General features: G+C 40.9%; 1 protein-coding gene across 1 annotated transcript; it reads left to right on the forward strand.

The window, feature by feature from the left end:
- The first annotated feature begins 15,707 nt into the window (after positions 1–15,707).
- Positions 15,708–73,457, forward strand: DTHD1 (death domain containing 1). The gene is made up of 10 exons (XM_025187575.3): positions 15,708–16,087; positions 25,788–26,619; positions 27,110–27,440; positions 28,500–28,679; positions 31,811–32,055; positions 37,706–37,870; positions 41,860–42,149; positions 45,091–45,335; positions 70,676–70,733; positions 71,654–73,457. The coding sequence occupies exons 1-10, from the start codon at positions 15,805–15,807 to the stop codon at positions 71,971–71,973; spliced, it is 2,949 nt and encodes a 982-aa protein (XP_025043360.3). The 5' UTR covers positions 15,708–15,804; the 3' UTR covers positions 71,974–73,457.
- Positions 73,458–144,179: the final 70,722 nt, after the last annotated feature.

Here is a 144,179-nt window from a genome sequence, read left to right on the forward strand (position 1 = left end):
ACCAAAGAATCACAAGAAAGCAAAGGTTGATGTTTCTATTCAAAGGGCTGCTTGTATACACACAAAAAACAACAAATAGTCTGGTAGCACTTTAAAGACTAACAAAACATGTAGATGGTATCATGAGCTTTCGTGGGTACAAAAAATGGTCATCTGAAGAAGAATGGTCTAGACTGCCGCGCTGTGCCGACAATCAGCTGATCAGCACAGTGAGGTGGCCCTTTTGATTTAAATGAAGCAGCGATTATTTAAATCGCCTCTTCATTTCCCTTTTTCAAGTAAACTAATTCGTTGCTGGAGCCATGTAGTTTAGATGTACCCTAAGATGCTTATCCAGATCCTGCAATTAACTCCACTGTAGCTGCTCAGAGGCCCACTGAAGTCAATGGGGCTCCATATAGACCCCTTCAGAGCTCACTGGAGCATATGAAGTCAGACTAATCTTCTGAGGGAAGAAAATGCATTTTTGGTCAGCACTACACACATTGTTGATACTATCAGAATACTAACAATAGTTACTAATAAGCTATGATTATACTCACTAGAGTAGAAATGCAAAAGCAATATAAAAACACATGCTTCAGAACATAAATTGATGACTAAATATCTGTATTACCATGAGCTGCTCTCATATAGCATGGAATATTTTAAAACCAGAGACAGATAGAGAAGTTCTTACAATTATATTCGGATACAAATGGATCTATGAACTCAGCAGAATGTTTTTGTTTAAAACCAAGCACTGAACGTTGCATTTAAAAGATGCAATATAATCTTAACATGCTGTAATTTATGACCCAACCAGCTCAAAGTTCACTTCCTTTATGATCAACAATGCTTTACTATTAATGTATGCTGAAAGGAATTCACCTTCTAAATGCTAGTGTCTTGATCTACCTTTGTATTTTGATCCTTTGGTTTTTAAAAATGGTGTATTATATTTTTACTTCCTCAGATGGGACAGCTCTGATTATTTCAAAAGGAAAACAGACATAAAAGAGATGATTGCCTATTCTGTTACACTAACTTGGCACAGGTATAGATTTAGACTGAGATGCTAAAGGAGCACTCAGACATTATAAAGTCATTGCAGAGGAACCAAATGTAGTCTTTGCTTCAGGCTTCACGGCTGAAGATGTTACGAAGATTCCCAAACCGGAGACATTCTTTTTAGGTGACAAATCTGAGGAACTGTCCCCAAACTGAGCTCTCATTAGAGGACATTTTGGAACAAATTGATAAACTTAATAAGTTACTGGGACCATATGGCATTCACCAAAGAGTTCTGAAAGAACTCAAATGTGAAATTGTGGAACTATGTGGCAAAAGACCTCCTTGGCTTAACCACGAGATCTTGCATGATCTAAAAATAAAAAAAGGAGTCATATAAAAAGTTGAAAGTAGGACAAATTACAAAGAATGAATATAGGCAAACAACACAGGAATGCAGGGGCAAGATTAGAAAGGCACAGGCACAAAATGAGCTCAAACTAGCTACAGGAATGAAGGGAAACAAGAAGACTTTTTATAAATACATTAGAAGCAAGAGGATGACCAAGGACAGGGTAGGCCCACTGCTCAGTGAGGAGGGAGAAACAGTAACAGGAAACATGGAAATGACAGAGATGCTTAATGACTTCTTTGTTTCGGTCTTCACCGAGAAGTCTGAAGGAATGCCCAATATACTGAATGCTAGTGGAAAGGGGGTAGGTTTAGAAGATAAAATAAAAAAAGAACAAGTTAAAAATCACTTAGAAAAGTTAGATGCCTGCAAGTCACCAGGCCTGATGAAATGCATTCTAGAATACTCAAGGAGCTGATAGAGGAGGTATCTCAGCCTCTAGATATCATCTCTGGAAAATGATGGGAGACAGGAGAGATTCCACAAGACTGGAAAAGGGCAAATATAGTGCCCATTTAAAAAAAAGAAAATAAGAACAACCCAGGAAACTACAGACTAGTTAGTTTAACTTCTGTGCCAGGGAAGATAATGGAGAAAGTAATTAAGGAAATCATCTGCAAACACTAGGAAGGTGGCAAGGTGATAGGGAACAGCCAGCATGGCTTTGTGAAGAACAAATTGTGTCAAACCAATCTGATAGCTTTCTTTGATAGGATAACAAGTCTTGGGGATAAGGAAGAAGTGGTGGATGTGGTATACCTAGACTTTAGTGAGGTGGTCTCGCATGATATTCTTATCAATAAACTAGGCAAATACAACTTAGATGGGGCTACTATAAGGTGGTTGCATAACTAGCTGGATAACCCTACTCAGAGAGTAGTTACTAATGGTTCACAATCCTGCTGGAAAGGTATAACAAGTGGGGTTCCGCAGGGGTCTGTTTTGGGACCAGCTCTGTTCAATATCTTCATCAACGATTTAGATATTAGCATAGAAAGTACGCTTATTAAGTTTGAAGATGATACCAAGCTGGGAGTGGTTGCGACTGCTCTGGAGGATAGTCATAATTCAAAATGATTTGGACAAATTGGAGAAATGGTCTGAGGCAAACAGGATGAAGTTTAATAAAGACAAATGCAAAGTGCTCCACTTAGGAAGGAACAATCAGTTTCACACATACAGAATGGGAAGCGACTATCTAGGAAGGAGTATGGCAGAAAGGGATCTAGGGGTTATAGTGGACCACAAGCTAAATATGAGTCAGCAAAAAAAGCAAACATGATTCTGGGATGCATTTACAGGTGTGTTGTGAGCAAGACACGAGAAGTTATTCTTCCGCTCTACTCTGTGCTGGTTAGGCCTCAACTGGAGTATTGTGTCCAGTTCTGGGCACCGCATTTCAAGAAAGATGTGGAGAAATTGGAGACGGTCCAGAGAAGAGCAACAAGAATGATTAAAGATCTAGGGTATGTCTACACTACCACCCTAGTTCGAACTAGGGTGGTAATGTAGGCAACCGGAGTTGCAAATGAAGCCCGTGATTTGAATTTCCCGGGCTTCATTTGCATATTGCCGGGCGCCGCCATTTTTAAATGTCCGCTAGTGCAGACTCCATGCCCCGCGGCTACACGCGGCACTGACTAGGTAGTTCGGATTAGTCCGTGCCACGTGTAGCCGCGGGGCACGGAGTCCGCACTGGCGGACATTTAAAAATGGCGGCGACCGGTAATATGCAAATGAAGCCCGGGAAATTCAAATCCCGGGCTTCATTTGCAACTCCGGTTGCCTACATTACCACCCTAGTTCGAGCTAGGGTGGTAGTGTAGACATACCCTAGAGAACATGACCTATAAAGGAAGGCTGAAAGAATTGGGTTTGTTAAGTCTAGAAAAGAGAAGATTGAGGGGAGACATGATAGCAGTTTTCATGTATCTCAAAGGGTATCATAAGGAGGAGGGAAAAAACTTGTTCATCTTTGCCTCTAAGGATAGAACAAGAAGCAATGGGCTTAAACTGCAGCAAGGGAGGTTTAGGTTGGACATTAGGAAAAAGTTCCTAACTGTCAGGGTAGTCAAACACTGGAATAAATTGCCCAGGGAGGTTGTGGAATCTCCATCTCTGGAGATATTTAAGAGTAGGTTAGATAAATGTCTATCAGGGATGGTCTAGACAGCATTTGGTCCTGCCATGAGGGCAGGGGACTGGACTTGATGACCTCTCGAGGTCCCTTCCAGTCCTAGTTTTCTATGATTCCATGACTGATTAACTGTGAATTGTAAACCATCCTTTAAATCAGCTTCTGTACCTAATGACTGGAAGGTAGCTAACGTGATGTCACTATTTGAAAAATGTTCTGGGGTGATACTGGCAATGACAGACCAGTAAGTATAACATTAGTAACAGGCAAATTAGTTGAAATTACCATAAAGAATAAAATTGTCAGACACATAGATGAACATAATTTGTTGGGGGAAAGTCAACATGGTTTCTGTAAAGGGAACCAGGGCTTACTAATCTTTTAGATCTCTTTGAAGGAGTCAATGGGGATCCAGTGGATACAGTATACTTAGATTTCCAGAAAGCATTTGACAAGATCCCTCAAGAAAGTATCTTAAGTAAAGTAAGTTGTCTCTACTCCAGGATTGCCGCACCAGAAGAAGAAATGCTGATGTCTACAGTCATATGGCTGCCAGCCTAGTTGAGAAAGGACCCATGTGGACCCTCAACCAGGTCCACATGAAAATAAAAAATCTGTGGCAATCCTACAGTAAGGAGAGGGAGGAAAGTGGACCCTCTGGAGTGGTTCCTCATACCTCCTGCTACTATAAGCAGCTAGATGCCATCCTGGGGGGGGCGGGCAGTCACCTACCCTCACCATCGTCATTGACTCTGGCCAGGACACGCCTGGTCTCAGCCTCCATGAGGGTGGGAATGTGGAGGAGGACAATGATGACTAGGAGGAGGAGGTGGAGGAGCAGACTGGCTCGTACACCATGCCTGCCAGTCAGGAGCTACTCCTCATACTGGAGTCAATCCCATCCTCCCAGGATGTTTCCGAGGACTCAGTCAATCCCAGCGAAGTCACTTTAGGTGAGTGCCATATCTTTCCCTATACACATGCAGAGGCAGGCAGTGGGCTGCAAGGATTGAGTGCTCCTCACTTGGCCTTCTTGGACTAGGAGGTCACACAAGCACCTGTGAACATGGAGCACCAGTCTGGAGCACCCAGCTCCATGATACTCTCCTACAGGAACCCCTCAATCCTTCTCATAAGGTTCCTGGAGAGGCCTGCCTTACTCTGGGGTGGGACGCCTTCCCACAACAAGCCATCACTAAGGAGGCTGGAGTCATGGAAAAACACGGCAGTGCTGCACACAGCACAGGGCCATGTCCATACTGTTGGGCAACATCTGCTCCCCGGCCAAGGGTGGCAATGTAGAGGAGACCAATCCCCTGCAAGGGAACCTGCCAGGAGGAGGATGAGGAGAGGATCCCAATAACACTCTATCCAGCAAGTGGCCTCTGACACTCACACACATTTCCCCCAATAGGCTCCCTTCAGCGGGCAGGAATGGAAGATCTCTTTCAGTGGGATGCCACTAGTGCTGGACCCAACATGTGTAGGACACGAAAGGAAGCCGAGCCACCCTATCCACCCGCTCCTGTCTGTGGGCTCCTGGGCTAGGTCTACACTGTAGCTTTTTCCAATCGTTTTTCCAGAAGAGGCTTTTCTAGGAGCCCAATGGCCGAAAAGATTCCTCTTTCGGAGGAGCCCATCTTCCTTGTAGAATGAGGTAAACAGGGCTCCCCAAAAGAGCGCTTTTGGTCTTCCACAAAAAAAAGCAGACGAGCAAACGCATTGCTTGGACAAGACGGAGTTTTTCTGGGATACCAGTGTAGACATACCCCAGGCCTGGTCGGCACATTCTTATGCCTGTTTCTCCCTGGGATGTGGGTGTAGCAATGTTCCCTTGGGACGTCTGCACCCTGCTGGAAAGTGTCCATTGTCTAGGCAACAGATGGCCTTGCTCGAAGCACATCACCATCGTCTGAACCAAGACCTTCAGTGCTGGCTCAGAGATTAGGGCTAGATTTCATGCTTAGTGTCTCCTGGGATGACTGTCCCTATAACTTTTCTTCACAGCTAGGCCAGCTGTGAGCATGGCAGATCCATCACCTTGCACACCATCTTCCTGACTCCACCACAGAAAGCACACCAGGGAGGACCTGCTATAAGTTCAGATGGCCCATTTCCAGTCCCTCATCCAGAGGATTGATGAGGCGCACCAGGAGTGGACCACCGACTGCAAGGAGTGCTGGGCTGACCGGGAGCAGTGGAAGGCCACAGGAAGCAGCTGGTATGCCAGAACAAGGCCATGTGCTTCTTCATAACATCTGTCATGGACTGTATGACCATGTGCATGGAATGGGCTACCAACCACCTCCCCACCCTCGTCCCTTCCAATTCCCTGACCTTAACTACCCACCACCGCCCCCAACTCCCTCTACCCACCCCCACACTCTGGCTTCTCCTAGCTCCTGCAGGGCCGATCAGGGCACCTGAACATGTGGCAGTGGGACCTCTCGGGCAGCCAAAGCCTCCTGAGCTACCCGAAGTCGGCACCAGTCCCAACCCCATCCGTGAGCCCCGTTCTACTTCCTACTCCATTCCCGGTTCTTTCCCCAGTCCTTCCCCTGTTGTATTAAAAAAATCAGAGTTCTGTTTTCAAAACAAAAAGGCTTTTTTATTTGGAATACAGGAAAGATGGCAAGAGAGAGCAGGGAAAGGGAGGGCTGAGGGAGGAAAGTTACCCAGGGACAACACAGGGGCCCCCTATGGAAAGGCCCTGGGGAGAGTCTCATATTTGGCCATGCATGAAACTCTCCCTCAAGGCCTCCTGGATGAGCACAGCCCCCTGATGAGCTCTCACGATGGCACTGGTGTTTGGCTGCTCATAAGCCCTGGCCAGCCAATCAACCTCTTCTTTCCACCCTAGCAGGAAAGTCTCCCCCTTGATCTCACATCTGTTGTGGAGTGCATAGCAGGCTGCCACTATGTAGGGGATGTTTTGCTCGCTGAGGTCCAGGTAGTGAGGAGACTCCTGAACCTCCCCTTTAGATAGCCAAAAGCACACTCAACCACCACGCAGCACCTGCTGAGCCTGGCACTGAAGTGCTCCTTGGTGGGATCCAGTCTGCCTGCATAGGGCTTCATCAGCTAGGGGAGCAAGGAATAGGCTGTGTCACCCCAGATGCACATGGATATGTCTACATCCCCAACTCTGATGGTGCGATCAGGGGGAAAAGTGCCAGCCTGCATCCTCTAGAAAAGACTTGAATTCTGAAAGATGGAGGTGGCATGTACCTTCCCCAACCATCCATTGTTAATGTCCATGAACCGTCCCTTGCAGCACCATAGAGAAGTACCCAGTCTGAGGCATGCTGGTTGGGGACCAAGATGGGGACATGAGTGCTGTCTATGCCCCCTCTCCCACAGTTAGGGAAGCCCATAGCAGCAAAGCCATCCACAGTGGAGTTGATGTTGCCCAGAGAGACAACCCTCCACAGCAAGATGGTGTTGATGGTCTTGATTACTTACAGGAGCACGGCCCCAACCATGGATTTCCCCATGCTGAACTGGTTCTCCGCAGAGTGATACTGTGGATTCTCCACTTGTTATTTCAAAATAACTCCCTCATGTAGACCAGGGCTAGGGCAGCTATATTAGTAGCTGCAGGGCAACCCCTGAATACATTTCTCCTTGTGAAATCCACCCTGAAATATTACTCAGGATCTTTCAGAACTGGTTTGAATTTAACACAAACTTAATAAAGACAGGTGCCAAATACTAGAGTTCAGAAGGAAAAAACAAATATATAGAGAGGTATAACAGGAACAATTGACTTGGTAATAGTGCTGCTGAAAAAGATCTGGGAGGTATAATGTGTCACAAATTGGACACGAGACATCAATATAATGCAGTTGTGAAAAGTTCATATTCTAGGGCAGTGTTTCTCAAACTGTGCTCCGTGGAGCCCCAGGGTTCTGCAAGAGATCTCCGGGGGCTCCATGAGGTTGACAAACTGGAAACATCAATAGGTACAACACATACAATCAGTGGACTGCTGGGGCTCCGCATAAATTTTTACACATGTAAAGGGCTCCAGAGCCTAAAAAGTTTGAGAACCACTGTTCTAGGGTATATTTTTCAATGTGTCTTAACAGGAAAGTCAAACACTCTGTTTCACTTGGCATTTGTGAGGCCTCGGTTGGTATATGCTATGTAGAATATTTTATATCCTAGAATACTCTAATAGCTGACTGAGGAGATATATGAGCCATTGGCAATTATCTTCAAAAAGTCATGGAATATGGGACAGGAAAGGGGCAAATATAGTGCCAATATATAAAGAGGGTAATAAGGACAACCCAGGGAATGACTGGCCTATCAGCTTAACTTCAGTACCCCAAAAGTTAAGGGAGCAAATAATTAAGCAGTTTGCAAACACATAGAATATAATAAGGCATTAAGTGAGGCTATATCTACAATACAGCAGAAAGCTGACAATGTATTGTGATGGATGGGAGGAGTATTACTTATAAAGGTTTAAACTAAGAGAATCAGAGAATCCCTGAAAAAATCCAGGAAGTGTTGGCAGGGAGCCAGGAGAACCAATATCAAGAAAGTGTTGAGATTTGAATTGAAAGAAAATTTGCCTGGTGTTTTTTCTTTTGTGGGAGTTTTAAATCAGGAGCTACGGGAAAATGATGAATTAAACCAGGCAGAGATATCATGCTAGAAAAGAAATACTCATGCCAAGAACTGGACTGGACCTTTGAAGTACAAATAGGTGCATAAATAGGAAATGTTGTTAGTTAGGTACAATCAGGTTGGGTTTTTTTGTTTGTTTTGTTGTTTGGTTAAACTCTGTGCTTAGTCTATGAGCCCCCTCTCCTCTTACACTATAACTAAAGCTGAATCCCAGGGAGGCAATTCTCTGTGCTTTAATCTGTTTTTTCTCAGTTGCTCTGTAACACCTAGCAACCAAGTATGCTTTACCAAGCATATCTTTTTGTTTTTGTTAATAAAAAAACACCTTTTTTAAGACTATGATCTGATTCTTGTGTCTTGGAAGGTAATAGGAGGTCCGTTTATGCATGCCTAAGACTTAAAGATCAGCTATCAGAAATTACAGTTTGTTTTCTTTTTTTCAAGCTCTCTTATGGTAAAAGAGGTTGGAATACCCCTTTGGAAGAAGTTCCCAAGAGCATCTTCCTGGGTTCAAGAAGGGTTGTTTTTTTGTTTTTTTACTTGGCTGGTGGAAGCATACCTACCAAGGTCAGGAAATCTGTGATCTTGGGGAATTTTTAAAACAGAAGCCTTTAGAGGCAAGGTATTTTTAAGGTATCTTACGGATCCCCACCTTCTGCACTCAAAGTGCCAGAGTGGGGAACAGCCTTGACAGGTATATAACTCCAGCTATATGAATAACGTAGCTGGAGTCAAGTTACTGTGGCATCTACACAACAGTGGGTTGATGGAAAAAACTCTCCGGTTGAATTCCCTCACTCTTCTCATCCAGGGTAGGATAACAGAGTAGAGTAACTGGAGAGCAATCGGTAGTCAATTTGGCAAGCCTCCACTAGATCGACCACTGGTGGATCAAACTCAGAACGTCGATCCCCACAGTGATGTGTATGTAGCCTAGCAGTCAGCATGGATTTGTAAAGAACAAATCATGTCAAACAAATAAAGTGGCTTTTTTGTACAGGGTAACAAGCCCTGTGGATGAGGGAAAGCAGTAGATGTGATGTATCAACTTTAGTAAGGCTTTTGATAGTCTTGCATGACTTTCTCATAAACAAACTAGAGAAATACAACCTAAATAGAGCTACTAAAAGCTGGTGAATAACTGGTTGGAAAACTGTTCCCAGGGGATAGTTATCAGTGCTTCACAGTGAAGCTGGAATCAATTCTAGGTCTAATTCTGTTCCATATTTTCATCATAGATAAGAGTACACTTATAAAATTTGCAGATGATACCAAACTGAGGATAAGTCTATACTGCACCTCTCTGTGCAAAAGCTTATGCAAATGAAGCATGGATTAGCATATTGCTGTGCTTCATTTGTATAATTAATTACGGGCTGCTTTTGCACAAGAGGCTTTTGTGCAAAAAGAGCTGTGTAGATGACCCCTTTTTGTGCAAAACCCCCTCTTGCCCAGGAGCAGAAAGACACTACCCCTCTTTCCCCTCATATATCGGAACTTGACAGGGCTCAATCTAGTAGATTTGGTGTGCATCAGCCCCACTGTGCGGTGGCGGGGAGGGGAGGGCAAAATGTTTCCTAGTGCTGGCCGCATGAGGCGGGGAGGGGAGGGCAAAATGTTTCCTAGTGCAGTCCAGCCCCTCCCCCCTTTCCCCGGGCTTTAGTTTCCCCACTGCTGGTCTAGATCAAGAGTTTCCAACCACTTTCTTTGAGGATTCTTCAACAGACTATACAAATTCTAGGGGCCTCCAGATAGGAGGTGGAGGAGGACTCCCACTATGCCTCAGTGGGTCATAACTAAGCATACCAGATTCAATACAGACTGCCGAGAAATAGCTTAAATCTCACCACACTGGTTAACATAAAATGAGAAAGGTGGTCTCCTTAGGTATTCCAGCCCTTATGTCACCATCTAGACACAACTATGATGAGTAGTTATTGAAAACCAATTTCACCATTTAAGAGGGGCATTCTAATCTCAAGAGATCAGCCACATAGCCAGGCCAATATATAACTCAGATCTTGCCCAATCATTACACTGTTGCCAGTCCTTTAGTAACTAAAATCTAAACATTTATTAATAAAAAAACTGTGCGTCTGTCACATACATACCCAAATACAACAAATTATTTAAAAGCGCCCATTGTACAGAGTGTATGTACATTGTTCTAGCATAGCAACTACAGTTACATAGTAAACAAGCTGTGAAAGCCAACTTACTTTGAGTACATTGCTCCTTCATCTTCATGCATGAAATATTTCTCAACAGCAATCAAGTGTTTGAATTCAGATGGCCAACAAGGAAGTTGTAATTTCCTTGTTCTGCAAGGAACAAAAAGCTTAGCAATAAGTATGTAAATTCCTTAACTGCCCCTATAATATAAAATGATAAAATCCTATAGAGAACTTTATGGACTTTTGGACCATGAAGTCACATTTTCACAAAGGTCTCCTTATTTTCGTATTCTGTTCAAGATTACAGAAAGAGCCAATATAAGTTTCAGTTCCAAGGTATAATATTGTTTATTCATTCAACCACATATTGGAAAAGCAAATTGTTTCACCTTGCATTATTGAATGGGTTTTAGAGAAATGTATTGTTAACTAATGTATTCTCCCAAATATGCATAGTGAATTCACGAAGGTAGCATGCATTAATACAAATAAGCAGGGCTCAACAAACCGCTGAATCTACTTGCCCATGGTGAGTAGATTTCAGTCAGTTGCTCCGTGTGCCCCATTCACCAGCGCTTCGCGCATGCGCAGAGCGGGGCTGGCGAGTAGCTCTCGTCGGTGTTTGTCAAACCCTGCAAATAAGAGATGAGTGTATAATTCCTTGATTAATCCAAAAAATAGACATTAGGTATCTCAAAGCCTTGAAAAACTTGTATATGTAACTATCGTTGTTTAGAGAAATGATACATATCTGGAGTCTAATAAGATCTGCTACATTGAACATAGTTTAATGTACCTCAGATAACTTTCAAATATCAAGTTAATTAATTAGATTCATTTTATAAGTTTTGAAAAAGAAATGGAATTAAAATTCAACTATCCTTTTCAGCAGTACTAGAATTTGGGATGCTGCTACATTCCTTGGCTTAAAGAAGTAATAACAGACATTACATATGGTTTTTATCATCAGCATCCCCTCTATAAAATTTGTTCCTGATTCTTTTTACTTAAAAGGTAGCAGCTATTCTCTTTTTTCAAGTATGTTTGTACCCATACTAATAAAGCTATGTATTTTTTGAGAAATCAACACAATGGACCCGGATCCTTACTTATAGGCTCTGCTCAAATGAAGTCTACAAAGCTACATTGATTTTTCACCCTTGAGAACACAGTCCACTACCACTGATGATATCATATCAATGTCGTACATAATACCAGTACATTCTTTTCTATCCTGTTCCTTATACTTCCTAACGTTTTGTCTTGGAAGAGATAGTCATTCATTTCTATTCTAACAAAATATGGCTAATCAGCATAACATTGTATTACTATCACCAAAACTGTCTCTCGATCTCCCTATCCAACCTGCTCTCATTGAAACTATAGCTATTAAATAACTAGCTTTAGATAATCAGAATTTCCAGTGATTTTTTGTCTTTCTTACATCATTCTTAACATTAGTGGCACATTGTCAGCCTAATTAAGAAAACTATTATGATTTCTCTAGCTTTCCTTTTTATTGTAGTATTACTGCTGTTTTCTGTTTTACATTATATCCAATCCTTTCAATTTGATTAAGGAGACTTCACATTTAATAGTAATTCTTAGCATTTACATGGTGATTGACATCTTTAAAGCACTGTGCTGACATTACATAATTAATCCCCACAATATACCTGTGAAATGTACCTTCATTTTTTCTGAAATAGAATTTTAAAAATCCAAATAGAGCTATTTAATTATATTAATAGCAGGCCCTACAAGGAAGCATTTAGTAGGAAAACTGTACAGAATGATTGTATAAGACATCTTGATATAGATGTAAGAGAGTGTGTGCATCTCTCATATGTCCATTTGTGAGTATGTTTGTTCAAGAAATGCTCCTAAATGTTAAGAGCAATGACCACCACATTTGGTATACAATTTCCTCTTATCCTAACTTAAAGCAAGGTCAGAAGTTGTTTATGCCAGGAAAATGGGATGTGCCTGGAATTTGATTGTTTTCCATAATATGGAAAGGGAGGGGGCTGATAGGGGGACAGTTATGCTCTGCAATGACCATAGGGGCAGTGAGCACAGGGGACAATTATACTACAGAATGACCACAGGAGGGTGGCTACACAAGGTAGAGTGTGGCCACCTGAGATTGGAACTCTCCATATTGTCATCCACTGGCCCAGGAAAGTGGTTCCCCTACCCTCAAACTCCTCCCCCAGGACTTCAGTCACAGTGCCAGATGGCTAGTAGCCCTGCCCCCTCAAGAAGCTGCAGCACAATCCAGCCCCCCCCCCCCCCCCCGCATGAGGAGCACCTGGGAATCCAGGCAGCCTAACCCAAGACCCACTCCCCACAAGGAATCACCAGACTGGAAGGCTGGGCAGCTCCTCCCCTCCATAAGCAGCTATTGTGGGGAAGGATGGGCTGCCTTTGGGAGGAGCCACCGTTAGAGCAATGCCATCCTCACCAACACTAGTGGTTCCAGTAAGCCCCTCCTAACCCACTGACCCTCCTCCCTGATCTCCTCCTGCCCTGACCTTGTACCCCTTTCTACCTTCAGCTCCCCACACTTCCCTGAGTCCTGCACCCTCCACACCCACAGCATCCTGCCATGAAGAACCCAAGCAAGGTAGTGCCTATCTTCTAGTACTTTATAAGTCTTCAGTATACATTATCAGTCAAATCCAGCACTATCATATGCTGTGCTGGGGATTAGAGTCCCTTTTCCCCTTCAATATCATAGCAGGTTCTAATCTACTGGTAAGGAAGAAACAAAGAGTACAGTGCTGGCCAATTCCATTGTTACCAGCAACTAGTAAACTAAATTTAATGGGCCTGATCTTAAACAATGTTAAATGCATTTGTCTCAGAAGATGGTCCGACCTGGAAACCACCGTATCTGTCTCCGGTGGATTTCTCAGCTCGAGTTCGAATAAACACAGACATGTATAGTGTTCAAATTTAACAGTATATATTGTAAAGTACAACAGATAACAGGTAAGTTAAAAACAATGGATTACAAACAGTGAACTGATAAAACAACCCCTCACCCTCTGATATGATAGAAAACAGGATATAACAAATGGCAGAACTTTATACTCAGTCTGTCTGAGGCAGCTTGAAGCACAGGACCTTCAATCCCTTAGCTGGTGGTAGTTTTCAGGAGAGGAACACTGAGGCGTCCTGATGCTCCGGTGTTAGCGGTGGTATGGCAAACAGTTCAGTTCACTGCTTAGTCCCTGCCTTCGCAATGGACCAGCATATAGTTTGTAGATTGCAGGCAGAGCAGTTCTGGATGCCTTGAAGGGCCTTCACCACATCAGGCACAAAACGATGGAAGGAGCTCTGTGGTCACAATCCCGAAGGTGTAGGGGAGAAGCATGTAGCTGAGGCTCACTGAGCTGAGCTATTGCTACAGTTGTGGGCCAAAGCACCCTGTGGGTGGCAAAATAGTCGGGTCTGGTCTGTCACTGGACGGGGCCTTCACCACGGTCTTTGACAACAGAACGACTCTCCTCCCCAATGGTATGGGAAAGTGCTGACCCGATCTCCTCAGAAATCCAACTTATATAGAGCCCAAGGCAGGAAAACTCTGAATGTCCCGAGAGCAAAAACAAGGTGTACTCAGTGCAAAACTTTGGAGCCTTGTGCACATTCAGTGCCGTTTGCAGCTTGGTGATGCTGTGAGCATACCCAGGTGTGGTGTGCAGAGATGGTGTTTTGGCGGCAAAGTCACTTGGGTTCCATTTTGAATTGTTCTTTCATGTACAGACTCCATTTTGATTTTATAATGTCTATACAACCAACACCATGATTTTGAAAACAAGTGATCCACAACTTTAGGGCTGTGTCTAGACTGGCAAGTTTTTCCGCAAAATCATCTGCTTTTGCGGAAAAACTTGCCAGCTGTCTACACTGGCTGCTTGAATTTCTGCAAAAACACTGACGATCTCATGTAAGATTGTCAGTGCTTTTGCAGAAATACTATGCTGCTCCCGTTCGGGCAAAAGTCTTTTTCCGAAAAACTTTTGCACAAAAGGGCCAGTGTAGACAGCAGAGAGTTGTTTTCCACAAAAAAGCCCCGATCACGAAAATGGTGATCAGGGCTTTTTTGCAGAAAAGCGTCCTGCCAATCTAGAAACTTTTCCGTTAAAAGCATTTCCGGAAAATCATGTCAGTGTAGATGTAGCCCAGGGGTATTGCCTACATTTGTTTAGCTAGGTCTTCATTTAAAACTAATTAGGTGAAGTCCAGGTCCCAATTAAAACAACAGAACTTTTGCCACTGATTTCAGTGAGGCCAGGATTTCAGCCACTGAAGTCAACAGGAATCTTTCAATTGACTTCAGTGTGCTTTTGATTAAAACATCTAGGGTATATCTACATTAGCTATCTCCTCATCTGGCATTCCCTTCTGTCACATGGGACCCAGCTAGCTCATTATGTAGGTAACCCTTCTCTTCTAGCATAACAGCATTCCACATATAAGCACCCAAACCCCTTAAAATAGGTCTTTAGCCCCAACTCTGTTAGTTTACTTTCTTAGGTTTGAGCATCTCTACCCTGGGTCTGAACTCAGCAATCCTGTAACATGCCAGGGGCTACACAATCCTCCTCCTTGCTGCTGATACCCATCCAGCCTTTATTCCCTATACGTTCTCTCAGATGACCAATCTTTCAAGTTTGGAATCCTCAGGTTTAGGTTCCTGCTACCACCTCTCAGTTCCCAGAGAGTAACTACAGAATCCCTCCCTATCTACAACTCTCTTCTGTTATAAACATCTTTTCTTTATAATAATGTGTATGATCCTGCCCAGCAGAGCTTCGTGTTCACCTCCCTGCAGGTGCAGTAAAGTAACATAATTAAACTTGCCGGTCTGTATTAATTCATTCAGGGCCTGTATAGAGTATACCCCATCCCACCAACCGTTAAAACACAATTATAAATTAAACATATTCACTTGGACTGGCATGGCTATGGCCTCTTTGTAATGGTGAATGCCAGTTTGTTCTCAAGAGGTTCAGGTCATTCACTGGGATATGCTGTCCACATTCTGTACTGTAAAATCACAAACAGAAATGTATGGTCTGATTTTCAGAGGTGTTGATGATTCCTGTGGAACTGAATAAGAAGCACAGGTGCTCAGATCCCCTGCAAATGACACCAGTGCTGTGTACTCCAGTAATATAATCTTGCTACATTTATGTTCTCAAATAGTTGAGTACATGCTGACATCTCTTTTTACAGTAGTCCTTTCAGTTTCAGGAAAGCCACTCCCTTTTGTCACCTAGTAACTTTTTAATAGTAAACACCAAGCCCAGAGTTTCAGAGTCAGGTACTTGATTATTCAGTAGGACTAGGATACAACATTATGCCCTAAATAAGTTACAAATTAAAGCTACAATATTTTGGAAGTGTCCTGAATGTGAGATGTTTCAATAGTATTTTATGAATTTAAAATGGAAATAGCTGAATGTAGGAGAATGCCTGGCACAGATAAACCAAGTCAAGTACTAGAACAGATTTGGCATCAAAACCTAATGATAAGAGAGACACTTCTAAAGACTGACCTTCAAAATAATGAACATACAGCAGAGTGTGTGTCTAGATTACTCTTTCTCATTCAAGAGCTCAGCAGTTCCCTCAGCCAACAGCTGCAACACAATACAGACATCCTACAAGCCACCTGCCAGCTATTGAAAACTCTTGAAAAACAACACAAGCAATTAGTTTCAAGGCAAGGCAAGTAAACATAAATTTAATCTGATGTCGCATTTTTTGCTTATTGGAACTCAGTATTTATTCTTTCAGTAGAATATATTTTAATGTTTTTTCTCTGTGTTGTTCAGAAGAGAAAGTATGTTTAAAAGGTTTAATTATAGAATAATGAATTAGATTGAATTAATATAAAGTTTCCTCATCTATTATTGTTTGGCATTATTATAAACAAAAAACAAACAAAAAACCACCTTCTGCCATCTGGTCTTGCACAGCTCAAGCAAGCCAGAAAGCCTTCCCCAAATCTTTCCTGAAAAAACTAAATTACTCTAGATTTTCCCTTCCTACAAGGCTGTGAATAGTATTTAATTACACAAATTTACATTTAATGTGATTTTAGTGTGAGATTTAAAATATTTTCCTTAACAAAAGATAGCATGTTTTTGCAAACCAAAAATCTCTCAAAAATCCTATCGCACAAGAATACTTAGCAAATTATAGCAAAAACAAATTTTATGCATTTAATAATGTTATAGTTTAATACACCTAGATTAAGAGACTGAGAGATGCAATTCCTTAACTCAGATCTTCAGCTATGCTAGTACTTATGAGTTTTAGCTCTATGTTTTTTGTAAGATGTCCAAGATCACACAAAGCTTTCTAGTGAGTAAAAACCTGCTTGCAAGTTGGTTTTCCCAACTATGTTTGTGTGATCTGTATTAACTCCTTTTCATTCATTCAGAACTCAGACTCTTTAAAAAAAAAATCTTTTCCATAGTATCTCTCTTTTCATATAAAATAATCGGTTAGTAAAAAAGATAGGAGACTTAAATACAGATTGCCACTGTATTCTGAAACTAGGTTATCTCAGGTCATAAAAACAAAGACTGTGTACAGTCCTTAAAGCGATGACATGGGTTTAAAAGAAAATTCACTGAAGGACATTTCAAGGCTAACATTGTAACAAAATGTGGGAAGGTTACAGTGTTACATAGTCTAAAATTACTATATGTTGATACGGTTCAGCTTTTAAACACATATGTCAGGAAATTCAAAGGTACATAGTTTAGGCAAACCTCCATTTTCAGAATGGATCAAGAATATATGAAAAATTTGAAATTGGGGAAAATTGAACATTTCAAACAAAAAACTATATTTTTATTTCCAAATTTCAAGAAATGGGGTACCAGCATAACCAGAGTTTACATGTAAGCTCCATGGCATCTGTAGCAATATTTTCTATTACCGTATTTGGTTCCAATTTTAAAGCCTTAATATGAATAGTCACTGTGTAAATAAACTGGTATAAAGGCTGTAAGGAAAATATGAGACAAATTTAAGGTAAAATGGCTTAATTGATGCAATTTTAGCAAATAACACACACATTAAAACTACCTAGATTCAGGCAAATGGTTTCTGCTGTATTGGGCAACCGTGGTGATGTTTTTGTAACAACCTTATACTTTGGATCCTATTTACAGTACTAGGTAACAGTTTGGTCATGTAAATAATCTTAAGATTGGTCAACAGGTTTTGCAAGACTTGTCAGGTGATACAAGAGAGTTTGGGTCCAGCTATTGCTTCCCTTTCTCTGTTTCATTAAGCAGATCTCAGATGCAACTAAGAATTGATCTTCTTCATCAGCCTTTTATCCATCCATCCATTCTGGAATCCCACTCCCTATAACCATAGGAACTAAAATATAGACATCCCACACATGACACCAGATGCATCCATATACATGTATCAGATGTGTAAGAGTGGCACAGAGAGGTTAAGATGAATTTAACCCCCAAAAAGGCCACAATTTAACTGCATGTTAGCAGAATGGAACTTTATTCTAAATGAAGCCCCTATTAAGGCCAGAATGCTATACTCCCTTAACAGGGACATTTTGGGATTCCTTTTGTTACCTTAGCAAGTACAGGAAGCCCCCAACTTGCAACATGATTGGTTCTTGAGGGAATGTCGCAAGTTGGGGGCGTCGTAACTCAAACCCTCATTTATGATAGGCGTTGTGCACCATTGTAAATGCTGGCCGAGGATATAAGTATGGAGTTTTTTGGCCTCTTCTGCACTTATAAAAATGGTTGTAAGTGCAGGGGATTGGAACTTGAGCAGTCCAAGTCGGGGGCCTACTGAATATTCTAACTGGTCCGTAAGGCAAGATATTTTGAGTATATTATGTTTACTGTACAAAAAATGCACCAAGTTTTCTAGTAAATCTGTAACTACGAAGTACTGTATTTCTAATGAAGACAATGGAATTGCTCAATTTACATTAGTAAATGACAAGAACAATTTAGCTCCATAATAACAATTTAGCTCCATACTTAAGTGAGTATGGATGCATACACTGCATGCTCTCCTCATTTCTTTATTTCTCAACTATTTTTTTCACATTATAAAAGCATTCATTCTTTATTGAAATCTGCACTTTTTGAAGTGTGAAACCTTAGATCCAAGCCTTTTTTATTTGAATTGCCAGAGTGCAAAAATGTATCTGCACAATTTTTTTCCAACTTGAGAAATTTTTTTAAAATGTCATACTCTGGTAATTGGACAAATATGAAATATTTTTCCTGTTGGGATTTCAAATGTTAATTGCTAGGCTGAGAACAAATATAAGAATCTTTATTCCAAAATCAAATTTTTTGAGACAGATATAAGCCACTGAAAATGAGGGCTGAAAGGAAAGTCCATCAAATCTGTGGCATCTCACCAATAACATTATCATATAATACAATTATATTTCATGTGGAAAACAATAATGTATTGATTTACCAGGCAGCTTACTCATTAGGTGTGAAAGAAGAAGCAGTGAGTGTGAGTAATTTGTTTCTATACAGCAGTGAATCACCCTATTTGGTGTCCTTTCGCTTCTCTCTCTCTCTCTCTATCTTTTGCAAGTGGTAAGTGTTGTATATGGTGTTTCATCTCTATCACTTTTTTTATTTGTATTGACTTGCTCTGGATTTAACCTCCAGAACAAGCCTGTGAGTATCACCCAGGAGTTAACAGAAATATGCTGAGAAATGCTCCCAGAGGTTTGTAATGCATCTAATAAATGAGGAGAGACAGTTCTAAAATTCTCCAGTTGCTACAGAGTTGACAGAAAAAAGGCTTGAGGGTTTCTGTAAAAGTAATATATCTAAAATCCTTGAACATTTTTCTTTTGCAAGAATCTCCAGGAAAGGGCATAAGACACGACAAATCAGGAAAATAAAATAATTCATTTTCTTCTAAGGTTACATTGTGACAGATATGGCTACTTACTGTCGTATGCTTGGGAGACCTTACTGAATTAAGTTTTTGTATTTTTGGAGTCTGTTGTGTTACATGCATGGTTTATGTAATATTGTAGGCTGGGACAGCATGTAAAATCTCAAGGTATAAAGTTGTGATAGGTGTAAGAGCCAAGGGGCTTCAAGACACTATATTGAACAATGTATCCAAGAATTAACTTTTGGAACAATAACTTCAGTGGTTTTCCTGCTGAATACCTAATAGAAGGAGAATGCAGGAAACTACAGACCAGTTAGTTTAAATTTTGTGCCAGGGAAGATAATGGAGCAGGTAATTAAGGAAATCATCTGTAAACACCTGGAAGGTGGCAAGGTGATAGGGAACAGCCAGCATGGATTTGTGAAGAACAAATTGTGTCAAACCAATCTGATAGCTTTCTTTGATAGGATAACAAGTCTTGGGAATAAGGGAGAAGTGGTGGATGTGGTATACCTAGACTTTAGTAAGGCGTTTGATACAGTCTCACGTGATATTCTTACTAATAAACTAGGCCCGTGGTCACCAACAGGTTGATTGCGATCGACCAGTCAATCATGAGGCGTCCTGTCCGCCCCACCCTCATTTCCCTCCCACCCCCGAGAAGCCCCACAACCTACCTCAAGTGAAAATGGAGGTAGTGTCATCTTCCCGGGGATGGACAGAAGTCCCACAGCTTAGCGCCACTTCCGGCGATTCCGGAAGTGCACTAGCTGCTCTGCCGGGTGTACTGCAGGAGGCAGCATCGGCTCCCTGCACCACACAGGAAGGGTGAGTCAGCCCCGCGGGAGGTACACATGGGGTTTCCCGGCGTGTGCGGGGGGGGAGGGTCAGCCCCAGGGTAGGCGCGCATGGGGCTTACCTGCACCAGGGGTTGGTTCCGGGGCAAGCACACACGAGGCTTCCCTGCACCGGGTGGGGGGGGGGGTCGGCTCCCTGGGCAGGCGTGCGTGGGGGGCTTCCCTGCATGGGGTCGGCCCTGGGGCAGGCGCACGCTAGTTTCCCTCTGGAGGGAGGGAATCCTGGGAGGAGGCAGATGCAGGGGACTCTCTGCCTCCACTGGCACCCCACTCCCCGCTCCTCACTCACAGAACTCTGTCCCCACTCCTCGGTCCCCAGCTACAGAACTCTGTCCCCACTCCCATCCCCACTCCCTGAACGCTGTCCCCACTCCAGTCCCCACTCCTCTGTCCCCAGCCAGAGAACTCTGTCCCCATTCCCGCCCCCACTCCCCGAACTCTGTCCCCACTGGCACCCTGTCCCCAGCTGCAAAACCCTCTCCTCTGCCCTCCCAGCACTGTTCCCTCTCCCCTGTCCCCAGCAACAGAACTTTGTCCCCACAAAATGTATAATTATATATGCTTCATTTTAGATTTAAATAGCAAGAATAAAAAACAGACCATTTATTTCATTACTATAAACACGTGATTTTAATTTTATATATCACAATTTAAAAATAAACTGTTTATCAGAGTGTGTAAGTAAGGCCTGGGGATAGCAAGTGATGGACAGGAGGAGAATAGAGAGGGCGGGGCTTCAAGGAAGGGGCGGGGCAGTAGATCTTCACCTGAAATAGGCAAATACAACTTAGAGGGGCTACTATAAGGTGGGTGCATAACTGGCTGGATAACCCTAGTGGTGGTATGTCTACACTACCACCCTAGTTCGAACTAGGGTGGTAATGTAGGCAACCGGAGTTGCAAATGAAGCCCGGGATTTGAATTTCCCGAGCTTCATTTGCATAAAGCCGGGCGCCACCATTTTTAAATGTCCGCTTTATGCAAATGAAGCCCGGGAAATTCAAATCCCGGGCTTCATTTGCAACTCCGGTTGCCTACATTACCACCCTAGTTCGAACTAGGGTGGTAGTGTAGACATACCCTCAGAGAGTAGTTATTAATGGTTCACAATCCTGCTGGAAAGGTATAACAAGTGGGGTTCCACAGGGGTGTTTTGGGACCGGCTCTGTTCAATATCTTCATCAACGATTTAGATATTGGCATTGAAAGTACGCTTATTAAGTTTGCAGATGATACCAAGCTGGGAGGGGTTGCGATTGCTCTGGAAGATAGAGTCATAATTCAAAATGATCTGGACAAATTGGAGAAATGGTCTGAGGTAAACAGGATGAAGTTTAATAAAGACAAATGCAAAGTGCTCCACTTAGGAAGGAACAATCAGTTTCACATATACAGAATAGGAAGTGACTATCTAGGAAAGATATGGCAAAAAGAGATCTAGGGGTTATAGTGGACCACAAGCTGAATATAAGTCAGCAGTGTGATGCTGTTGCAAAAAAAGCAAACGTGATTCTGGGATGCATTTACAGGTGTGTTGTGAGCAAGACATGAGAAGTCATTCTTCTGTTCTACTCTGTGCTGGTTAGGCCTCAGTTGGAGTATTGTGTCCAGTTCTGGGCACTGCATTTCAAGAAAGATGTGGAGAAATTGGAGAGGGTCCAGAGAAGAGCAACAAGACTGATTAAAGGTCTAGAGAACATGACCTATGAAGGAAGGCTGAAGGAACTGGGTTTGTTTAGTTTAGAAAAGAGAAGATTGAGGGAGGATGTGATAGCAGATTTCAGGTATCTCAAAGGGTATCATAAGGAGGAGGGGAAAAACTTGTTCATCTTGGCCTCTGCGGATAGAACAAGAAGCAATGGGCTTAAACTGCAGCAAGGGAGGTTTAGGTTGGACATTAGGAAAAAGTTCCTGTCAGGGTAGTCAAACACTGGAATAAATTGCCCAGGGAGGTTGTGGAATCCCCATCTCTGGAGATATTTAAGAGTAGGTTAGATAAATATCTATCAGGGATGGTCTAGACAGTATTTGGTCCTGCCATGAGGGCAGGGGACTGGACTCGATGACCTCTCGAGGTCCCTTCCAGTCCTAGTATTCTATGATTCTATGCAAATGCCTCACCTCCGGTTATACAAAAATCCCTATGTAGTCATTTAGGACAGTTATGTAGTAAATTCAGGATTCACTGGTGTGGCGTCCAAACATGTCTCCTTCTCCAACAGTGATGATAAATTTTCAGGTGCATGCATTCTCGTATGTTCCCTCAGTTTATCCTGACAGCTCTGCACAGAGAGCTAGCATAATAGACTTCAAGAGAGCCCCCAAAGACCACAGACTCAGATTAGATACGAAGGCACCCCAGTCAGGTTTATTGTCAAAGTACATTAATAGTTATCAGTAGCCATGGACTCGGCTCAGTCTATAGTATGAGTTCACTATTGCTCCCTAGGCTGGATAAGGAGTTAAACTGAGGTGCTCCAACATTTATAGATGGAGACAAACAATCTATGATACACACCTTATGTATCATCTTATGCATTAATGACAAGTACAAGGAACTCCCCTTGTATTGTCTTCCAAAGCATTCCTATTCACCACCTATTGTTATGCTTTCACTCCTGATGTATCAGACAAAATATTGCTATTTATCACTTTCTGTCAAGCTAGTTTATCATGTGCTAAATTGGGATGGCCTTGTACTGTCCTGGTGGAACATATTTACATATTTCATGTGCTTTTAGCAGTGCTAGAAGTTCTAGTGCCAAGTTCATGTGCTGGATGCTGACTTGGAGGCAAACATCAACTTTTGACAAGGCTGTTCTTTACTCATAACATAATTCTTGCTTACTTTGGTTCAGGTCTCAGGACTTATACCAGGCCCATGCTTCATGCTCTTTCTTTCTTCTACACCATAGCCCTTTAAAGCTATGCCAAAGTGCGGGTCCTTGTCTGTTGAATACCTTGTATATGAGCCCAACATCTAAAGCCCAAGCTGTGTAAAGGAAATATTCATAGCTGTTCTGATTCTGAATCTGAAATAATATGGACTTTCCTCTCTGAATATTCACATCTACAGACCAAATGCTATGACTGACTCACTCCCACACAAATTAGCTTAATTAACACAAACGACTTCTTCCTTATATATATTCCTGTTTCTGTAACTTCCATTCCATTTCATCCAATAAAAGCTTATGTCCTAATAAATCTGTTAGTCTCTAATGTACCAGAAGACTCCTCATTGTTTTTACAGATACAGACAAACACGGCTCCTCTCTGAGATGTTTCTCCAGTGGATTGGCTCCAAGATTTTCCCCACCTACCGGACCCTTGCCCAGTGGGCTGAAAGTCCCCTGCTTACCTGAACTATCATTTCTCTTCTTATCAGAAAACAGCAAGTCAATAAGTTGCACCCTTGTCCACTCCTTAATGTTGCATGATCTCTCTCTACATTTCTGCTGACTTTTCTTCAGTTGTTTTTAACTCATTTCCTCCCTCCCCCAACACACATCTGTTTTCTCACTGTTCCTTTCTCTAAAAGGCCACAAGAGTTTTCTTTGTGCTATTTCCTTCAACAGCATTTGCTTTCACTGCTCTTAGCACATATGGCAATTCATCCTGATACAGATCCTACGAACCACCACTATATATGTCACAATTTTAGATTAACTATGCCTGTATTCCACCCTCATAGTCCACCAAGTGCACCCACTGGGGTCCAGCTCCTCAGTCATCACACCTTTCTTGGGTAGACACCCACGTCTCTCTCCCTCCTGACAGGCAATTTGCAGGCTGCAAAGTTCCTTGCCTACTTTAATATTTCCGGCAAGCCAGACTGCATAAACAGAACAGCTCTCATGCGTCTTTCTCCTTAGAGCAGTGTTTCTCAATGTGGTCCTCAGAACTACTTTGAGAAACCTGCTAACTGGCTGCTCTGTCGTGTTTACTTACCAGCACCACAGAAATGGAGCCTTGCAACTCCCCTTTGCTGCAAATGGTGAACGGGAGCCAATAGGAGCTGTGTGGCTCCGTGGCCATGGTGCCAGTAAGTAAACAAAGCAGAGTGCCAGTTAGCAAGTTTCTCAAAGTGGTTTTACAGACCACTTTGAGACACACTGCTCTAAAGGCTATGAGCAGCATAATTGCCCTCAGTTACAAGTTTCCATACAGCTCTCTGTAAATAATCAAGTGAAACATTAAGAGAAAACATATTCAAAACAATAAAAGAACCTACAAACATGTTTAAAGAGTGAACCCCAATTCCAACTTTGATGTCTGGTCAGTGTCAGTTCTTCAACACTTGGAACTGGGTTTTCCTTGTGTTTACAAGTTCATAACCACCCCAGCTTCAGAATGAGTACAGCAGTATATAGTTTGGTCTTTCTTTCACACAACTTTTGCCTTTCTAACTTCATGTATCAGGTGATCAGCAGACAATGTCCCACTTCTCATAGCACAACTTCAAAAGGCTAGGTTTGGGGATTTGCTTGTTTTTTATGTAACTGGTGGCGGGAAATTGGCATTCAACTTCCATTGGGTATTCCCCAGTAAAACCACTCATCACTTTTTGTTCCATAAATCCATTCTTGTCTGGCACATTGTTGAGTATAGTGCTTTGAAACCCAATTTCTCATATCTGTCCCATCTCCCTCTTTAACAGATAACAAACAAATTCTTTTAATACAGTGGACTTCAAAGACACTTAAACTTAATTCAGAAAGGTCTCCCAAGGATATGGCAAGAAATTGGTATACCTGTCACTCAGAGATAACTAATTCCCATGTTTCCACACACTACTTCAGCAGTGTTCTCTGCTTCATCAGAAGAAATCTCCACTATCTCTAGGGTTTGATCTTGCAAGATACTTGTCTTTAACCATGTGGAAAGTTTCTGTCAGTATTCAAATGCTTAATTGCTTTCCTAGACCAACATCAAAGTGCTCGTCACCTTGCAGGTTGAGGCCTTCTAGACAGAAAAGTAATTGAGATTGAATATTGGACTTCTCCTGAACCAATTACAGCTATTATGAAGCAGTTTTCTGATTTGAATTGGTTGTCATTAAGAATTTAACCACTGTCTTATCACTAAACTGGTATTAATTAGGAGTACTGGGAGGACTAAGACGACAGCTTTATATGTCAGTATCCAGTTCTTCATAAACTATATCACTCAAACTCACTTTGCTATAGAAATAAATATTTTAGTGTGCATTAAATAAAAATGAAAGAAACAGATTATATTATGCAATATAGGGCATATATCGAAGCTATTTCCATGTTTCTGTGGAGCTGTGCGAAGTTCCTTGTATAAGTATTAGGAAGTATAGTTATAAGGCATTCCAGTCCCAGGGTATTACAGAGACAAGGTGTACGAAGTAATATAATTTATTATATGAACTTCTGTTGGTGAGAGAGAAACTTTCAAACCACACAGAGCTCTTTTTCAGGTCTCAGAGTACTTTTTTCACACCTTAACAAGAGCTCTGTGGGACTCAAAGGCTTGCTTCTCTCTCACCAACTGAAGTTGACGCACTAAACTGTATTACTTCACCCACATTGTCTCGCTTGTGTATGTACTCTTTTTGTTTTTTGCACCCTATTGCTAACATTTCACAGACACATTCAATTCGTCATTTTTTCTAGAGATTATCACTCTTGTGGATTGCCTTCAGAAAATGAATGAACTCTTTCTGGATACAGTTACCCAAATTCAAGAGGCAAACAACAAACTGTATGATATTAGATGCAGACATGATGCTAAAACTAAATCCCAAATTGTTCCAGAGGTTTCAATTGAAATAGATGTGTGTGAAATAGAAAAGGCACATTCTGGGCAAGTATCTGCTCGTGTAAGTCAGCCACCCCAGGTAACTTCTCCCATGATTGGAAGGGAAAGTCTGAATATTGACCAAGTCCAATCAAGTGAAAACAAAACAGTGGAAAAAGAAACCACTAAATCATTAAGGGAAAAAAATTCTGATCAAGAACAAGCAGTAAGCAGAGATCCTGTAAAACAAATGGGAAATGAAGATCACAAGCTGCTACAGAATTCACTTGCAGAGCAAAAAGATTACAACAGAATGGAGGCAAGTCATGGAACAAGGTATTATAATAATAAAGGCCCAGATAAAGCTTTGCAAGAAGTTCCCAGGAGCAATGGAAATGATATTCCTGTATCTGGAAGACCGGAAAATATTGGTGACAGCTCCATAACCAATCTTTCTGAACAAGAGCAGGCATTAAATGAAGAACCCCCAACCCAGATGGAATATGAAGATCACAAACCAATAGAGAATTCATGTGAAGAAAAGAAAGAAGAGAATATAAAGGATGAAATTAATGAGATTCCTGGGAGCAACACAAACAATACAACTGCATTTGCAAGGTTGGAAAATGTATGTAATGCACCTGCGATGAACCTTTCAACAAATGGTTCAGAAGAAGTGGAAAGATCAAGTCCCTGGATGAACAAAGAGTAAGTGTATTATTTGTAAACACACATCTGTGTGTGCACTCCAGACCCTGGACATACATAAAGGGCAGTTCACCCTTTAGTGTGTAAACATAATAAAAATTTGGCCCTGAAGATTTTAAGGTAGCTTCCTGAAATCATGAGCACATAAAGGATCAGATTCAAGACTTATTGAAATCAGTAGAAAGATTTCATTGACTGATTTCAATAAGCTGTAGATCAGGTCCCCAAATTAGGCAGCTTTCCAGTATTGTGTAGTGTGTAAATTTTGAATCAGTTGCCACTTACATTTCTCTAGGCCTATGCACTAGTTAATGCAAGGTTTTACTGATGAGTTCCCTATGTTTTATAAAAAAATGAACAGATAGATAATTTGGATGTATTGATTATTTAAATACAGTAAAGAAATACAGTAAAGATATCTATAAATTGCTTTACTTCTTATAAGACAAACAAAAAAGCCAGGATAGTAATACTGTGTATTTGTCTGCAGATATCTCACAGAAGCGAGTGGTAAGATAGAACCTGAAGTTGCCTGTTATATAACTGCACCTTCCATCATTCTAGAAAATTTAGTATGCAGGGTCATCAATGACATGAGTTCTTTGGTGGTAGAAGATTCTGAGGAGCTGGTCAGCAATGTAATCAGCATTGAGTACTTAGACCATGACAAAGATATCCCTTTTCCTATCAGTATTGCAATACCATTCACTGCACGCTACAGAGGAAATTATCGAGACATCACGGTGAAGATGACCAATATGAACTTTCAGTCAAGTTACTTAACTCCCATTTCTTTTGATGGGTACCAGGGAAACCAGAAGGTCGGTGAATTTTTATTTGAGTATTATGAAAGTGTCCATTGTTAAGGTCAAGTTGAATTTTTCAGTTAAAGCAGTTAGCCATGCTTTGTGTCATGAATTCATAGATTGCCATGGTTACCTAAACACAAAGACCCACATTTTCTAAAGTGACCACTAGCTTTAGATGCCCCAAACTTCTGGTGCTAACAGGGACGGTCCGAGCCATTCGTGCACCCTGAGCTCCGGGAGTGCGGCACAGACCCTGGGAGTGCGATGCATGCATGGCCCCGCCTCTAGGCACCTGGCACCCCCGGACCCCAGGTGCCCAGTTCATGTGCAGCCCCATTCCCACCTGCTCTGGCAGCCATGCGCGGTGTCCCCTACAATGGGGCGCCCTGGAGGGTAGCCTGGTCAGCCCGTAGCCTGGGCCGGCTCTGGTGCTAATTTACACCCTCCCCAGAACAACCCACAAGATAGGAAAGCATAAAGGTGGCCTAAAATTGCCTATCCTCCCTCATCCCTCAAGTGGTTCAGAGCATAATTAGTTAAATGAGGATTTAACCTGATTTTTTCTAGATTAAATTGAATTTGTCTCTCCAAGATTCCCCATGGTTGATTGGATACAAAACTCACTAGTTAACACCTTCTCTTTTCAGGAACATTCATTAGAGAAGTGCTTTGCCCCACAATACAGATTACACCACAGATTTGTTTGTTTTAAATGTGATCATTTGTGTGAAGTTGATAGTTTTTTGGTAAATGAAATAGGTGAAAGAGGAAAAAGAAATTATTTTGCATTTAACCTAAAGAATAACAATTATATCTTCATACATCCACCTTCACACTCTCAAAACCTAGGATGGAAAATTTATTCACAATGCTGAGCCTTATTCACCACTGGGTCTCTTCAATTATGTGTTATATGATTCCACTTCCTTCAATGTAATACAGTAGGGAACCAGGCTGTCAAAATGGTAATAACATTTGAGTTATTTTCATTTTGTTTGTCAGACTACAGTTAGTTCATCTACCGTAAATGATAATCCATTAACAATTGTAGCATCATTTTCTTCCACAAAGGTGACCTTTGCAGAGGTGAAAATTTGTCAGCTTGGTATTTTTTCTGTGGTGTCATGCTTAAAAAAAGAAACATTCATCATTCCAAAGAAAGGGCTCTCTCAAAAACTAAGCATGGATTCTAGAATCTCTTTCTACTACCATCCAGAAACATTCAGTTCTCCAGTGATCATGCAGTCAAAGGTAAGTGTGAAGTATTCATAGTTTTCTTCATATCATTTCCATGTCACATGAGTAGTTCCAAAGAGAAATCCATCATGATGATGAAAGCCTCCAAACAGTGTTCTACTGTGGTTCCACTGATTAGAAAGCAGGGTAGCTATGGAGTGGACATTCAGCAGGACCCTGCAACTTTTCTTCATAACAGACCTGTACTTCATAACAACTCCAAAGAGACCAATCTGAAAGGAGGCTAGGGTAGGGTGAGGTTTTGACCAGGACATCTACAATTATATGAATCCAGTGCATACAGAGATGTTTGGGTTACAGCCCAGTGGCTCATGGGCAGGGATAAGGGCCAGCTAGACACATGAGACTTGCCTGATATCTGCCTCAAAGGGAAAGGTGAATTCCAATCCTCTGCAGTTTTTGTGAAGTTCCCCAGAAAAAAGCTTGCCTACTTCAGCTTTACATGTGAGTGTTTCACCACTGTGAGCAAGGAAATCAAAACTATGTAAAATGGATCTGTTCATCTAAAGCTTGATGTAAGAGCAAAATATATTGTTAATGTTTATTTCACATTTTGAGAAGATTAAGAAGGCCACTCACAATACATTGCTCACCTTTATGATTAGCCTTTCTACAGAGCAGAGCCCTTCAGGAATAATAATAACTTCATTAGCATAAGCAGGCAGACTTTATGTGAAGGTGTCCAATATGTATTTGAAAGAGGCCAGTCACTTCTTTTTGAGTGGTAGCAAAAACATAGTTAATATTTGTTAAAACTATTCAGTGTCATAGTAAACACATCATCTGCACTAATAGGCTATGTCTACACTACAAGATTTTTGCGCAAAAACAGCAGAGAATTCACACCTCAAGTGCATTTTTGCACAAGAAAATCGACAGAAGAGAGGGCTTTTGCCAGTGGAGTTATTCCTCTCTCTGCAAGAAATAACTCCTTTTTGCACTATAGCTGTTGTGCAAAAAGGCAGGTGTGAATGCTCTGGAGGTTTTTTGTAAAGAAACCCCTATTGGCAAAAGCACAGGTGCACTAATGGCCATTTTGAGAATGGCAATCAGAGATTTCTTGCGCAAGAGTGTCCATGCAAGAGTGGACACTCTCTTGCACAAGAGCACATCGCTTTTGCGATGAGCTTTGGGGTCTGGATCCACTTTTACTCAAGACGTTTTTGCGGAAGATCTCTTCTGCAAAAGGCTTCTTGCACAAAAACTCTGCAGGGTAGGCAAAGCCATAAATGGAGCAGTAGCTATTTGTATGCTTGCTATGTCTGGCAGACAAGTTTTTTTTTTCAACAACAACAATAATTATTATTAAAAAATCTGCACAGTACATTACGTTTTTGGGTCAGGTAGTGGTTGTATTCTATGGGGTAAATTTTCTATGCTCTGATTCATTCCATTTGTGATAGTCTGTCAGAGCCAAGGAGGAGTCTTTTTCTTGTAAATCAGTGGTCCTGAATTATGGGGCATGCTCCACCACAGGGGCACTTGGGAATTTTTTTGAGGGGTGGCAGAGCCCAAGGCTACCCGGAGGGGGGCAGGTTGAAAGCCACCTTGTCCCACTGCACCTCCAATCCTATCTTCAGCTCCACATTGCCTCAAGTCCAGCTGTGTCTCCAGACACAGCTCCACTCTGACCCCAGCTACAGTTCTGAGCTGCCCCCCTGACTACCTTATAGCTTCCTCATCCTCAGCCTAGCCACAGCTCCATTTCATCCCCTGCTTTTGCCTATAGTCCTGTTCTACCCTCTGCCAAGCTCCAGCCCCACTTCTGCACAGTCTCAGCCCAGCTCTGACCACAGCTGCAGCTCCACTCTTCACCCTACTCCACCCCCAGCCCACCTCTGTCTTCACTTCCTCTCTGCCCCAAAGCCATCTCCTCTTCTAGCCCCAGCTACTCCTCCATCCCAAATTCTGTCCCCAGCTGTGCAACAACAGAGAGTGGGTCCAAAGAGTTTTGATTACTGATAAGAGGGGGCATGACAGGAAAAGTGTGGGCGCCACTACTATAAGTCATAGGCTGGAATACCTCATTGTGTGAATGTCCCCAGCAATAAACCAATACAATCTGTTCCTATACCTTCCTCTCTGAAGACATAGGCACAGAGGGTATTTCAAGGGTGGGAGATCAGGAAAAGCAGGACTATAATATGCCTCAGATATTCCCAGAGGATGTATTGCTTGTATGAGATTATAACCAGTTGGTTTAAAGTTAGAGAAATGGAAGGCAGTTATATTAGGGACAGAGAATCTGGGAGATAAATCTTGCTACATTATAGCTTCCCTGTTCTTTTACATCTAGAAGATCTGACCATATGTGTGCAAATCTATGTAATAATTACTTTTAATAATAATGATAGAAATACTCTTGTCCTCTTCTGCATCCTTTCTAAAGCAAAATTCCCAGTGTAGGCCATATGAGTTTAATCGAAGAACCTCAAGATTTGGCCAACCTATCAAATGCAAATGAAAACATTAACACATTAAACCAGAGAACTAGCATGAACTTTAAATCTATAGCAAATAGAATGTGTATAAAATACTCATAAACATTAATATAAGAATACAGGCAAAGATATTCTACCTTCCAATACAATTAAGCACAGCAATTAGAGTCCAAATTACTTAATTAATTATGGCAGCAGTTTCTGATGACACTGTTGCAAAGTGTTGGTTGCGCTCAGGATAAAATGATAGAGAAAAAAGAAGAACTTTAGGGTGCGTCTACGTTGTGGCATTATTTTGTGTCTTGAAAGCATGCCCATTCAAAATATCTTTTGAAATAACAGGTACGCTATTCTGATGTCCCTATAAAGCTCGTTCCTCGAGGATTAAGAGACATTTCAGAATTGCAGTTTATTTCGAAATTTGACTAAATACGCTATTTTGAAATTAACTCACAATAAGCTATGAAGTTTGTGTAGCTCAAATTGCATAGCTTATGTGAGCTAAGGATGTAGTGTAGATGCACTGTTAGAGAATTAAAGAAAAAAATCTAGATGTTATCAATTAAAAATTGGCAAGAGATTTTGTGAAATATAACTCTTCCAAAAGTTAAACTAAAATGATTTTTAAAAGCAATTTTGTTTTATTACTTTTAAATTAATTACTCTATCACTTCCTACACATAGGTCCAGCCAATTGAGCCATCACTGGTTTCCTTTTTAAAGGCAAAATATGACATGTACCATTCAGTAGTTTCTACGAGTCCACTGGTTCATATCCAGCATCTTTCATCCGAGCCATTTAACAAGGAAGTCAGTGTTATTCTACCCTGTCCCCCAAATTCAGAAAAAAGGAAACCGGGAGATTCAAGAGAACATGGAAGAACATCTAGTGCCACTGTCACCAGTGTTGCAACTGCATATCAGCTTCGGTAAGTGAGAACTTCTACCACCAATTCCAGCAAGATCAAAACGTCAAAGGAACTAGTCCTGACTAACCATTTTTATATTTAAATGTATCCTTCACCTTAAAATGTTGTGGCAGTGTCTTCTTCAAAAATATAGTGAACCAAATCTTCAACTGCTGTAAAATAACATAGCTCCACTGACTTCTAACAACCTCCCTGACCCACACCAACTGGAGATTTCACTCAGCATTCTTAGCAGAAGATGGTAAAAAAGAGACATTTATAGAAAAGAAGACTTTAAGCGTTTTCATTTTATTTCAGACCAGATTTTGCCACCTTCAGTGGTAACTTACTTCATGAGAAGTCCAGAATCCAGAACAATATAAGTCATAATTCTTAATGTGTAGTTGCAGTCATGTCCAGGATTCATCCTTTAGTGCTGTACACAGTTGAGTTTATTTCCTAGCAGAATGAACCAAAAAGATCCTTTCAAAATTTATTATTACCCACTCAATGCTTCTTCATGGCCATTAACGATAACAAGTACAATGGGAAACATAAATAATCCAAAGGAAGAAGTATCAATGTTTCCAGCTGCATAGGACAGCATCGTTATCATGGGCAGGTGGCCAGCCTGATCTCTGGGCTCTACTCTAAAAAGTGAGAAGGTTATGTGGGTCAAGAATTTCAAAACCTATTGATTTTTTGTGCCTTAGTTTTATAGTGTCCAGTACTACCCAGCTTGATCAGAGGGTGAAGACAAGCACCATACCATCATCTGAAAATCAATCTCCTCCCCACTTTAGAAAACAGAGGCAACTATAAACACTAGTCACTTTTGGTAACTTTTGGGGTTAAGATAGTAAGAAGAGTAACTGTTCTAACTGTTTACTTCTGGAAACCTCCTTTGATTACTTGGGGACATCCCTAAGAGTGTGTGAGGCTCAGCCTGTATGGGACCTGCTGGAGCAAGGGGTGCACTGGGTCTTCTGGAGGGTCTGGGGGGCACTGGGGCATGGGACATGCTGATGGAGGAGATGGGGTTCCAGCTGCAGCTGAAGAGGCTTACCTAGAGCAAGGTATTCCCATTGGTGGTTGGAGGTTCCTGTTTGCTGGGTGACACTGCTGCTCCCTGCCCAGCCTGGAGTGCACCTCCACATACCCTGGCCTCCACTTTCAAATAATGGTGGGGCTGGGTTGAGAGCATGGGATGGGAGGGGGGTAGCTATATGTGCAGCACCATACTGCCAGAACTGCCATTGGTCCAGCAGGAACCCAAGATCAACGGGAGGAGGCAGGGACTGCATGATCCATGCACAGGTGCTATGGGGGAACCTATCTGTCTGTGTGACAGCAAGAAACACAGCTCCAGCCCCACCGAGCTCACAACCTTCTCCTTCCCCCAGACCATTCTACCAAGCCAAATGGTCTGAATTGCAGGGGGAAGCAGGACAAGACACATTATGCTGCCTTGTGCTTACTGGCTGCCTCTGCCTGCTCTGCTCAAGGCAGGGAGCTGCTGCCTTCACCGCATCTGACATTGTGCAGTCAAAGCGTGGGGCTCCCCACAGTGCAGAGCCCAGAGCAGTCACCTCAATTTGCCTTATCCAGGGGATGGCTCTGAGATCACTTTATGGAAAGGATTTAGTCTCATTCTAATCCCGTCTAGACCCTCATTCTCATCACACATCCAGCCTGTGATTTAGCAAGGTTGATCATGGCCACTTGGAGAAACTTCCAAACTCTTATCCTGTAGCAAGGGAGCTGGATGGTGCACCAATGCTTGCATCTCATCTATCCACACTTAGGAATGCTGTCAGCCTACAGCTGTGTAAACTACATGAGTTGAACTTCAGAAGTACTTGAATTTTTCCTAGATTGTCACCTGAAGGGTACCTGTAACTCACTTCAAAACATAGATTCTGTTATTTGAAGACCCAGGATTTTTCATTACTTGAGTTAGTACAAATATATCTGTAAGGCAAAACAGAGTTCAAACTAAAATGTCTCAGACATAGGGAATAACTCGAGTCTGTCCCCTACTAACAATGAGCCACATGACTTTAAACTCATCTCTCCCTGCCCCCCATACAGTACATAGTCTTCAAAGCCTAGACTAACTCAAAATAAAATAAACTGCAAGGTTTTTTCCCCTCTTATTCCTAGTACTTTGAACCATTTTATGCTTAACCAATAAATGTGTTAGAACTCTTTAAAGCATAAGCTTCTATCACACACATACAATGCAGAGCAGAGACTCAGGGCCTATACAAAACAGGGCTCAATTAAAACATCTATCCTATGTCACAGCAACCACAGCCACCAATTGAAGAGAGTATCCAAAAATTATCACCTCTGGGGAAAACAGGTAAGGTGGAAAGTAGTTTGTCCAAAAAGTTAAACCACTGAATTTACATGTCCATGAAACAATGTGCAGTATCTATAGAATCTAGATGTACACTCTTATGCTTTCTTCGTATGTCTGCAAAATTTATCTGGACACTTTTTATCGTGTATGTAGGCTTTTTTTCAGAACACTTGATTTCCCACTACTCTACTTGAAGTCCATAGGAGGCGGAGCTCAGCTTTTCTGAAAATCAGGCCCTTAAACTTCAAGTTTTGAATATAGGGATAGGCTAAGTGGAGCAAGTGGGGGGGGGGGGGGGGTTGGGACTCTGAGTCTGTTCCCTGTGATCTGACAGTTCACTCCAGTTCAACAGAAACTATTTTATTCTTGTTCTTCCTTGACAAGTAGCCTTTCTGCTGAGGTCTCTGATCTAAATTAATGGTGCACAACCTTTTTTCCAACGCAACCCCTGGAAAAATTTTGGTTGAGAAAAGAAAAAAGAAAAAGTGGTCCCTTTAAATGCTGTTCCACTCGCCTGCTGCTCCCCCACCTCATGTACATCAAGCTGGTAAAAAAAATGGCGGTCACCCCGCCCCCCAAAAGACAGCCACTGATCTACACGAAGTCAAAAATAAACCACATACCTGAGTAGCTGTGTTTCTCTGGCTCTGATAAACAGCATTTTAGTGTTATTGTCTGCAAGTTGTTAACTGTCTTACTATTAGTTTATATTTTGAGTCACATAAGCATAATAGCTAGTTTTGGAAGGTTTATATTATTTCTCTCAAGATCAGACTTTTGGTTTTCCACTGGGCTAAGGCACACTTCCACTTCTTGTGAATCAGTACAAATCAAGTGACCCGGTCAAAAGCAAATCTTGATATAAGTTTTGCTATATATTAGACAACAAGACTTACTTGGCATTGCTCAGGTCATTAACTCAATTTTTGTTTTTCTTCATTTACATTATTGCTCTGAGATGGGGCTGAGGATGGGGGGTTCAGTATGCAAGCTGCCCTCTCTCACTACACCAGCTTGGGGTCATGGGAGAAACATTGCTCTGTGGCTGCTGCAGCATGTCCCTTGGCTGGCACAAGTCCAGGTTCAGCTGGCCCCTGAGCTTCCCAGCTAGAGCGAGGAATGCAGCAAACTGTGTACTTTTCACTCATTCCATGACAAAGAAGAACAAGCAGCATACAAAATCAGGGGAGGGGCTTCAGCCTTCCTGCCCTCTCTAAAGACACCTGGGAGGGGGAGGCTCAGAGATAGGGTAGTACCAGATGGCAGGGGCGGCAGGCTTGTATAATTATTGGTGGTGCCCAGAATGGGCCTAGTCCCCCTCCCCGCCCGCCCCCCCCCCCCCGGCTGCCCACCCGTCCTGTAAGCCAATATATTAAATAATTTAAAAATGAACTGGAAACTGTAAGCGTTTAACAGTTTCCCTTTATTGCACAATATCATTTTCATAAGAAAAATTATTTAACTAAGAATATCAACGTTATTAATACTCTTTTGAATATGGAAACAACCAATCACTCTTTGATCAATAATCCTTGGTGGCTTGCATTTTCTCGGGAGTCTCTGCTGTCCTGACTCGGACATTGCCCTCAGCCCTCCTGAGACTTGCCCCCCTCCACTAGCCCTTCTCCTCCAGTAGCCCCACTCTGATCATGTGAGCTACCCCTCCTCATCCCCTCTCTTAAAACCTCCCTCTACACACCTGCCCTGCCTCTCTCCTCTGCTGCTGGTCCCTCCCCTGCAGGTGTCTGCCCTTCTGCTTCACCCCCAGAATCCCCTGGCTCCTGCACCTTCCCTTACCCCTGCACCCTCCTGGTGCCCCCCCTTCCCTCACTACCCCTGCCTCTTTTGCCCTCTTTTTCCCTGATACCCACCCCTCACCACCCTCTACCCCCATTCCCCTCATGCTCCTGTGCCCTCACACATGACTTACTCCATCCCTGCCTTCCTCATGCCACCCCTTCTTTTAAGCCTTCTCCCAGCACCTCCTCCTTCCCCCTCTAGCTCCCAATGCCCTTACCCTCTCCTCTCCCAACATCACCCTGTCCCCCCTCCCACTGACACCTCCCCTCCTGCTCTTTTCCTCAAGTCTCCATTTGGCCACCTGGCATTTGTCTCTCCTCTACCCTGTCCCTTGGTACCTTTCCCTTTCTTCTCCTGACCTGCCCCACTCCCCTCAGCACAAGCCCCTTCCTCTCCCACCCTTTACCCCTATTTTTCCCCCTCCCCATCTCCCCCTCTCCTCCCCACCCAAATTTCTTCCTTCTGGTTTGCAGCGCTGGAGTCTGTGATCGGGCCCCAGCTGCTTCCGGAGCTCCAGAACACTTGCTGGGCCTGGAGCTGGGTCACATGGTGCAACTCTGGGCCGCACGGTTTTAAAGTCCTGGGCCATGACGTCACACCACACCCGGGCATCTCCCCTCTCAGCTGTTGCGTGGCATTCCAGCATGCCACGCGTGCATTCCCTCCACCCCACAGTGCCCCCCGTCGGGAAATTTAAATAGCAGGGCTGCGGCGCCCCATCATAATCTCCCTTCTTCTCTAGAAGCCGCCAGCTGGCCCTTCAGTCCTTCAGAAGATGAGATATGCTCCAGGCAGGGCCGGGAGAGAGACCCAGCTCCAAATATTGGTGGAGCAGGGCCCCCGGCTCTGAATATTCCTGGAGCATGGGCACCATGAGCCCATATAACTTGCCACCTATGCCAAATAGGGGAAGTTTCCCATACAAATCAGGGAAGGGGGCTTCAGCCCCTCCCCCCAACCTCTTTAAAGATACCTGGGAGGGGGGAGGCTGAGGACTTGGCCAGTACTGGGTGGGGGAGATGCCCCCAGCCAGTCCCTTTTACCTGCCTGGTGATTCTGTCTCTTTTCTGTTTGATTTTATGAGAAGTAATTCCATTCCAGGTACATCCCATTTTCCTGGCACAACCAATCTTTACCTTGCTTTAAGTTATGATAACAGGAAGCAGTATTCTGAATTTGGTAGTCCTAACTTTTACCATTTAGGAGGCATTCTTGAACAGACAGACAGCTGAATATATGGACAGACAGACACCCAGGAAGACAAACTCTCACAAATATATAGGTTAACTACATTCATATGAATATGAACCTTTCCAAATTACAGAGCCTTAGTATCCTGTTCATACATACCATTTTCTAGATGCAGGTTTTCAGTAAAAGCCAAACCATCCCAAATGGTCTGCAGTTAGGCAGGTAAAAGAGAAAGGAAAAGACACTGTTACAACACAAGTAATTAATAGCCATAGAGCTTTATTTTAACCTTTGTAATGATTTCTCATGTCCCAGATCAATGAGTGTGTCGATGAGAAAACATGGAGAGAATCTCAGTGAATCCTTGAAATTATTGGGTTACAGAAACAAAGAAGAGGAATGGATTGTGCATAATGAGGTTATTGTGCGGAATGTACGGAATGGACTTGTATCATTTGAAGTAGATGAGTGTTTAGAAAGGTAACATAAATAACTGAATTAAATTATTTGGGTAAAAGATTCGTATCCAAACAAATTGATGAATGGGATCTTACTACAGTTGAGAAATCATTCACTACAAATTATTTTATTTGCCAAAGTTAGGCTCTACTAGTCTGTTAATGTTTCATGAGATGCTGATGACTTTCTTAGATTTGTTATGAATAATTATGCCAAAATGTAAATTTTGGTAAATCATTTTTCATCTGCATATTGTATATTTGACATTTGAAATTTCAGTTATAGTAATTAATTCTGAGTGGATATTGTGTTTCTGCTCCTTGATTGGAAGAGCGTAACTCTGAGTTTTAAGATTTGAATATTGACATATAGTCTCCAGTATTCACTGAAAATTCTGTTTATGTAAAGATTCCTGTCAACAAACTTTGTTTGATAGATCATGCCTGAGAACCAAAACAACATGAGTCTAACCACAGTTGATGAAAATACATTTAAACATTTGAAAATCAATTTGTGATTTGTTTTTCCCACATGACTTCATACATATTGAGTTCTGCAGTCTTCATGCTTGATAGACCCCTACTCATGTCTAAGAGTTCAGCACAAATAAGGGAGTTCAGCACAAATAAGGATTGTGATCTCAAAACCTTGAACATTAGAATATTGTGTGGAACTGGGAAGTATTTGGGAGCATGCTGAAAGTGCAGATTACTATGCACAAATTCAGCAATTACCTCTGATTTTCACTATAATTTATTACTGTATAATCTGAAAGAAAAATATATGGTTTTATAATATGCCCTAACACTGAACACCTAACATTTAAGTTTCATAAAAGTGGCAGTAAATTGTGTTTATTACACATGTCAAATATCCAGATTTACATCTGGGTCTGTTAGAGGGGCTTATCTTATCTTGCATTATTAGAACATAAGAATAGCTATGCTGAGTCAGACCAAAGGTCCATCTAGCCCAGTATCCTTCTGCCAACAGTGGCCAATACCAGATGCCCCAGAGGGAGGGATCACAACAGGTAATCCTCATATGATCCCTCCCCTGTCACCCACCTCCAGAGAAACAGAGGCTAGGGACACCATTCCTTATCCATCCTGGCTAATAGCCATTGATGGACCTAAACTCCATGAATCTATCTAGCTCTTTTTTGAACCCTGTTAAAATTCTAGCCTTCACAGCATCCTCTGGCAAGGAGTTCCACAGGCTGACTGTCTCATAGACTCATAGACTTTAAGGTCAGAAGAGACCATTATGATCATCTAGTCTGACCCCCTGCACAATGCAGGCCACAGAATCTCACCCACCCCCTCCTAGGATGACCCGCTGTAGTCTCCCCTTTAAGCAGTTGCTTATCCACCTCTCAACTTTCATATTAATCCCTATCTTTTCCAATTTAACCAATAATTCCCCATGTGGTACTGTATCAAATGCCTTACTAAAGTCAAGGTAGATTAGATCCACTGCATTTCCTTTATTTCAGACTGTGTGCTGAGTGAAGAAAAACTTCCTTTTGTTTGTTTTAAACCTGCTACCTATTAATTTCATTTGGTGACCCCTAGTTCTTATATTGTGGGAATAAGTAAATAACTTTTCCTTATTCACTTTTTCCATACCAGTCATGATTTTATAGACCTCTATCATATCCCCCCTTAGTCTGCTCTTTTCTAAGATGAAAAGTCCAAGTCTTTTCAATCTCTCTTCATATGGAACCCGTCTGAACCTCTAATTTTTGTTGCCCTTTTCTGAACCTTTTCCAAGGCCAATATATCTTTTTTGAGATGAGGCGACCACATCTGTACTCAGTATTCAAGATGTGGGCGTACCATGGTTTTATGTAGAGGCAATAAGATATTTTCTGGTTTATTCTCTATCACTTTTTAAATTGCTCCTAACATTCTATTTGCTTTTTTGACTGCTGCTGCACACTGAGTGGATGTTTCAGAGAACTATCCACAATAACTCCAAGATCTCTCTCTTGAGCAGTTGTAACCAAATTAGTCTACATCATATTGTATTTATAGTTAGGATTATTTTTTCCAATGTGAATTACTTTAGATTTCTCAATATTAAATTTCATTTGCCATTTTGTTGACCAATCACTTAGTTTGGTGAGATCTTTTTGAAGCTCTTCACATTCTGCTTTGGTCTGAACTATCTTGAGCACTTTGGTATGATCTGTAAATTTTGCCACCTCACTGTTTACCCCTTTCTCTATATCATTTATAAATAGGTTAAATAGGATGGGTCCCAGGACAGATCCCCTGGGGAACCCCACTTGGAAAATTTGCCATTTATTCCTACCTTTTGTTTCCTGACTTTTAACCAGTTATCAATCCATTAAAGGACCTTCCCTCTTGTCCCATGCCAACTTACTTTACTTAAGGGCCTTTGGTGAGGGACCTCGTCAAAAGCTTTCCGGAGTTTTGTTCCATTAAGCTAATATTCTAAACTAGCCAATTAGCCCATCGTAAGATGGGATATTCAGGTCTCTCCTCCACGTCAGTCTTCTCTCCTGAGCCTCTGGTCTCTCACTCTGTGTCTCTTTCTCTCTCCCTCCCCCTCCTACTGTTTCTCTCTCTCAGCTCTCCTCCTCCTTCTGCCTCTCTCCATCTCTCTCTTTCTCTTTTCCCCCTCCTGCCTCTCACTCTCTCTCCACTCTCCTCTGTCTCCGTTGGGGATGCATACTCATCCAGGCCCTGCCCCCTGGCCGTGCACATCACCGTCCCGCCCCCCCTTCGCCTCCCGCCATGGTGCTCGGCTGAGAGTGCTGAATGGGGACTGCAGTGCCCAAACGGCCACTTGCGCCACTTGCTCCCCTGCGGCAGCCCGGCTGAGCAGCGCAGAAGTCAGCTAAGAGCCACGGTGTGAGGCGAAGGACATGACTCAGGCAACAGCGCTGCCCAGAAGGAACAGCCAGCATTTTAGCGTTACAGAGTCACAGACACTGGGCTACTATATATATGATGATTCTAGAAGCGAAAAGCTTTGTAAATATGTCAAGAAGAAAAATGGGGAAAAACATCAGTCCCCTATAGATTGACTCATAAATATATTGCAATTAAAATATGTAACAAAATCTTAAAATATACCTATTTAAAATCTTTATCTTCTAATGTATGTACTACATTTTTGTAATTACAATATATTTGATCAAATATGAGTATATCTATTTTAACTGAAGGTCCTATATACTATTAGTCATCACATCTATAAAAATTTTAATGAACATTAATTCCACTTCCCTCAAAATCAGTTACCCTCTTATTCCAATTACAATATTTTTATTAATCAGCTGGTTTTTAAGTCTCCGTGAGAACTAAAAAAAAATAGGGATTAACATACTTGATCTGACCACTGAGGGTTTATTCTAATAGTCTGTGTAACATTGGTCAGCATCATTAGTTGGTATTTCAGATGGAGGTATAATCTTACTATTACAACCAAGACCATTTAGCTATTCAACACTGTATTGTATGCCAAGAAGCATGAGTAATTCATATACATATCTAGCCATTCTTATTTTGTTTTAACTCAATAATATTTTCTGGCAATGAAATGTAAAAGGTACACAGCACAAAAGACATTTCATTTTCCCTTTAAATATATTACTAATAGCCCCAGTTCTTCTCTCATTAGAATCAATGGAATTTTTGTTGAAAGTCAGGGAGACTTAGGATAAGTGCCAAACTCACAATTGAAAATATTATGTATGGCCTTACTTTGAGAAAAATTATGTACAACATGGGACTCTTTTCAATGAAGTTTTCAATCCCAAACAGCTTGACTTTTGGTCTGATATCCAGGAAACTAATCTGAGCATTTGTTTCCCACCATGAGGAAGAAAGCATGATAGAACGGTCATCAATTATCTGAACCATTGTATTATCTTGCTTGAGAAGTTGCAGAGGGTAAATACAATGATTTATCATTCAATAAAGAATTAAGTGTCACCTGAGGGACTACATATTTTCTTCTCTCGTTTCTTCTTAACACAGCTTTATTGTCATTCGCCTTTCGTTTGCCATGGACGATACACATTTAGTTCTATTTATTCAGGCTCTGGAGGAAGCCATTCGCAGCACACTGGCTAATGTTGTGCTATATCGGAAAAAAGAAAACCCTCATAAAATAGTTGTTTTACTAGTTCCATCCAAAGAACTGAACCGGGAGTTGCAAAGCCTGCATGAGGAGGGGTACTTTGGTCCTCCAGAACCAACTCAACAGTTTCAACTAAGAGAAGGAGAGCAGATTCATTTTAGATTTAGTGGCAACATATTTGCTTCAGGTAAACTGGCCCTTTCTTGAATATAAGTGCAACCGATCAAGTGAATTACTATGATATGATGTAGAACTTGGTATTCCTTCCAGCTGCTGAAAATAGTGAGCTTGCATTTAAGTAATTATATGGAATGTCATGCTTCAGAGTTCTTATTCAACTGTTATATTTTGTAAAATTATAATTGGATAGGCAACCTCTCCACTCTGATTACATGAAAAGACATACATAGGGTGAAATCCTAGCCCACTGGAAGTTAATTGGTATTTTTTCAGTTACTTCAATAAGGCCAATATTTTACCCACACCGCTCTCTTTTCTACTAATCTCTTTTTATGGCTGTTTTAAGTACATCTCATTGTGGTCAAAGTGACTTAAAATTTTAAAAGGACAGATTCTGCTTATTTACATCAAAGTAAATCTGGAAAAACTTAATTGAATGTAGTGGATGATTTTACAGGTGGTCCTCTGAATTTATTAATGTGATGATGACATGCTGTTTAGAAATTTCACGAGTGCTTACAGTTGATCTAACTACTGTCATTAACTATTACAGTGTAAAAATCCATTCACTGCAGTGGGAGCAGAGGTAGCAAGAGGCCATCTAGAAAATCCTATGCAAATATTTGTGCTCTTCTTTGCCAGGTTTTGCAATTAATCATGAGTATGCAATTTATCACCTTGAGATGTGACATTGTACACATTACATAAATTCTTCCAAAGGGGAACCATACCATAAAAACCAGTATGAAAAAAATAGTAGTCTGCAGGTTCTCAAATATATTGCATAGTTATAAAAAATGTGAATGAAATGTTAAAGATGCAGAGTTAAGTACTGTACTCAAAAAAACAGGAAATGTGAAATTTATGCAACTCCTCCCCCTTCCTACAGTCATAATAATACAAGGTTTACTTAGGCTTTGTCTACATTAGCAATTGAGCAACAAAGCTTTTGTCATTCACAGATGCTTTAAAAAAAACCTGAGGGACAAAAACTCAGCAGAGGCAAGTGCTAGTGTAAACAGTTTTGGTTAGCAGGAGTGCTCTTTTTCTGACAAAGCAAATGCAGCTGGGATGGGGAGGAGCATAGAAATATTTTGTTGGCTTAAGCTTCAACAGTGTTTACACTGCCCAGCTTTTAGTGACACGGCCTTTCAAGACGTTGTTGTCCCTAAAAGCTTGTTCAGACAAAGCCTAACATGATAATATACATCTCAAGCAGCTGGGTTAAAAGTTCATTAAACTGATGAATCTAAAGGTCTCTCTTCATTCAGTTAAAATAAACGTAAGAAACAATAGCAATCTCAAAGAGAAGCATCTAAGTCTACACAGAAATTTGGGCTATGTAGGTAGAGAACTCTTCTGTCTATTGTTTGGGAAAGAGTATGTGTGACAGAGCAGGAAGCAGGAGGGCGACCTGGAAGGAGATTGAGCAACAATTTCTAAGACAACCTTGGGAAAAAAAGTATACCAAGAAAGCATCTGTGGGGAAAGGTGAAAGAGTTTGCACCAGTGTGCAAAGATATAGTTGCCTGGGTTTGGGGTTTTTTTTTGTATTCCTCTTGTGTTCAAGACAAAAAAGGACAACATTTATCCTTTGTAAATAAGCAATATACAGGCAGTCCCCGAGTTACGCGGATCCGACTTATGTCGGATCCGCAGTTACGAACGGGGTTTGCTGCCCGTCTCCCTGGTCTGCTGGTTTCCAGCAGACCAGGGAGACGGGCAGCAAAGCCACGGAGCACGCCGGCAGCAGGACAGCCGCGGCGTGTCTGGGCTGTCCCGCTGCCCCCGTGCTCCGCGGCTTTGCTCCGGACGCCTGTGGTACAGCAGCTGGGGCGCTGCCAGTTGGTCTCGTAGCGCCGCTCTGGGCGCTACTGAACCAACCTGGCAGCACCCCATCTGCTCTGCCCCAGGCGTCCTGATTCAGCCACTGCTGGTCAGTTTCAGCAGCAGCTGAATCAGGACGCCTGGGGCAGAGCAGCTTGGGTGCTGCTGGGTTGCTCCAGTAGCGCCGAGGAGCGGCGCTACTGGAGCAACCCAGCAGCACCCAAGCTGCTCTGCCCCAGGTGTCCCCAAGTCAGCCGCTGCTGAAACTGACCAGCGCTGACTACAGGAAGCCCGAGGCAGAGTTGCTCTGCCCCGGGCTTCCTGGAATCAGCCGCTGATCAGTTTCAGCAGCAGCTGATTTGGGGACGCCTGGGGTTCTTAAGTTGAATCTGTATGTAAGAACTGGTGTCCAGATTCAGCCTGTTGAAACTGATCAGCGGCTGATTCCAGGAAGCCCAGGGCAGAGCAACTCTGCCTCGGGCTTCCTGTAGTCAGCCGCTGGTCAGTTTCAGCAACGGCTGAATCTGGATGCCAGTTCCGACTTACATACAGATTCAACTTAAGAACAAACCTACAGTCCCTATCTTGTACGTAACCGGGGGACTGCCTGTAGTGTCAAAGGCACCCAATTCCATCATCAATCTCTCTCCCAACTGGAACAGCCTGAAGGGTGTTGAACTTTGACCAGCTAATCTGGTAAAAAATATAATATTTGACACAATAGCACAGATTATTTCCTAGAGCCTCATATATGATATTTTCCTTTTGTCGTACTAATTTCATTGTCAACATGGACTTTCATTCTTTCTCTCCGTGGTTTGTAATTCACTCATTTTGTCATCTCCATGTTCATTTCTTTTCAACCAGCAGTACAACTCTTTTCAGAGGAACTTTGAGGCAGCTAACTGCAAATATAATGTAAATGTTAACTTAAATGGCCAGGAAAATGTAATTGTTGTTCTGTGTTTCATACCTAGGTCCCAGTCCTAAAAACAATTATATTGTTTTATTTGTATAAGTCCTATTGACTTATCATGCTCCCCAAAAGATTATGTTCATATACTGTAGAACCCCACATTAAAACTCAGTATAAGAAATACATCTTTTTATATTGCATACAGATGATGGGAAGAATTTTGGAAAAGCCTACAGGCTTATTTTTCATTCACAAAGAAAGCCCAGACTGGAGCTCCAACTCAAAGAAGTGGATGAATTTGGTAACTACAGCTCACCTCATTACAAGGGAACTGCAGTCTTTTACAAAATGACCAAAGAAACAATAGCCAAGAACTGGAATCAACCCCTTCAGCCTGATGACTATCAGCACATGTCACCTTTATGCAAGTTAGCTCTAACCTTACCAAAAGTAAGTTCCACAACTGCTTACTATTTGAAGTGTCTCTCTTTCAGACATTTTTATGAGATTGATAGACCTTTTGTCTGTAGGATCCTAACTTGCTTTATAAAACTACAGTCAAACACATAAATGACCCATCTACAAAGTGTCACTACCAATGAGGTGGAACATAATATTTTACCTTGCACAGTACCACATGTTAACTTGGGACTGGAAATAAAGCATCTAATTGTGGGGAGAACGTAAGTCCCCAGCTGAAGTTTATCCTCTGCAATTCATCCCTCTGCTCTCTAAAACACATTATGGGAAAGATACAAGTGGTCAGCATTGAATGTTTCTATTAAATATATAGGATCGTGCCTTTAAAGCAGAGACCAGCGTTGGGAAGGGGGCAAAACCACAGTTTCCGGGGGAGCCCAGAGAAGAATTAGATAATTCATTTTACTTAACTATCCATAGATTATACCATCATTTTTTGGATAGGAACATTCCATCCCCTTGCATGCCTAGTAAGTCTCTGTAACTTTGCCATGTGTGTTATTGCCTTGTTTCCATCTCTAAGACATGAATAAGATTTTCATCTTCTCTTACTTTGACTGTTGAACTCTCACTTTGAGGCCTCCTTAGGACCCAAATCTCCAGATTCTAAAGATACAAAGTACTGCCAGTTAACCTCTGCTAACAAGATTGTATCATCTTCTTCCTCAAACATCTCTACTCCATCTCCCATTTTATTACAGAGCTCTTCTGCTTGTTTTTAAAATCCTCCCCCTATTTGCTGCAAGACCAGGGGCGGATATAGGGCAGGGCGAACGGGGCAGCTGCCCCGGGCCCTGCGCTTCAGAAAGCCCCACGCATGCGCCCTGGTGCCGCTGCACATGCGCATGGCGTCACTGCGCATGTGCCGTGGCAAAGGGGAGGGCCCTGAGGAATTATGCTGCCCAGGGCCCCGCAAAATGGTCATCTGCCCCTGTGCAAGACCCCAAGAACCATGTTGTAAACTGCTATAGCTCCATCAAAGTCAAGGCCAATTTATATCAATGGTTAATGTGTCCATTTCCCATTGTATGCCTCCCACTTTTATAACAGTAGTCTCCAGCCATTGGCCTTTATATAGTTTTGCTCTCTTGTTATGAGTCCTTTTTCTGCAGATCTGAAATAGCTTTCCTTGATCTTGTTTCTCCATTATCATACTCTTTATTTCTCTCTTCCTCTGCTATTTTTTGCTAACTAAAGGTTGAATTATTAAGTTGTGTACATTTTTCACCAGGATATATTTTATTTTAGTGAAATATAATGCAAAATTCTGTTTCAAGCCACTATACTCCTTCACTATTCTGGTTTGGTTTTGTTTATTGACTTTTCAGCAGAAAGTTAGCCTTCCTTCAGGGCTATCTACAACAGTTATATGTGCCACTCTCCTGGACAGTCAAATGGGGAAGCTTACAGAAAATCTATTTGTTTGGACATAGGCTTCACTTTGTTTTCTTTCCTTCCCTTCACTGTAATTTTGTGGTTTGTTCTATCTTCCTTCATTTTATTGTGTAATAAGAATCATATTATGTATGGTATTGGATAGCATTTGCAGTTATCAAGTGCCTTAGGTTTGCTTTGGCACTTAATCATCTGCCAAGGCCTTTTATTGCTTTTTGTTTTCTATTGCAAAGGATATTAGCCTTTAAATGTTCTACTGGGACTTTCTATCAATTTGCAGTAATTACAGGTGAGTCCCTCCCATAAAAATTATGGTCATCTTTGCTATCAATAAAACCTTCAATTCCCAGTGGTGAGGAAGTCAAGGCTGAACTAATACTGATGGTTATGAAAGAAACAAGCAGAGGAACAATGGTAATTTGGTATTTGCTCTGTAATGAACTGGAAAACTATTCATTATTATTAGAAAGACCCCCAAGCCAAGCCATGGAAATAATTTTTTGGGGGTAGGCTCTAAATCTATATCCCCATGTTTAAAAATGAGCCCACAACCTGAATAATTTCAATAGAGAGGCCTAAATTAAGGCATAGAAAAACAGTTTGCTTATAGTGGCTTCCACACAGTAGAAGCCATCATGAGGAATTTTGGCTGAAACAATTTCTCCTGGAGTTCCCATATAAACATATGAACTAACTGAATGTCTGCCATCTTCAGAAAAGGTGGCATAAGCTTTTCCCAGTGGTCCACAGAGCTGTCTTGTTTGGAGAGCAGAGCCATGCCCCTATTAGAGTGGTAGCAGCACAAGTAATTTAACAGGTACTGTATTTACCAGCCTCACTGTGTCTTGCCTTTTGCAAATGGACACAAATAATAGGCAAAGTCTCTGTCCAAAGTGTCCTACTATCAGACCCTGCCTCCTGACAATTCAAATTGTGTAAATCAGGCCACTTTAAATAACCCTGAAATTGCAGAAGGTGCATTTATTCCACAGATTAGAATGGTATAGATTAGAAACAAGCCTATTTATAAGCATTGATGAAATGTCAGAGTTGTAGTTCTTCTGTGGATATAGAATAAATTAACCTTTTTTCTACTATACAGTTGCTATATTGAATATAGCAATTTTCAAAATTCCCTTCAGCAAGATAGGCCTTATTATTCTCAAAATGTGTTTCTTGATAGGAAATATATAACAGACATATGTAATACATCACTTCAGGGGATCAGTGCAGCCTTGAGAGGCTGAGGGATTTGGGCTTGTTTAGTCTACAGAAAAGAAGAGTGAAGGCGGATTTGATAGCAGCCTTTAACTACCAGAGAGGATGGAGAGAAGCTGTTCTCAGTAGTGACAGATGGCAGAATGAGGAGCAATGGTCTCAAGTTTCATGGGGGGTGAGGGGGGGAGAAGAGAGGTCTAGGTTGGATATTAGGAAAAATTATTTTACTAGGAGGGTGGTAAAGCATTGGAATGGGTTACTTTGGGAGGTGGTAGAATCTCCATCTCTAGAAGTATTTAAGCCCTGGCAGGGATGATTTAGTTAGCATTGGTACTGCTTTGGGTTGGACTTGATGACTTCCTGAGGTCTCTTCCAGCCTATGAGTCTATGATTCAAAACACCTTCTAAGTTGGTGATGAGTTTACATGGGAGTGACCAAAAGAGGTCAGATTATGCACTGAATTAAAATATTAATACAAAAAAAGTGAGTTTTTGGAAATTCTCACAGATTTGTGGATAGTTTGCTTATATATGGCAAGACTTGCCTCCCCACCCCCCAAATACTTCTCTGAAAAAGAAAGACCATGATGCTATTTTTTCTACTCATAAGCAAATTTCTCTATGTTGTAAATATTCTTTGTGTACAGAACTAGCATCTGTTTGGAAACAGTTTCTAAGAATTGCTATTTTGAATTAGTGTTTAACCTTAGCAAGAAAAAATAAGCCAAATAGCAATAGTACTTTAATTCAGCTTCTGTCGCTTTAAAGACACTGATAGATATGCAAAATAGCAAAGGGAATTTTATGTGCATTTTAGTGGTAATAATACCCTGAAGAGCACAGTGTTAGACTTTGGCTATGTCTACTCTATAGACTGGAGTCAATGCAATTCATATTGTCATTAAGCCACCACAATGAGTATATTGCAGGTGTGCAGGCATACTCCTCTCCTTGTGTGTGTCAGCACTGTACGTGCACACCCTGAGTGTTTGTATTGATGCACAGTATAGCATACCATAGATAGGTACCCCAGCGAGCAACTTGCCACAGTCCAGTACATAAGCATTGGAAGCACAGAACCCAAGATCCTCCACTATTTGCAGAGCTACAGGAACACCTGAATCAGCAGGACATATGATGACTTCTTAGAGGACAGACTCTTGCAGGAGTTCAGGAGAACCTATTCAAGATTGGTGATGGCCCATGCAGATCAGCTGCAGATGGTGGCATGCCACTTGCGGTCCCAAGAAATGGGATGATTGCACTGTAATGCAGGCTTGGGGTGACTAGCAGCAGCGGCAGAACTTCCAAATGTGAAATGCCACATTCCTGGATCTGTGGGCTGAACTCACCCAGACCTGCAGTGCAGGGACACTAAAATGAAAACAACACAGAGTGGAGTAGTGATGATGATTGCACTGTGGACACTTGTAATGCATGATTACCCACTGACTGGTAGCAATTAGTTTGGAGCTGGAAAAACCAGTGTTGGGGCTCTTGTCATGCCAGTATGCTGGGCCTTAAATCAATGCTGCAATGAAGGGCTCTGACTTTCAGCAACATGGAGGAGACACAGATGGCTTTGCAACAATAGGGCTCCTAAACTGAGAGAATGACAGATAACATGCATATCCCTATTTTGGCACCAGACCACCTTCATGCAGAGTACATCAACAGAAAGGGCAACTTTTCTATGGTTAGGAAAGCATTGGTGGATCCCCAGGTATAAGCCACCAGCATCAGGGTGAACTGGTCATGGAAAGTGTATCTTTAAGTACACAGGACTTTTCAGAAAGCTTTTAAGCAGGGACACCCTGTGCCCTCCACCTAGCAGATGACCATTAGCAAATGATGAAATGTTAATCAATACTGATCCTGGGAGACCCAGTCTAAGTCTTGCTCCCATGACTTATAAATTGTCAAGTTGGATGCTGTACAGCAGAAAGATTCAGGTACAAAATCAGCAGGTGCTGAATGACAGTTGAATGTGCTTTTGCTAGACTAAAAGGATGCTAACTTGTTTACCCGTGAGATCTGATCTCAGTGAGAAACATATCCCAGTGTTACAGATACCTGCTGTGACCTGCATAATATGGATGAAGCAATGGGGGAAAAGTGGCTGCTTACTGAATCTGAACAACAAGACACAAGAGCTATTAAAGGAGTTCAGCACAAAACTTTGCAGCTTACAGAAGCACTGAAGGAGCACTTTAACAGCAAACCAGAGTATTATGTAGTGGTGCACTATACTGTATCCGGCTCTGCTGTTTTGGGACTTGATAGAACTTGTGTAGTGCTTGGTGTACATTATGATTATTACATTGTATGTTTGTCATTGATACTGTGGCTTGTGTCACATTGTAGAGCAACAAGTGAGTGCTTTCAGAATTGTTAGGCACTCTGCAACATGGGTTGTGAACTAACAAAGATGATTTATGTTCCAAATAGAATTTTATTCAGTAATAAGATTAGTGAAAAGAAAAATCCATGCCATTTAAAAGCAAATTCACTAAAAACTTAATAGAAGAGAACTTATCAAGGGGAAAGAACATTCATGTCCATTATACATACACAAGCAGCTACCAAGGCTCTCTCAGGTCAGTATATGTGAAGCTGTGGTTGTTCTCAGATTGGAGACGTAAGGGTAAGTATGCAGCCCCTGATGCCATGTGGAATTCTGAAGGGAATATAAGAGGGTCCTGCACTGGAGTTTTTCATGGACTGCAAAAGGAGACAAGCCTTGGATTACTGACCCCGTAACTTCACAAGAGTCTGCAGCATTGTTGCCAGAGAAGCATCTCTAGAGGCATCACCTTTCTTTTTACGGCTGGGCCTCCTGGGCATCTCTGCTAGCCATATCCAGGAAGTCTGCAAAGTTTATTCTCCAGACCCTGTACTCTCAGTCTGATGCAGCACGATCTTGCAGGATCTCATTGAACTTATCCTGTGTCTTCTTAGGAATTCTCCTTCACACCTGTGGAACTGCTCGAGGCAGCAACTGCAGGTAAAAAACAGAGGTACATTATCAATACACTCACTCTGGAAAGTGAAACTTACAATTTTGCACTTGCTTCCTTCCCTTGTTTCCCTAAAGTTTTAAGCAAGACATGCTTATTGATGGTTCTACTTTAGAGTGCTTGAGTATGGTGACAGTTACAGTACCATCCAAGATGAGTATCACCCACCAGGGGTGAGGGAAATGAGGAGAGCATTGCTCAGTTGTATGTATATAGGGCATTGGTACAGAAAAGGCACCATTTTCCATAGGTGACAGTGATTTTAGCTGATCTCACTCCTGATGGTGATGAAGACAGAGAGAGCACAGCTGATGCTGGCATTCCAAAGCCTCATATGCTCTAGCCTATGTGCTCCTTCCAAAATTATTGCTGACTGGTATAGGAAAGTGTCCTGCCACAGAGGAAAAAATAAGGCTGCCATGCCAAAAAAGCATCACATTAGGAATGCAGAGCACGTCTTTGAAAGTTTCATCAGAATCTCCTAGTATGATTCAAGGTAAATCACTATATAGGCTACGTCTACACTGGCATGATTTTCCGGAAATGCTTTTAACAGAAAAGTTTTCCATTAAAAGCATTTTCGGAAAAGAGCATCTAGAGTGTCTAGAGCGTCATTCATCAATGACTTAGATATTGGGATAGAGAGTAAGCTTATTAAGTTTGCAGATGATACCAAACTGGGTGGGGTTGCAACTTCTTTGGAGGATAGGGACATAATTCAAAATGACCTTAGCAAGTTAGAGAAATGGTCAGAGGTAAACAGGATGAGGTTTAATAAAGAGAAATGCAAAGTGCTCCACTTAGGAAGGAACAATCAGTTCCATATATACAAGATGGGAAGCGACTGTCTAGGAAGGAGCATAGCGGAAAGGGATCTAGGGGTCATTGTGGACCACAAGTTGAATATGAGTCAACAGTGTGATGCTGTTGCAAAAAAAGCAAATATGATTCTAGGTTGTATCTACAGGTGTGTTGTAAGCAAAACTCGTGAAGTCATTCTGCCGCTCTACTCTGCACTAGTTAGGCCTCAGCTGGAGTACTGTGTCCAGTTCTGGGTGCCACATTTCAAGAAAGATGTGGAGAAATTGGAAAGGGTACAGAGAAGAGCGACAAGAATGATTAAAGGTCTAGAGAACATGACCTATGAAGCCAGGCTTCATGAATTGGGCTTGTTTAGTTTGGAAAAAAGAAGATTAAGGGGGGACATGATAGCGGTTTTCAAATATCTAAGAGGGTGTCACAAGGAGGAAGGAGAAAATTTGTTCCTCTTGGTTTCTGAGGACAGGACTAATGGGCTTAAAGTGCAGCAGGTGAGGTTTAGATTGGACATTAGGAAAAAATTCCTAACTGTCAGGGTGGTCAAATATTGGAATAAATTGCCAAGGGAGGTGGTGGAATCTCCCTCTCTGGAGATATTTAAGAACAGGTTAGATAGACATCTGTCAGGGATGGTGTAGACGGAGCTTGGTCCTGCCTTGAGGGTGGGGGGCTGGACTTGATGACCTCTCGAGGTCCCTTCCAGTCCTATGATTCTATAGATTGGCACGGACGCTTTTCCACAAAAGCACTTTTTGCGGAAAAGCATCCGTGGCCAATCTAGACGCGCTTTTGCGCAAAAAAGCCCCGATTGCCATTTTCGCGATTGGGGCTTTTTTGCGGAAAACAAATCTGAGCTGTCTACACTGGCCCTTTTGCGCAAAAGTTTTCTTACAGTAGGAAGTCAGTGCTTTTTCAGAAATTCAAGCAGCCAGTGTAGACAGCTGGCAAGTTTTTCCGGAAAAGCGGATGATTTTCCGGAAAAACTGGCCAGTCTAGACACAGCCTATATGTAAACTGAACTTCATACCCCCTTCCACATGCTTATCTCTGCAAGTATTCAGAGAATGCTGTCTCTCTTGGTAGTACTGCTACCTCTTCTAATATAAGTAAATGAATGCAAAGTCAAATGCTGCATCCTTATATGTTGCTGTTGCCATCACTAATGGGAAATACGTGTGTTAATTTACCAGAGGATCCTTGTCTTGCATAAGGTTCATCCATACTCTGCTACGTGAATAGACTAGAGTGCAGTGGAGAACTGACTCATGGTATAGCTGGATGGTCCCCTTCTTGAATGTCTGCCATCTTTCTCCTCCATCTCATCACCATTCAGGCCATGGGCATGTGGCTCAGATTCCTCAGAAGTACATACAGTGGTTTGCAGAGTAGTGGTAACAGTTCCCTTACAAAGAGATACATATCATACTTGGCAAAGTGGCAGGTCTGCAGCTTGGTACCAGCTTGTCAGTTGGCCTTCCTTCACTTACCCACAACACTGCCATAGCTCTCTGTCATACCCCTTCTTCTGCATCCACTTTCTCACAGAAGTTGATATTACTAGGACTAATCCAGAGCAGCGCTTGCTCAGCCTGTCCTCTTCAAAAGCACAGGGGATCCAATATCTCCTGTCTACTCCAAGCTGGAACATATAGCCAGTATGGTCAGCTGAGCCTTCCTTCAACAAAGGGGAGCTTCTAAGTATGCTCACTTAGCTCAGCACTGAGGAAAAGGTATTTCAAAGTCTGCTTCACTGACAAAGGGATGAAACTTTCCAGACTACTTGATACGTTGACAGCAGAGTTTTCAACTGAGACCTGAGCAGGGTCAGACATCGTGGGACACTGCCTGAGGACCGCTAGGGTCAACATAAGTTAACACCATCTACATTCATACTGTGTTGACCTCACTACATTGACCATCAATGCTGCTCAGGGAGGTGATGTTACTCTGCCACCATAACAAGGTGCTTCCACTGGTGGGAAATAAATTAAGTATAGACATGTGCACCACTAGATCAATGAAAGGCATCTTATGTTGACCTAATTTTGAAGCTTAGACCAGGCCTCTCCCCTTTCTTTATTCGTTGGTCAACTTAAGTGATTTATTAGTCTAATATAGCTCTGTCAAGGAGCCGGACCTCCCTTTTGTCACAGGGCAAATACGGACCTCTGGGCCTAGTCTCAAAGTACAGTTCTCTCTAAACAGGGTAAATATGGCCCTGCAAGCCTAGTCCCAAAACACACTCCTCTCTCTCATAGTTCCTCTAGCCTAGTCCACAGGTAAGTCTCCCCAAGCTGTTAGGGAGCAGGGTACCAGGGGGTAGGGGGACCTGGGCCCTCCTGCTCCACCGGGTCCCAGCCCAGGGCCCTGTGACAGTGGAGAGTTTTACTGCCTGCTCAGCAGGGATGCTGGCCAAAGCATGCTGAGCTCCCAGAGGACAATCCTCCATCCTGGGCCACTTCCTCCTATCCCCATCCCTGCTCAGCTCTCCAGGCGTTGCTCGGTGTGTCCGACCCTCGTGGATGGCCTCCCTGGCCGGGGCTGTCACTGGTGCTGCGGCTGAAGTGGCTGCTGCTGGGGTCGCTGCCCCTGGGGCTGCTGCTGCTGCAAGAGTGGCTCAGGAGTTCCAGCCTGAGCTCCATTCCCTCTGGCGGCCCCCCTGACTGAGCTACTCCGCTGTTTCTTATACTGCTCCCGCACTTGGAGCATGCCCAGTCTGGGAAAAGGGGTGGGACTTCCTCCGTCCAGAGTCTTAGCCTCCCCTTTTCAGTGCAGGGTACGCTCTCCCTGTCACACACCCTCTCCCTAAAGAGGGCACCCAGCTGGCATTTTCCCTCCCTATCTTCTTCCCCCTGCCTAGAGAAGAAATCTGTGTTAGCATGGGTCTTACCTGGTCAATGGGACACGTGGAAGTCATAGGGTTGCAGGGAGAGGTACCAACGCATGATCTGGGAATTGGTGTCTTTCATGTTGTCGAGCCATCGCAAGGATGCATGGTCTGTCACCAACTGGAAAGTCGTTCCTAGCAGGTAATATCTCAATGTGTCAATAGTCCATTGTACCACTAATGCCTCTTTTTCAATTGTAGAATATTTTGTCTCTCTAGGGAACAATTTCCGACTCAGGAACAGGATCGGGTGTTCCTCCCCATCTACCTTCTGGGATAAGACGGCTCCGAGCCCCACTCCAGAAGCATCTGTCTTGAGTATAAACTCCTTCCCAAAATCAGGGTTTACTAGGACAGGTTTCTGGGTCAACCACCTTTTTAGGTTCTGCAAGGCCCTCACACACTGCGGTGTCCACTTTACTTGATGGGGCTGAGAATTCTTTGTTAGGTCTGGGAGCGGCATCGCGATTGTTGCATAGAGGTCACTGCTCTTGGGGTAGCTGTGGCTGAGGCTTCTGCTGCCAGGGTGGCTGCTCCTGGTGCAGTTGTAGCTGCGGTGGCTGCTGCAGGGGCAGCTCAGGAGCTCTGTCCTGAGCTCCTTCCCCTCTGGTGGTCCCCCCAACTGAGCTGCTCCGCTGCCTCTTATACTGCTCCTGCACTTGGAGCATGCCCAGTCTGGGAAAAGGGGTCGGACTTCCTCTGCCCAGAGAGTCTTAGCTCACCCGTTTCAGTGCGGGGTATGCTCTCCCCATCATAAGCTCCATATGTGGAATTCAGATGCTATGAATATGAGACATTTGGGATAAATATTCTCAGGGATAGGGAAGCATAAGCCATAGAGAGTTTTTGTTACTCTTTACTGGTGTGTCAACATGAAGTTTGAGGCTGCTGCTACTTCCAGATAATAGGTTTAGTTCAAGCAACATAGGCTTATATTTTGATTGTTTGATTCTGGATTCAGTCCCTGCTAACAATCCATCCAAGAGGCTGCTACAAAGAGATATGAGCCAAAGAAAAAACACTCTTGCAATAGTTTGTACAATGCTGAATTTGAGTAAGCACCAGGCTTTTCCATCCAGTTTGTTTTGATTGATAAAGTCAAAATTTGGCTTTCAACAAAAGCCAATCTTTTTTGGATTTTCATCAATTTGTGTTATTATAGTCTTTGATTTTGGTGTATGATTTGTCAAAGCTAGGATATTTCATAGCACCAAAAATTTTCTTAGGCATTTCACAGAATACATAAAAAAGATTCAGACCTTGCTCAAAAGAGCTTACAGTGAAGTCAAGGGTGCAATTTGACTTACTCCATTGAAAGTGAGGGTGACAGAGTGAAAACAGAATGGCATAGCAAAGAATAAACATTCCAGTCTGATCATATAATTACTCAGTTTAATATTCTAGTAGCTAAAAGGGTGATTTTGATTAGCTAGGATGCCTTATAACCTGAACTAAAATTACTAACATTGCTAAAAGGTCTGTAGGCTAAGCAGTTATAAATGTTCCTAATTTGTCAACTCAGTGGTGTGAGCCACAAATTTTAATTATATGTATGTCTTTTGCATTGAATTTAGCTTCTAAAGAACAAAACCATCTTAAAATAAGTGATGGTTATTAGAAGAAAACAAGTAAAACTAGAGAAGCAAGGATAGGCACGCTTGTAAGTTATACAACGTAGTAACTATGCACTAGGTAGCCATAAAAAATAACCGAAGATAAGATGCACTGAGGTGGTATGTGGTAGAGGTGCAATAACCATGGAGTACAAATGCAATTACAATACCAGTGTTGATAAATTACTGCAGGCAATTTCAAATTCCATGTGTAGTATAACAGTGTTTGATGTACTTAATGAAGCAGTTACAATACTCTTATCGCAGTAGTGTACATAGAATAAAATTGTCATTTCATCAGAACCTTAATCAGTTTTGTTACTCTTTTTCCTCATGCGCAATTAACTTCTTGCCTCTTGTTACACACGCATTTACTATAGCATAGTAAGTATATGATACACTTGTACTGCATTGTCTCCTGAATGCAGCACCAGAGAAGTGAGGTGTCTCAGTTGGAGGCCACCTCAGTGAGGGTTCGGGGCTTAGGGAGGAGTTTTTTGGTTTCTCACTTGTGTGGTCCCCACCTGATTTTCTGTGGGTAAGTGGCCAGAGAGAGGGGGGGTAGGTGAGAGAGATTTCCCCCAGTGATGCTGCGATGCCTGGGGAGGAGGCGGCAGTGAGGCATGTCCCTGGCTTAATTTAGGACAGCCTATTACAGTGAGCACTGACCTGAATGCATGGTGCCCCACTGCTGGGGGAGCACTGCAGAGAGGAAGAGAAAGCCCAGCCAGGCCACAACCTGCAGAATGGAAAAGCCCTGGGCGCAGACCAGCGGCTACACCACAAACAGCTTTTTGTGCACTGCCTGCCTCCCTTGCAGGTGATACTAAAGTGGAGGAAGCCCCGTGGGTAGCATGGTCCACACCGGGGTGGCCCGGGGAAGGGTGGGCGGTCACAACGCAGCAGTGGGACATGGTGAACTCCCTGCTGGTGACTTCCTTACTCTTGCTCCTCTATGCAGCAGGTAAGAGGCTCTGGATTTTGCTTCCCCTACCCCCAATGTGAGTTGGGCACAAACATTCATTGGCTGGCAGCTGTCCAGGTGGGATGCTACTGAGAGGGGATGTTGGGTGCAGAGTAACTGTGCCAACTCCCCCTCCAGCCAAACAGACAAGTGGGGGGCACCGCAGAGACCAGGTATGGGGAGGAGTTAGGGGGCAGAGGGCATGGGATGCTGCTGGAACCAGGCATGGCAAGAAGCTGACTTGGTGCAGAGGGCAGAGACCAGGCCAGCATAGGTGGGGCTGGCAGGGTGCAGTAAATGGGGGGCACTGCAGGGCCCATCCATGTGGAGGGCAGGGGATTGAGCTTTTGGAGGGCACTGCAGGGGCAGGTACCAGGAGAGGTTGTCAAGGTACAGCAGGTGGGGGTAGGGGGTGTTGCAGGGCTCTCAGCTCTCCAGCAGTGGGGTGATGCACACTCCAAGCAGCACTCACTGTAACAGGCCATCCCAAACTGAGCCAGGGGCCACATCACCTCCTCCGTCAGCATTGCAGTGTCACTGGGGGAAATCTCTCTACTCTCCTCCCCCTCTCCCCACAGTCTGTTGAAACTGATGATGTCATTCTGTCATCCAGCAGGAAAAACTTTTTTATAAGAGAGACAGACAGAAGAGTCACATATCATACAAATGCAGTCCATATTTAGTCTTGTTGCGTTTCTCTTACTTTTGGTCATAATGAAAGGTCCTACTCTGTCTCATAAAAGGTTGTTCTGAAGCTTTTGTAATGCTTGAATTAGCATAAAACCATTGTATGAACAGTCATCCTGAAAATATGGATGATAAATCTATCAGCTGGTTAATATAAAAACTTTCCTACATTCCCCTCAACACACTCTGCCTATATTCTTAGTTTCTAGGTTTTATTTTATTTTTTCCTGGGAACTTGTCAGTATTTATTACTACAACAGAAACAAATGAAAAATAGTTTCAGTGCAAGAAACTATTAATTTTTTTCTCCTAGGTAAACATTAAGGTTTATTTTTGTGGACTAAAAAAAAGGGGAAAATGTATTGAGTAGTTTAATGCTTTGAATTATGTTCATCAATGCAGTTTTCTGCAGAACTAAAACAGAACTCAAAACACAAACTGCTACTTTTGAGTTGAAAGGTGTATACGGTGTACATGGTAGGCATGAAATTCATCACTATGTTCAGATATCATGTACTTTGGAGCTTGTAGATATCTTTTAGACCAATATATAACCTTACTTCAGTAGAGAGCTCTTACTTCAATTGAGAGCTTTGCATACACACACAGACTAATATATTATTGTAATACATATATCTCATGCAACATATTTTCCTAATAAAAAGGAAGTAAATGTATATTTTAAATGATACAAGAGTAAGATAAAAAATAAGAAAATAATGAATATTTTTTGTAAAACCTGAGAATATTTTGGTAAAAATTGGTATAAAATTGAAAATGGTGGTTATGTATACTTAAAGCCATGTGTGCATTCACCTCTGAAATTCTGCTACATTTTCCTCTGAGATCCAGGATCAGTCCTGAGAATGCTGGCTTTTTGCCCACATGTGATAATCTGGGGCCAATCTTCTTCTAGTAAGAGAAATAAAATGCATTGCAATCTACTATAACACAATATATATATTTTAAAATGACCACAGCTTTCATGAACGTAAATGAGTGTCTACGCTATTTAAAAAAAATGAATAATGACTATTCCTTCTATACCGTAACTGCTCATTCTTTAACCACAGGCTTTTGACCTTTTCTTCTCACAGTATGTTTCATATAAGGCAAATATAGACATGACACTGGCATCTAGAGGATATTACGTTTAACAACACTTAAAACATCTAAAGTCAAATTCTGATCTCAGCATCCACTATTATAATGTACTTACTCAGGAATTGAACTGGTGTAAATGAAATTAGAATCTATCCCCTCGGTTCATGTATTTTTCTCTATAATTATTATTTGGAACTGTAAATAATTAACACTTTGCTTTCACTAATTCTGCATTTACTTTAAATATTGTTTGTGGACTATGTTGCATATACACATAAGTAAAGACAAATATCAATAATAAAGATAAACACTGTGTAATTATCTCAACACAGAAGCCACCATTATTTTGGCCTACAGCACTTTATGCTAGTCAGCAACGTCCCCTAAGCAGACATGTGGATTGTACCAATTATTTGCTTGTTTGATGATGTGGAGAAATGGGATATCTTTTTAAATGGCCCAATAATTACCCACCTGATAAAATTTTCAGTTATTTGGTATTAAGTTCCCTCTTAACTTAGTTTATTTATAGTGATATGATAGTTTTCCCTATATGCCCAATTTTCACCATTAATAAAACCACACACAATACCAAGCTATTTACTGCCTCAAATTTTTCTTGTGAAGTCTTTGCTCTAAAGAGAATATTTTAGGAAAGTTTGAGGATTATATTACATGTTATTTTTAAATGATGAGACTTAACAGCAGTTGATTTTTTTTGAAAGACAGTTGAATATGGTGTCCTCCCACCCTCAAGTCCCAATTTAAAGACATATCAGGAGATATAAAAGCTTACATATTTTAGATTCTAATGGTGAAATCTTGGCTCCATTGAAGTTACTTTCAACACAGATTTCACCTTAATGTTCATTGAGAATAATTGTGCAGGACAGAATTATTTTCACCAAGTTGCAGTGCAAACCAGTTTGCATTATTATAACTTCCAAGACAGAGCTTTTGTTTTATAACACACTTAATATACTTTTAAAAAGAAGACATTCCTCCTCCTTATTATATTTAGATTCTATAGAATCAAAACACTTACCCCAAGGCTCTAGGCACCCTCATACATCATTAATACAATGAAATTCTAGCATCATTAGATAGTCATTTCTACCGGAACCCACCCAGCCAGAAACCTGCAAAAAGGCCTTTCAAGCCTTCCTCATTATAAGTATACCCTTAGCCTTAAATTCTCTCTCCTGACTGTAGACCTCTTTGGCACCTCCATTATGGGAGAACCAGTAATGCTTTATGTACCTGTGTCTGCTCTGGGCTTTAGCTGTTTTCTCAATTGTAGTCAGAATGACATTGAAAACCAATCATACCCCAGGCCTTAAGTGAAAATATTCTTGGAATTAGTAGCTGCTAGTTTGCAGATTTCTGCTTAAGTTTGGATGTCAAACTGTCTACCTTTCCTGTGTTGTATTCATTTTTTCTTGATTTTTTAAAAAAATTTCAACATAAAACTCCTGATAAATGGGTTTTTAAGAAACAATGAAGTTGTCCAAACCATGACCATTCTCTCACATTTATATTCTTATGTACCACAGTATCAAAGAGTATCACGTTGGTCTTCAACAGTACTTCCCAGTAATGGAGCTCTCTCATTTTACAGCATTTAAGAATTTTGTTACTTACCGTAACGGGGACACTTACTTGTGATGAATACCTCCTGTCAGCTGAATGTGATATTGCAAACTCACCTGCCCCAGGCATCTCTGTAGGTTGTTGACCTCACTAGGTAGGTCTTCAATGACTCAGCCCTCTAGCCAATCCACAGAGTCTAAAACAGATGAATCCCATCCAGGGTAGGGATTCCCAAGTAGCTGGGGCTCTCATTAGGACATTCAGCCCCATTTCTGGGCTATTTAAATCCAGCCCTTTGTTCAGGCTTCTGAAGGAGACTTGTTCCCTTCTCAGGGCTTAGGCCACTTCCCCAGTAGCTAGTGCGGGCACCTGAGCCTAATAGCAACTCTGGGTCCCCACACAGGAACCCTTCTCACAGCAGCCACACCCTACTTCCTTCAGTTATCTGCTGCTATTCTCTGGGCCTCTGCTCATGTAGTCTTTCTCTTCACCATTACCAAGGAATGGAAGTTCTAAAATCCAGTTCCTTCTCAGGGAATGCAAATATCACCAAAACCCATCTACTGGATCTCTTCTTGTTGCTGGTCACAGAAGTTCAAGTGAGCTAACAAGCATGTGCCAACCCAGGAACTGACTTGGGCATGCCCTACAGTTCCTTTTATCTTAGCTGGGCTCTGATTTGTTGCTTCTGTGCAGCCTTTTTAGGCAGACCTGGAGGATCCACCTTTGCCGCTCCTTTCTTATGCAGAGAGTAATTGGACTGCAGGGTGACAAAGGGCTAGGTCCACCTCATCACATCTACCCAAAAAGAAAGATAGATGCCTGTTTCTGAACTCACCTCTACTGGTGTAAATCAGGACTAATTGTGTGGATAATAAGAAATGAACTAAGTGATTCCAAAAGGTGATTTTCACCCTCCCCCCCCCATTCTGCCTCTATTGTTTAGAAGCTACTATAGTCAGGTTGTGTGTGTATGCGTGTTTGTGTGTGTGCGCATGAACATGGGGTGGGGGAGGTGAGGAGTTGTTCAGTATCCAGGGATTCTTCTGAATCCAGCCAACAAAGATGGCTCCTAAGCCCCCACTCAGTGACCTGGGAAACTCATACACCACCTCTGGGCACCTCTGAGAGGCAATGCTTTTCCACTCACAAACACAGACTCTGAGCATAGAAAATATTTTTTTTAATGAAAGGGAGGGAAGTAACTTGGCATTAATGGGGGAAAACTCCACAAACAGAGTTCATAAACAAAACCATGAGTAAAAGTCCCACCCCAAGTAGGTTGGATAATATTATTTTCCTTTCTATTTAAATCCAGTAATCTGAATGTCCCTTTTACATGCCCAACCCTTCTCTGCACTCCATTCATGGTTGCTGCCCTGAGTCGCAGCAAACCCAGAGTTCAGAGGTGCATCTGCAGAGTTTACCTCCCATACTGAGTGGGGAGGAGGTAAAGAAGCATCTTATTCATTCCACTGGTCACTCATCATCCACCTCCTCACTGCTTTCTGCCGCCACTCTGCTGGCTGCTCATTATGCCTCTCTACCACCACTCTGCTCATCACGCATCGCATCTTTTCACTGGTTGCCCCGCCATCCAGCCACTCTCTGCTCCCATCTACTTGTGGTGGATTTGGCTTTGGGCAAAAACTCATTAATTTTAGCTAAGTGAGTTCAGCTCTTGGCCCAAAGCACAGTCCAGCCACAAGAAATTTCAGCATCCACTGGAGTAAATTTAAAATAATAAAAGAGACTACTTCTGGAGCCTGTTTTAGCTCTATCATTGAGACAGTGGGGAGAAACAGGTCTGGTGGGCATGTAACCTACTGACTGAGATCCTGACCTCCCCTCAGAGAATATTGACAGTGAAGCCCTTGTACATCCGAGGTCCTTTAAGATGACAGTGTCTCTCTCCTTTTGAAATGGATTAAACACAGTCCTTCTTTTCAGCATTTTGCAAGCATTTAACAATTCCTGCATTAGTAGTAACAATTAGTGACAACCAAATTGATTACAATGGGCAAAACATCACTGTATCAGGTGAATAGCCAGCAAATCTAAGCAAACAGAAGAAAACTGTATTTATAATGTTTATAATATTTAAAACAACAAATAGTTTGGTAGCACTTTATAGACTAACAAAACATGTAAATGGTATCATGAGCTTTTGTGGGCACAGCCCACTTCTTCAGATGACCAGAGTGTTGGATGTCTAAGACCAAAATAAATAGAGGAGACAGAGGGGGTGGGGGGGGGGAGAAGAAGGGAAAATTGGGAGGGTGGGGATAAGAAAAGGCAGTGGGTAAAAAATATATCAAGGGAAAGCTGAGGTGGAAAGCAATAGGGAAAACAAATAGTCTATAAACACCTAAAGACTAGATAGTCAAAATGGGGAGATAAACATTAATTAGCAAACAACAAAGAATCAGGAAATACTTAAAGACTGATGAAACATCTAGATGGTATCATGAGATTCTTCAAAGCCAAAGAACCATTGTTGCCTTCATTGTTTGTTAGGTAGTTAATGACCTAACCATCCATTATCTTTGTTTAATCCAGAAGTGTGAGAATTGAACTTGTGAATGAGCAGAAGCTCCAGTCCTTCCCTGTGTATTTGGCTCCTGTAATTGGTTTGTAACAAAACAGCCACTTGAAGATCTGTTAATGCATGCCCACAGAGATTAGTGTCCCACCACAGGCTTTTGTATGTTCCCTTTATGGGTATCTGATTTGTATCCATTAATTCTTTCCCTTAGTGATTGTCCAGTTTGTCCAATATATATTGAAGAGGGGCATTGCTGGTATTTGATGGCATAGATTAAATTACTGGATGTGCAGTTGAATGAGCCTCTGATTTGGTGGCTTATGTGGTTGGCTCCAGTAATTAGTTCATTTGTATAGATATGTGGGCAGAGTTAGCACCGTGGTTGATTGCAGGGATGGATTCCTGGATGTTTATCATAGAATCATAGGACTGGAAGGGACCTCGAGAGGTCATCGAGTCCAGCCCCCCGCCCTCAAGGCAGGACCAAGCTCTGTCTACACCATCCCTGACAGATGTCTATCTAACCTGTTCTTAAATATCTCCAGAGAGGGAGATTGTACCACCTCCCTTGGCAATTTATTCCAATATTTGACCACCCTGACAGTTAGGAATTTTTTCCTAATGTCCAATCTAAACCTCCCTGACTGCACTTTAAGCCCATTAATCCTTGTCCTGTCCTCAGAAACCAAGAGGAACACATTTTCTCCTTCCTCCTTGTGACACCCTTTTAGATATTTGAAAACCGCTATCATGTCCCCCCTTAATCTTCTTTTTTCCAAACTAAACAAGCCCAGTTCATGAAGCCTGGCTTCATAGGTCATGTTCTCTAGACCTTTAATCATTCTTGTCGCTCTTCTCTGTACCCTTTCCAATTTCTCCACATCTTTCTTGAAATGTGGCACCCAGAACTGGACACAGTACTCCAGCTGAGGCCTAACTAGTGCAGAGTAGAGCGGCAGAATGACTTCACGAGTTTTGCTTACAACACACCTGTTGATACAACCTAGAATCATATTTGCTTTTTTTGCAGCAGCATCACACTGTTGACTCATATTCAACTTGTGGTCCACTATGACCCCTAGATCTCTTTCCGCCATGCTCCTTCCTAGACAGTCACTTCCCATCTTGTATGTATGGAGCTGATTGTTCCTTCCTAAGTGGAGCACTTTGCATTTCTCTTTATTAAACTTCATCCTGTTTACCTCTGACCATTTTCTCTAACTTGCTAAGGTCATTTTGAATTATGTCCCTATCCTCCAAAGAAGTTGCAACCCCACCCAGTTTGGTATCATCTGTAAACTTAATAAGCGTACTCTCTATCCCAATATCTACATTATTGATGAAGATATTGAACAGTACGGGTCCCAAAACAGACCCTTGCGGAACTCCACTTGTTATCCCTTTCCAGCAGGATTTAGCACCGTTAACAACAACTCTCTGACTACTGTTATCCAGCCAATTATGCACCCACCTTATCGTGGCCCTATCTAAGTTATATTTGCCTAGTTTATCAATAAGAATATCATGCGAGACCGTATCAAATGCCTTACTAAAGTCTAGGTATATGACATCCACCGCTTCTCCCTTATCCACAAGGCTCGTTATCCTATCAAAGAAAGCTATCAGATTAGTTTGGCATGACTTGTTCTTCACAAACCCATGCTGGCTATTCCCTATCACTTTATTACCTTCCAAGTGTTTGCATATGATTTCCTTAATTACCTGCTCCATTATCTTCCCTGGGACAGACGTTAAACTGACCGGTCTGTAGTTTCCTGGGTTGTTCTTATTCCCCTTTTTATAGATGGGCACAATATTTGCCCTTTTCCAGTCTTCTGGAATCTCCCCTGTCTGCCATGATTTTTCAAAGATCATAGCTAAAGGCTCAGATACCTCCTCTATCAGCTCCTTGAGTATCCTGGGATGCATTTCATCAGGACCTGGTGACTTGCTGACATCTAACTTTCCTAAGTGATTTTTAACTTGTTCTTTGTGTATCCTATCTTCTAAACTTACCCTCTCTCTGCTTGTATTCACTACGTTAGGCACACCTCCAGACTTCTCAGTGAAGACCGAAACAAAGAAGTCATTGAGCATCTCCGCCATTTCCAAGTTTCCTGTTACTGCTTCTCTCTCCTCACTGAGCAGTGGGCCTACCCTGTCCTTGGTCTTCCTCTTGCTTCTAATGTATTTATAAAAGGTCTTCTTGTTTCCCTTTATGCCTGTAGCTAGTTTGAGCTCATTTTGTGCCTTTGCCTCTCTAATCTTGCCCCTGCATTCCCGTGTTGCTTGCCTATATTCATCCTTTGTTATTTGTCCTAGTTTCCATTTTTTATAGGACTCCTTTTTTATTTTAAGATCATGCAAGATCTCCTTGTTAAGCCAAGCTGGTCTTTTGCCGTATTTTCTATCTTTCCTACACAGCGGAATTGTTTGCTTTTGGGCCCTTAACAACGTCCCTTTGAAATACTTCCAACTCTCCTCAGTTGTTTTTCCCTTCAGTCTTGCTTCCCATGGGACCTTACCTACAATTTCTCTGAGCTTATCAAAATCTGCCTTCCTGAAATCCATTACCTCAATTGTGCTGGTCTCCCTTCTACCTTTCCTTAAGTTCATGAACTCTATTATTTCATGATCACTGTCCCCCATACTGCCTTCCACTTTCAAGTTCTCAACTAGTTCCTCCCTATTTGTTAAAATCAAATCCAGAACAGCTTCTCCTCTGGTAGCTTTTTCAACCTTCTGAAACAGAAAGTTGTCTCCAATGCAGTCCAGAAACTTATTGGATAGCCTGTGCCCCGCTGTGTTAGTTTCCCAACATATGTCTGGATAGTTGAAGTCCCCCATCACCACCAAATCTTGGGCTTTGGATAGTTTTGTTAATTGTTTAAAAAAGGCCTCATCCACCTCTTCCACCTGGCTAGGTGGCCTGTAGTAGACTCCTAGCATGACATCACCCTCATTTTTTACCCCTTTTAGCTTGACCCAGAGACTCTCTACACAGCTATCTCCTACGTTCATCTCTACTTCAGTCCAAGTGTGTACATTTTCAACATACAAGGCAACCCCTCCTCCCTTTTTTCCCTGTCTGTCCTTCCTGAGCAAGCCGTGTCCTTCCATACCAACATTCCAATCGTGCGTCCCATCCCACCAGGTTTCTGTAATACCAATGATATCATAGTTGTATTTATTTGTTAGCAATTCCAGTTCTTCCTGCTTATTACCCATACTTCTCACATTTGTATATAGGCATCTAAGATACTGATTTGATCTTGCCTCCCTGTTGTGCCCTGACCCTCCTTTCTCCTTGCCATTATAGGCCGTAGTCCCCCCACTTCCAACCCATCTCCCAGTCCCGCACATTCAGCACTTACCTGTGGGCTTTGCTCACCTGTCCCCATCGAACCTAGTTTGAAGCCCTCCTCACAAGGTTAGCCAGTCTGTGTCCAAACAAGGCCTTCCCGCTCCTGGAAAGGTGAACACCATCTCTGCCAAGCAGTCCTTCCTGGAAGAGCACCCCGTGGTCAAGGAAGCCAAAGCCCTCCTGGCGACACCATCCTCGCAGCCAGGCATTCACCGCCAGGATGCACCTCTCTTTACCCGGGCCCCTACCTTTGACAGGAAGGATCGAAGAGAATACCACCTGCGCCCCAAACTCCCTCACCTGTACTCCCAAAGCTCTGTAGTCACGCTTGATCCGCTCAGTGTCATACCTGGCAGTATCATTTGTGCCCACATGGATGAGTAGCATGGGATAGTAGTCAGAGGACTGGATAATCCTCGACAATGCTTCCGTAACATCTCGGATACGGGCCCCTGGCAGACAGCATACCTCTCGAGATGAACTGTCAGGGCGACAGATGGGCGCCTCCGTTCCCCTCAGAAGAGAGTCTCCAACCACCACTACCCTACGTTTCTTCCTCGCAGTGGTGGCAGGAGACTGCTCAACCTTGGTGGTGCAAGGCCTGGTCTCCTCCACTGTGGGGGGGTGACTCCTTGTCTCCTGCAGAAAGTATAGTGTAACAGTTATGTAACAACACAGTGGGAGGGTTAGGAGCAGGGGTGGAACACTGCCTGGTGCCAGAAGTAACCAGCTGCCAGTGCTCACCCTGCACCACCTCCTCCATAAGTGGCGGGTCAGCAGTCCCACATCCTAGGACAGTGACCTCAGTGGACTCCACAGGAATACTGTCCAGAGATTCCTTATGGCCTCGAATGCTCCTCAGCCTGGCCACCTCCTCCTGTAGCTCTCCCACCTGCTGCCTGAGAGATTCCACCAGCAGTCACCTTTCACAATGGTTGTCTCCATTTATGATGTATCTGTGTAGCATGGTTGTTGGGAAGAATATGTTTCAGGTTGGGGGGTTGTCCGTAAGTGAGAATAGGCCTTTCCCTCAAGGCCTGTGACAGTGAGGGATCATTTTCCAAGATAGGTTGTAGATTGTGGATAATGCGTTGGAGAGGTTTGAATTGTACAATGTGGATGATAAGTGGAATTCTGTTATTTTCTCTTTTGGGTCTGTCTTGGAGTAGTTCATGTCTGGATACTTTTTTGGCTTTGTTAATTTGTTTTTTCACTTCTCCAAGTGGGTATTTCAGTTTTAGGAATGCTCTATAAAGATCCTGTAGGTGTTTGTCTCTGTCTGTGGGATTGGAGCAAATCCGGTTGTATCTTAAGGGTTGGCTGTATACAATAGATTGAAAAATGTATCTGGGATGGGAGCTGGAGGCATGAAGGTAAGTGTAGCGGTCAGTGGGTTTCTAGTATAGGGTGGTAGAGATTTGTCCGTTTTTTAATTGTACTGTAGTGTCTGGGAAGTAGAGTTCCCGTGTAGACTGGTCCAGGCTGAGGTTGATGGTGGGGTGGAAGTTGTTGAAATCCTTGTGAAATTCTTCAAGAGTCTCTTTCCCGTGGGTCCATATGATGAAAATGTCATAGATGAAGTGTAAGTAAAGTAGGGATGTTAGAGGGCGAGAGCTGAGGAAATGTCATTCTAGGTTAGCCATAAAGATGTTGGCATATTGTGGTACCATCATGTCTAGGACCCCTATTTATTTTGGGCCTAGACGTCCAACACTCCCATCATCTGAAGAAGTGGCCAGTGCCCACAAAAGCCACGATACCATCTGCATGTTTTGTTAGTCTATAAAGTGCTACCAGACTTTTTGTTGTTTTTTGTATTTATATGCACATGCCTAGAGTCTCATTCTTTAAACTGGGAGCATTCCCCTCTTTTGAGCCAGTTTAAGCACACTCTCTTTTGAATTCTCACAATAATTACAGACTTTGCAATTGCTATTAACATGATTTGTGACCCAACACCTGCCAAGTTGATTACAATGAGCAAAATACAACTCCATCATCTGAACATTTAACAAACCTAAGCAAAGCAGGAGCAAACTGTATTTACTCCCTACTTCCAGTAGCTGTAAGGGACATATTCCTTCAGCTCCTGCTTACATATGTAAGAGACCAACTGATGGAGCCTATTGTAATTTTATAGTACTGTATGAAAGGAAGAGCTATCAGGGTGATTTGCATATACATATTGTAACAATATTGTCCAGCATTGTCAAATTACTATTCTGCTGTACTTTTATCCCTACTGGCTGTCTAATAGTGAAACAGCATGTGATACCATGCTTCAACAAAGCAGCTGCTTTTGCTAATTGAAGGGCCTTTTAAACTAGAAAAGCACTTATGAGTATTCTAGTACTTAGACTGTCAACCAGAATACTTGGAGCCAAATGTCAGTGGAGTTAAACTCTGGGTGAATTTGATATTTCATCATAGATTTGAGTCTTTTGAGGCAGATTTAAAATTTTTAAATATAGTACATATTTTAGTAATGGACATAAATTTTCACCTTTTTCTAATCTGAGGAGCACAAAGTAGTTCACATTAAAGTCAATCCATGGGCTGCTGAGTTCATCTATAATTACTATCTGTGGAAGCCTTTTTCAGAAGTTTGCAACTCTAAATCTCCATTAGCAAATGAAAATCCACATTTAAATATAAGTGCATATCTAAGCATGAAAAAAAAGATCATTGTGGTTTTGAAAAAGAAACAGTGTCCATCTTTGAAAGATTCTCATCCCATTTCATATAAGACTTTACCATAAAGTGCTAGAAAAATCCTTTCATACTAGTGCAACTCCACTGACTGGAGAGAAATTGCATTCCTGTAAAACTTGAATGTTATCATGACAAATTAGGATCTTAGCTGCATACAAAATTGGTTGGGTCTTCCACTGCTATGCACAAAATCCCCATTAGGATGCAATCAGCCTCAATGCAGAGTTGAAGCTAGACCTTAGATGAGTAGAGAACTCAGGATGTGGTGGTCTTTACAACACACATCACTTAGGAAAAAGGAGTTCCTTCTTTCCAGTTTGTAAGCAACACTTGAAGCCACTCTTTTCAAAAGGTTGTTGACATTACATAGATCAGATTGTGGCCAAGTCCAATACAGATATTTTGCGGGTTGAATGCAAGGTAAGAAGAGGAGCTCTGCACCAGTAATTCTCCCATTCCAAGCAGGTAGTCAGGGACCAAGGAAAGGGGAATATAGCAAGCAAAACTTTGCTTCCATTCCCCAACTCTGAATCAAGGGCAGTAGTGGAAAAGTATTGCATTTTATCATTGAGAATACAGACCATTGCTTAAAATGATCTTAATAATCTGTTAAAATTATATAGCAGCAAAGTGGCATTATTAATCTATACATCTAAGAAGTTTCACACATTTCCCCTTTACAATGAAACTCACAACGTTACTGTAAAGAGTGTGCCCTTCCTAAAGCTTATGCTATGAAATTAATGAGAATTTCTAGGTGTGTGCTAGGTGCCATCATCATCTTTAAAATTACGGATACTGGCATTTGCTTGTATCAAGTACACATGGATGCACAGAAATATTTCTTCCAGTATCTGAAATTAGATATGTCACATTGACACATGATGCACATTGCTATCTTAGAACATCTGCTACCGTACACAGCTGCACAAAGACAGCAACTTGTTTATAAAGGATACACAAATGTACATATCTGAAATAGTTTTAATCTAGACAATGTGGGTACCAGATCACTGAAGCCCACCGAGAACCCTGGAGAGTTAGTTGAGTAGCTAGCCAGTGGTGATGTCCATGCTGTCACACCTTGACAAGGTCCAAGATAGCTAGATTAAAGCTAAACTGTGCATGTCTACACAAGTGCCAATCACTTCCTATGATTACAGTGTTGACATATTGACAAATACAGTTAGCCATGTTGTCATTTGGTGTTCAAGACACAGTTTCAGTTATCTCAGTGTGCGATTATTTACAGTAGTTTTGAATTTGGCTCCATATGTGGTAATGGCACAAGCAGTGCTGAACTTGAAGTGTTGATTTACTGCTTTCCATTCTCATATCACACTGTCCCTGACAGATTTGTTTATTCCCCTTCTCTAAATATTTTTTCTTTGGTAGCATGAAAAATTGATCAACAGGCCACAAAGCACAAAAAGAATTTCTACTGATTCATCAGGTAAGAGAGGTTTTTTCCCCCCTGCAATAGATGTTTAAAGTTAATTTTATTAAGATACACTAATCAAGTTGAAGCCATTATTTTCATTTATTAAACCAATCCTTGTATATTAAGGTCAGAAGAAAATATATTAAAATGATATTAAATTAAATGAAAAGGGGGTTTACCAGGGAAACAAATAACTTACAAAGTCCTGGGAAGGGGTCAGCTCAGCATGGGTGCCTCCTTGTGACTGGGCATGCTATCTCACCCCTATCTTCATTGGAGTCTGCTGCTGTTGATCGCTCCGCTATTTGCTGGCCAGCTGCTTTACTGCAACTTGGCTCTCCAGCCAGGTCACTTCAAAGTCTCTCCCGTTCAAGGCCACAAACAAAAACGCAAGGAAAAATCAATACAACTCAAGTGAGGTAATAAGAGCAAGGAATGCCTCCCATTAGTGGTGTTTCAAGATTAGGATCTCCCTTTCCTCTAGGAGGAACCTGGTGGTCAATGGAGTCCCTGCTTTCTCTCAGGAGCCAAATTGAAGGTCTGTTCCCTTCTCAAATCTGTTGTGGAAAAATATTTGAGTTGCTGCATTTTATTGCAGATTTCCTCTACACAATTTGAGTATTAATGATCATTACTGGGTCAGGGAAGTTAATAATCCAAGTTTGTGCCAGAGTGCAAAATTACCAGAGTAGACAGAATTTTACCTGAACTCTGCATAAGACAGTGACAGAATGCCCTTTAACCTCAATGGAAACAAGATTTTGCCATAAGTCAACAGTATCTCCAGTTTGGAAATCTTTACTATTAAACATTTATCCAGGAGAAGGCAACAAGAAATATAAAATATATGATTTTATAGAAAAATAGTGGCAGGATTTTTAAAAAATGACTCTAGATAACAAGTTTTAAAGTGTTTACATTTTGACTAACAGATGCTTTGTGGGATCACTTGATGTACTGGCTTGCAGAGGAGCTCTCAGAAGATAATGCATCATTGCTCTCTCTGCACCTGCCTATCCGTCGGAGCACACTTCAGCTTGTTAGATTGAAGTGCCCGGATAATCCAACACATCAGATCTATGAACTTCTTTGCTTCTGGAAAAAGAATCTTCCAAGAGCAGCTGATAAACAGCGACTCCTATCTCGTTTTCTGCATAAGAGTGGTAGAAGCGATCTTTCAGAAGAGCTCAGGTTCAAGTGGGAAAATAAAGTGTACACTTGGCAAAAACACTGGTTTGAGACGGACAGTTGAGAGACTGATTTCCATTTGTTTCTGCCTTAGGAAATGACTGCATAAGGAGGCAGAATTTCTATGTGACATTTGCTTTAACTTGATAAATATTTAAAAAAATTAAAATGAAGTGGCTGATGTAGGAAGAGACCAGTCTGGCAGCTGGGTGCTCTTTAACTGTTCAGGAATTTTTCATCCTCTTTATGATAACACTCAGTATTTTATTTATAGTCTTCCCCTTGCCTAATAATTAACTAGTGTTCCTGATTGAAATCAAAGGAATTGATGAAAATACAAATAATTACATTTGGATTTTGGGTATACATGCAGGGCTCCACTGACTGCAGAATGGTCTGATGTTTACCGATATCTCCCCATATTTTAGGAGCACAAGATTTGCCACACTTAATCAGTCTAATAGGTGACCTTGTCCGGTATCCTAGTTCTAATGTTGGTCAGTACCACATTCCTAATAGGCAGTAACATATATAGAAATAGTCTTTAAAATCCAGTAAGTTTGTGCAGACATGTTATTCAAGTTATTTTCCTGCTTGATTTAAAAAAAAAAAAAACTTTCTTCAAATTCAAAATTAATTTTAAATATCTTAAATTAACAGAAATTCTAAACAGTGGACTAGTCTTTTTTTTTACTGTACAACTTTGTTTTTTATATTCAGTTATTAGTGCTCATGTTATTAGAATATCCTGAAGTAACTATCACCAGTAAGCAAACTATAATTTTACAATAGGAGAAAGGCAAATAGTCTGAATCTAATTTATCTGCTGATGACAGATTCAGCCTAAAAAGCTAGATTTCTTTTAAGCAATGAAGAAAAAACACAGGAATTAAATCAAACCATTCAGTGAGATACAAGTTACAAAATGAATGAATATTTTATTTCTTTTTCTCCATAAAAAGAAAAAACCCTCACTAAGACCAGATTACATTTAAGTGGGGCCATTCATTGTCAGTAGCAGCTGAATCTAGCTTTATAGTATTTGTCACTCACTCTGCTAACATGTTAGACATCAGTTGAAAGCAATTATTTTTGAGTACTCTCTCTTTGTAGCTACTTATTCTGCAACAACTCTAGATCCAGATATCAAAATATATACATGAACCTAGCATAATGGGGTGGCCCATTACGAGGGCTCCTAGTTTGAGTAATACAAATCAATCATAATCATGAAACTATTGAGAGAGTGCTTCAACTTTACTTCCAAATTATAAGCATTGTGTGCTGCTACCTACATTCTACCACAGGATGGCCTCTGTGTCTAGCATAAAGTTTATTAAATTAGTTATAGAAATGTAGCCGTGTTAGTCTGGTGTAGCTGAAACAAAAAACAGGACTATGTAGCACTTTAAAGACTAACAAGATGGTTTATTAGGTGATGAGCTTTCGTGGGCCAGACCCACTTCCTCAGATCAAATAGTGGAAGAAAATTGTCACAACCATATATACCAAAGGATACAATTTAAAAAAAAAATGAACACATATGAAAAGGACAAATCAAATTTCAGAACTGAAGGGGGATGGGAGGGGGGGAAGTAAATGTCTGTGAGCTAATGATATTAGAGGTGATAATTGGGGAAGCTATCTTTGTAATAGGTAAGGTAATTAGATTCTTTGTTCAAACTTAAGCGTAAAGTGTCGAATTTAAGCATGAAAGAGTTCAGAGGATTCTCTGAAAGGCTGGAGAACTGAGACACAGATGTTAACTGGAAATAAATATATTTGATGGTATGGTGCCTCTTATATGTGACATAGCTTAAGGATTCAAAATGTCATAATCTGGCCCTTGAATGTGCATTTTGGAGCTATACCTTCTCTTTGAACACTCAATTTCATATTGTTTCTAGAACAGGAATATAAATATAGTTCTACTCTAGAGCAAAATACACCACCGGATTCATTCATAGAATACTAGGACTGGAAGGGACCTTGAGAGGTAATTGAGTCCAGTCCCCTGCCCTCATGGCAGGACCAAGTATTGACTAGACCATCCCTGATAGACATTTATCTAACCTACTCTCAAATATCTCCACAGATGGAGATTCCACAACCTCCCTGGGCAATTTATTCCAGTGTTTGACTACCCTGACAGTTAGGAACTTTTTTCTAATGTCCAGCCTAAACCTCCCTTGCTGCAGTTTAAGCCCATTGCTTCTTGTTCTATCCTCAGAGGCAAAGATAAACAAGTTCTCCCTCCTCCTGATGACACCCTTGTAGATATCTGAAAACTGCTATCATGTCCCCCCTCAATCTTCTTTTTTCTAAACTAAACAAACCCAATTTTTCCTAGTTTCCATTTTTTATATGACTCCTTTTTTATTTTTAGATCATGCAAGATCTCGTGGTTTAGCCAAGGTGGTCTTTTGCCATATTTTCTATCTTTTCTACACAGCGGAATAGCTTGCTTTTGGGCCCTTAATAATGTCCCTCTGAAAAACTGCCAACTCTCCTCAGTTGTTTTTCCCCCTCAGTCTTGATTCCCATGGGACCTTACCTACCAGCTCTCTGAGTTTACCAAAATCCGCCGTCCTGAAATCCATTGTCTCTATTTTGCTGTTCTCCCTTCTACCCTTCCTTAGAATTGTGAACTCTATGATTTCATGATCACTTTCACCAAGCTGCCTTCCACTTTCAAATTCTCAACAAGTTCCTCCCTATTTGTTAAAATCAAATCTAGAACAGCTTCCCCCGGTAGCTTTTTCAACCTTCTGAAATAAAAAATTGTCTCCAATGCAGTCCAAGAACTTATTGGATAGTCTGTGGCCTGCTGTGTTATTTTCCCAGCATACATCTGTATAGTTGAAGTCCCCTATCACCACCAAATCTTGGGCTTTGGTTGATTTTGTTAGTTGTTTAAAAAAAGCCTCATCTACCTCTTCCGCCTGGGTAGGTGGCCTGTAGTAGACTCCTAGGATGATTCCTATTCCTTCCATTGCTCTACATATGTACAATTCTGTACATATTATCATAACCCCATGGGTATTCCTTCCTGTGTCATAAAAATACACACACAAAATTCTAGCTTTCCATGAGGCTAGGATGAGAATTCCTACCATCCTGCCTTTCAATTCCAGTTTTTGTGGCAAGGAGTTATCAAAATATTCTCTATCCTACAGTTGTTCTTTTACATAAAAAAGTAAACAAATGTCAATTCAAAACATAGACTGCACCAGAAAGAGGAGGTGACATTTTCTCCATAATCAGCATTCAAAACCTGTCTAGCCATTGGGCTTAAAGTGCAGCAAGGGAGGTTTAGATTGGACATTAGGAAAAAATTCCTAACGATCAGGTTGATCAAATATTGGAATAAATTGCCAAGGGAGGTGGTGGAATCTCCCTCTCTGGAGATATTTAAGAACAGGTTAGACAGACATCTGTCAGGGATGGTGTAGACAGAGCTTGGTCCTGCCTTGAGGGTGGGGGGCTGGACTCGATGACCTCTTGAGGTCCCTTCCAGTCCTATTATTCTATGAATCTATGATTCTATGATTTATATTCATGGATAATTAGAGTCAACAAACCACATGAATTAAAATTGACCACATGGAGGAAAATGTGCTCAAATCTTTATAGGAAAGAGGAAACTACTCAAATGGGTATTGAAGAAGTGGCTCCCATAGGTTGCTAGGGTGCTGTAATTATATAAAAGATAATAAATAAGAGATCATAGATAGTAGTTAACTGCCAACCCCACAAACATTTCTTCTAACATGAAATTTCAGCTGATATAGGTGTGACGTCGAGTTGGGGTTTCCCCAAAGCATCCCCGTAACAACCAGATCAGTCTCTACCAGCCAGTAGAATAGAGAGGGATTTATTGATTTTCCAAAATACAGCACAGCACATATGTGATGTGGCTACCAGGGGCAGGGCCAGGATGGCTCAGGCCCTTAGGCTTAGGGTCCATCACCCCTAGCCCCCAGCTTAGCCTGTTCTCTCCATGCTTCCCAGACAGCAACTGCCTCCCCGCCAAGGCCCTGCCCCCAGCCTGGTGCTGGTCTCCACCTTCCTCCTTTTGTCTCTCTCCCTGGGAGGCTGAGCATAGGTGTCTGGGTTAATACACATTTGGGTGAGTCAGTGGGAATCACATCACAGTGCAGGGGGACATGGGATTACCGAGCAGACAGCACCCCCACTACACCACAGTAGGTCATGTCTAGATGGTTTAATAGAAAAACTATTTCAATGGACAGGTAAAATGACCACATCCCTATTTTTATAAATTGACAATTATGAAATGAGAACATCTGAACTACGCTCTTACATCACTACATAGACACTGAAAACAATTCATTGAACATATTCAGATTTAAGGCCAAAAGGAACCACCAAGTTTGTCTATTTAACTTCCTGCATAATGCAGGCCAAAGTACCTCACCAAATAATATCTGCATCAAACTTAAAACTTGCATTTGAGCTATAGGTTCTTTTTTATAAAAATATACAGTCTTGAGGTAAAGACTAAATAATGGAAAATTTATTACATTCCTAGGTAATTTTCCCCAATGGCTAACTATCCTCACTGATAAAATGTTCTATCTTATTTCTAGACTGAATTTGTCTAGCTTCAGTTTCCAACAACTTAATTTTGTTACACCTTTGTGAAAGTGTGGACACCAAATTTCACTAATGCCCTATATTTTTCCTAATGCCATGGAAAACCATTGCATTAAAGGTAGATGATTTTGTGAGAGTTTATCTGGAAGACATTGAACCCTAATCAGAACTTTTCCCCATTACTCCCCTCCACCAGAGTTACTATTCCATAGAGGTAAACCTCTAGTGACCTATTACTGAAGATTGGACAGACTGGAGGTTAAAATACTGAACTGGGACTCAAAAATCCAAGTTAAGTTGCTGGTGCCACTGTGGACTTCCTGTTTGATCATGAGCCATTCATGGAAAGAAATCCTGGAAAGAAAAAAGCCCAAACCTTTAGTCTGACACTTATTTTATCTATAATATGTGGATTATATTTCCTTTCCTCCTCCTTTGTCTTGTCCTTCTAGATCAGGGATGGGCAATAAAAAAAAAAGAAAAAGAAAAAGAGAAAAGAAAAAGGCAGCCCACCTGGGTTAGTCCCAAGCGGGCTGCCACCACTGTGTGTCATAAAAGCCTCCACCCACGCTATTACTGGATTTTATACGTGGATTTTCTGGAAGCACACCTAACTGTAAGATCCTGCCAACACATGACTTACAGACTGACAAAAGCCTCCTGCTGACTGCATTGCTTGGGGGGAGGGGGAAAGAGGAGCAATTGTCTTCTAAATCTCTTCATTACTGATTATTTGTAAATGATTCTCTGAAGCTTTGTAATTGTTTAAGCTGCATTGCCTTTTAAACTCTGCAACTCAATCTTTGTTAAATCTTGTAACTTTTTATAACTTTTAACCACTTTGCTTGTAACTTGTTCTAAACTGCATTTTTCCCTGAGATATGAATGTGTGTGTGTTTGAGTGGAGACTATTGTGTGTTTGGTATTAGAAACTGCAAGGCTAAGTACTTGGAGCCAGGTGATGAGTCATCAAACCAGTTAAGGAGATACTGCTGCTCTGCTGGATCAAGGGAAGTCTGGGCACACTCCCTGGTGACAAATGTGGATGAGTCACAGGAATTGTACAGAGGCAATAAAAGGAGAAAGCGCATGGCAGTAGCCCTCTTTCTGAGACGCTCCTCTTTCTGCAGCCTGTTTCTTTCCTGACCAGCTCCCCAGCCATGTTCAGCAGACAGACCCTCCAGGTGTAACAACATGTCTTGTCTCCTTCTGCAATCCATATGCCTGTGTAAGTGTGTGAGTGCCTGAGGGCAGACATGAATGTGTATAAATGAATGAAGGTGTGTGTGTGTGTGTGAGAGAGAGAAATAGCTGGTTCCCCCTTTAGTTTAAACCTTTAGTGGCAGCTTTTTAGTTTAACCTTGTAGTGCATATAGTGGAGTGTTAATTCCTCAATCAATAAATCCATGCTAGTGTAACCCTAGGTGGTCTCCAGTGGGAATTTTTGGGATAACAGTGCTTACATTTGCTTCTCCAGGTATCAGATTATCACAGCTCTTGTTGGCCACAAATGGCCATTTGTGGCCAATCGGAGTAGCAGGAAGTGATGCAGCTCGGGATGCTGCTTCCTGCTGCTCGCATTGGCAGTGAACGGTGATTCATAGCCAACAAGAGCTGCAATCGTCTGATACCCGCACAGGTGCAGGTAAACATGGAGGTAGGGGCCCACCAGAGATTAACCCTGTGGACCAGATCCAATCCACAGACTGGAATTTGCCCATCCCTATTCTAGATTTAAGCTCTTTGGGTATGTCTACACTACGAAGTTAATTCGAACTAACGGACGTTAGTTCAAATTAACTTTGATAGGCGCTACACTAGCGCTCTGCTAGTTCGAACTAGGTAAACCTCATTCTATGAGGACTAAGCCTAGTTCGAACTTACTAGTTCGAATTAAGGGGTGTGTAGCCCCTTAATTCGAACTAGTGGGAGGGTTGCCCTCCCCAGCTTTCCCTGGTGGCCACTCTGGCCAACACCAGGGAAACTCTATTGCCCCCCTCCCGGCCCCCTTAAAGGGGCACAGGCTGGCTACGATGCCCGTGCCAGGTGCAAGTCTGCCAGCACCCAGCTAGCAGACCCTGCACCTGGCATGGCTCGAGCCAGCCACCCGATGCCCCCCAGCCCTCCCCCTCTTCCCGGGACCAGGCTGACTCTTTGCTTTGTGAAGAACAACTTTCTGTTAATGGATAGCAGGCTTCAAACTAGTAACAAAGTTGTTCTTCACAAAGCAAAGAGTCAACCTGTGGAACTCCTTGCTGCAGGAGGCTGTGAAGGCTAGAACTAGAACAGAGTTTAAAGGGAAGTGAGATAAAGTGATGGAGGCTGGGTCCATGGAGTGGTATTAGCCAGGGGGTAGGAGTGGTGTCCCTGCCCAAAGTTTGTGGAAGGCTGGAGAGGGATGGCACAAGACAAATGGCTTGGTCACTGTCGTCGGTCCATCCCCTCCAGGGTCCCTAGGGTTGGCCGCTTTCGGCAGATAGGCTACTGGGCTAGATGGACCTTTGGTCTGACCCAGGACGGCCATTGTAAGCTCAGGGCTCAGGGTCGGGGGTCTCAGTGGACCACCTTAATTTTCATGCACACCTGCTCCTGGGTGGCCAGGCTGGCAGCTCTCCTGCCCTAGACGGCCACTTTCCTGTGCCTAGTGAGGAGGTCATGGACGAGGTCCACGATGTCCACACTAGACCAGGCGGGTGCCCGCCTCTTGCAGTCCCGGGCAAGCTCCCGGGAGCCACCAGCCTGGTCCCGGGAAGAGGGGGAGGGCTGGGGGGCATCGGGTGGCTGGCTCGAGCTGTGCCAGGTGCAGGGTCTGCTAGCTGGGTGCTGGCAGGCTTGCACCTGGCACGGGCATCGTAGCCAGCCCGTGCCCCTTTAAGGGGGCCACGGTCAGGAGGGGGGCAATAGAGTTTCCCTGGTGTTGGCCAGAGTGGCCACCAGGGAAAGCTGGGGAGGGCTAGCCTCCCACTAGTTCGAATTAAGGGGCTACACACCCCTTAATTCGAACTAGTAAGTTCGAACTAGGCTTAGTCCTCATAGAATGAGGTTTACCTAATTCGAACTAAGCGCTCCGCTAGTTCGAATTAAGTTCGAACTAGTGGAGCGCTAGTGTAGCGCCTATCAAACTTAATTCGAACTAACATCTGTTAGTTCGAATTAACTTTGTAGTGTAGACATACCCTTGGAGACCTGGGATTCTTGCTAGATATTTGTGCCGTGCTTAGCACAATGGAACCCTGATCTCATTTGGGGCCTGTAGGCATTATTATAATGTGAATAAATAATCAAAGCTATCTCTACTTTCCAAAAAGTTAAAAGTTCCCTCTTGATACATTTTTCAGCAAATGATGCTGCTTCTTGTTGTTAATTTGAGAAGGGAAACAGATGTTGTTAATCTGACAACAAATTTCTGGTAAGTGTGATAGCAGGCCCCCAGTGAAATATCAACCCTCTATTTCCATCTAATCTTTACTATTCACTCCAAATAAGAGTAAAAAGTGAAACATGAGCCATTAGTAGCAGACTATCCATCTCAACAAGATAACAGTAGCTGTCTCTAATTCACCTGATTAAAAGCAGTTCAAAGGGGCTTGAACATGCAAAGCCTGAATTCTCATTACACTAAGGCATCTTTTCACTGCTCTGATGTTTATCACAAAGTTCCTCACACTGCTAGTTCAGTGTAGAGGACTCAAGTTTAACTGAGGCTCAGTCTCCTAGGATAATATGATATTGTCCAACTATTGGGCAGTGTCATTGCTGTGCAATTCCTATTGACATGGCAGAATACATTTTCTTATTGATCTGAGTTATGGATTCAGGTTATTTTACTAAGTTTGTTATGATTTGGTGGTGCTCCTGGCACAGGGCCTATGAAACTTTCTCTAGCCCCTGCTGGAGGCATTTTCACATAACATCCCCCAGTTCAAGGAAAACCCATTCAAACCTCACTACCAATAAGTCCTCTAGAGACCTAGAAAGGACAAAAGAAGCCACTGACCAATCAGGAGCAAGCTAACTAATTTAGAAAGGTTGCATGTTTCTTTTGGAGATGGTGCAGGAGAGAATGGAACACAGAAAATGCTTTTCATTGCTTGCCATTAACCCCAGGGCCAGATCAGTACCTTGCACTTCAGCTAAACACTTGCCTTTGAGCTTTATTTTTTTTAAAGGTGCAGACAGCCAAATTCTGAGCTTTATCTTCTTTAATTAATAGTTGTGAGACTGACATGGACCCAGGTCATGGGGCACCCTTCTCTATTAGTACTCCTCTTAGACTACATGTTAATGTTAAAAACCATTTTATCTCCTGGAAATTTGAATTGATCCTTTTCTTTTTTAGCTCCATTGTTAAACATTTTTTCTGTTCAGTTTTGAGGCTTAACAAAAGTCTTGTAACAAATTAGAAGTGGGAAAAAACATGGTAGTAATTCCAGCAATACTAACTTTTCTGGGCTGGAAAATAAAGGTCATTTCTCCCTTTTTTTCTCCTTGAATATAAAACTATTCTATAATCCACATGAAGAACACATTTAATGTCTAGGCTGCAGAGTAAATAAAAGAATCTGTGAACAAAAGTAACTAACGTTTAGTGCACAGAAGGTCAAATGCTGCTGTTGATCCAGTGAGGTCAGTTATATCCTCTCTTTTAATCTATCTTCAGAGAACACCATTTTTCTCTGAATGCCCTTCAAGAAGGACCTTTAAATGAGTCCTAAGGCTAAGAGTCAGGGAACTGGGTTTCTTCCTAGTTTTGTATCTTGAGTGGTCTGAGGAAGGAGATTTTCAAAGACCCAAATGAGAAAGAGACTCTTAACAGACTTTCAATGTGAGCTGAGCATGTAACTCACCTTTGTGCCTTTAAAGCATAAGAAGGTTAAGGAGAACCTTTTTTTTTATTTTCCCATCTGAAAAACTATGATAATAGTTACCCCATCTTTGTAGGACTCTTGGAGAACTACAGATATGAAAGCACTATGGATCATAAGTAGAATATAAGAGTACATTTCTAGTAAATTGGTGCATGAAAATATTCATCTTCTTTTCAGTGTTAGCTCAGGGACATACTATGGCTATTTTGTTGGAGAAGTTAATAATAAAAGACAATTTGTAATCACTGACAGTATCAGAAAGCGGGAGCAGCCTAATAAAACTGGAAGTATTCTATCCAAATTGGATATACCTCAGCGCTTGCCCCCTAGCACCTTTATGCTACCTACGCTACATTGACAACATTTTCATCATATGGACCCATGGGAAGGAGACCCTTGAATTCCAAAGAGATTTCAACAACTTCCACTCCACCATCAATCTCAGCCAAGACCTGTTTATATAAAGATCCACTTCCTTGACACCACAGTAAAATTATACAATGGTCACATTTCCACCACCTTATACCAGAACCCTACTGTTACCTACATACCTATAGCTTCCATCCAAGACACATTTCACAGTCAATTGTTTACAGACAGGCCCTAAGATACAACCAGATTTGCTCCAATCCACAGACAGAGAAACACCTAGAGGATCTATAGCAAGCATTCTTAAAATTTAAATAACCACCCGGAAAAGTGAAACAAACAAGCAAGAAACAAACAAGGATTGACAAGCCAGATGAGTACCAAAGCATCAGCCTCTTTAAGATAGGCTGAACTAAGAAAATAACAGAACACCACTGGTCATCACCTACAGCCCCAACTTAAACCCCTCCAGCGCATTATTAATAATCTGCAACCTATCCTGGAAAATGACCCCTCAGTCTCACAGGCCTTGGGGGACAGGCCAGTCCTCACCTACAGACAACCCCCTAACCTCAAACAAATTCTTTTCAGCAACCACGCAGCACCTCTTCATCATAATCACCCAGGAATCCACCCCTGCAATCAACTCTGGTGCCAACTCTGTCCACACATCTATACAAGCCACATCAATACAGGACCTAACTACATAAGCCACCACTTCAGAGGCTCATATAACTGCACATCCACCAGTGTGATCTATGCCATCAAGTGCCAGCAATGCCCCTCTGCCATGTATATTGACCAAACTGGACAGTCTCTACGACAAAGGATGAATGGACACAAATTAGCTGTTCGAAATGGTAACACGCAGAAGCCTGTTGGGAAACATTTCAACTTGGACGGGCACTCACTAATGGATCTAAAAGTGTCTGTATCATTTCAAAGCAATTTCAAGTGTTCCCCTGGAAAGAGAAACTACAGAACAAGGTTTCATTTACAAATTTGACACCTTGAATACAGGTTTAAACAAAGGATACATCCAGACTTCAAGCTTCTTTCCAAAGCTTGAGATTTTCCGAAAAATCTTCTGAAAGTGTCCACGCTTCAAAAGTGCATTGAAAAAGTGATCTGCTTTTTTGAAAGAGTGCATCCACACTCATTGGACACTCTCTCACATGTAAGCTGTGATTACTATGGGCAGAATGGCCACCAGGGCACCTGTGCTTTTCTCCTGGAGGCCTCTTCTTTCAAAAAAAAAAAAAAAAAAAAACCTCCCTCTTCTGCATCCACACACACCTTTTTCTGAAATAATTCTTTCAGAAAAGGTGTTCTTCCTCATAGAATGAGGTTTACCAATGTCGGAAAAACCCCTGCATTCTTTCAATTTTCTTTTGAAAGATCACAATTGCAGTGTGGACGTAGATAAAAATTTTTCAGAAAAACAGCTGTTTTTCTGAAAAAACCCTGTGATCTAGATGCACCCAAAGACTTGATCTGGATGGACTGCTACTTTCTACATCCTAATGATATAAAATGCTAAGCACCAGGTACTTAGAATACTTATAGCCCACTCTATTAGTCTCATTTAGAAGGGACACTAATTGACATTTTTTCCCTCCATTTTTCCTTTCTCTTTCCCTCCCCATCTCCCTTCTTTCTCTGCTATTTATTTTCAACCTGGACCTCTTTACTACATTTATCTGAAGAAGTGGGTTATGCCCATGAAAGCTCATGATACCATCTACATTTTTTGTTAGTCTCTAAGGTGCTGCAGGACTATTCACCATTTAAGTTTATCCAAATTGGGACATTCAAACACAGTTGGATGTATTGCTATCAAACAACAGCTTTAAAATATACATGCTATACCATTATCACACCACCAGATGTCATACAACTGCTTCTGGACAAATATTGTTTCCTTGTATTTTCAACTCTGAAGCTAATGGGTGAAATATTTATTAATACAAACAGAGGTCTTCATAGGAAATTAAAGAACGTATAAGATTTAGATACCAGATAACCTCTCTGAGCAAGTTTAGTAATTGAAATTCTTGTTTTCAGCCTAGAATTTTCTTTCTACATTTTAACTTTAAAACATTTTAAATTTTGGAGGCATGTGTGCAAAGGGTGAGAGAGAAATTGTTAAAAAAATGCTAGACCAATCTTATAAAAAAATGTGCTGGTTATCTCCAGAACTACATAGAATCTGTAATTAAATAGAAATTCAATAATCCAGAGTCCACTTACAATACCAGAGGAGCTTTCATAGTCCTATGCTTTCATATATCTATGGCCATGTCTACACTAAACAGAAGATCGCCACTCCCATGATTGATCTTCCAGAGTTTGATTTAGCGAGTCTAGTTAAGACTTGCTAAATCAAACTCAGAGGGTGCCTCACTGGTTGTCGGTACTCCTTCTTGGTTGAGGAACAAGGGAAGCCAACAGGAGTGTTTGCTCCCATTGGCTCCTGCTGTGGTGAAACACAAAAAAAGGTAGTTGACTCCAGCTATGTAATGAACATAGCTAAAGTTACACATCTTCATTTAGCATTCCCTAGGAGTGTAGATCTGGCCTAAATAAATACACCTTTTAGATTAGAGCTGGATGAATAATGCATGCACAAAACCATCTTCCTCCTCTACAAATTTCTGTCATCTTTCATTTCTGTCCTCTCTTTCTAAGACTTGATTCTTATCTTCCTTTACTAACTCTGGAGCTTACAAGTCAACTGCAGGTTCATTTGTTCCATTTTTTACTTCCTTCTCTCTCTCCCTGGTGTCTTGCCAGAGTCTTTTTGTTTAAGAAGAGAATATTAAGTAGCTCAGGAGGAATTCTCTCAGACCTCAGTATTTATCACTCCCTTCCCCAGTCCTTGTAGTTTGAGTTCCCTCCTCTTCTGTGGGAATAATTTGGCCCACAATGTGAGGAAATTTAAATGGAGAAATTAGTCTTCATTGCACAAAACCAAAGACATTGCACATCCTTTACTAGTAAAGGACATACGCAATACAGGTTACTGACCTTTTTGGTATGCAATTCTGATGCACAACAGAGTAAAAACACAGGGATCTTTGCATTTTCCTGCTTTTTCTCATTCATAATATAACCTTTAATGAGTTTTGCCTGAATAAACAGCGCTGCATTAGTTTCCCAATCTAATGGTTCTTGAAACAGCAAATTTCTCTAGACTTTACACTGAATAATCATTAATTTCCCACTCACCGTTCGGTTTAGTCTTCCAACACCTCTCACATTCACATACAAAAGTCCTTAATACAGGGTACATGGGAACCATACCAATAACCAATTAGATTAGAAAATATAAAGCTCACTGAAATCAAACCAATTTAGTGCCACTGTGTATGGAGGCAAGATGACAGTTCAACAAATCCTCCCACTGCTCTCCCAAAGTGCACTGCTGACCTTTAGAAATCTCCCAGACTCTATAGCTTGTGCAAAGTCGGTCATGAAATGAAAGAAGGATAGTAACATGGTTTCACTTTCGAAATAGCGTTTTTCAAAAAAATGTTGTAATGCAATTATGCAAATGAAGTACGGGAAATTCAAATCCCGGCTTCATTTGCAATTTCAATATGTCTAATGTATATCCCACTTTCGAAAGAGGAATATAGTCTAGACATAGCCTTAGTCAACTGAGACAGCTTTAACTCTCTAGTGTAGACACAGCTTATGGGCTTGTGGCTTTTAGTTAAAGTACCTATTCTTGAAGTCAATGGGAGTAGGGCTAGGCCCTGAATCAAGAAGAAATGGACTGGACTCATTGTTAAATATGGTCCTAATTTGAAAAGAATCTGTCAGTATGTGTTATATTACTTACTGCTCAATCCTCATCACTATGTTCTACATCCCTCTGGACACATCTCTCTTCACTTTACATTATACTTTATCAATTTTGCATGCACAAGCAATGTTCTGAAACTGACAAACAAATGGTGGTATTAATTCATATCTAAATATAAATGGATTAATTTGATTGATGGTTTCTAATAATAAAGGCAATACAAAATACTGTCAAATCTTTTCATCCTTTGATTTCTTCAAACGACTGGTAACCATAGTTACACTATGCAATAAATTGATCTTTAGCTTAGTTCAAATGATGCTATACTATTATGTCTGTTTACTGTATCTGATTTTAAGATGAAATCCCAAAAAGATAGACTAGTAATTAATAGATAAAATGGAAAATTAGCTACTAGTTAAAGTTATGAAATAACTATTGGTCCTGGGTATTTTACAAAACTATGAATGCTTGGTTGATGGACATAATTTCTTTATCTGAATAGTTTGACAATAAATCTTATTTAGTATTCATACTAGGGTTGTCAAATGATTAAAAATCAAACATGATTAATTGCATGATTAAATAACAGAATACTATTTAAATATTTTGGATGCTTTCCAAGTATATTGATTTTAATTTCAACACAAAATACAGATTGTTGCGTACTCACTTTATATTTATATTTCACTCTAAAAATGAAATATTTTTCATTTCACTTAGTACAAATACTAAAGTGCAATCTCTATCATGGAAGCTGGCCTTACAAATATAGAATTATGCACAAAAATATCTTCATTCAAGAATAAAACCATGTCAAACTTTAGAACTCACAAGTCCACTCAGTCCTACTTCTTGTTTAGCCAGTTGCTCAGACAAACAGTTTTGTTTACATCTGTAGGAGATAATGCTGCCCATTTCTTGTTTACCATGTCACCTGATAGTAGAACAAGTGTTCACATGGCAGTGTTGTAGCCAGTATTGCAAGATATTTACATGCCAGATATGCTAAACATTCGTATGCCCCTTCATGCTTTAACCAACATTCCAGAGGACATATGTCTATACTGATGAATGGTTCTGCTCAATGATCCAAAGGCATGCAGAACAACTCACGTTCCTCAGCTGGGTCAGATGACAGCAGCAGAATGTTAGTTTTCTTTTTTGGTGGATTGGATTCTGCAGTTTCTGCATCACACTTCTGAAAGCATACTTCACATCTCATCCCTTTCAGAGTTTTGAAAGCACTTCAGATTCTTAAAGCTTGGATTGAATGTTGTAGCTATCTTTAGAAATCTCACGTCAGTACTTTCTTTGCGTGTTGTCAAATCTGCAGTAAAAGTGTTCTTAAAATAAAGAACATCCTGGGTCATCATCTGAGACTGCTGTAACATGAAATATGTCAGAATGCAGGTAAAACAGAGTACGAGACATATAGTTCTGCTCCAAGGAGTTCATTTGCAAATTTAACTAACAAATTATTATTTTTAAAGAAGCATCATCAGCATGGAAGCAGGTCATTTGGAATAGTGGCCAAAGCATGAAGGTGCATATAAATGTTTAGCATATCTGGCATATAAATGCCTTGGAATGGCAGCTATAAAAGTGCCTTATGAATGCCTGTTCTCACGTTCAGGTGCCTTAGTAAATAAGCAGGCAGTCTTATCTCCTGTAAATAGACTTGTCTGTCTTAGTGATTGGCTGAGCAAGAGTTAGGACTGAGTGGACTTGTAGGCTCAAGCTCTACATGGTTTTATTTTTTAGTGCAGTTATGTAACAAAAAAAGCTCTACATTTGTAAGTTGTACTTACACAATAAAGAGATTGCACATTTATATGCAATGAATTGAAAAATACTATTTCTTTTGTTTACCACTTTAATAATGCAAATATTTTTAATAAAAATATAAAGTGAGCACTGCACATTTCATATTCTATGTTGTAATTTCAGTATTCTGTTATTTAACAATGTGATTAAAACAGATTAATTATGATTAATTCTTTTGAATTAATCATGTGAGTTAAATGCAGTAAATTGACAGCTCTAGTTCATACTAGTTTTAATGAACTTGCCAATGTCATTCAAAACAGCTTATGTAAAGTAGGTTTGTGAGTGGCAATACTTCCAATATGAACACTTTTTAAAATTAAATTACATATTTACGTTTATAGTTGATACAGTTTTTATTACATAAAGTTACAAATTAAATTTAAATATTTCTAATACAATCAAACATTTAAATAGCACAAATGCACCCCTAGCATGACAGAATTTTCTCTATAATTTTCTCTTTAATTTTGATAAATGTTTTTCCTCATAGGAGACTGAACTTGGAGCATGAAAATAAAAGGGTCAATTTTTAGCTTATCACCAGAAATAAATGGTTTCCGCAACTTGCCTTCACTTGATGAGGTGCTGTAAAAATCTTTATTTCCTTGGTCTAGCTAAATTGACCTGACCACTTTATTGTAAGTTAGGAAAGGCCACACATAACGTCTCTAAAGCATCCACAAAAGTAGAAAACAAAATGCATAGTATTTTCAAATGAACAGTAGTTAACCTACAATCTGCTAGCTGAGGCTAGATCATCATGGTCTTGTGATCAAGGCACTGGAGTGAAATTCAGGAGATAAAATGTCATTCCCAACTTTGCAGATAGACTTTCTACATGCCCTTAGACAAGTTGTTGAATCTTTTTTTTCCTATAATTTGTGCTGCCAAAATTTAAGAGACTAAAATTTTGGGGATTTTCAACTCTTAAGCAACCACTTTCAAACTATTACTGAGACTTGATTTTCAGAAAATGGGGTGCCCAACAGCTGGTAACAGTATTAAATCATTACAAATCTACTTATTAGAAGCAGAGACCTACAGATAATTATAACAAGAAAAGAAATGACTGAATTTTCAACATTGCTCAATTTTTCCAGATGTAACTGTACACACTAGGTAATATTTAGGGGCTTGATAGAAAACTCATTGAAATCAATAGCAAAGCTCTCATTGGCTTGGCTCAGAGCCCAGATGGGTTTTCTTTATTTAGGACAAGTCAGATTTGTCTTTTGCCAGAACATAAGTAGCAGAAATCAAAAAGAAAAGTGCTAGTGTCGCAAGAGGGAATGGGGAGAGAATATTTACTATGTTTAAATCATGAAAATAAAGTAAATACTAACTATAGTTAGGATTGGGAAAATTGGTTCTATAACAAGACAGCCAGCTCACACCAGTCAACAGTCTGAAGCTCAAACAATATGGTTAATTTAGTTGTACATAGAAGGAATTTTTGTCTAGTGCCTCAAAAAGGCTAACATTTATAAAGAACTAGTCCTAAAGTGAAAGCTCTGATCCGAGTGAGGCTTCAGAGACCATCAGAACATGTTCAAATAACACATATTTAAATCTGAGGCCATATTTTGTGGCCTGGTTTCATCTCTAGCTTTGTGCACTTACTACAGACTGTGAAACAGTCTCAACAATTCACATACCTATGATGAGATTAATCTATGCTGATTGCACATAAACAAAATTTTCTAAGGGCACAATGAGCTACTACACAAGGTAAGGAATTGCTGACACAGGAATTGCTACTCCATTCAGTTTTGCAAAAGTACTTGTATGATCAAAGTATTAAGAAGACTTATGAACAATGAAAACAATTTTCAATTAATGTCCTTTTGGCACGGAAATCAAATTATTAAAAATGTATCCATTATTTGTGATGTAACCCATTATTCCTTTTTATGTTTGTTTGCCATGAACCTTTGTGCACTTGAGCTTTACTGTATTACTTAACCAAAAAGTGAGCTTTTGCTCAAATAGTCACCAAAAGTCTTAAATTGTATATTCAGTTGTGAGAATCTCTGTTCTGACTTATTCAGTTATTGAAGTCACATGCTATTGGTTCCATTCACTCATTGGAAGATGTATGAGAGTGAATTTCAAATTGCAGTGAAGGATAGCTACACAAATCTTCCTGACAAGGAACTGAAACAATACCTATGACAGCACGAATTGTGACTATTCATATAATCTACTGGCAAATAATCTACACATAAGTAATAATTCCCTGATGAGGTTCATGAAAACAGGAACAATTTGTAAGAAAACATTTATTAATGTTTATCTCCTGGTAAGCATGATCATGCTACAGTAAGATCCAAATTGCAGGAACTGATGATGGCTTTTATGCCAATAATTTTCAGAGGTTAGTTTTTTTCAGCAAAACCAACTAAAGTCCTATGGTACCTTTAAGACTAACAAATTGGGGAATAAGCATTCATGGAAGGGAACCCACTTCATCAGATACATGAAGTAGAAACTTGAGTTTGTCAGGGATATATGCACATGCAACAATACATGTGTTACATTGCTATGGGTAGCACCAGTGTTAACCAGATCAGTTCAGCCAGGATGGATGTGACCCATTCCCAACAGCTGATGAGATGCCATGAATACCAAAAGAGGGAGCTAACCACTCTCCATCCCTATTCTGACCCTCTCTGATAGTATAAAGCTTGCATATGAATTCTAGTTCTGCAATGTTACATTGGAATCTTTTTTTGAATTTTTTGTGGGTATGAATAGGATGAATTTTTTGTGGGTATGAATAGGAAGAAATATAATACAATTATTTTGTTTTATTTTGTTGAATATGGAGCTGTAGATGAAACAGAATATAAAATAAATTACTGTAGCACTTACTGGAGTGAAAAGTGTTTGTCTTTTCTGTTAGCTAACTTACTCATATTACAAAACTTATATAAAATATCCTTTGTCAACATGAGCCTTTGTATCAACTTTCTCAGGCAGAAGGAAGGGTTCTTAAAGCAAATTGAAGCACAAAAGGAGGTGAGAGCGGAATGCTGCCACAAAAAAAACAAAACAAAACAAACTTGTCTGATGGGAGATTCACATTTTTAACAATGTAACTGCCTCTCCAGTGGGAACTCTAACCTTTTGAATCAAGGAAAATTCAATTAAAGATGGAGTGTCTCCCCTGTTCTCTGCAAAATGTAATTTGCATTTTAACACATTATTGCGGTGCCAAAAATGTTCAAGTGAAATGCTTCAAATAAGCTTGTCAACCATAGCAGACAGCTGATTCTGGCATGTTTTTACACTTTAACAGACTGTAATAACTGAATGTACATTTCTAACTGAAATGTTAGTGCTTTCAGCTGCTACTGATGAGGCTTAAGAATCTGTTGCAGGTTGTTTAATCTTGTATAAATTCCCAAGTGCAGCTTGTTTAGTTTCCCTGCAGTAAGATTTCTCTGTCTCTGCTTCTGAGCTGTCATGCATACATCAAAATTGCAGACTAACAGGCACCTCGACATTCAATGACTCAGAATTCTTAGGGCTTTCAAAGCATCAAATGCCGCTGAATAGGTGTGAATTCTGACCTACCTGTAAGAGAATGCTCAACAATTTTAAACAGTTAAGGCCCCTTTCTCAGGTGCAATGCAGCTATGGTGCACTTCAAAACCAGCCCTAAAGTCATCAGCAAAGAGGATGACCTCTCAGCAATGAAAAGCTTTTATGCTGTGTGTCACCCCCATCCCATCCCCCAACCACAGATGCTAGCACACAGTAGCTGACAGAAACGGGTTATCACTCCTGAAATGATTCTGCATTGTATCAATCCTCAGGTGTTTTTAGTTCCCTATGGAAGTTTGCAGCTGACATGAGTGTTTGGACCTCTCAGGCTACACTAGTACAGAATAGGGGTAGCAGTCTTCATAGCAGCTACCCCAGGATCAGGGCAGAGCTAACATGAGATTTAAGCCACTTGTGAACCTCTATTAAACAGAGGGCAGATCCACATAGGCAATCTCATAAATAAGAGATGAGACTTTAAAAAGCAAACAAAAGAGGGGTATGCAAGTTGTATAGTTGTACTAAGAAGGAGGCACAGAATACTACTGAACATAGTATGGGAGTTCCAGGACTCTCAGGCATGTATACTAACATTTATATAGCATTTCCTGACTAGAGCGCTTTCAGTGTAATATTTTATCTACAATATTCTACATTAAATATATATAGAATTAGACTAGCTATCCAAGAGGGCCCTTCCAACTCTATAGTTCTATATACCAATTGATGGTGAGCCTTCTCAAAAAGGGGCTAGCCAAGAAGAGCCACAGAAGAGTTACAGAAATTAGAGGCTGAAAAGGTCTTTTGTAGCATGGGAGATCAAAACAGGTGAACAAATTACTTGATTACAAATTACTTCAATATTACTTGGTCCATGAAAAAGATGCACCTCATCTCTAAAATAATGGAGGGACCTCCAAGCTTGAGAGAGTTCCCCTGAGCCCTGAATATGGGTTGGTATAGAGCTATGCTATCCCAAAAGGAACCTTGGGATGGAGCTGACACAGAGTCACAAGGCCCTTACAATAGGAGGGAGAGGTTGGGGTGGAAAGAGAAAATAACTTAGTGCAGACATTTAACTATGCAATTTACTGCCGTAAGACAGCTCAGCTCTCTACGTGGGATACGAAGAAAGAGCAGAGCCACAACTCTGCCCTTGTTCTTCCCCATTCTATCCTTATGCTCTCAGAAAGAGTCGCAGTCCTGTGACAAAACTGGAGATCTGGATGGCTGCACTGGGGCAGGCCAGGGCCCTACACCTCTGTGCATCCGCTTGGGGCTCGCAGGCAATCTAGCCCATAAAGAAAATAAGTCAGAACATCTGTTTTGCTACACTCCGCACACTAGACCAATGCATTTCCTTTTACTGCCATTGAAGTTAAATAAATACATTTTGCAAAAAAAAGAGACAGAACAGAAAATTAGCCTCACTGTCATAGTGGAACTCCCTGTCACAGATCTTAGGGAGGCCATGAGCTCAGTAGGATTAAGAGGATTAGACATTTTTATGAACCATAAAAACATTCAGAGTTACATGGGAATAAAAAAAAAATCCTCTAAGGGATATAAATACTCAATGCTTCAGGGCATCAGCCAACCACTAATTGTCTGGTTTTAGGATAAATGTTCCCTATAGGGAGATTGTTCCCATCAGTCTATGCTACAGGAATTCTTGCACCTTCCTCTGAAAGTAGCTGATACTGACCCTTGTCAGACATAGGATACCGAATGAGATATCACTGGTCTGATGTTACTAGGGTTTGATATTGCTATGCTCCCAAAGAATTCAGGGATTGTAATGAGTGCCAGACTAAGTGGCCTCATTTTATTGACATGGAAATAAAGCTTAGCCATGTTTAAGGTGATATCATGGAAGACAGACTCCATGACTCGAGGCCGCTCCAACTGCTGCGGGTGGGAGAGCCGTGCGGGGTCCACACAGTTTCTGTTGCTTCATGCACTTTTTTTTTAAATGTCACACAGACAGATTATGGGCACTAAAGAGACATTTGCAGAAGCCCATATTCATTACCTGTCTATGAATTTTTTTTTTAAATAATATGCTTGGTAAAATCCTAGCCCTAACTATGCTGTATCTTTCGGGCTTCCTTCCCAAAGCCAGTTTGAAATATCCTTATTCACAATGAGTAGTATCTGACTGAAATCATGATTTTAATGGGACCACTCAAGGAATAAGGTACTACTTTGTAACAAAGGAAACTCAGTCTGGCCCTGGGTATGGTGGCTGCATAGTATGCAAAGAGATGGAGGACAGGCATTGAACAATTATGTTAAATACTGAACAGCTTCTTCTCTTTATGCACACGGTGTATCAAATATATACACGAGGGGCCAAAATCCATGCTACATAATCTGAACGTTGGCATTTCCTGTCTTGAGTGCTTTCAATGTAACATTTTATAAAGAATATATATTTAAATTGCTAACAGGAACAATGATAAGGGGTGTATATTTTGACTAGGGAATTGAAGGACAAGAACTTGCTAGGGAAAGAGAAACCGCTTTAGGTGCAAGAGAAGGAGGAAGCTAAAAGAGCATGAACAGTGCCAACAGAGCTGTGGGAATGTAAAAGGCAACTATAGAAGACAGGTGTGGGCAGACAGAACACAGAAAGTCTACAAAATTAAGATGTGTTTGTGATGCAGAAAGGAAACAAGAAATCAGAGATTCAGTTATGGGATCAGTCAACGCCCTGACTGCTCTTGTACTTTCCTGATCCCTAAAAAGTTTCTAATTAAAATCTTAATATGTGACATTCATAGTTTGTCAATATAATTTAAAAAATCTGTTTTGCATAGCTGTTAAATTGTTAACTATCATAATGGGATTGTGGAGTATTTAAACTTATTTTGCTTCTACAAATACTTCTACACAATACTGTACATCATAATCCTACTAACTTGTACTAGTTTCCTTGAAAGTAAAGGAAGAAAATCTCTATGTTTCCCATTGCCACCTTAAAAGAAGAAATTAAGGGAGGAAGACAGCAACTGAATAGTTGATTACTTGCAGACAAATGTTTACTACTCATCTGAATTATATTTTACTATTTATAAAGTTTCTGCAAAGTAGTAGTGGTTTTATTGTAAAAATGGCACTACTAGGTATTAGTAAGAGCACGTTACTTCATCATCAGTGATTATGCACAAAAAGAACAAAAAAACCCCCATTTAACAAGAAATGTGGTGTAACAAGAACATAGATCTATGTTTGGCCTGCATACAATGCAGATTTTCATGTGTTGTCACACTGTGCTTTAGTGTGTCACAGTTGAGAATTCCAACTCAGGACAAACCGGAGCATCCACAAGAAGAACTATCTGGGTGGAATGAGTTTCTTCTATGGCCCATTGTGAGAACTCAGTGTCTTTGTTAGACCATCAACACAAAGTTGTCTGACTTCAATATAGATTTTACCTGGCAGGTGTTTCCCCAGGAATAAATGCATTTGGGATATAGATCTATAGCCAATAGTGATAACTTCAGATGAAGTTAGGATTCAAAGTTTAAGCTTATATAAGAAGACATAACTTTTCTATTGACACTTTACATGACATACTTGGTATAAGATGTGTTGCAATTGTCTGTCTACACAGCAGCATTATTTTGGAATAACTGATGTTATTCCAAAATAACATAGTGTGCATCTACCCTACAAGCCTTTATTTTGAAATAACGTCAAGCTGGAGGACTTCTTATTCTGACTCATGGTACAAGGAGTAAGGGGAGTCAAAGTGAAAGCATTCTTCCTTTGAATTCCTGCTGTGTAGACAGCACCAAAAGCTGAGTTGATCTATTTTGATTTCAACTACATCAATTATGCAGCTTAAGTTTAAATAGCTTAATTTGGTTTTTGTCCTGCTGTGTAGACATATCTTAAGAGTGGCAATTTCATTTTTTTGACTAGTCATTTCAATCATACAACATCACATGTGTAATCTGCATAGATTTAATAACAGAACTACTACTAGACCATTAGACAGTGAGCACACACAAATCCCAGCATACACATACACATATAGTGGCCATGTACAGCAGTCTACTACAACTATCCATCATATACCTTCTTGTGTATTTTATCAAAATAGGCATATAAAAGCAGATTCTATTCTGATTTCATCAATTCCTAGACTCACTAGTGCCAATCATAGTCTCACTTGGCAATTCACGTTATTTTGTATGCTTGCCATTTTCTGGGTGGAACTATTATGCCCCAATTCTCCATTTACTTTTAATTTCTGAATATTAAGATTCTGTTCCATGAGTTTTGAATCTCATCTAGAGTGAACAGTACTATTGTTCTGCTTGACTGAACACTGAGTATTTCAGAATATTTCTATGAGTCTACTTCAAAGACTCCTCTTTCTCTGTGAAAATCAGTGGAGCATTTCAAGAAATATATTTCATTGTTTCTTCAGAAAAGAACTTATTTTCCAGAAAATTAGATGAGCAAAAGTCTAATTTTGTCTCCTCTTTGTGAGAAACTGTGATTTCATTCTTGACATATCTTATCTCTACTTCAACATTTCACATACAATGCAGCCTTAAAATCTCTATTTAAATACAGTTAATACAGTGTAATAGTAAGCAGATGAACTTCCCATTCTGCTCCGAACTGAATATAAATTCACCATGTCTGATCCAAATGTACTCTCTTCCTTTAGTCTGGTTCTTTGCTAATTCAAGGTTGTCTTAACTGCAACGTTAGCTGAAGTTACAACTCAGGTGCTATCTTAACCTGAGTGCCAAACACACAAGAACCTCTTACCTCAAGTTTAGTGGCTGGTCTGTGAGGAGACATAGGCTAATCTAAGAGTGCATCTACACTGCAGGGCTTAACTCGAAATAAGCTATGCAAATTGAGCTATTTCAATTGTGTATCTTATTTCGAAATAGGGAGAGTCTACACAGCACTTATTTCGAAATAGAGCACTCTTCCTCCGACTTCCCTTATTCCTAATACAATGAAGCTTACAGGAGTAAGAGTAAGAAGTCCTCCAGTTTGACAATATTTTGACACTATTTCAAAATAATTGCCTGCTGTGCAGATGTGGACTAAGTTATTTCAGAATAGGGCTAGTTATTTTGAAATAGTGTTGCAGTGTAGACATACCTAAGAGTTAACACTGATTGCCCACTGCTAAAATGGCTATTCTGTAATATGGATGCAGACTAGATCCACAAGTGCCATTGGTCCTCTAATAACATCCCATAATTCCTTCATGTGTCCAGAAAGGACAGGCAAGTTGTCCCATTAATTCACTAACAAAGAATTCATAAAGCAGTTCAGCTGGCTGCTCTACAAAGACCATGGAATATGTGCCCAAAAGTCTTAGTATCACACACAAGAGTGTGCAGGACCAGCGTGGACACAGCATCTCAAGTGTTATTTTATAAAGTGGCTGCTCTCAATTGAGTTTCCTACAATCAAGTTACTTCTCTCATATCAGCCTAGCTCAAGTTCCCTCTATAGTGAGGGAACCATCAGATAACATATACTTAAGTTTTCTCCCCAAAGTTGGCCTGCCTTGACTTTTTCCTGCACGATCTCTTCTGCCCCTCCCCCAATTACCTCTGCCTACAAGGGACACTACAATCAATTTTATACAAACAATTTTATATTCTGGCTACAGTTAACAAGATGCATATATCACTCTAAAACAATGGCTATTACCTTGCTCTTTATGAATAAATCAAGCACTTGGAGTCAGGATGAATTAATAGAGGAACCCTGTATTGCTATTATGTCTGACATTCTATTATAATCATGTTTAAAGTAGTGCATTACATACATGACGACTTACGACACTGTGTATACAGATCAACTTTAAGTTGAAATAGATATCATGTCATTGAAGTCTTGAGATCCTACAATAATGCCATGAAAGAAACTGTCTTCCTTCATTTTTGCATATTTCTTGCTGAGAACTTTGATTTGAAAAGTGGAAAATAAAGATCAGTTTAAGCCACCAATTGCACTTTCTGTATAAATTAAAAAGCACCTTAAAATGAATTCACTCTATTTGTAGTTTTCCCTTTCTGAAAACAGAAGTTGGGAGAAGTTTTTTAGCTTGTTATCAGATATCAATCATATGACTGTAACATATGCAAAATGAAATAAAATCTTTTCAACTACATATTAAAAAGGCAACTAAATCTTCAAAATCACATCCCTAATCTGAAGCAGCAAGTAGCACCTTTGGGCACATGCTTAAATGCATTGTTAAAATGGTACCTCTATCATCCTCACTTCATTCTAGAGAGTCTTCCAGAATAAAGAAATGATAGATGTATCTTAGGAATTGGCTAGCTAAAAGAGAACATCCTAGATTCTTGGTTTTTAAAAAAACTACACACTTCTAGAAATAATAGTGATGTTCCTGAACAGTTAATACACAAATTAAATTCAGTTGCAGTTTCCCTCAAGTCAGAGAACATCAGTCTGCAGTCTGAATATTAAACACTTTACATTATTTTGGCCTTTCAGATCTTATAAATCATGTATAAAATCCAATATCACTTAGGGAAAGAAATGTATTAAATTCAATCTTGTAATTAGAGCCCATGAACTTTGTGGCTCACCACATTTATCTTATATATACTGCATTTCCACTGTGTATCAATACTTATTACAAAAGCTACACATTTATTACTAATTAAGATGAGTGAAGCAAAATGATAAACAAAGCAAAACCACCTGAATTCTATCATAAAAGTGAAATCTTACTGATAGAACTCCAAAGCACAGAATAAAGTCACTTAGGCTACGTCTAGACTACAACCATTTTGCGATAAAGGGATGTAAATTAGGCACATCGATATTGCAAATGAAGCCGGGATTTGAATTTCCCGTGCTTCATTTGCATAATGGCATCTGCCACTTTTTTTTTTTTTTTAGAAACGGGGCTTTTTCTAAAAGAACCCGGCAGTTTTCTGAGGAGTATAGGATCTTTTGAAGTGGGGCATTTCTGTTGAAAATGTCCCATCTTTATCAAAAAAGGGATGTAGTCTAGACATGGCCCTAGGTGCACTATCAGATTCAGTCATTTGAGGATATATGCTAATCTAAACCAATGCATATAAAATCGTACCATACCAAATTCATACCAGGAGTTATACAAGGGATGAAATTGGCCCACTGACTTTATTCTTGGTTTTATGACTTTATTATTTTATAGGTTATTTATGCAAATGTAGATTTTCCCCCCAATTGCTATAAGTGAAAGTCTGCTATTATTCAAAAAAAGCTAATAACTTGATTTGATTTCCATTTGCAGTAGGTATGGAGAAATGGACGTGTTAACCCTTATTTTTCCTTGTAGCTGATATGATGCATTTGTAGCCTGTTGACTGGGTGGTCAGGAGGTGGGATTGAACCTGGGACCTTTAGGGGCTAAATCCATGTGCCTCACCTGTATGAGCTAAAAAACAATTGTCTCTTAACTAACACTGTAAATCAGACTTCACTCTCCATCCTTAGGCTATGTCTAGACTGCAGGCTTCTTTCAGAAAAAGCTTTTCCAGAAGAGATCTTATGAAAAAAACTTCTTCTAAAAGAGAGCGTCCACACTGCCAAAGCGCATCGAAAAAGCAGTCAGCTTTTTCAAAACACAGCGTCCACATTGAATGGATGCTGTCTCGCATTTAAGCTGTAATTACCATGAATGGAGTGGCCACCAGGGTACCTGTTTTTTCCTCTTTCCTCTTCTTTTGAAAGAACTCCCTTCCCCATCCACACACGCCTTTTTCCAAAAGAGCTCTTTCAGAAAAAGGCTTCTTCCTTGTAGAAAGAGGTTTACCAATGTTGGGAAAACCCCTCTGTTCTTTCGATTTTTTGTCGAAAGAATGCGATTGCAGTACGGATGTAAGTGAAGTTTTTTCAGAAAAACAGCTGTTTTTCTGAAAAAACTCTGTAGTGTAGACATCAGTAATCTTGGGTGCCTCTAGGTTACATAGTCACTGAATAATATTCAATATCTAAGAATTATATCAAGAACCGGAGAGGTCTGATACATTACAGATCTGAGGGGAAACCACTTTACTATTCAGCACATTTATAGAGACTAAATTTTATATAAAATCCAATGGTGAATTTAATGGATTTTGAGCCATTGGAAATGTATAAAGAATACAAATAATGAATAGCAGTGCATCTGTGTTCTTTACTCCCCCCTCTGTTTTTTTGCAACTTGGAAGCACTCTTTAATCCAGGGGCTGAAAATCTAAATGGCCCTTACACAGGTCATACAAGGAATGGAGGTTTCTTGCTTCTCCTTCATGCATGCTTTGTGCTTGTGCAAGAGCCAGTGACATTCCAGGCCTTAGTTCTTTCAAACTCCTTAATTACTTGTGCTAGGAGCCTGGATTTAGAATTGCTCCTTCATAAGCATAAATTTAATTTAGCTGTCATGACTGAAATCTGGTGGGAAGATAAACATGATTGTACTGTAAATATTTCTATTTAAACTAATTAGGTGGGCAGAAAGGGAGTGACATTCAGTCAAAAACAGCATTACCCACTTCCAAGTCACCAACAGTTCAGAAGTAAATGGTCTTGAATGCTTATTGCAGGTCAATTCCCTAACAGTGCTTTTAAACTCACAGCCTGCATGCAGATCAGTTAGCACACAGCAGAGCTGTAGCTATGTGTTAACAGCTACTGCCTGGCCAAGTCCACGGCTGCCACCGAACCATACTTGGAGATTCAGTCCTGGCCCCACTCTCTGGAGGGTGCTCTAGCCGGGGACACTGACATAGGGATCAAAGAGTGCCGTGGTTCTCAACATATAACACAAGTAGCCCACTGTGGGTCACATATGATAATCAGGCTGAGAACCACTGTCCTACCAGGTTAAAAAAAAGAAGTATTAGTTGTCTCCCACAGATCACAAAAATCTCACAAGGGAACAGGATAACCAACTCCTTAAGCACCTATCTTCTAGATCATGTAAGAAAAAAAGCTGTGTTGTCATGGCAGACTTTAGTCTCAGCAACATGTGCTTGAGGTCTCATAATTCCAGTACTAACATGTCCTTGGAATTTCTGAAAATTCAGTTACTATTTCCTAGTTCAAAAAAAGTATTGCATCCAACATGGGTGAATATTATATTAGACTTCAGCTTGATACATAAAGAGAGTTGGTCACATATTAGGGCCAGCCTTACTCATATGAAGAAAATGCAGCTGCTTAGGGCGCCCCCAAATTTGGGTCACTATTGAGTCTTAATGTCCTCACTTGCCTCTTCCTATCCTGGTTCCATGGCTTTACTTCATCTGCAGACGATCTAACTTAAAAGTGAAAAAGACTGCCAGACTTATTAGCAGAACACTGAACTTGTGAAAGAACCATTCAAGTGGTAATTAACCCATTTAAGAGGCATTTGCCAACAACAGGTATATACTGTCAGTTTCTGAATGTACTGTTAGTGTAGGTCCTTAGTTTAAAATCTGTTTTAAAAATATTTCATTAGTGCATTACTGAAGATTATAATAAAAAAATACAGAAAGCTTTTTAAAAAGACAATCTTTCTAAACACGCACCCAAAGACTAAAAATAATTGAAAAGCGCACCAAAAAGTCAAAAATAAAGCTTTAAGCTTGCAATTTAAGAGAAAGAGTAGATGGCTAAGTATAATTCAAGCTAGTCGCTAACTGTTAGACATCCACTCTCTCCTAAACTGGTAGCTTAAAACTTTATTTTTGACTTTTTGGTGCACTTTTTTATTATTTTTAGCCTTTTGGTGTGCGTTTAGAAAAATTGTCTTTTTATAAAGTTTCTTTTTTTAATTTTTGTCTTTTTAGTCTTAAATCTAGTGTGTTTCAACTAAAAACAAAATGCCAAGGTTCATTTTGATCCACTTATGTATTTTGAGCTTTTACACACTTTTTTTTGGAAGGGCTTCTGGAAAGTTCAATGTGACTGGAATTCGTGTAGGAGTGTTCAAGGTGCTAAGTGTTGTAGAAACACAGAACAAACCTACCATTCCAAATATAACTGAGACAACAGATGAGTACAGTTGAGAAAGAGGGTGGGGAGAGAAGGCAAGAAACACAAAGAACTGTCACGGAACGCCAACTGCCCAGCTACAAGTGCTGTACACATTATAGTTCAAGTAAGCTTTCAGGGGGGAGATGAGGGAGCTGTGGATGTTGATGGGGAGTTCATTTGATAGATAAGGGTAGTGAGGAGCTGTTTGTTGGAATATTGGAAATGAGTGATCGAAGCTGGCAGCAAGTTAGGGTGGACATCTCCACAGTGGAGGTGAGCTGAAGGGCCTAGAAAATGAAGTTGTTAGTTCTTCGTAACCTCTTCTTCGTTATTTTAAGGTTATGAAGAACTAATATTTTTAAATGTATTTCCAAAGTTGGGGTGGGGAGCTAAGTGCCCAGGGAGGAGGCTTTTACAAATGGGAGGGGACGGGGGGCTGTGCCCAGGAGGTTACACATTGGGGGTTACACATGGGAATGGAGGGCAAGCAGGGTTGGCAGGGGATGATCGGGACAGGCTGGGGAGAATCGCCAGCAGGGTCTCCCTACAGGGGTAGGAGTATTATGGCCTGGGGCATGCCTATAGAAGGATGGAGGTCTGCTTGTGGCGTGCTCTTACCTACAGCACTGAGCAGCCAGCTTCCCTCCTCCATGAGTCAAGGCTCACCCGCGAAAGCTCCCGTGGTCAGGCCGGCGGGGGGCAGAGGTGGCAGCAAGAGATGGCCACTTACAGTATGCTCTTACCTGCAGCACTGCATAGCCAGCTCTCCTTCTCCATGAGCCGAGATTCATCCACAACAGCTCTCGCGGTCAGGCTGGCAGGGAGAGGGTGGAGGCAAGAGGCAGCGGAAGAGCATGCCTGCTGCGACTGCCACAGTGGCAGTGCCTCCCCATGAGTGGAGCCGCACAGCCTGGCACTGAGCCAGGAAGCAGAGCATGCCTGCAGGAGCTGGTGGGGGTGGCCAGGTTGGCACATGCGCAGGAGAGGCATGTTAAAAATCCTTTCACACAGACAAGAACAGTGGCCGCTTAATAGAAAGATTGTCTAAAAATCACATCTCTAAAAATGGTCATCTCCTCCGACTGCCAGCAGACATAGGGACACCAATTCAATAGTACTGCATGGGGCCACAAATCCTACAGATGGCTTTGTGTGGAATTAAAAGTTAGTGGTTGCTTAAATGGAAGTGAGCAAGACCTGATTAAATTTGTGTGCAAACAGCATAACATCCCAACGAATAATATTTTATATATAGCATTTTAAAAGAAACAGTTCCATAAAATAAAAACTATTATGCACCAATCAGGCAGGAGAAAGAATTCAAATAGAAAAATGTAAATAATTGGAAATTGTTTCTACAGTCCCACAGTAGAGAAAAGAGTCCCACTGGTTTAATACAAAACAAAACAAAAACAAAAACAGACTCTGCCTGGTTTGAATGGAAAATGAAAGGAGTAACGCAAAATAAAATATATAAAGAAATGACCATGAGAGTTAAGGTCTATAAGAAGGGGTATTTTTAGTGTGTTGAGAACAAACCGGCATTGGTATTAGCCCCTGACTGGATGAAATGATGGAATTATCAATAATAATGCAATCAAGGAAGTGTTATATACATATTTCTGTTCTGTATTTGGAAATAAACCAGATGATATATAATCATGTCATGGAATGATAAAGTACTTCCTATTTCAACAGGAATAAGGAAGATGCTAAACACCAGTATCACAGGTTGACTGGCCCCTGTAAATTATACAAGTCCATATCACCTGGGCCAAACTGGGATTATCTGTTTTGGAAAATCGATAGGACAGGGCAGCACCTAGGGTAACAATCTATTGAACTGTGTGATGAACAGAAGGTTGTTCCTAGTTCTGGAGTGCTAGTTGACTCATGGGTGAGCAGTTTGGAAAAAAATATATCACTGTACACTTTTAGTGCAAGAATTGAGAGAAAAATTACTATGAGGGTTCTATATATTGTTGCACGTTACATTGCATTATGCTAAAAATGGGATGATGAGCGGACACAAGGAGAGGCTGTTCTTTTTGTAGCAGGACTGTAGCAGGTGGAGACTCACCAGTGCGGTGCCGCCTGCTGGTCACTCCAGGAATTAGCTCAATCCTTAGCAAGGCACTCCCTTCTGGCTGGTGGCTCGCATGTCTGCGCTCTGCACTCTCTCCATGCTCTAGCTCTGGATTCATGTTGCTCCCAAAACCACGGTGTCCTCTCAACCCCTTCTGGGGTATTGGCAGTCCTCAATCTCACCTCAGCCTCAGTCCTCAGTCCTCAGCCTAAGCCATCGTGACCAACTGCAGCCAGTGCGTAGCACCTCAACTCAGAGGAAAGCCATAGTCCGTAATAGACATTCTTCAGTGTAGCTAGATGCCAATACAAAGGAAAAGGGGAGGACCCAGGCCTGCCCATTACTCTGGGCCCCAACCAGGGACCCTGGAGCAGCAGCCTTGTCCTGCCCCTCCGCTCTCCTGCTTCTTGCTCTCTGGGCCACTTCCCCATGATCCCTTGTACCTTCTTTACCCTTGAATCAAGGCCACAGCCTGGGGTGTATTAGGCTAGGACTTACTTCTCTACCTCCCCTTAGCAAGCCTAGCAGTACTTTGTCCAAGGTGCTTTATTCTTTACTGGAAGCCAGTCCTTCAGTCTCACTGGTCAGGAGCCAATTACCCTCGGTTCTGCTGAGCAGCTCCTTATAACAGGGCCACTCCAGCAAGCTGCCTTCCCAATGGCTCCTTATAAGCCTCTCTCTGATTGGTTGGAGCTCTTGCATGTATAACATGAACAGGTGGAACCATAATTAAGACCTCTGGAGCATCGTGCATGAGCCTCTCCTGTTTGAGCTAAAAGCCAACTGACTCTCAGCTAAGGTTGTTGAGCACACTCATTCTTTCTCTCAGTAAGTGGTCTAAGTGCCACCACATGGGACAATACACCACACCTAGTAGTGGTGCTGCAACCTCTTCTGGCCAGAGCGCAGGCAGCTTCCCCACTACATGAACTGAGGAGTAAATTGATGCAGGTGCACCTGCTGGCTCATCACCTGCAACACAGGAAGGTGCTCCATGCTGCTACTCAAGTTAGAGATAACTTGTATTCAAGAGTCTTAAAAGAGCTGGATAAGTAGCTCCTTGAATTGCTTTATTGATTTTTACTAAGTCTTGAAACACTGGGTCTTGAAATTTCAGAGGATTGGAAGAAAACTCATATTCTGACAATATTTTAAAAAGGGTAAACAGGATGACCTGGCAGGACAGCTGGGGTGTATGTGTCAATCAGGAGCCTGGCTATTTAAAAGGACCTGGGATCCCCCAGCCACCACTGCTGCTACTACAGCAGCAGCTGGAGCCCTGGGCTCTTTAAATTACCATTGAGCCTTCATGCAGCACACTCCAGGATCTGCTCTCCCCCTCTCCTGCCCAAGGGCTGGCTGGCAGAAGTTAGGCTCAGCCAGTCCCTTCCAGGAGCATGGAGCTGGACCCCCTCCTACTTTGCACAGGGCCTGACAAGTCTCTCTGCAATCCTGGACCTGAATGTATTCACCTATTCCACACATTTGGTATGACTTACAGGGTTAGCTTATAACCCAAATATTCAGAAGTATTTCAGTGTAATGAGGCAAGTAGCCTAGATCCAAGCACAGACTTTGTCATAGACCCCAGCCCACACTTGCCTCATGTGAAAGTTGAGGGTCTCAATGAAGGGTCAGCCTGCAGAAAACTCTGAAATCAATGTAGCACAGCAGGTCCTGGGTAGAAGATGCTTAGCCCTGTAATGGGATTTGGTAACCATTCCAACTATCACCATAAGTCTGATCTGTGCACCTGCCTCACAGAAGGAGGACAATCATAATGCACTAGAAAATTCCAAATCAAGACTCTCAGCACCTTCAGAAAGATGAAAAATTCCCCAACTCCTCATACCAATGTGCATTATACATTCTTCCCAACCCTAGAGGCAACTGGCAACTAGCCAAAGGATTCCAAGTAAATCTCCATAGACTCCCCACGTCCAGCAACCATGAACAGACACACCAGGAAGGAAGTTAGAGTAAGTGACTACATTACAGACTGGGCTGCCTGGAGTATTCTACCTCAGGACATGCATACATCACATCCTAACTTGGCACTAATGAGAGGGGTTAAATAGCAGCCAGAGGACCTCGGCTTGGGCCAAACCTGGCTACTTTGTGCAATGCCATGGAGAAGCTCTCCACTGCCATCAAGAATGTACCCGTGGTGTCTATTCTGCTGCTAGAAATATCAAGTCAGTGCCTGCTAAACAGAAAAGGCACAGAGTTTCCTTCATTTCCTATTAGTATTTCAATTCATTTAGCAGTTTAATATTTGAGGTTTGTTTAAAAAAGAACTTTGAATCAGGTTTCTGTTCATACATTGGCTCACCTGTCAATGTAGACTTAAAGTGTGTCTAGATTATATCCCTCTTTAGACAGAGGGATATAAATTAAACACTTTGAAATTGCAAATGAAGCTGGGATTTGAATTTCTCGCACTTCATTTGCATAATTGTGTCATGGCGCTCTTTCAAAAGTGAAAGTGAAGGCTAGACACAGTTCTTTCAGAAATAGAATCCTTTTTTTGAAAGGCCCTTTAAACCTGTTTTCGAAATAACCACGTCTAGACTGCGGTTTCACTTTTGAAATAGCACTTTTTCGAAAGAGCACCATGATGCGATTATGCAAATGAAGCACGGAAAATTCAAATCCCAGCTTCATTTGCAATTTCAAAGTGTCTAATTTACATCCCTCTGTCGAAAGAGGGATGTAGTCTAGACGTACCTTTAGATCTGTTTCCTACCAGTGTAAGTTTCAGTAGCAATGTGAATGCCTTTACAACATATATCACAAACATGGCAAAAACTGTCAATTTGCCATCTATGAGAATGAATATCAGTGTTATGTGAGGCTTGTGTTCTCATGGGTCCCCACAAGAGCTAATATAAAGCATATAATGCATGAGGCATTGATTAAAGGAGATGTGGGCTATTAACTTGGTTTATAGCTTCACTGTTGAGCTGTGGAATTCTAAAGATGTAATATTCAGATTAAATTCCAACATATTAAGTCATAAAAAAAAATCCAATTGTGTTTTTTTCTCATTCATACACACAAACTGTTTCGGAAAATTAGAAAGGAAGAAAATCTAACACCAATTCCTCAATCCCACATAATGATAAATAATTGTAGGGTCATATTTTTTCATAGACGAATGTTTGCCTTGAAGCTCTAAACTGTACCTAAAAGACCTCTAATATCTGCACTATCTCCCTATAGAGAAAGAGAACTGGTGATGTATCCTAGCTTCTTCTACACCCTCACCTTCCTGACCTCATGATAGCTGTTTTCTGTCAGAGAAATGAAACAATTGAGAAACAAGAGAAAGACTGTTCAGCTCAAGGGACAGAACTTTTAGGAGCAGTGGACCTAGATCATATAACTCATTAACAGAAACTACAGTTCATGGTATTCCAGGAATATTTCAGAAGTGCACATTTTCCCAGAGAGTTTATAAAATCCATTTGCAGATGCTAACAAAGAAATATCACTGGAGAGAAATAATTCTTTCCCTTACTATCTGAGATGAAGTCTGCACTCTGGAAGTAGCACTAAAAGATTTAACTTAGCTCCATTTCTTTGTTATTTGACCTAATTTTGTTTTTAAATAAAAATAGTGTTTTGCCTTATAGAAAACTTTTAAAAAGGCCTCTTTATAAAATTAACACTCCTTCTATTTCCACTGTCTTTTTTTCTTTTTGGACCACACATTTTAAACAGCTCATCTCCAACTGTAGGAGTTTAGAACAGATGTGCCTTATGTTATATTTAATAAATGCTAAAATTTTCCAAAGGAACAAAGAGCCCAGGTCCCAGTTTCAAGAGTAATTTAGCTACTTAGGATCCTCAGTCTCATTGAAAGTCAGTAGGGTTTAGGCTGCTAGGTGCTAAAGTCACTTCTGGACTCAGGGAAGGCCCAGGAGGCCCACAGCAGGACTCAGTTGAGACTGGAGAACATTTATTTTGAATATTGTTATAATAAATCTAGCCCCAGAAAGGAGTGTTGCTGAACTTAAGAAGAGTTTGTAGATGTGGTGCCCCATTGAGTCTCTGAAGAGGGAAACAGAGGCTGGGCATTTGACGAGGAACTTCAGTGCATGAAGGCACATTCAGGAGGGGGCTGGCCTAATAACAGGGACTTTCAGCTCAGGGTCCACCAGCAGAAGTGAAGCACCAAATCTAACCCTTAAAGTTAAATGGGCAATAGGATCAGGATTCACCTGTGTACAAATCCTTTATAATGATGCAACAAAGACCAAACAGAGCAGGCTTCCATATAAACTGATTCATTTTATGCACTGATTATCATGCTCACAAAGTATGGGGACCTTCAGGAAAGTGATAAATGTTGGAGATATCAAGATAAGACTTGGGATACTGTTCCTGTTGTGTGGATTTGTCCTATAATCCAGCCCTTATAGAATCAATTTACACAGCCACTGAAGAATCTGTTAGGGATAGAGTCCTCATCACCATGAATAGAAATGAATATATAAAGTATAGGACTTCTACCACATTAGAGAAAAACGGTTTGGCAATTTAATCTACGTGCATGTGACAGAGTTCCTCATCACTGAGGTGCCTCTTGCCAGCTGTCATGGAAATTGTTTCTGCTTGCCAGAGCTCCCTCCTCTGGTGATGCCTTGTTACCATCACCTTTGTTCCAGGACCTTTACCGCTCCCAGGACTGCAGCATCTTCTCCAGTGATACTGCCCTCCTGCTGTGCAGCACTATGTATTCCCCACATTTCTGGGCAGACCTACAATCTCTGGCCAGCTACTCCTTCAGTGGCAACTACAGTCCTTTGGCCCTAAGTTGCTTCCCCTGGGTTCCCGCACCTTCTTTGGCCCTCAACTCAGGACCTCAGCCTGCAGGTCCTAGCAGCAACCCAAAAGCTCTCTAGCTCCTCTAGACCCTGCTTGTAGCACTGTTCTAGCTGAGGTGCCGGTGCACCTCCCTCCTGGTAGGAGCCTGGTCTTCTTTCCTCAAGTTCTAGTCAGCTACTGAACTTTGCTCTGCCCCGCATCTCTTATACAAACTTGCCGGGCCATGAATGGCTGCTCCTCTCAGCCCCTTTAATTGGCTGCCTCTGGCATAGCCTCCATAGGGCTGCTTTTTTGCCAGTGACGGACAGCCATCCCATCACAGTGTGCTAAGTACATATTTATCACAGATGGGAAACCCATATTTATTGACTATAGACAGTTGGAAATTTTTCCAGTGAAACAGTTTTGGAACATTTCACAAGGTTATATCCAACATGTTTCAGTGTTCAATGAACGTTTGCTGAATCACAGGCAAGTTTCTGTCATAATCCTGTTTGATTCCTTGACAGTTCTCCTGGGGAGCCTTGCTTTGTACACTGCCCCACGGTCAGGAACTTTATCACTTTTTTTTTATGAACATTTTTCTCATCACCTATTCTTCTTTCTCCCCTTCTTGGACCACACTATTTATTTTAGGTCATAGGATTGATGAGATCTGTAAGAAATGCAAGGCTCTATGAAAGAAAAATCTACTTGATTTATCATCTGGCATTTGCTTATTACTCCAGAGCCATCATAGCCTTCAGTGAAGAGCTGAAATTCAGGGTTACTTTCAATAGCAGATGAGAAGTTGAATACTAAATGTAGAATTGGCTGGTTATATGCAGGACTGGTAACATTTGCATATTAAGACTGCCCAACACTGCTTATTGTAATGCCTTATTTTCAGTTGCTTATAACTTTGCCAGATTACAGGTTTGGGCTGAAATTTTCCATAGCAGATGTCTGCCTCAGGCCATGTTTTTCTAAAATGTTTCAGCTAAAACAGTCTAGCCATTTTTGAGAAACAGGGTTGGAAGAAAACACATAGGCTGAGTCTAGACTGGCATGATTTTGCGGAAATACTTTTAACGGAAAAGGCGACCAGATTGGCTTATTGGGGAAATCCTTGGTGAGCTTACACACAAAAAGGAAGCTTATAAGAAGCGGAAACTTGGACAGATGACTAGGGAGGAGTATAAATATATTGCTTGAGAATGCAGGGGCATAATCAGGAAGGTGAAGGCACAATTGCAATTGCAGCTAGCAAGGGATGTGAAGGGTAACAAGAAAGGTTTCTACAGGCATGTTAGCAGTATGAGGGTGATCACAGAGGTTGTGGGGCCCCTACTGGATGAGGGAGGTAACCTAGTGACAGATGATGTGGGAAAAGCTGAAGTACTCAATGCTTTTTTTGTCTCTGCCTTCACAGACAAAGTCAGCTCTTAGACTATTGCACTAGGAAATGCAATATGTGAAGGAGGTGGGCAGCCCTCGGTGGAGAAAGAAGCTGGATATGAGTGAACAGTGTGCCCTTGTAGCCAAGAAGGCTAATGGCATATTAGGGTGCATTAGGAGGAACATTATTCCCCTTTATTCAGCACTAGTGAGGCTACATCTGAAGTACTGCGTCCAGTTCTTGGCTACAAGGACACACTGTTGACTCATATCCAGCTTCTCATCCACTGTAATCCCCAGGTCCTTTTCTGCTGAATTGCTACCTAGCCAGTTGCTCTCCAGTCTGTAACAACGCTTGGGATTCTTCCATCCCAAGTGCTGGACTCTACACTATAGAAAGGATGTGGACGCATTGGAGATGGTCCAGCAAAGGGCAACCAAAATGATTAGGAGGCTGGATCACTTGACCTACGAGGAGATGCCGAGGGATTTGGACATATTTCATCTGCAGAAGAGAAGAGTGAGCGGGGATTTGATAGCAGCATTCAACTTCCTGAAGGGAGGTTCCTAAGAGGATGGAGAGAGGCTGTTCTCAGTAGTGACAGATGGCAGAACAAGGAGCAAGGGTCTCAAGTTACAGTGGGGGAGGTCTAGGTAGGATATTAGAAAAAAACTATTTCACTAGGAAGGTAGTAAAATACTAGAATGCGTTACCTAGGAAATCTCCATCTCTAGAGATTTTTAATTCTTGGCGTGACAAAGCCCTGGCTGGGATGATATAGTTGGGGTTGGTCCTGCTTTGGGCAGGGAGCTAGACTCAATGACCTCCTGAGGTCTCTTCCAGCCCTAGGATTCTATGATTGGCACAGCTTCAGTAGAATACAAGGTATTTAGGACATGACCGTTGTTCATACTAAGCTGAGAAGACTGGGATCTGGAAGCTAATCTTGCCAACTTTACACCATACATAGATTCCCCTGCACAAGAGGATTTTACAGTTAGAAATCTGCATCAGTGGTGGGACAACAGAAGATGGAAAATTGGACAGAACAATGCAGAGAATCTCACCCATTGTTTTCTAGCTCTATCTAGCTATTTTGAGATTTGAGGTCCACTCTGAGAACGACAAAAGACAGATATTTGAGTTAAAGTTTTATATTTACCTGCAATATTTTGTGTTAAAGATTGCAAAGATTTAGTGTCAGATAAATATGTTATATGTTATCATGTGTGCACAATGAGGGGAGTTATTAACACACTATAATGGCAGTTTTCGTTCTGATTTTAAAAGCCTTTCTTTTGTTTGAGTGATGGCTACATTTCAGTGATGAAAATTCCTATGCAGTACTCTGACTTGAAAAGTACTTTTGGATCCATCTGTGTGAAATTAATGGGAATTGATTGGTACTTAGCATTTTTCATTATTTCAACATATTTTTCAAAATAGTGGGTGTGCTGTTTCACCATCCTGGTAAACTTTATTTCACAAGGGAGAAGGGATGGCTTGAAATAGTGTGTTATTGCAAAATTTGGCGCTGTGCAGTTTTAAAGTAAGGTACACAATTTTTGCAGCACAAATTGCGTATCTTGAGTTTAGTGTTCTATGTAGACGCACCCTAAGGTGCCACACTGCTTTTGCAGATACAGATAACCCATCTGAGATACTTTCCCTGTAACACTCTGGAAGGGAGATGACAGAGTGACTCTATTGCTCTTTATAAGGGAGAACTCTTAATATAGGGAGAATACACACTGTCAAGCCCAACAGGCCACTGGAATTACATCACCAGGCATGGTTGGTGTGCAGAGTCAAGGCTCATCCATTCTCTTCTTTCCCACTTTAACCCTACAAAAGATATGCAGTGGCTCCAAGCAGCCTGCTTACCCCTACACTGTGGTACAAGATGCCATCTATTATCTCCCAGCAGCATGTAAGATGGGTATGATTAGACCATAATAATTTAGGAAGAAAATATCTGAGTCCTCTGTAGGAACTTTTTATTTATACTAGATCGGGTTTTATGATCCTGAAAGAATAGCTCATAGATTTTTTTCAAGCCCCAGACAATAGTGGAATAATGGTCTTTACTAATACATGGTGACATTCTTTTAAATCTTAGCTATGTGACAAACATCTCCACGTATTTTTAAACTAACTACATTATACAAGAGTAAGAATATTCGTGCAATTATTTCTAAGATTTTGTTTTAATTTCCCTAATGTATATAAAATTGGGGATAAGTAATTAGCTGTATATTAGATTTCGGCCCAAACTTTGCAAGAAATAATATATTTGCTTAATTTATCTTCTTTTCTACCAATGGAATTCCATGAGCAGACCATATTGTGTTTTAAAAAATTATTCATTATTTACAATTGTCCAGTAATTTTTTTAACTCTGGTTTATTGTGGGTTTCAAAATTCAAACTGTGTTGCTTACTTGAGATTGGTCAGATAAATCTAGTCAGATTCTTTCTGATGCCTGATTGAATACTATAAGCACACAGGTTCTTCTATAGTAAATACTTGCCAAAAGATAATCTAAAAAGTGGTTTCTATTCTTATTAAACATGCAACTTTTAAATTTAATTTGCACTCACATTTTAGGCAGCAAGAGTTCACTTAAGTGTTCATAGAAAAGATATAAGAAAAGGGCATAACCGTGTCTTGAAAAATTCAGTTCAAAATCAAATAAAATGTCACAGAAATATTGAACTTCTCTCTCCTGACATCGCACTATGGCAAAAACATTTCTTTGGAGATTGTTTTTAAACAAAATACTGCTATAGGGTTTTTTTCTACAAGACTCTGGAGGGTATAACAACAAAAAGCTTTGCTGATATAAATCCATATCCAAAGCCCAGTGAAATTAGTGGAAAAATTGCAATTGCCTTCAATGGGCTATAAATCAGAACTACGGAAAGAAGGTTTTGAATTTAACAAAGTTTCTTCCATTATTTCAAACAATTATATTTACCTAAGCAGCAATATTCTTCAGGATTTTGAAGGATATCAGAGTCTTTGAGGGCACATTTACACAACAAGGCAAAGGTCAAATTATGCTACACAACTTAAGCTGAGGTAGTTCAAGTTGAAAGAGCTTAATTCGGCTTTTGGCGCTATCTACATAGCAAGAGGTCATAAGAAAAAGACTCTTCCTTTGCCTTCACTTATTCCTCATGAAAGGAGGGTTAGAGGAGATGGAGTAAGAAGCCTGTTATTTCAAAGTTATTTTGAAATAACGGGCTCTCTGTGTAGATAAGCTCTTCGTTATTTCAGAATTACATCAGTTATTGTGAAATAACACAGCTGTGTAGACATATCCGTACAGTGTCAAGTGGTATATGGTTTTCTGCTTGACTTTCTTTCTGTTTGAAATTGATGTAAAAAATCAACATGCAGAGCTTTTGTCTGGCAAGATGTCAAGGTGATTGTTTGAACATGTTATTAAAACAGGGCTAATGTGATCTGTGGATGCCTAAATAGGGGGATCTGAAGTAGGAAAATTATGTAACATCTGTATTTAGCACTGGGGAGACTGCTACTGGCATACTATATCCACTTCTAGTGTCCAGCATTTAGAGAGGATTTGGTAAATTTGACAGAATTCATGGAAGAGCCATGGAAATGTTTAAAAGGTTGGAACACCTGCCTGAGAATGACAGTCTCAAGGAGTTCAATCCATTTGATGTAAAGGGAAAGTTGAAGGATAACTTGAACACAGTCTATGAATACCTGCATGGGAACAGAAATTTGACAAAGAGAATTATTCAATCAAACAGAAAAAGGTGTTACAATCCTAGGGCTAAAAGTGGAAGACAAATTCAGGCTGGAAATAAGCCATACATTTTTATGAGCAATGGTAATTGACCATTGAGACAACTTATCAATGTCTACCAAAATGATTCTTCATCACTGGCAATTTTAAAATCACAATTGGATGTTTTTCTATCAAATATAGTCAAATTCAAACAGGAATTAATTTAAGAATATCCTATATACTACAGGAAATCAGGCAAGACAATAACATTGGTTCTTCTGGTTTGCAATCTATGAATCTCTCATATTAAATGAAAGCTGGTTAAGAGTGCAGTGAATGAAACAAGGAATTTATTTTAAAAGAATTTAAAAGCATTTTTTCCCACCTCATTTTGCAAATCACCAATGCCTTGTTAAATTTCTTGTTATATACTTTGTAAAATCATTTGCTACAGTGCTACTTTTAACAAAGCCTATTTAGGAAGAGCATTTTGCATCAATTTTTGTGGGCTAGTGTTGTTTTATAATTAATTTGCAGTCACTGATTTGGTAAATGTCAGTGCTGCACAGAAGTTTTTTTTTAACTTGATAAAATGAAGTGTAATTACTTGCAAAAATATCTACTGTGATTTCTACATTTGTGAGCCAGCAAAGCTTGGTAACCAAACTTTGGAAGTAAAATGAAACTGTTAAATTAACATTTCTGCCATCAAACCACTCAAGACATGTCATTTTATAAATTGGTCCCAAAACCTCAATTCTTCTTTCGGACTGAGAACCAAAACTATTTGAACCAGGTAACAGGAGGAAATTTGGGTTCATTTTTATACCTTTTATTGGATAATCACATAAAAGAGGGATGAGTCAACCTTTATTAACCTGGGTCAATCTTTGCTACATAGAACAAGGAGCATGGGTAGGATGCCTCGATAATCCAGTAATTCCCACCTGTGGGATATCCCTTTAGGGCTACAGGTAGTTGAGTGTAATAAAATAATATCTTTCTTATGAAGAGTTTTTCATCTGTAGCTCTCAAAACTCTTTGCAAAGAAAGTTATCATATCCATTTTATACATGGGAAAACCGAGGAAAGAGCAGCAAAGTAACTTGATTAAGGTCACCCAGTAGAAGAGTGGTAAAACTCAGACTATAACCCAGATATCTTCATTATTAGAAATGTCTAATTTATATTGGAACTGGACAAGTTCTGGCCAGCTGGATTTGGGGGGGTGCAAAGATCAATTCATAGCTCCATTATCCACTTCACCCTGTAGTACTCCCTCCAATCCTCAGCCATGCACAACTCAGCCAGACCAGAGAATCTAGCCTTTTAGGTCTGCTATGTGCTGTAGTTCTACTTCTTATAACTATACTAGAAGATTACACATCAGTAAACCAATTCAGACAGCAGATCAAGTAAGTGTTCCTTTGATTAGGAAGCATTATAAGTTAGACAAGTTTGCACCACAGTTGCCATTAATGACCTTTAATTGTTTTTGAAATGTTACTTTGAAAGTATTCAATACAACATTCATAATTATTGGTGGAAGGTTCCTATTCCTGGTGCAGCTCAACAGGGTAATTATGATTCTTTTGTGTCTTCACAAAGGCTTTGGGAAATGAAAATAAACTGACAGTTTCTCCTTAAAGTGAATATGATCTAAGATTGCATATAAAGGTTATTTAGTGATGCTTAAATGTACTCTAAATCTAACTGTTAGCCTCAGACAATGTGCATCCAATTTACAGATGAGTACACAATCCTTGAATATTTATTTGGTTGACTGAAAGTGACTATTTTTGGCTAACAGACTCTAACAATCTCTTATTAAAATGAGAGATTGAAAACTCTTATTAAATTACAGAGAAATGAAATGGCTGGAATAATTAAGGCTCCTTTGCCCAGTAAGATTATTAGAAAATAGAGATACCTGCAGTGAGCATTGGCTTATTTGCACTTCCACTAGTCCAAAATTGGCTCCAAAGATAGTCTCATTCTTTTGTATTTCCTGTCTTTCAAAAACCTATCAAAATACCCCTTCATCACCACTAGGAATACTGGGGTCAGTTTCAATCACATTTGTTTTCCTGTGGCCCAAATGGCTGCTTCTTCTCACCTGCAATCATGATATTCAATTCAGGATTGTGTGAAAGGGTCGTGTTTGAACTGAGAATCCACACTTATCTGTTCAATCTTAGGGTTAATATTTTCAGTTCATGCATGGAATTTTCATTAGAATCAATGTCGCTTTGCATTAAAAATTTAAGACAGACTATGACTTTGCCATTCACTGCACATTAAAGGGGAAAATACAACACATGGGTGGGGGGGAGATTCAGTGCTCTTTTTGGTGTTGCTTTTTTGCTTAAAATAAGAAACGTCAGCTTTGTTTTATAGTTCTAAATTTTCGTTCTGTGTGTCCCCCTCTATAGGAATTAATCATTTAGCTTTCAGCTAGGCTCCACCTATTGAGACACATGATGCAGTGGTATCCTTCTCAAAGTACCATTTCATGTACAGGCAGTCCCCTAGTTACGCGGATCCGACTTATGTCGGATCCACAGTTACGAATGGGGATTTTCTCGCCCCGGAGGACTGGAGCGGCGGGACACCTGGTCCCACCGCCCGCCTCCTCTGGGGCGAGAAAAGCTGCTCTCCGTCTCCCTGGTCTGCTGTGGGAGCCAGCAGACCAGGGAGATGGGGAGCAAAGCAGTGGAGGACCCGGGGCCGGACCCCCGGCGCTTCCAGCTCATCTGGAAGCACCGCGGGTCCGACCCCGGGTCCTCCGCGGCTTTGCTCAGCGTCTCCCTGGTCTGCTGGCTCCAACAGGAGACCAGGGAGACGGGGAGCAGCTGATCTGGAAGCTCCGTGGGTCCAGCCCGGGTCCTCCGCGGCTTTGCTCAGCATCTCCCTGGTCTGCTGGGGGGGATGCAGCTAGTGCCCCCCCCAGCAGACCAGGGAGACGTGGAGCAAAGCCCGGGGCCTGTGGTAGAGCAGGTGGGGCGCTGCCGATTGGTCCCGCAGCACCACTCCTTGGCGCTACTGGACCAACCTGGCAGCACCCCAGCTGCTCTGCCCTAGGAGTCCTGATTCAGCCGCTACTGATCAGTTTCAGCAGCGGCTGAATCAGGACGCCTGGGGCAGAGCAGCTGGGGTGATACGCTGGGTTGGTCCAGTAGCGCCTAGGAGCGGCCGCGCTATTGGACCAACCCAGCAGCACCCGAGCTGCTCTGCCCCAGGTGTCCCCAAGTCAGCCGCTGCTGAAACTGACCAGCGGCTTACTACAGGAAGCCCAAGGCAGAGTTGCTCTGCCCCGGGCTTCCTGGAATCAGCTGCTGATCAGTTTCAGCAGTAGCTGACTTTGGGACGTCTGGGGTTCTTAAGTTGAATCTGTATGTAAGTCGGAACTGGTGTCTAGATTCAGCCGCTGTTGAAACTGATCAGGCCTCCCAGACCCAAGTGCACCTACCCTCTCTTATCCAGCCAACACTCAAGCGCTCCACCCAATCCCGAGGACATGGTGGACCCCAAACATGAGGCACCAGGAGCCTGCAGGCAGGCAAGCACCATCCAACCTGATCTCCTTCCCTCCTCCAGGTTTTAAGCACCCCCACCATTCCAGTTAAACACAATGTTGGGTATTTAAGAAACTGTTTATTTTTGATGCAGAAAGTATATTTTGAGAAAAAAAACTATGTACAATAAACAAAAGATTTTATGTGTTTGCAACATTTCTACCTTCTTTCAGTTATTGATATTTACAACAATAAAACAGAAGTTATTCTTTTCAGACAAAACCTAGTGTTTATTATTTCTACAAACAGGGTCAGGATGAGGGTTCAGGAGGGAGGGTTGTATTGGGCCAGGGCCAAGCCCCCAGACAGGAGGCCCTCAGGAGACTCAGCGGCCTCCATTAGAGAATCGCTCCCATAGGGGGTAGGCGGCATCAGCCACTATGCACACCGACATGTGCACGTCCCCAACCGCAGTCATGATGTGGGAAAAACTTTCCTGCCTGCAGCGTCCGGTAGAGATAGGAGTTCCTGAAGATGCGAGCATCATGTGCCTGCCCCAACCACCCAACACAAATGTAGACACATGCAGATGCAGCAAAACTCGCACTATGATGCCGTAGGGCAGGTTGCCTGCCATGGGGCAGCTCTGGCACCATGGCAAAAAAAAGGGATCCAAATCAGGAAAACCTCCAAACAAAAAAACCTGCTGTGCTGTCCCAGGAAGCTGGGCATTCTAAACGAGCACTACCTCGCTTACCTCCTAGAGGGACAGCAAAGGCAGCTGCAGGAGCAGAGCAATGGGTGTTCAGGGGGCTCCCTTTAACCACACGTCTCTGCAAAGGGCAGGCAGCAGCACCCGGAAAGAAATGCTTCCCCCGTACCCTGGCAGAAGCGGTTCCGGGTGGCTTTTTCTTTCAAAAGAGCATTCAGCAGTCAGGACGCTCTTTTTCAAAAAAGCGGATTGATTTTCCAATCTGCATAATGTAATCTAGATGCTCTTTTTCGAAAGATGCTTTTTCGAAAATTTCTTTCGAAAAAGCGTCTTTCGAAAGAGATGCGCAGTATAGATGTACCCTAAGCATTGGCCACTGTCAAAGACAAGAGACTGGACTTGGGCCTGATTGAGTGTGGGAACTCCTATGGACTAGATACAAGTGCAGGCAACAAGCTTAATTTCATACATATTAGGTATGAGCCATTTGAGTCCTCTACATACAGAATGCAAACATTATAGTACACATAGTATAATAAAGAAAGAGTAAAGCAGAGTGGAGACCAAAGATGTAAGAGTGAGCAGTAAAGTTTTACCTCGGGTAACAGGATTTCTTTTCACCAAGGTCCTCTTTCTATGAAAAATAAATCTAAAAGTCTACTGGAGACCAATGTATCTTAATTGAGAGGAGTTAATAATCATTACAAACCTCTCTTTCTATAGAAAATACCAAGATCTAGGATCTCACACAATTATCCCATCGTATTACTCTCAGCCCATGTAACTATAATTAATACAAGTTTCCCCCACCACTATTGTTCCCTACTATATGTGCAAGCTGCTACTTATTATATATAAGGAATGCATTCAGCTTTATTGCGTGGGGAAAAAAATCAGCTTTCTATTGTTGTCTCATTTTAGTAAGCTTAGTGACAGCCACCTGCAGCGTTAAGCAGATTGCACACTTGCAAGTGGTGCAGTCAGAAACAAATAGGAAAACCTGCTGAGGTCAATCGTACTTTCAGACTTAAATCCCAGATCCACAACTTAATGTCACTTCCAGTTGAGGAGAAAACCAGGCCTACTAAAAAATACGTTCAATGATCTAAGTCATATAATATTTTAACTATAGGGAAATGGAATAAACTATAGGGAATGGAACTTGTCTGTTCAGTCTTTATGGCTTTTAAAAAACTCTTTCTTTTTTGAAAGATAGAGACAACATAACTAGATTTTTCCAAGAAGGTAGAAACGCATTGCTGTTTTTTCCTAACAATGCATTAATATGAATTCAGAGTTGTGATTACTGCAGCAGTGACTGATGAGCTCATATTTTTAGTCAGATAAAGTATTTTCTATAAACACACAAAGCGATTTGTTATTTTATTTAATCCTATGCTTAACACTGAAGAGCTAAATGATCAAAATGGGAGAAAGAAAAGATGACTTTGTGGCTGATACTGGATGGACTTCACAGCTATTCAATAAAGTATCTGTACACATTCTTAACTTGACACAGGTGCCTAAATCCCATTAAAGTCACCGAGACTTAAGCACATGCTTAAATGTTTTGTTAGACACGGACCTCCATGCCCAATCCAAGTCTCTTTGATATAAATGGAAGTTTTGTCACTGACTTTAACTAGAATTGAATCCAGCCCTAAATCTCCCCGTGTTTCAGATGCTCTATTTACAAAATGAGGATAGCAGTACTTTCATACCTATATTGCAGCAGTTTTGTAAGAATAAACAGTGACATTTGTGAGGAGCAGTGATGAGCACAATAAAAAAGCCTATAAATAAAATAACATTTCAAAAGAATGTCTGTTCACAGTTATATGACTAGCGGCAGGTAAAATTAAGGGTTTCTCTAAGATATTAGCAATGGATGAAGAAAAGTCAAACTGATTCCAAAAATGAACTCAACAACTTGGGGGAAATCAGAGCTTTTAAACAAAATCTAGGCACGTTACTTTTGATAGTTGAGATAGGCAGTAAATTGTCATGGAAGAGAAAGCACTTAGGTGTCTAGAAAAAGAAAAGTACCATCCGGAGTCATGCACCACAGCTTTGGTACCTGTCTGAAACTGGCAGACGGTTCTCAAACCCAGTCCTTGTCTGCTGTCATTTCTACATTATCTGCTTGTTTTGGTCTATATTTTTGTTTGCCTGCCTCTCTCATGGTGGTGGGTTCATTCTATTCAAGTGCTTCTCTTGTCTGGTGAAGGTGGGAGATTTGAGTTCCTTGGCAATAGGCATCCCAGACTGGCAAATATTCACAAAGTTGGGTTTAGTTGGTTTTAGGCATTATTTCTATCATTTTTACTATAGTTTTTACTGATATAATTTAAAATGAGATGATATTCCATGTTCTCTTTTATCTGAGAAATCTTACAGATCTAGTATTACCATGATCCATAAGTCTTCCTACTTTTTTCTCTAAGCTATTCCAAATACCAACCTGTCAAGCAGTTTTCTAAGCCATAAAATCTGTTGAACAAGCCCCTCTAGGATCAACTTGAAACAGCTCTAGAATTCACTCCCATTTGCCAATTAAGCTTCTGATACAAACAAGCTTGAAAAGTGGCAATATTCATATACTTTTTCCCCACTGATTAATTGGAAAGTAAACCCAGTGGCTTACCCATGACAAAAATAGTGCATCTCTAGCCAAAAGAACAGATGGGAGCCTCTCTTTGGGGCAAATGCAGAAATGAATATGCCAACTTATTTTCTAGGGCATCTGGGATGTAGTGTAACTCCTGTTCCACTAGTAACGCAGCACAAAGTGCCAATAAATATTAGTCTTAAAGCACTGATTTACAGATCAGCCTATTTTTTTTGTTCTTATGAAGAGGATGAAAGAGGCAGAAAACTAACTTTGCTCACTCACAGGCAAAATTTTGGTTCAGATTTTTGAATTCATACAACATTATCTATTCCTAAGTAAGCTATGATATCATGTAGAGGGTGCCTGAGTTATTTGCAGAGCCAGAACCGGGCATTTCAGCATCTGGGGTGAACAAGTATATTTGCAGCTCCTTCTGGGATTGGTCAGCAATTGAGGCTAGACACAGAGACACATTCCCCCTCTTCTGACTTTTGTTTGGTGTCACCCCCTGCCAGTGGAGACATGCTAGGTGACCCACTAAAGTGAGAGTATGTGTGGATGTGCCACTCCATTCATGAGGCCCACCACATGGAACTGGTCCCATATTTCCATCCTGCAGCTTTATGTGTTGGGTTGAACCAGCTCCTCATAGAAGAGCTCAGGGAGAGAGCACCATCCTTATCCCCTGACTTACCTCCGCAATCCACCCAACCTGCCTTCCTTGGCACACCCAAATAGTCAAGGGGAGAGGACATGACCCCACATGTGCCCAGAGGTGAGGCACTGAGATTCTGTGTACTCAAGAAAGTAAAAGATAAAAGCTAAAAAAATAAGGTTATTTTAATCCCAAATAATATGATAAAATCTTTCTCTAAATGAACATATGGGAAGATGGGAGATGGACTATGAAGTCTGTGTCTTTGTCTTCGTCTGTATACATAAACTATTCTCCTAATTAACTACACGACATTCTTGAATTAAAAAAATAATTTAATCTCCAGGGAAAGTTGTTATTTTTATTTCTCTTTTCGGAGGCTGCTTTAAAAAGTTGCACATCAATTCTTCTGTACAGAACAAAAATAATTGGAAATTTTAACTTAATAGTTAAGAGTAATAAAAAAAGAATGAATCACCCTTGAAAAATTTGTAAAGATAAATTTAATCTCTCTAAACTATCAGTTTTTCTTAAATAGAGGGAAAATGTTCTTTCTTTGATTTAATTAAGGCTTTTTTTTGGACATTACATCGATTGATTGTGTGTGTCTAGTGCTGGGCACCTCACTAACAAAAAGGCATAAACGGAATTCTGGAGGTGTTATACAATTATTAAAGGGCTAGAAGAATTGATTTAAACCTTTTTCCTTTAAAAGTGTCACTAAATGTGAGTGTCTTGGCTAAACTATAATTCAGAAGAGGCAAGTAGAGCAGATAGGTTGACCATCTTCTAATATTTGAAGGCTGAAAGCACCAAGGATAGAGTATTATTATTGATAATTATTATTATTGTAGATGGTAGTATTATTGAAAATGGGCTAGTTATAACAGTACTTTTTTAAAAGTGCAAAGTTTATACTGATTATGCATTTAAAAAGTCTGCCTATTAAATATATTAGGACCTGATCCTGTAAATGACTGTGTAGACACAAGTCTTCCCACAGAATCAGTGTCTTACATTCTATAATAGTTTCAATAGTGAAATGGAAGTTCTACTATTTGTGATTTATTGATATAAGATTTGGCACAGCATTAGAAAAACACTTGTAGGAAAGAATTTTGCACTGAGAGGGGTTGGCTTAATTAGGAGTCATCTTCACCTCTACTATGATTGTTATGATTCCCCACTTCTCCTCTCTTCCCCGCCCCCGCCCTCCCCGTTAACCTAAACCCTTCCACTTCATTGGCAATATTGGAGCAAAGAAGTCCATGATTCCTTATCTACCCAAGCCACTTTGTGCCTGCTAACTATGCGTAAAGCTCCCACTTACCCTTCCACTCATTGTCTACAGAGGAATTGCCAGAGAGAAACCAAAGTACTTCCTGGTGGAGTCACTGGCTCCAATATCATCCCTAAACTGAAATCTTCCTCTCCTTGCACAGGAGAACTCAGGTTTTGCCGCATCTGTGGCCTTTGAAGGATATAGAAGAGAGGGGAGGATTTATTTAAATCATGATCAAAATAGTTACGTTGAAAGTAACTGGACAAGGAAATCAACTGTATTTCTTTTTCTCCTATAATTTCTGATGTATGGTTTACAGTCCCACCTCTCAAATGCAAATCTTCTGACTTTCATATGCCTCCTAACTTCTTACATAAGGTGTTGTCTGAAAACATGCACCACAATGGCTTTGATAAGAGAAATATGGATATAAATTTTTATCCATCACACCAGGAGTATAGTACAGCTGCAGGATGACAAAATAAAGACTTCTAGCTAGATGATGCATGCTATTGCTGAATGTATCCTGGTTAGTTCCAAAGAACGATTGATGCAGGGGTTTACACGCTATGATTTACAGCTTTATTGGCAGTTCTAAAATAATGGCCTTTTGCAAGTGGTTATATTTATTTATAACACTGCAGACAAAGATCAGATGATTGAAAAATGCATAAATTAAAAGCCTTAAGAACAGTTTTTCACAAGCCTTTCCCTCTATTAATAAATCTTATTTTAGAATAGAGTCTAATTGGATGAACCTCTTTTTTTGTGGGGAGGGGGTTAAAATTGTAGCAGGTGCTTCCCTTTCAGGCTTGCTTGCTTTGATAGAGCAGTAAGAGCTTCCTAATTATGAGAAAATGCGGACATCTGCAGATAAGCAAACAGATTTTTTTAGGTAACAAATGTGTTGATTTGTCCTCTATCAAGTGTAAATATATATATATATAAAATAAAGATGTTAATATGTAAATGCAGATTTTATTCTTTTGAAATATACCAGTCCAGACATTTCTATGTCCTTAATCTTATCTAAATAACAGGGAGAACCAATTTATTGCTATAAAAGAAAAATATCATGTTCACATTCAATAATATACATTACTAGTCCTAACCTATATTATTTTTATGGCAGATAGGTAGATATTTATTAGCTGGCTCAAAACTTTGAGCCAAAATAAAAACATTTTTAAAACACTATAAGAAGTTATTATATTAAATAGTGAAGGGTATGCATGTGTTCATTTTAAACAAAATGTGGTTTGGAAAGTAGGTATGCATAAAGAAGCATGCTGTGGCTCACCACCCTAGTAACAGCCTAGAGAAGGCCAAGGGGAGGGGGGTGAACTCAACATGTGGAGTGGAGAAGTACAAGCATGTGACAAACAAAGCCATATATGGAAAGGTTGAATATGATTGGTTTAGAAGTTTGTGTTATGTAACCTGTAACCATGTGCCATAAAACAGCAAGGGGAGGGGCTCTTTGCTCCAGGGGCTCTGGCTGATTTTAGTACCAGGGGCTCTCCCTTTGTGCACACTGAATAAAGTATTGAATTTGAATTGAAGACCCTTGATTCTGCCCAGCACCTGACTCTCTGGGAACCACAAAATCCCAACAGTAGGAAAGTAATAAAATATAGCCAGGAAGTTCTTTAATTTGAAAGATATAAAGTAGACCAGATTTACATTATTTGGGAGATGACATTTATCTAAAATATAATCCTAACAATATTTCTTTTAAAACTGAAGTTTGAAGATTTTTCGTCTCTGCTTTTAAAGAATAGCACAGCTACAACTACGTCCAAATATATCTACATATCCACTATATATTTGAGAGAGTTTGCCTATCTGTCTATATGTTTGTTCAAGAATTCCTCCTAGATTCGCCAAATTCAGTATAGGCAGTCCCCGGGTTACATGGATCCGATTACATCGGATCCCTACTTACAAACGGGGTGAGGCAACCCCGCACTAGCTGCTTCCCCCCAGCAGACCAGGGAGACGCGAAGCTAGCGCTCCCTCCCCCCCCCCCCCCCCAGCAGACCAGGGAGACGTGGAGCGGCTTTTCTCAGCAGACACCTCAGCTTGAGAATAAAGGACTGAGGGTAGTGAGGTGTGGGAGAATAAAACTGAGCTCTGGAGAAATGTTTGGCTAGAGTTTCCTCTCCAATATGTACCAGTTCCGACTTACATACAAATTCAACTTAAGAACAAACCTACAGTCCCTATCTTGTACGTAACCCAGGGACTGCCTGTATACAGATTCCTCTTCCCAGAGCTTAAAGCAAGGTAAAGGTTGTGCTTGGATAAAGGGCTGTGCCTGAAATGGGATTGTTTCTCATAAAACCATACAGAAGAGAGACCAGGCAGATGAAAGGAGCTAGCTGGGTATGTACCTCAACTTGAACCAGAACCACCAGAACCCTGAGCCTCGCATACCACAGGCACCCTTAAGGAGGGAACATTACTGGCTGTTCCTGTTTATCAAGGAAAAAGGGGAAGTGCACAGTTTGCTGCATTGTTCAATCTGGCTGCTGAGCTTAGGGGACAGACGAACCTGGTCCTGCCCCAGCCAAGGGACATGCACCCTCCATTGGCTGTTCCCGCTGGAGCTACAGCAGCTATGGAGGGGTGCTTCTCACCTAGCCCCCCTCTCTCCAGGAAAGCCCTCATCCCAGCCCCACCCCAGAGCAATGATTTAAATAAATAAAAATAAAAATCAATTGAGTTAAGGACCTTGAGCAACATGGGATAAATCTTCTAGTATAATATGAAATACATCAGCTGGAGTAATTTACAATAAGTGGGTAAGTAAGTTGAATAGCAACTAATAGGAAAATGCATGGTAAAATATGGAGAAAACTGTTATTACACCGCTTAAAGATTTGAGCTTGCACTCACTGAGTTTACTCTAGAAACACTTCAACTTCTGTGGGTGTATGATCAAACTCTTGAATGACTAATTTACATATGGCAGGTTATTTAGATCAGTATTTTGCCTCATTCAGCACAAAATTCACATATATGCTAAATATTTGTGTTAGACTTCCATTACTGGCTTGAGCAGTACACAAATGCCACACTTTATCTATATCTTCTTTACCACATTATTCCTATCACTCTAAGACCTGGTCTAAACTAGGAGTTTATGTCAAACTCAGTCACATTAGCAGCTAATTTGTTGGGTTTTTATGAACTGAATGTTTTGTAATCTGAGTTTCTAGATCTCTATTAAAATAGAGCTTTGGACCCCTCTTTATGCAATGTTATATATTTTGATCTTCTTTCTTTACTGGAGAGGAGAGTATTAAATTGACTTGTCAAGATATCTCAGACAGTGAAGGGATTTTCTGATTGTTTGGCTTTTCTATTAACCCGCGCTCGCTCGCTCTCTCTCTCTCTCACTCTCTCACACACACACACACACACACACACACACACACACACACACACACACACACACACACACACACACACTTTCTTTTCCTGACAGTCAAACGGTTTACAAAAGTATGCTTTCTCTTATTCAAAAGAGCTCTCTTCTAAATGCTCTTCAGAAAATGAATTTAGCACCGATGAGAAGTTGGCAATTATAAGCAACTACCCTGAGCAGAATCTTCACTATGTAGGCCAAACGTTCAGCTGTTGCAGAACAGCTTAGCTCCTTCCTTTGATTCACATTTTCTGTTCTGAACATTGGACTTACCAATAAATACCAAACCCACCGGCTGCAGGGAATTTTGGACTCTCTACAGTGGAATAGATTGTCAACTAGGACAAATTAATGTAGCTTAATTAAATTCAGTGTGTACCAACTGCCACAAGACATCAATTCTTAGGCAGGGTCCTAACAGAGAGGACACTTCTGCATCCCACTACACGTATTGGTAGAAGTGAACTATGGTAGAACTGAACTATGGACCTCTCTGGTCTGGCACCCTCAGGACCTGCCCAGTCCTGCACCAGGGAGTTTGCCAGACCAGACAAGGTTAATAATGGCCCTTCTGATGCCAGACTCAGTTCCACTCCCAGCCCCTAGGCTCCACTCCACTCCCAGTCCCAACCGCTAAGCCCTGACCCATGCTGCCAGGCCCCATCCCCCAGCCCTGGAGATCTACTCACAGCCACTCCTCCAGCAACATCTGTGGTCCTGCTATGCTTGTTTTTTCCTGTGAGTGTATCAACTCTGGAGCACCCACAGGGTCCTTGACAATGCCAGATCATGGATATTGCCGAATTGGAGAGTCCAGGACTAGAGAGGTTTAACCCTCTGTAGTTATACACAGAGAAAGGTCAGCATATTAAAAAAACGGGAAAATATGAGTGCTTTAGCATACTGCCCCACCAAACAACATAGTACCATAATTCATACTGCCTTCCTATTGAACCCTTAGCCCAATGTTTTCCCTGATGATCCAAAAAGAAAAGACACAAAAAGAACTGCCTTTTTTTGCATAAGTTATGAGTATTCTTGCAAAAAATATCATAAGTGCTTAGTCTCATGTTTTGCTTTTGTGGTACCTTCAGCTACAAAATGTCCTTCATATCTAACTTCATCATTCTAAAAAAAACCACTTATTTTAATTCTCTCCCATTAGGATTTATAACTGTGCATCTAAAGCAATGTTGCCTGATGTCTCTGATGCATACAAATTACTTTTTTTTCCTAAATTGTTATGATCTCCTGTGCATTATTGTTTCACAGTTTATCACTGGTTTCTTAATTCATTTGTTCTGCATGAGGATGAGGGAGGGGATGTACAGGTGGAGGAAGCAGGCAAGAAATAATAGCAATTATTCGCAAGTCAAATAATTTCTAATGGCTCCCAAAGGCTTGCAGCAGCACACTGACCACAGGGAGCATGACAAAATACTCCTCAATGGCTTGATTTGGCTGCCATTCATGTTAAAGGTGGAGGATTAAGCCCCTTATGACTCTTTTTTATATAAATAAAAAAGTAAGTTATAACCTAATTGAAAAAAGGATGGGAAAGCTATTTTTCTTTTTAGTAGTCAGCCAGCAGTATCAAGCAATGGTAGGTATACAGAAATTCAGAGAAGCAAAAAATCACAGTGTCTTTAAAAAAAGTAAAAATGCATTTGAAAGATACATTGTGCATATAAGATTTATAGAAAATGTTAAATCAATGGAGTTACTCTGGGTATACATAGGTAATTAGAATTCAGAGATAATTATAGAAACAATCTAATCCATTTTATAATATAAAATCTATGGAGCTAAAGCATATCTACTCTATTCACAATTTGGTTGCAGCTTCCATATGAGGACTGATTAATAAAACTGGGATGTTTCAGCTTCTTGTCCTGGGTTTACAGAGAGAAATTGAATTGAAAAGGTCTGCTAAATTATTTTGGCTAAAGGTTTAAAATGAAACAAATTTTCTAATCTAATTCATCATAAGCAATACATTTCACAATTAAACATGACACTCTAACCTTCTTACACCCCGTTGTGACTAGCAATATGTTATTTTAAATGATTAACTGGAAAACACATGGTAGCAAAATACCAAATGATTATAATTTTGCCTCCTTGCCCGAATCATTTTATATATATGCTTATTTTAAGGGATTTGTTCAAATATCTATATTTCAGGATTTTCACACATACATCTGCTACACATTCATTTAAAAATACTCTTGAGGAACAGAATCTGTTTCTGGTTAAGTTAGTCAAAATTCCTATTAACTGAGGTTCAAATTATTTTCAACTAAAAGTATAAAGTAGTGATTTATTATTACAGTACATGAATCCTCAAAAATACATTTAAATGTGGCTATTCTGCATGGATTAAATTAGCATTTTATAGTGTTTTCTTCTACTGCTGCATACATTTTTTTTTTAGGAAAAAAAACACTGAAATGTGCAGTATTAATCCTTTTACACTTCTGTTACACAGCCAAAGGGTATGCATTTTCAAAGCATACTACTGGTTTAAAATTTGTCTGACTGAAAGGTGATATTCTCCAAAAACAAAAACAAAATAAAAAAAGAAACCTCAGCCTGAGGCAGACACCTGGCCTCAAAGATTTCAGCCTGAATGGTTAGTCTAGCAAACTTTATAGGCCTCTGAATACAGGATCATTGAACTGGAAGTGTTGCATATGGAGAAATGTAACTATAGGAGTCGCTACCTGTACTGCCTGTAATTAAAGAAATACTTGAATACTATAGAATATAACACAGTCTTTGCCTTCACGTGTTTCAGTGAGAAAAATAGACTTGTCCTGTCTGCGTATATCTTATCTAGCTATTGAGAGATTGACCAGAAGTGAAATTGGAGAGCAATCTGCAAATTTTGCTTCTCCTCCCAGAAGAAACTGTGACTTCAGGAGGATACAGAGGCATCAGGAAAAACCTGTGGGGTATCAGCAGGGGTAGATGGGCTCAAGGGACCACGGGTTTAGGGAAAGAGGTCAAAAGGGTCCAGAAGGGAAAAGTGGGACAGGATCTCATCTGAAATTAGGGGCTGCTTATTTCCCCTGCATAGATACATAAAGGGGACAGCTACCCATTGAGGGTAGGAATGGAGAAAGGAACAGCTATCTACTATATATTTCAGAGTTTGTCTGTCCTCCAGCCATCCCTCCCTGACTGTCCACTGGAGTTGCAGCTACCATGGAGAGGCACTTCTCAACTGGCCCCGACTTCTGCCATGAGAGGGGACCGGGATAGTCCAGCCCACCATAATACACTGGGCTGCCATGTCCCAGCCAGCACACACACTCCTGTGCCCCAATCTCCTCCCCTTAAGTTCCCTCCTGTACTCAACTTCCATCCCAGGTTCTGTCTAGACTATGGAGTTAGATCAGAAAAAGGTATGTAAATTACACTCCACAATTCGCATACCCTTTTCCTATAGTTTTGTCAGAAGAACCTCGTAGTCTAGACGTAGCTCCAGACCCACCCCCCCTCCACTAGTATAATAGAAAAGTCCCTAATCAAAATTATTGCCCTCACCCAGTTGCCTTGTGGTGAACCTTGTGTTTGACTTCTCTGGGAGCATGTTGTTTCAATGGCTTTGATGGATTCATAATTATTCTACTGTTTAAAAATGTACTCTTTATTTTTGCTCAGCATTGTCTAGCTTTAACTTCCAGCCACTGGTTCATGTCACATATTTCTCTGACAAACTGAAAAGCTAATTATTAAATATCTGTTCCCTATGTACATATTTATAACTAGAATGGGGGAAACATTTCACTGAAATATATTTATATGAAAAAGAGGTTTTCCTCAAGAATTCTTTCTGCTTCCAAATATAAATGGTCATTGTTCCTACTAATGTTACTTCTGTAAATAAGTCCAGGAAAGGAGGACCAAGCAGCAGAAGTAAACATACATGTATTTCTCTGCCATGACCGTATCTGGCTTTCTGTTACCATCTCTCTTGGATGTGTCTAGACTACAGGGTTTTTTTTGAAAAAAAAAGTGGACTTAAAAAAAAAAAAAAACCAAAAACCACACTTCCCCTGCATCTAGACTGCTGCCACATTCTTTCAAAAGTAAACCGAAAGAACACAGCAGTTTTTACACCACAGAAAGCCTCATTTTACAAGCAAGAATGCCTTTTTTCAAAAGTACTCTTTAAAAAAAAAAAATAAAATAATAAAAAAAAAAAAAGAGGCACTATGTAATGCAAACTGTGCTTTTTTGAAAGAGCATCCAGACTGCCTGGGTGCTCTCTTTTGAAAAAGCAACTTGCTGGCTGTAGTCTAGATGCTTGTCAGGGTGCAGGTCCCCCACCATTCCTCAGTGGCCCCTGACTGTCCTCATCTAGCCCTTCCAGGGCAAGTTACAGTCTGTACAGGTTGCTCATCATTGGCATTGGGGTTATCTCTACTGCCCCGCTTACCTAGGCTGCATTGTAATCTGCCTCTGAACCCAGGGCATTGCCTCCAGCCCCTAGCCAGGGGGAATCTTGGCTGGCTCTCTTCCAGCCCTGGCTGGCTATCCCCAGCTGGTCTCCCTCCTAGGCACGCCTACTTCCTCTGCAATCAGCCCTTCACTACCCTCTCTTAAGAGGACTGTGCTTCTCTATATAGCTGCTGGGTGGGCCCTCACTCGCCCTAACGGCTTCAGCTGGCTTCTCCAAGCCAACTATACTGCACTACATAGCTGCCAGCTGGGCTCTCACTAGCCCTAACAGCTTCAGCTGGCCTCTCTGTTCCCAGCCCCGGCTCAGGGCCTGAATCCTGGTCTTAAAGGGCCAGTGCAGGGCAGGCACCCTGTCACAATGCTCTTTTTCAAAAGAGGCTTTTTCAAAAGTATCTTTCAAAAAAGCCTCTTTTGAAAGAGGCTTGCAGTCTAGACATAGCCTTGGATAGCTTATCATGGTTCTTGTGAAGATCCTATCCATCTCTGTTCTAATAGATGGTGTCTTGCTCGTTTATATTAGACAGTATCCTAAAATATGGACAAGATTAATATATTAGACAACTTAGGGTTGGTACCTGCATCTTAGAAAAATGAAGCAAGTGGTCTCTTGTGCATAGTAAACTATGTTCTCTCCTGATATTACAGATACAATTACATAATTTAGAAGAATTTGGTACAGTCAGTAATATTTCCTAACAAGTTATTTTGATTAGAATAGTAATTAAATTCCCCCACTTTCCATATTAACAAAGTAACAACAGAAGGAGGGATCAAATGTATAATGAATAAATAAATATAAATGAGAACATTTTTCCTTGAGAGTACAAGGTTTTGTGATAACAAGCACTAGGAAAATAAGTCTCAGATGAAACATGCTAAAGAATTTCAGGATGAGAGACATTTTTCTCTGAATTCAATGTTATAGTTCCAAAAGCTGTTTCATTTATTTTGTCCCAAAAGGCACATGCTTTCTTCAGATATTCATTGTGAATGTCCATTTCAGAAGCAAGTGTATAAAGCAGGGTGAAGTGAAAGAGGAATTTTGTGGGAGGCCTTGGGAGAATTAAAACTTAAGAGCAATAACAGATCTAGGTAGACAACAGTAAGAATACAAATAGTCCAAAAAGGCCATCCTAGAATACAAATGAAGTCAGTAAAATATAGCAAGGTTAGTAAGATTTTATAACATTCTTTGCTAAAATTTTTACTTCAGTTTTCTAAATAAAATGCTCTGTAGGCATATGGCATAACATGCATACTTTACAATTTTAATGACTTAGGAATAAAATAAAGGATTAGCATCCATAGACTTTTAAACCTGAACTGAAAATATACTCTAAATTCACAAAAACTTGTGAATTTAACACATTTAAATATAGCTTTACATCTCTTCTGTAAGGGAGATATTCTGTGTGCAGAGCTCTGTGTCATAGTGCTTCTCATAATTCATTTTGATGTACTAAGGGACTCATCCAAAGCTCAATGAAGTTACTGGAAAAGACACTCACTGAATTCAGTCGGCTTTTTAATCAGCTCCTAGGTGTTAGAGTTCAACTATCTTTTTTATTTGACTGTTTAAACTTCTTTTGGTTCAAGTACATTTATACATGTATTATTCATATATTTTCCTGACAATTTAGGCAGCTATCAAGAACTGCATGAACAATCTGTTGTGTTTTTTTTTTAATAAATGCAGTTAATAGATTTAGATTGTTCTGTATTATAATTCTGGAATGGTTCACATTTGAAGGCATATCTGGCATTCTGCCCAGCTTGAGGTGGGACTGGCTTGTGCTTAAATAATACTCAAAATAGAACATTATCAACACTTTATGTATGCATTTACTAATTTAATTTTCTGCATAGTTTTTCACATGCTTTTTGATTTTCAGAGAAAAAGGATTTGAAAATTCATGGATAGATGGCAAATGAGACTCTAAATATTACATCACAGGAGTCCATGTACTCCACAACACAATGAAACCAAAATATTTGTGAAAGACCCTTGCAGTCTACGGTAGGAATCCCTAAATTCCTTAGCAATATTTATTAAATCTCTGTGAACAAACCCACTACTACACAAATGCATAATCAATAATAATGATTTACAACAGTGATTATTTTCAGTGATGAGCCTTCCTCTATTTATGTTTGTTCTCAATGCTCTTCCCTATTGGCCTCAGTTGACATGGCATTGTCCTGGAAGTCCATCTCATAACCTCTAACCCTTCCCACCAGTGCTGTGTGCCAAGTAAGGATGCTTGTGTGCCAACTTTATGACTCATTTCCTTTGTCTGTTATGCTGTTCTCCACAGAACTGAACACCAGCTTATGCTTCTAATTTCCCCTGGTTCCCTGGCTGCAGGCTAGACTCCAGCTCTGGCTCCCTACACCCCTGCTGCCTGGTTTAGTGAAAAGATGTGAGACAGAGAACTGTGCGGGAAACAAAATTCCCATCCAGTGGGAAATGTTGCATTTAGGATGTTTCATTCCCATTCAGAATGAAAGTCTTTTTTGGCTGAGCTGCTGGGTATCTAGAGAGCCAGGCAGCCTGTGGAGCTGGGCACCCCACCAGCCAGTGGGCCAGCCATCTGCCTGTCTAGCTGATTTCCAATGAAAATTTCTGTGTGTTCCAATGGAACATTTCAGTTCCATCAAATCAGAATTTTCAGGTGGAAAAATTGATCGATTGGAAAGTTTTCCATCAGCTGACATAATTCAATTAATTATGTCCCTTCTAGGGACAGCTGGAGAACAAGAGGCTGCTGCAGGAGAGGGCTTAGCAAGGAAGAAAGAAAGAGAAAATATGATGCAACTGGCTTCTGCAAAGTGGGGGATTCTGCGGCCAAATTTTTTAATCCTATGGCATCACTGAAAAATGACAAATTGTGTGATCATGAAATCACTATATCCAGTGTGCTAAATGAAAGGAATCAGGCAAGTTCACGCTTCTGAGAGTTCATGTTTTGGGCTCTGCAAACTTCAAAAGACAACACAGCATTGGTTACAGTCAGTTTTTAATTTGAAGGTTATCTTTGAAACAATAAAGGGAAACAATTTTGCATGAAAGCAGATTCTAAAATACAATGCTACAGCAAGCAATAAATACTGAAACTGAAGAACACTAGGCATGCCACTTTTGATGTGTTTCTCATCTATTATATACGGGATGAGACACTCATCATATACGAGAAAAAGAAAAAAATCTGCTACAAAACTCATCTGTTGAAAAGAAACAAATCTGAAATGACAAGGAATATATGGGAACAATATTAGACTAGTCTAACATCACAACTCATACTTATTTGTTAGAATCAAGGCAAAAGCAGACTCATCACTGTCAATCATTTTTGCTTTAACTCTTCTATAGACAAAAAATAATATTAGCACAGATTGATGCTTTCCCAAAGTCAGCAAAAGAAACAAAGATACTCACTGTGGCCCAAACTAAAAAGTGTGAGGGAACCATTCACAATAGTAATAATGTTTTAAAAAACCAAAAGATGGAGAATAGTAAATTGAAATAAAATGAATCCTATGTTGTTTATCATATTAGTGTAACAATGAAAAGGGCTAAAAATGTTGATGTTAAGAAGTTCTATTCTGCTGCTGATTTCCATACAATACTCTTCTTTATAGCAATAATATCTATAAAAGAGTGAATGGATGACTAATGGACAAATAGATCTGTTTTAACTTGCCTACTTAATAGAAAGGAAAGATTAGTTTATAAGGGAATGGATGTATAAATCCACCTGAAGTTAATCTGGTGATTTAAATTTGAATTGTGGGTTGCTCTTTTTTAACCACTGAAGCTGTGTTATATTGGAATAATGGTTCCTTGACATAAAGATGTCTTACCATTCCCAATTTACACATGGAGAAACTAAAGTTCCTAAAATTAACCGACTCACCCATACCTAAACCTCACAGAGGTATTTTTGTCATGGAGCCTGTTTAAACTTTGAGTTTAAACTCAAAGTCTTTATGCTCCTAACTCTAGCAAGCCACCTCTGGCTTATTGCAACCTCTGCTCTAGTTTCTTGTCAGAGTCTTCTTGCATAGCTGTTTCCAATCTGCTTAGCCACCAGCTCTGTGTTCCCATTCTCTTTATCTTGCCAGTCATTCTTTTCCTTTCCCTCCTTATCCAATGTGCCTCTCTCCCTCACCCTGGTTTCCACCCCTCCTGCCAAATCACATATTCTGTACCTCACTGGCTCCCAAGTCTTCTTTCCTGGGTTCCATCTCTAATTTCCGTGGCCCATGCTCTTCCTGGCTCCTTTGCCTAGCCATTGCCAGGTACCCCCTGCTCAACGTGTGTATTTGCAGGTACAACTATGTGCAGCTCCTCTTGGTCACGGATCACCATTCTTGGCCAATGGGAGCTGTGGGAAGAAGCACAGACCAGTGCTGAAACTCAGCAGTTCCAGTGCAAAGCATGAATTTCCAGAGAAAACGCTATAGCAGGGTTTTTGCACAACCCCCTGACTTTTTGCACTAAAACAGAAAAATGTAGATATGGCCTGAGATGAAGAGCCATGGTCAATGGAAGAGAGAGGAACATGGGCAGGAATGTCCATTGAAGCATGTTCCCCTTCAGTGGATGGAAGAGAAGACAATGTTCCTGAATCTCACCACTACTCTGCTACGGGCAGTATCCATGAAACTCACATGCAAAGTATCTTATACCCTGTTACTGCTGGTCCACAAAGAAGATGAAAACTTTATTTTGCAGTAATTTATTCTCTTAATTTGAACAGGGGCACCATTTCAGATTTTGGTGTGTGTGTAGGAGGGGAGAGAAGGGGGTGACCTGTGCATGCTATTTATGGGAAGCTGGGAGAGTGAAAGCATGAGAGGCAGACTGAGGACAACGGCTTCTGCAGTGTTGCTGAGCATGTTCAATACAAACTAAGCACCAAGCTGGTTGCTGATGTTTTGTGACTTTGCCATTCCCTCAGACAGACAAACACCTAGCGGATCTATACCAAGCATTGTTAAAACTACAATACCCAGCTGGGGAAGTGAAGACACAGACTGACAGAACCAGGAACGTACACAGAAGTCACCTATTACAGGGCAAATCCAATAAAGAAAGCAATAGAACGGCACTGGCCATTACCTATAGCCCCCAGCTAAAGCCTCTCCAACACATCACCCAGGATCTACAACCTATCCTAGATGATGATTCCTCTCACAGACCTTGAGAGGCATGCCAGTGTGACGGACTGGGCCCAACGTGACAGCCAATCCTCTCAAAGACAGACTACTACTGGCTATGGTTAATGGGTGGGGACTGTTGTAGTCCCTCAACTGACACTTACAGGGAACTGCTTCAGCCCTGCAGAGCCTGCTGCAGGTTGGGGATACTGCAGCCTGGCCAGAGCAGCCCCCATTTGTGGTGGGCCATGCAATAGATCTGTACTTTGTAAAAATGCAATTCATTATACAAGGTGACATAAAGAGATCCCTGCATCAAATACCTTATCACTGTATCTGAAACTGAGCTTAGTGTAATTGTTTTGTTAGTAAACAAATCATACTAGCTTATGTAGATACAATTTAAAGTTAGCTTCATATCTTCCTTGAACCACGATAAGATTAATATTAGATAAATATTTTTAAAAACCTTTCCTTATAGTAATTTTAGATAAAAATCAAAATCCTACCCCCATACCAATATATTTTCCTCCTTTATAAAGCAGTGTCAACAGAGTCTTTGCTATCAGTTCATGAATGCAATCACTTATTAATTAATTTTCTGTAATCTTTTTTAAAAAATGTTTTGCTACATAAAGACAGTGATAAATTTCATGTCATGAGTACTACAGTTTAGACAATTAATTTAGAAATAGCAAGCTGGCAGCAAAAATCTCCGAATCAATAGTAAGGGTGACTCATTCTTCTCGTCGGTCATTTAATAAAGGCAGACTACTTACCAGGCAGTGGGGAGTAGGTTATTTGATTTGTTTATACTGAGAGTTGTATGTACCAATGCATATGCAAAGGATATTTACTTGTATACCGAACAGATTATGTGGTGGGGAAAAGATGCCATTACAGCACTATTCTGGATACATGAGTATTTAAATAAGATAGTATAAACTTTACACATTTTATGAATGGCAAAACATTTTATTTAGCTCTAGAGCAGACACTCTTTATTAAGCCTGCTGGAACTTGATTTCAAAAGGCTACAAAATTCACCGAGGCAATTTTGATCTCCAATAACCAGGAAAGGACCTTTTTGATATTATGTTCCTTTAACTATAAGAGTACTGGTGTGACAAATATTATATCCCCATGGAATACTGAAATGCTATTGTATCAACTTTATAAATATTTGTTCATGAGGTAGGGATTGTATTCTGTTCCTCTGGGGTGAAATTATAGTTTTTTCCTGTAGAAACTAAAATCACTAGTGCCAATGAATGCAAATTCCAAGTCAGATAGCAAATGTGGCGGAGACTCATCTGAAAGGGTATGTCTACACTAGCCCCCTAGTTCAAACTAGGGAAACTAATGAGGGTGACCGAAATTGCAAATGAAGCACACGATTTAAATATCCCGTGCTTCATTAGCATGTTCCCGGGTGGTCGCCATTTTGGAAATTGACTAGCCCGGAAGAACTGCCCATGTCTACATGTGGCAGAGAAGGGCGATTCCGAAATAAACCCCTTACTTCAAATTACCAGTTAAACCAATTGCCTGTCCTGTCCCGACCCCACCCAGGAGAAGCGGGACTTGAATCTGAGGTTTAACTGGTAATTCAAAGTAAGGGGTTTATTTCGGAATCGCCCTTCTCTGCCGCATGTAGACATGGGCAGTTCTTCTGGGATAGTCAATTTCCAAAATGGTAACCACCCGGGAACATGCTAATGAAGCACAGGATATTTAAATCGCGTGCTTCATTTGCAATTTCGGTTACCCTCATTAGCCTCCCTAGTTCGAACTAAGGGGCTAGCGTCGACATACCCAAAATTGCATATACTAGCTTGACCTGGTTCAAGAGACATGACAAACAAAGACATGAAAAAAGTCCAAGAACTGACATGTACCTGTAACCAAGATAGAGACACGCCGTGGAAAGAGCCTAAAATACTTTGTTCCAGTAAGGTATCCTATTGAAGACTTTCTGAAAAGCTAAGACCTGTATGTAAGCTTTGTATTTTTTCAAGATATATTTTCTCCGTAATTCTTTTGTTCTGAATAAATAGTATAGTACTTTGCTTCATGAAGGCTGATTGGTCACTGGTTAACCCTGTCATTGTACCTGAGGTAATAAGATTGACTTGCTGGGGTGATCATTGAACTGCACCTAAATCTCTGGAGGAGGGAAACAGACCTAAGACTCAACCTTGAGAGTGGTGACAGTCAGAGGTGTGGCCTTAGTGGCCACCAACAGGTCTGAGATTAATTGAAAACAGAGGTTTAAGAAGGAAAGCAGAAAGTTTCTTATTGGGAACATGAGCTGAGCACTACTTTTGAGAACTAGATATTGAATAGCCTGCTTGTAAGGGAAGAATTTTTTTAAAAAATTTCTGTTAAAGTAATTCTTTCAGTGTATGTATTTTTCCTTTGCTGCAATATAAAAGGTGTGTGGGAATGTCTTCTTGAGGGCTGATGTTGCATTATAGTTCTGAACCCACTAAGGTCAGGGGGAGACACACCCATTGACTTCAATGTGCTTTAGATCAAGTTGTTGAAGATTTAATACTGTACTGTCTGTATTTTAATATATTTTGATAAGTCCTAATGTAAATTGGTTCTGTCATATTTGGAAAATATCAGAATCAAGTTCTGAGGAGTGAGTTATTCCTCTAGCTTCAACTCTGGAAAATGTTTAGAACATACTATATAGTATGTCCCATACTATATACTATATATATGTCCCTGTACAGATTGGAGCACTTTATAAATGCTATCTAATTACGGCCAGATGCTGAAACTGAATCCAATGAAAACAGTGGGGCTCCAAGCTAGTATAGGCATATCAGGTTCTTTTTCAAAAAATATTAGTTGAAAGTTAGAATGGCTGAGTCATTTCACTAACACACCACTACACAGAAAAAAGTTATGTGGTACCCCAAAAAGCCTAAAGCCCCACTCTTGTAATGGTATTTCCAATGGGTGCACAGACCTAGCCTCACACTGCTCAATGCAGGAGGTCATAAAGGAGCTCTGTTAGCAAGCATTAAAAAAACAACAACACATTTTTCCACACTTTTTTCAGCAATCATGGTTTTAGATCTGGCAGAAAAATTCAAGGAATCTTTCGCTGGAAAGAGATAATTAGTAGGATTTGTATTACCTATTATTAGTACTTGTACAACTTTCTTTAGGATGAAAGTGCAAAGAAACATCAGATAAAAGACTCCCCATATTACTGGACATTTTTCTAATGCAACAAGAACTGCAATACAACAGTAACTAGAAGGAAATTAATCTTTAAAAAAATTCACTTGTGTGATTAATAATGTATCATCTAATTTCAGCAACAACGCATTTATTAATGAACTGCCAAACTGGAGAGTGAAAGGAATGATAATTTTAAAAAAAGAGTCCTGGCAGGAGAGAGGGAGGATATGTGGAAGTTGCTAAAGTGGCCCATCTGTCACCATAAATGGAGGACCATAAGAATTATAGGTAAAGAAAATAAAGATTAAAAAAAGCTGTGTCAGAGTAGTTGGAGTGGTACAAATGCATTCAGTCCGTGAATAGTAGCAAATACTTGTTTGAAGATGGAAGGACCCTAGGGCTAAATCCTATAGTCCTTCTTCACCTCAGTCAAGTCCAACCCCTGTGTAATGGAATGCTGAAATGGGATTTATTATTTTCAGCCTCGGTCATGCCATATATAACAGCCCATGCCTGAGTTGGTATCACCCAAGCTGGCAGTGCATTGAAGCGTCATAAAATAAATGAATCTCTTGTGTCTGTTTCCATGATGGAAGGTGAGTGAGTAGTCTATTCAAATTTGATACAACCACCTTACCTGGTAGCAATTTCCCCCACTTTAACACTTCAAGTAGTATTAATAAAGGGAAAAGGAGAGCAGGGTAGTTCCCCTCCTCTCTTACAACAGAAGAGCTCTTCACTCCTCTCCCCAGCTTAGGAGACGTAGAATCCTAGGGCTGGAAGAGACCTCAGGAGGGTCCCCCAACTGCTTCTCCTCTCCCTTAGCTAGTACAAGAGGAGTTTTTCCTCATTTCAACCTACTTTAACCACCCATGTTAAAAAAATATTTGGTTTAATTACAATACAAAGCCATGGGATAAGGGCCAGATTCACACTGGCTATGCATTTGCATCTTTCAGCACCCGTTCACTAGAAATGGAAAGTCCATTCAAACTGGGAGTTTCTGGAGAGCAAAATACCTAGAGGCCTGCAGCAAGTTAGTGTAACTGCCCCACCGGGCAGATTTGAACCTAGGACATCTGAAGCTTACTATAGGAGCCTCTACCTTTTGAACTAAAAGCCAGCTGTGTGTCAGCCCATTTTGTAGAGGTCTCTTCGTCTTATCTGTTGCTGTGGTCTAGGTGCCACTGCATGGGACAATGAAACAAAATAGGTGTGTGAGTTACATTAGCACAGCCCCAAAAGTCAGGCATGAGAAGGGGAGATGGCTTGTGGCTAGGCCAGACAAGGGAAACACTGATTCACTGTGTTCTTACTGCAGGGCATCTATTCTTCCCATTCTAGAGTCAAAAGCTTCCTTCTCACAGCAGATGCCTCAGGAGAGCGCAATGGTATTCAGACTCCCACTACTCTCAACTCTCTTGAAAATGTTTTGGAATCTTCTGATTGAGTAATTTTGAGATAACCATGTGCAGCAGGTATCATAGGCTGTGGGAGGCTGAAGCTACCCAAAGAGCCAGATATGCCCTGTTCCCAGTTCCCCTCCTGCTCTTTCCCATGACCCCAGCTTGGGCTGCATCTGGTGCTGCGGCTGTGAGGTGTTCACCCAGCACTAGCGGGGACTGAGGCCATGGTGCCCAGGCACCGCTCCAGAGCTGGAAACACCAGCCTGAGAAATCTGGTGGCCATGGTTGGGGCTCTGAGCTTCAAATGGGGCAAGGCCCTGAGCAGAAGGCATTGCTAGTGGGTAGTCTCCCCCATGTTTACATTCCACCCATGCAGGTAACCTTAACTTATGTACTTCCAATACAAAGAACACTTCATATGTCGGTGTCCTTTCAGTTTGAGGATGTTTTTTGTTGGTGGATTTTGTTTGCTAGCTCTTGGAATTTTATAGGTACATCACCTTTTCTTGTTATAATTTAAAAAAAAATCTATAGGCAAAATACTGAGAGCTCAAGCCTGAAGCCTATAAAATTTATTATTGCCACTGCAAAAGGGACTGAAATTGACAAAGCAAAGACTAGTTGCTTTGGCTAGTTTGCAGAAATAGCTAATAAAGTATGATTTTACATTCTGGCTTTCATAAAACTGACTTTTTTCCTTTTTTGTCAATGATTTGCCTTCCTCAATACCCAGTCTGATTCACACTCACTTGTATTATTCATCATGAAACTCTGTGGGATATCAATATTTCTCCTCAGTGATACAGTTACCATTATTAATTATCATTAGTATTAACTCAGCCTGCTCCAAGAGCACACTATTGCAATTTTCTTTCAAGAGGCAAAATGTTGCCTTCTGCCCTATTAGAAACAATACTGTAAAATTAAAAATAGAAGCTGTCCTCTGTCTTAAAATCAGAAGAGGAACATAAACAAGCTGGAGAAGTATAGCAGGAGGAAGGATTCACATTACTCCAAGCCACATGAAAAGTTACCTCCATCAATGCTCCAGGCATTACAGCTTGACTTTGCTGGACATAATCTTCCTTGAAAGGCTCAGTTTGAGGGTAACCACCACAAACAGGCTCTGAGCTTTGAGGTCACCTGTAAATGGCAGTTCTTCCAGAAATGAAACTCTGAAAATAAAATAATGCAAAACACTACTGTACCAAGCTCTAAGCTTGATGATTAAAATCCAGTTCTTATTAAAATGAGATTTGCAGGCCACTGTCACAAGACAGGATACTGTGCTAGATGGATCTTTGGTCTGACCCAATATGGCTGTTCTAATGTTCTTATGGGGATTTTTTGTTGACACTGTAATCAGGTGGATTTTGTTTGCTAGTTATTGGATTTTTACGGTCTACTTTTCTTTTTGTAACTGTAAAAAAACGCCAGGAGCATGCCGTTGAGGCCCAGAATTGGAAAGAGTGATTGGACCTTGTCCAGACCCAGCTTGCTTCAAAGCACAAGGGATGCAAAGTTGGGTTGTCTAATTACAATAGACTGGTGATCATTCACATAAAGATCTCCGACGGGTCATGATACTAGAACCACAATATTTTTATGAGAATATATAAATAAAATATTTTTGTTCATGCACTTTTAAACACAAATTATATATGCATGCACACTATAGATATATATCAATAATGACACTCAAATCTGAACTGACCACCAGAAGACCAAAATGAATGGAAGAAAAAGCTGGATAGCCTGTGTGTCTAAAAATGCAATAGGATAAAGTAAGAAGATATATGCAAGTGTAAGTCTCAGTGTGCATTACAATGGTGTTAAAAACATAAGTTTAAAATCCCACATCATCCATCATGATTTCTATGTTTATTTTCAATGTGGAAAAGAGGTGAACATATTATTCCCACTTATGATCCTAACAAAAGCGTTTAGCAGAATAGAAGCACTTAGAGACCTTGGACCAAAGATTTCAAGTTCATTTGGAATTCTGTCATTAAGGGATTCATATTGTTTTCTAGCATAGATCCTGCCTTAGTCTTCATTGATATGAATAATTGTAATGAGATTTGGGGAGTTTTTTAATCTTTACTGAAACCAGCTTCATGCTACACCAAAGCTCATTGTAATTAAATGTATCAAACAGAATAAAATAAAAAGCAGCATGACAAAGATTTTAAAGATTGAATACTAGGGATTTTTTTTTTGAAAAAAAGTGTCATCTTCAATATAAGTTCTCTGGTAAGAGTTAAAAGCAAAATCAAAACAAAGAACTGTCACTATTTTGTAATTTAGCTAGTTTAACATTTGTATTCACAGTTTATAGCAAGTGCAGAATTATTTGTATTAAATCTGCAGGGGTTATAATTCTATTGGTACCAATATTCAGATTTCCTACCACAGTTAAAGTCCTCTTACTGTATTTATTTTTACTTCAGTAAAGTAGCTTTGAAGTTATTAATTTTTACCCTTGTGAATGGCTAGCCCAGCAGTAATGGCATTTCTAATACTCACAACAGATGCTCTTACCTGCTATGGTTACTAAGGATCCCATTGCACTTATTGCAGAAGGGTGATCATGTGGTGAAGGCATTGGACTGGGATGCAGAGTTACAGGCTCATAATTCACCCAAAGTCCCATAGGAAAACTAGCCAAGTTCGTTAGGGCCTGATGCAAAGCTAATTGAAGTCTGTGAAAGACTTCAGTCCCTTTTATTTCAATGGACTTAACTATATTTCACTGCAAGCTTCCATTCAAGACCTGTAAAACTTGAATTATTATACTCCCCTATGGTCCCTCACATGGTGGATTTAGCCCTCAATGCCTAATAGGTACAACACCTAACCCCTAGGTGCCCTGCCACCTGGTGGAATCCTCAGGTCCAGGTCAGGTACTCAGGCTTCCCATATAGTTCCTAGGGAGAGGCAGGCATCTCAGAAAGGGATTTTTAAGTCCCAGCAAGCTTGGAGGGAAGTCACTTAAGCTAGCAAAGAGGAAAGGGGTAGATCTTATTTTGTGCTGCTCAAAGGAATATAGGCACCTAACTCTCACTGATCTGGATTTATTTTAATCTCTTCTGTTGAAGCTGTTCCACTTTATATAAATTTTTTGGACCAAGAACATGGGTTTTCCACATCACTGGGCTAGAGTAAATTATCTTTTGCTCTCTGGCCAATGACTAGTTAATAATGTAGTGCCCCCCTCTCCACCTGGTTACCTTCTTTAATGCCAATCTGCTTACAGGTTTTGATGGATAGGTCTGGGTTCTTCTGCATCCCGCCACCCACTCAACTTTATTTTTTCCGATGGATTTATTTGGCGGTGCCTCCACCCCCCTCACTCCTTCCTGGCAAGGTCACCAGGGCAGCTTGGGAGGAAAATTCTAACCCAGGGGAATCCCCATGTACTTGCCAGATAGTTGGAGACTCCCAGAAAATAACACAAACACATACACTCCAATAAACACAATTATATTAAACAAGAGACAAATATTACATAACAGGGTAAAACACTATTTTTAGGTTCAACGGTGCCCAGCAACTGTAAGATTAGTGTCCCGTTGGTACGTGTACTTTGTTGGGGCCCTTGATGACTTATGACCACAAAATTCTTCTCTGCAGTGGTTTAGCAGTGGGGCTGACTGTGTCCCATACAGCCCAAAGGACTCACAAGTGAGAGAAGGTGGTAAATCTCTCCACAGGTTTAATATGCAATATAAAATCCCCAAACAAATTCCCTGACTGACTAACTAAAAGTTGGTGCACTCACATACTCCATGAATGAGCTTCAGGTTCAGAGATGACTCAGTCAATGCAGAGGGGCTGGTGTCTTCTGGCAGGGATCCTCTTCAGGCAGGAAATCAGGGTGCTTTTGTCCCAGAATTTCCCCTCACCACAAAAGGGTGCAAGGCTCAGGGTGCAGGTTACAAAACTGCACTAAACTTCAAACTCCTCACACACACAGCAGGCAGAAGCCCTGAACTAGCAGACAGAGCAGAGCTGACCATGTGGTGATTGGTCTCACCTCGGGAGCTGGAGAGCCAACTCAGCCTGGCTGGGGAAGTTTTCCAGCAAACTCTACAAACTGGGAATCAACAGTGGAGAAATAAAACCCAGCTGAGGGATCTTGCTTTCAGGACTCTGGAGGCTAGTTCTCAGGGGGATACCCTGCATGCAGGCCTGGGGCTTACTAGGTCCCACACAGCCAGCCCTCCCCTTGCCCTGGGTGGCTCCAGACTCCTCAAACAATGGCTTCTCTTCCCCCTCCTGAACTCCCTGGAAGGGACATCTCACTCCCTATGGGTTGCCGGGCAGACTCTGTCTCTGGTAGGGAGGGGGAGGCAAGGCAAACTCAGTGTGCCTCTCCCTGAGCTGCCAGCAGACAGAGCCCCAGGAATCTAGGTAATCTCCTTGGGGGTTACAATAAAAACAGTGGAACAACTGTCACAGACATGAAAAGTGAATAAGACACTTACCTGATATGTTGGAGACTGAGATTCAAGTCCCTGCCTTGAATCAGGCAGAACAAGGATTTCAACGTGGGTTTCTTAAAGCCTTGGTGAATGTTCTGAACATTAGATTGAGACATTTGTCCAGATAATCCTGATCTGCTTACTCCTGACAGTCTTTTGTCAAGGCCCACTCTGGCAGGCTTGCCCTAAAAATGCCAACAGGGCTGAGTCCCATAGGCAACATGGATAGAGGAACACTAAGAATCCTGAA

The sequence above is a fragment of the Pelodiscus sinensis genome, chromosome 4, assembly GCF_052426305.1.
Source record: "Pelodiscus sinensis isolate ZL-2025 chromosome 4, ASM5242630v1, whole genome shotgun sequence".
NCBI classification, from domain to species: Eukaryota; Metazoa; Chordata; order Testudines; family Trionychidae; genus Pelodiscus; species Pelodiscus sinensis.

Coding starts and splice junctions, on each gene's coding strand:
- DTHD1 (XM_025187575.3), top strand. CDS start 15,805: ATGGAAATAGCTGAATGTAGGAGAATGCCTGGCACAGATAAACCAAGT. Junction 16,088..25,787: donor GCAATTAGTTTCAAGGCAAG/GCAAGTAAACAT, acceptor CATTTTTTCTAG/AGATTATCACTCTTGTGGAT. Junction 26,620..27,109: donor AGTCCCTGGATGAACAAAGA/GTAAGTGTATTA, acceptor ATTTGTCTGCAG/ATATCTCACAGAAGCGAGTG.